The sequence below is a fragment of the Stegodyphus dumicola genome, chromosome 1 (assembly GCF_044657685.1).
Source record: "Stegodyphus dumicola isolate Sdum_Otavi_A_Nest chromosome 1, ASM4465768v1".
Taxonomy (NCBI): domain Eukaryota; kingdom Metazoa; phylum Arthropoda; class Arachnida; order Araneae; family Eresidae; genus Stegodyphus; species Stegodyphus dumicola.
Genome location: NC_140768.1, coordinates 107,006,618 through 107,150,796, shown reverse-complemented (window position 1 = coordinate 107,150,796; position 144,179 = coordinate 107,006,618). Strand labels below are relative to the sequence as shown.

The 144,179-nt window shown below is 35.3% G+C and overlaps 2 protein-coding genes and 1 long non-coding RNA gene across 8 annotated transcripts; all 3 read left to right on the top strand.

Moving 5' to 3' along the window:
* The first annotated feature begins 52,681 nt into the window (after positions 1 to 52,681).
* On the top strand, positions 52,682 to 143,817 carry LOC118204049 (arf-GAP domain and FG repeat-containing protein 1-like). 6 transcript variants are annotated; one of them, XM_085818949.1, is made up of 8 exons: positions 52,682 to 52,791; positions 100,905 to 100,998; positions 108,604 to 108,900; positions 113,316 to 113,454; positions 113,546 to 113,623; positions 125,223 to 125,750; positions 126,755 to 127,212; positions 142,811 to 143,817. In XM_085818949.1, the coding sequence occupies exons 2-8, from the start codon at positions 100,945 to 100,947 to the stop codon at positions 142,874 to 142,876; spliced, it is 1,620 nt and encodes a 539-aa protein (XP_085675075.1). In that variant the 5' UTR covers positions 52,682 to 52,791; positions 100,905 to 100,944; the 3' UTR covers positions 142,877 to 143,817. The 6 variants fall into 6 exon arrangements, with proteins under 6 accessions (XP_085675075.1, XP_035232261.1, XP_035232263.1 ...); XM_035376370.2 differs by lacking the exon at positions 52,682 to 52,791 and adding an exon at positions 90,680 to 91,113; XM_035376371.2 differs by lacking the exon at positions 52,682 to 52,791 and adding an exon at positions 90,691 to 91,113 and having other exon boundaries at positions 125,445 to 125,750.
* LOC118204050 (zinc finger BED domain-containing protein 5-like) lies at positions 77,602 to 79,476 on the top strand. The gene is made up of 2 exons (XM_035376374.2): positions 77,602 to 79,021; positions 79,085 to 79,476. The coding sequence occupies exons 1-2, from the start codon at positions 77,602 to 77,604 to the stop codon at positions 79,474 to 79,476; spliced, it is 1,812 nt and encodes a 603-aa protein (XP_035232265.2).
* On the top strand, positions 115,145 to 123,121 carry LOC146999190 (uncharacterized). The gene is made up of 2 exons (XR_015041724.1): positions 115,145 to 116,818; positions 123,046 to 123,121. It is a non-coding gene; the product is annotated as an uncharacterized LOC146999190 (long non-coding RNA).
* Positions 143,818 to 144,179: the final 362 nt, after the last annotated feature.

The window sequence follows — 144,179 nt, the reverse complement described above, 5'->3', positions numbered from 1 at the left end:
TGAAAACGGTTGTTTGAGTCGGTTTTCAGTATATTTCAATACAAATAGAGCTCGATCCAAGAAAGAAATGATGTCTTTTTTTTTATTTTGTGGACTGCCAATTTGTATTGGAATATACTGAAAACGGTTGTTTGAGTCGGTTTTCAGTATATTTCAATACAAATAGAGCTCGATCCAAGAAAGAAATGATGTCTTTTTTTTTATTTTGTGGACTGCCAATTTGTATTGGAATATACTGAAAACGGTTGTTTGAGTCGGTTTTCAGTATATTTCGATACAAATAGAGCTCGATCCAAGAAAGAAATGATGTCTTTTTTTTATTTTGTGGACTGCCAATTTGTTTTGGAACATACTGAAAACGGTTGTTTGAGTCGGTTTTCAGTATATTTCGATACAAATAGAGCTCGATCCAAGAAAGAAATGATGTCTTTTTTTTATTTTGTGGACTGCCAATTTGTATTGGAATATACTGAAAACGGTTGTTTGAGTCGGTTTTCAGTATATTTCAATACAAATAGAGCTCGATCCAAGAAAGAAATGATGTCTTTTTTTTATTTTGTGGACTACCAATTTGTATTCGAATATACTGAAAACGGGCGTTCACGTCGGTTTTCAGTATATTCCAATACAAGTGGAGCTCGATCCAAGAAAAAAATGATGTCTTTTTTATTTTGTGGACAACCAATTTTGTATTGGAATATACTGAAAACGGGCGTTCACGTCGGTTTTCAGTATATTTCAATACAAATAGAGCTCGATCCAAGAAAGAAATGATGTCTTTTTTTTATTTTGTGGACTGCCGATTTGTTTTGGAACATACTGAAAACGGTTGTTTGAGTCGGTTTTCAGTATATTTCGATACAAATAGAGCTCGATCCAAGAAAGAAATGATGTCTTTTTTTTATTTTGTGGACCTCCAATTTGTATTGGATTATACTGAAAACGGTTGTTTGAGTCGGTTTTCAGTATATTTCAATACAAATGGAGCTCGATCCAAGAAAGAAATGATGTCTTTTTTTATTTTATGGACTGCCCTATTTGTATTGGAATATACTGAAAACGGGCGTTCGAACTGATTTCTAGGCTATTTCAATACAAATGAAGCTCGATCCAAGAAAAAAATGATGTCTTTTTTTATTTTGTGGACTGCCCTATTTGTATTGGAATATACTGAAAACGGGTGTTCACGTCGGTTTTCAGTATATTTGAATACAAATGGAGCTCGATCCAAGGAAAAAAATGTCTTTTTTTTTATTTTGTGGACTGCCCTATTTGTATTGGAATATACTGAAAACGGGCGTTCACGTCGGTTTTCAGTATATTCCAATACAAGTGGAGCTCGATCCAAGAAAAAAGTGATGTCTTTTTTATTTTGTGGACAACCAATTTTGTATTGGAATATACTGAAAACGGGCGTTCACGTCGGTTTTCAGTATATTCCAATACAAGTGGAGCTCGATCCAAGAAAAAAATGATGTCTTTTTTTATGTTGTGGACTGCCCTATTTTGTATTGGAATATACTGAAATCGGGCGTTCGAGTCGGTTTTCAGTATATTCAAATACAAATGGAGCTCCATGCAAGAAAAAAATGATGTCTTTTTTTATGTTGTGGACAGCCAATTTTGTATGGGAATATACTGAAAACGGGCGGACAATTTTATACCGAATTTGTATAGAAATATACTGAAAATGGGCTTGAGGGCCGCTTTCTAGTATATTCCTATATACATTCGGTTGCATTCAGAAACAAAAAGATTGTCTTTTTGAATGGACAGGATGACTATGGAAACCGGATCTCTCTCTCTCTCTCTCAAGATTGGATGAGAGAGCGGCCCCTATTTGTATAGCAATATACTGAAAACGGGCTTTCGAGTCAGTTTCTAGACTATTTCTATACAAATGGAGCTCTATTTACGAAAAAAAATGATGTCTTTTTTATTATGTGGACAGCCCTATTTGTATTGCAATATACTGAAAACAGGCGTTCGAGTCGGTTTCTAGACTTTTCCTATACAAATTTCACCATCTATATAGAAATGATGTCCAAACAAAGTCGTCCCCGGACCATCTTGATGACCGAATATGTATAGAAATAGTCTGAAAATGGGCTTGAGGGCCGGTTTCTGGACGATTCATCTACAAATTCGGCCGCATCCAGAAAAACAAAAATACATAATTTCTTTTTGGGTGGACAGGAGATGATAAATTTCTTTTCTCTCTCCCCCAATATTGGAGGAGAGAGTGGCCCAAAAAAATGGGTCTCGGAAGGAATCGAATGCATCTTGAAATACACTCATTCCTTCCAAGACCCATTTTTTTGGTCTCCTGATTCAACTCTCCAGTCTATGGTATAGGGAAAGCGGAGAACGTTTCCCCTTCCTTAAGCGACTGGAGACCATAGCGCATCATCATCATCATCATCATCATCACCATCATCCTCTTTCTCATACTTTTCAACGAAGGCTTGATGTCTCTGGATGATTTTGTGGAGATGATGGATCCCGAATTGAGTGATGAAAAAGAGAGGACTCTTTTTCCTTTCTTGTTCGTCTTGCACAGTCTCTCGGAGGGTGATATACGTTTCCCCGTCCTCCTCAATTTTCGTGAGAGGTCTCATGAATATTTTACACATCCAAGGGAAGAGCGACTCTTTATGCAGGGATTTCGAAGCGACGAAGGCCGCTTCATTCGAAGTGAGGACAATCTGGTTCGGATGACCCCATTCTTTGGAGTAGTTGTCCAAATCGCCTAGTCGAAGAAAATGGTGTCGATTAGGAAAAAAGACTTGGAGAACACTCGTCGTATGCGAGACGTTCGTAGGCAAGAGAGTCAAGATATCTTTGGCATTCCAGTACAGGAATCCTAGATCCACATACGCGTGCACGTAATAGTCATCGTTATATTCCAGTTTGAGCAGCATGGCTTTTGTATTTTTTTCCGTTCTCAAGACGAAACACTCGCCTGATATGAACAAGAGCTCGCTGGCGATCCGTTTATATAGACTCCTCAGAGAGAGAGGGAGAGGGGAGGAGGAACAAGGTTGATGAATTCTAAAATAAAAAAAAATGATAAAACATGAGTTTTTGTGAAAGTCATAGAGAGATGATTATAAAGTTGTTTTATTTTTTATTTCCTCAAAAGAAAAAACCAAAAGGGTCCCATTCCATACGACATAACCTTTGAGAAGGTGACGGGGTCATGTGTCTACAAAGTTGATAAACTCTAGAATAAAAAAAAGCTGTCATCACGTAGCTTTCGAGAAGGAAATGACAGGGGTCTCTAGGAGAAGGTCATAGGTAGTATACAAAGGATGGTTGTTTTTTTCTTTCGTTCTTCTCAATCCCATGACATTTGAAAAGGTGACGGGGTGTCCTTTAGGGAAAAAAATAGAAGGTCATAGAGAGAGAGGTAGACAAAGTTGATTTTTTTTTCTAGAAGTCAACCGTCACGTCGCCCATCACGTGGTCTTCTCGTATATATAGAGAAGCGAGTGGAAGACAGACTCTATTTCCCAGAGAGAGAGACTGCTGTGCGTAGCTGTATTTCTACTCAAGATGATGATCCGCGTCTTATATAATGAGTTTGTGAGCATTCGCTGTTATGTGGATGACGGAAGATTGTTTTGGAACGTTACGGACATTTTGCCTCTGATTCATACTTCCAGCAAAAGAACCTGGGACATTCTCTCCGTGTTTTTCGACGAACACCACGTCTTCAGGAAAATAAAAGATCTCGAGAGTCTCGGCAGTTCTCAAGAGGGATATGTCCTCTCCAGCGAAGAAATGTTACATCTGGCCGAAAAGAATCCTAAAAATAATCAGCTTCTGGCCTGGGTGTATAGCATTTTAACTCAGCCGCTGGTTCGAGTTGTACCCAATCAACCCGTTTACCGACTGCTCTATCCGGGGGAGAGATTTCCCTTCATCACCCTCTTTAATCTGGGAGTGCGCTACATACCGCCGCATCCAGGCATGACGGACTCTTCTACTTACCCTAAACAATATGCCAGCGCTTATTGCCAGACAGACCCGCGTCAAGAAAAGGTCGCCGAGACTCAAACGGATCCTCTGGTGGTCTCTTTAAATTTCACTAAAGTTATCACCTTCTAAAAAAAACCACCACCACCACCCAAAAAAAATTTGCTCCTCCTCCAAATTTTTTTTATCTTCTCGAAAGAAAAAAAAAGAAACTTTTCCATCTAGCCTCTTTCTTTCAATCCCTCTTAAGAGAGAGAGGGAGGAGAAAAGAAAGAGAGTTCTGAGGAGGCAAAAGAAATGGGTCTGGAAGGAAACGGGTGCATTGCGAGAAAAAGAGGGTCCTCTTGTTTTTTTTTTTCTCTAAATGCACTCTTTTCCTTCCAGACCCATTTTTTTTATCACTTCTTCAAGCCAATCTTGGAAAGGGGGGACACAATAAATTGTGCGTAAAGTCCATTACGATCAAGACTGGATTTTGTTTTTGAAAAGAAAACATGATGTTATATATAGATAGCTAAATCTTTAAGAATTCAAATTTCCTACACAAAAACTTTTGTATAGATCCCCAACCCCCATAAAAAGCGAACTGAGGGGCAATGACTTTATTAATCAAGATATATATAACAAAAATATAGAATCGTATATTATTCTTAATTACGAAGGTTTTGAAATTGAAAATGAAAAAAGTCTCAAAGAGTTGCACATGTCTTGCAGCAATGAGCTTCCCAAATACATAATAAAAGAACTGGCTTATATAACAAGTGACCAGTCGAAAGGAATCATTTATGTAGAACCACCTATACCATGGACACAATTATCTTCTTCTACTCAAAAATGTTTCACTTCCATTTACTTACCTTTAGCTGACAGCACGCATGGCTTTTCGTGGAACGAAGGACATTTACCATATGATGAAATACAAGCATTCTTTATTTCATTAACTAAAGGATATAAAACCATTTATTGTCCCGATTATTGGAAGATTAATCTTTTATCTGAGATTCTCGCTCGTCCAGTTATAGTGAATTTTCGATCAGAGAGGGAAAATTTATCTGATTCAAAGGAAAATTTATGCGATTTAACGAGTGTATCTTGTACAGATACATACACATCGTTTTGTCCTAAACATTTAAGCCGAACAAAATATTGTGCTTTTCAGGAAGCTTTGGTTTCTTTTCATCGTTTACAAGAATACAAATCAGAAATTCCCGAGTTTGTAATAATAGATAAAGATAAGGATGGGCAGACAAACGAAAAAGATACAGAATAGTAAAAGAGTTGTTTAAAAATTGATGTTTCAGTGTTACTAATTAATAAAAAACCCTTTTCGTCTGAAATTGATGTCTTCAATCACTCTCTCATCCAATCTTGGGAGAGAGAGAGAGATCCGGTTTCCATAGTCATCCTGTCCATTCAAAAAGACATTCTTTTTGTTTCTGAATGCAACCGAATGTATATAGGAATATACTAGAAAGCGGCCCTCAAGCCCATTTTAAGTATATTTCTATACAAATTCGGTATAAAAGTGTCCGGGGACGACTTTGTCCGGAGACGACTCTGTCCGGGGACGACTCTGTTTGGACTCAACCATGACGTCATTTTAATATAGTGGAATGTGTATAGAAATAGTCGGAAAAAGGACTCGAACGCCCGTTTTCAGTATATTCCAATACAAAATTGATTGTCCACAACATAAAAAAGACATCATTTTTTTCTTGGATAGAGCTCCATTTGTATTAGAATATACTGAAGACCAACTCGAACGCCCGTTTTCAGTATATTCCCATACAAAATTGGCTGTCCACTACATAAAAAAAAGACATCATTTTTTTCTTGGATGGAGCTCCATTTGTATTAGAATATACTGAAAACCGACTCGAACGCCCGTTTTCAGTATACTCCAATACAAAATTGGCTGTCCACAACATAAAGAAAAAGATATCAATTTTTTCTTGGATGGAGCTCCATTTGTATTGGAATATACTGAAAACCAACGTGAACGCCCGTTTTCAGTATATTCCAATTGGCTGTCCACAACATAAAAAAAGACATCATTTTTTTCTTGGATCGAGCTCCACTTGTATTGGAATATACTGAAAACCGACGTGAACGCCCGTTTTCAGTATATTCCAATACAAAATTGGCTGTCCACAACATAAAAAAAAGGACATCATTTTTTTCTTGGATCGAGCTCCACTTGTATTGGAATATACTGAAAACCGACGTGAACGCCCGTTTTCAGTATATTCCAATACAAAATTGGTTGTCCACAAAATTAAAAAAGACATCATTTCTTTCTTGGATCGAGCTCCATTTGTATTGAAATATACTGAAAACCGACGTGAACGCCCGTTTTCAGTATATTCCAATACAAAATTGGTTGTCCACAATATAAAAAAAAGACATCATTTCATTCTTGGATCGAGCTCAATTTGTATTGAAATATACTGAAAACCGACGTGAACGCCCGTTTTCAGTATATTCCAATACAAATTGGCAGTCCACAAAATAAAAAAAGACATAACTTCTTTATTGGATCGAGCTCCACTTGTATTGGAATATACTGAAAACCGACGTGAACGCCCGTTTTCAGTATATTCCAATAAAAATTGGCAGTCCACAAAATAAAAAAAGACATAATTTCTTTATTGGATCGAGCTCCATTTGTATTGAAATATACTGAAAACCGACTCAAACAACCGTTTTCAATATATTCCAATACAAATTGGCAGTCCACAAAATAAAAAAAATACATCATTTCTTTCTTGGATCGAGCTCTATTTGTATTGAAATATACTGAAAACCGACTCAAACAACCGTTTTCAGTATATTCCAATACAAATTGGCAGTCCACAAAATAAAAAAAAGACATCATTTCTTTCTTGGATCGAGCTCTATTTGTATTGAAATATACTGAAAACCGACTCAAACACCCTTTTTCAGTATATTCCAATACAAATTGGCAGTCCACAAAATAAAAAAAAGACATCATTTCTTTCTTGGATCGAGCTCCATTTGTATAGAAATAAAAGAGAAAGAAAAGCCTAGAAATCAGTTCGAACGCCCGTTTTCAGTATATTGTAATACAAATGAAATGACATGAAAAATGCAAAAAGAGGAAAAGTAGCCTACCTTGACGGAAATTCTATTCCAAAAGGGCAAAACTTGTATCCAGGTGGGCCCACAGCACGGCCGGAACTCAAGCGAAACTCTATAGGTTGAAATCGATCCATTAAATAACATTGTTAAAAAACAGTAAAGTTTTATTCACATCTAAAACTCAAGCGAAACTCGATAGGTTGAAATCGATCCATTAAATAACATTCTTAAAAAACAGTAAAGTTTTATTCTATTCCAAAAGGGGAAAACTTATATCCAGGTGGGCCCACAGCACGGCCGGAACTCAAGCGAAACTCGATAGGTTGAAATCGATCCATTAGATAACATTCTTAAAAAAAAGTAAAGTTTTATTCACATCGAGTCGGCTGGGAAAAGTTTCTGAGAGCCGGAAAAAATTTCTGTGGCTCAAAGTTAGATATGAAAAAAAAAAAAAAAAAAATACCCCCCTTTTAGTCTAAAAATTGATGTCTTCAATTTTTTGAAAACACAAACCGTGATTTGGATCTTACATTGCATGCAATTAGAAAAATAAATTACCCCCCCCCTTTTAGTCTGAAAATTTGAAAATTGATGTTTTCAATTTTTGAAAAATTGAAGACCAATTTTCAGACTAAAAGGGGGTTTTTTTTTTTTTTCCAGCTAGAGAAATTTTTCTCCGGCTCTCAGAAATTTTTCCGCACTCGACTGGATGAATACAACATCCCCGTTTCTTTAAGAATGGGATCACTGTTAACTATTTCAGCATTCGACGTTTCGCGTCCAATAATAACTGCCGGGTGTTCAAGAATGCAGATGCACCTACTAGATTTTCTACAGAGAAGCTTGACTGGATGGAGAGTGGATGACTTTTTCCAAGATTCTCGACTTTGGACCGTCAAGAGGTAAAGGATCTTTTTGTTTTTTTTTTCTTTTAAGAAAATTTATGGATAGATTCATTTCTTTTTGAATGGACCTAGAAAAATAGGACAAAGTTCTTTTCCAAGATTGGATGAGAGAGGGACCCAAAAAAATGGGTCTGGGAAGGAATCGAATGCATTTGCACTCATTCCTTCCAAGACCCATTTTTTTGGTCTCCTGATTCGTCTCTCTCTCTTCTTAGTCCATTTCCATAAATATAGGGAAAGCGGAGAACCTTTCCCTACTTATTTCTAAAAATCTTTTCTTTTTTTTCTCCTGAGTTTATGTATATATCAATTCAAATACTTTTGAGAACGGTCATCCCAATTCTCTGTCGTCTTTTCGGTTTCATCGTCCCAACACTCTGACATAGTCTCAGTAGATTTTGGAGCATGGGTCGTCAGTTCATTGTCCCAACATTCAGTGGACATAGTCTCAATAGATTTTTGCGCATGAGTCGTCCGTTCATTGTCCCAACACTCAGTGGACATAGTCTTAGTGGATTTTGGAGCATGAGTCGTCCGTTCATTGTCCCAACACTCAGTGGATTTTGTCTTTGGATCCTCTGAAGATATTTTGGGGGTCTCAGGAGATTCTTTGGAAGGTTCGTCCCAACAGGCTGCTGGATCGTAATGGGGAATATTTTCAGGTATGTCTCCCCAAGCCTCCGTCTTCCTCGAGTTATTGGAGGAAGTTGACGACAAAGAAGAAAAAGAAGAGCCCATCAAGTGGAAAGGCGTATGCTCATCCGGATGTTCCATCACTTGGAAACAGGACAGATTATCCCATTTCTGGATGAGGTCATCGTACGCTTTCGGGGACGGATCCTTCTCTAACTGATCGTAGGCCTTATCAAAAGCTTGCAGAGGATTGTCTGCTTCCTCCTGGATCCTCTCCTCTTTCTCCGTTCCGTCTGGATAGACGTGATTGATATGAAAATCTCCTTCCGTAATATGCCATCGATAGTTGCGCACTTTGTTTTCGGCACAATGGAAATATTTCCTCCTTTGATGATGTCGGGCACATTTTTCCCGATACTTCCAAATGATTCCATCTGGCACATAAATTTCCGTCACGGGTTTTTGATAATCCAAGGCTTTAGCAAAGAATTTAGCTTTCTGGCATCCCACCACATAAATCGTGGAGAAGCTATGAGTGAGCGATTGGAGAATGCGTCCTAAATGGTTGTAGGGAATATGACCCTCGTTCCAACGAAGTCCGTGCCGGTTTCTCGTCAGTCAGGCATTCGTCTTTTGGTTTTTTTCACTCAATTGGTGGAAGGGTTGAGGAGGAGCAAACGTCAACGATCCCACGGTCAAAAAATCTTTTGTCGCATATCCCAATTCTTTTAAAACGTAGGTAAATTCACCCTTCTTGTGGTTGTAGGACTAGAAACCCTCTAGATCGAGCACGATAAAGTTTTCTGAACACGCCATGGCGATGAATACGGTGATGTCTTCCACAAACAGGAGCAAAAAAAGAATCGAAATGGTATATATGTATAACAGGGAAGATCTAGAAAAGAAAAAAAAACAATAAAACGTTTTAGAGTCGTCGTCTTGAAAGAGACATTTTTCTTTTCAAAGGGTTAAGAAGAGAGTTCTTTTTAAATGAAGTTATGATTATTGTGATTATTAAAAAAAAACTAAGAATCAAATCGATTTTATAGATAACCATATTCATAGGACCAAAGGGACTTACCAGCTCAGTTCACGTCTTCTTCTGTTCTCTGAAGAAATCTCGCGGAGGACACACACTTTTATACTCGCGCGACATCTGTCGGGATCGCGACCCCATCTAAATGTCAGGGTCATTCCAACCTCTTAAAAGGATCGGAATGAAAGAAACACTTTGATAAAAAATATATTTATGAAAAGATATCTGAGGGTCGTGAGAACATTTTCTCTCTCCCCCCCGCCTATTTCAAAAAAAATAAAAAGTCTTTCTTGGATCGCGTCAAGATTACAAAACAACTCACAGGACTTGTTTATCTCGATCTCGTCAGGGTCACCGTTTCACATAAGAAGATGGATGGACCCTGAACTTTAGACATGATAAAAATTAACTCTACCCGCCTTTTGTCTGGGAATAGGGTCTCACCGTTTCTAAAAATAGACCAGATCCCATTCTTGGAATTCTATTCTTTAGGAAAGGAGGAGTGATGGTCTATTTTTAGAAAGTGTGAGACAACATTCCCAGACAAAAGGGGGGTAGAGTTAATTTTTATCATGTGTAAGACATGATAAAAATTAAAAAAAAGTTTTTTTTTTTTTTTTTTTTTTTTTTTTTTTTTTTTAAGGCTGTAAAATTTTTCTGAGAGAGCTGAGAAAGATTTTTCCTCCCAATCTTTTTCGACGATGAAAAGGGAAAAACTACTGATCCGATCTCCATACGCTTTAGGGAAAAAAACAAAAAAAATACTTATGAAATATTCATGTGTTGAAATTGGCTATTCAAATAAGTGACATTTTGTTTCTCATTGGAACTGTTCAACGGCGAGTCCACTCGTCTCATTCTTTGGGGTAGGGGATGAAAGTACAGCGGTTTGTTGAAATCGACGATAGTTTCCTCTTTAGTCGGCGGAACTGTAAATCTATCCCGTCTTAACTCTTCTAATCTCTTTGAAAGTCTTTCCACTTGCTCTGCTAAGGTTTCCTCGGTACTCATGGTCTCTGTTAGTTTAGGAATGTCTTGACGTATTGGCTAGAGAACAGAGGGTCTTTTTCTCTATACATATATCATGTGGGAGAGTGTGATTTATAAATCCTTGTGAAATCTTTCTACATCTTGTGTAACTTGGAAGATTCGTCTTGTGTAACTTGGAAGATTCGTCTTGTGTAACTTGGAAAATTCTTCTTCTCGTCGATTGGGGTGGAGTTATGGAAAAGAAATGGGATTGGAAAGAAATCAACATATTACAAAAAAAAGGAACTTTTTTTTTATTTTTTTCTCTAGGGATTTATATACCATTTCATTCATGAACATTCAAGGGTTCTCTCCAAGACCAAATTTTAGAAGAGGACCACAAAGAGTACACTTGAGGATCCTCTTTCAGGTCTAGGTGAGATAAGGGTTGAGACCAATATTCTTGGGTCTCTAAAGCATCCCAACTTAGACATTTATTATTATTAGAAAGTTCATCCTCCTCCTCATCATCATCATCGTCGCACGAGTTCTCCTGGGGAGATTCTTCCGCCTCCTCTTCGTCTTCGACAGCTTTGCTCTCGGAGGGGTAACAATGTAATTTCCGGAAAACGTAACTATCCTCCATCAAATGGTATCGAAAATTTCTCACCTTGTTCTCGGCACAATGAATCATCTTTTGGAAATATTGGTGTCGCGTGCATTTCGACTTGTTCCGCCACTCGGTTTTCCCTGGGATGTAAAACTCGTAAACGGATCGCTGGCAGAGCTTGCTGAAAAATTCGGCTTTATCGTATCCATTGACGTAGATCGTCTCCACATTTTCGGTCAGTATTTTCAGGATCGTAGGAAGATGCTCGTAGGAAAGACGACCCTCGGTCCATTGCAGGCCGTGTCGGTTATTTGTAGTCTGGTTGACCACAGCTTGATTGCGCGACGATAAGTCATCGTAATGGACAGGAGGGAGAAAAATCATGGATCCGCATAAGGTTCAATCGCAAGTGATGTAGCCCAGTTCTTTCAAGATGAAACATATATCTCCCGTCTTTGGATCATAACAGTGAAAGTATTCCATGTCCAGAACAATGTAGCAATCTTTGAGAGGTTTGGCACTCAAAATGTCCATCTTCTTCAATTGAGAAAAAAAATCTCTCTCTCTCTCTCTCTCTCGCTGTGTGTGTCCTGAAGGAAAAAATGGATAGCGTTCTCTCGCCAGCTCCTCTTTTATATATAGAGAGAAGGTTGCACGTGACAGTTCGTATGAATTCTGGGAAAGGTCACATTCGTATATATATTTGTTTTTGAATAATATCGTGCGCATCTCAATACACATCCATCATAATAATAATAAAGGTCACCTTGGAAAGAAAAAGAAATAAAAAACATGGAACTCGTGCTCGAATTTGAAGGTTTCTACAATTCTCAAGGAGCCTTTATTGTGAAAGAATTGGCTGACGTCACATTGGACGGTACTTCTCGAGGGGTATTTGTTTTTAAACCCCCGTTTCCATGGCAAATGCTCACCGAGAAAGAAAAACAAACCGCTGTGTGGGCGAGTGATTATTATCACGGCTTGTCGTGGTACGAAGGAGAAATTCCGTACAGTTATTTTCCATGGGTGTTAACGATGTTGACGGAACCCTTTTCCATGATTTGGGTGCGAGGAGAAATGAAACGGCGGTTTTTAGAGAAATGGTTGCAAAGATCCTTTTATTGCATTTCGGGATCGACGCAAGAGATTCTCAAATACAATGGGATCGAACACGTGAATTGTCCTAACCATACAAAAGGTTCGGTATCATTATTATTTAAAGACACAGAGAAGAAATTCGCAAGGTCGATCCTTCACAATTCAATCTTGACAGAACTCATTAAAAAAATACATATATCACGTTACTTCTTCAACAGCACAGATGGTTCTGAAGCGAAACTTGGAATTTTGAAATAATAGATCAGGGAGAAATCATTCTTAAAAAAAATGGTAAAGTCTCGAATCGACTGGGAGAAAAAAAATTTCTCAGAGCTGAAATAAATTTCTCTAATGAAAAAAAAAAAAACTTTTGGTTAATTTTTATCATGTCTTAGACATGATAAAAATTAATGACCCTCCCTTTTTGTCTGGGAAGGATGTCTCACCCTTTCTAAAAATAGACCATGACTCATCCTTTCTCTAATGGCAATCATTCCATGAATGAATCACGATTTGTTTTTCAAAAGAGTGAGACAACATTCCCAGACGAAAAGGGAAGGGGGTCGTTTATTTTTATCATGTCTAAGACATGATTTTGTTAATTTTTATCATGTCTAAGACATGATAAAAATTAACAAAAAGTTTTTTTTTTCTGAGCTGGAGAATTTTTCTCAGCTCTGAAAATTTTTTTCCAGCCGACTCAAGACTACCATTTATATTTACGAATAGTCTTTGGGTTATTTATTTATTTATTTATTTATTTTCTTTTAAAAAGAAAAATTCTGAGCTAGACCTATCTATTGGCTTAACATTCTGGTCATAGAAACAGTCTAGAATCTCATTTTTTTTCGAGGCTAATGCACGGGTTCTCCAATCAAAAGGGTTACTATAAAGGGATTGGTTTAAATGCATTTATCTGTAAATGTTGTAGGATTCTGTTGTTGAGAGGGGGGTATATTATTATTATTATTATGATGATGATTGTGGCAGATTCGTTTTCTACATGGAAGTCTAGTCTCCTCCGAAGACGTTTTCTGAGGATCGTCGATAGATGGTTTTTCAATAGGAATCGTTTCCCTCGGATCCTCAAGAGATAGAGGGGGGTCCTGTCTTGAGACATGGAGCGGTCTCTCCTCCTCCTCCTCCTCGAGAAGTCTTGAGAAAGGGAGAGGATTTTCGGTTCCCTTATTCTCGAGGGGTCTTGACAAATTGAGAGGTCCCTCCTCTTCGAAAGGGAGAGATCTCTGCTCTTCGAAGAGTCTTGAGAAAGAGAGAGAAGTTTTGCTTCCCTTATCCTCGAGGGGTTTTGACAAATCGAGAGGTCCCTCATTTTCGAGGGGTCTTGATAAATGGAGAGGTTTTTCATCTTCGAGGAGGTTTGATAAATGAAGAGGTCCCTCCTTCTCGAGTGGTCTTGAGAAAGGGAGAGGTTTTTCATCTTCGAGGAGGTTTGACAATGGGAGAGATCTCTCCTTCTCGAGGGTCTCTCTTCCTCAAGGGGTCTTGAGAAAGGGTGAGGTTTTTCATCCTCGACGGGTTTTGACAAACGGAGAGGAATCTGAACAGGCTTCTCCTCATCCCCATCATTATCGAGGAAAATGAGGATAGGCTTTTGGAAAGGTTTTTTCTTTTTCTTCTGAACAGGCTCCTCTTGATGCTCGGGGAGAAGGATGGGGTAGTTGTTCCACCATTCTATTTTTTCTTGGTCGAGGATTTTTTCAAAAGTCGTGGCCTCCTTAAGATGAGACGAAGGAGGAGAGTCCTCGAGAAGAATATAATAGGTATTCTTCCCAGTCTTCTCAATCGACAGAGGTTCGTACAGACATTTGTGCAACCATTCACTAAAATGAACGAGAATCCCTTTTGTCTTCTCAAGACGATCCATAATCCTATTCATTTGCGAGACGGTTAGAAAGTGGGACGTGTAAAAATATTTGGCTCGTTTCATTAACAAAATTTGTGCATCCAAAGGTGGAATGTCACGAGCCATCATCACGTTTTCGTCGGACAAAAATTCGCCCCGCATCTTTTGGCAACTCCCCACGGTATGATAACCCGCACATTTTGAAAAATCGGAGGCTTTCAAGTAAACGACTCCTTCAATGATATAAAACGAAAGATCAACATATTTATATTTGAAAGGAATACACGTAGTGAGCTGGGGATGCCTCCTCATGATCCACTTGGACAAAAATACGACTTTGGGGCTCTCCCCTTTTATTTATAGAGAGAAAGAGAGTGTGACCTTCCCTTCCCTCCTCCTCTCTCCTTGCTTCCTCTATCTCTGGACGTCCTTGGATTGGAAAGGGTGACTTTGAAAAAAAAAAGTTCATGGTTGGATAATTTTTTGTTTATTAAATTATTACTTTCACTTCCTTATTCCCACACACATTCATCTTTTAAGAAAAGAAAAAGAGGTCATGGAGATAAGATTTCTTGGAAAGAAGAGAGAGAGAAACAAAAAAAACAAATAAAACGGACGTCATAGAGCCTCTATGTGTGTCTGTGTGTGTCTATATATATAAAAAGGCGAGAGTACTGGGCGAGATCATTTCTTTTCCATTGGGAGCCATGTCGCTATTAGACGTTTTTCCAACTCAACGGATTTCGAACGGGGAGGATTTGAAGACGCTAAAGCAAATCTCCAACTTGAAAATTTTTTTGGCGTGTCATTGTGCGACATTTATTCCGCATTTACCACCTCATCAAGCGATCGTTTCTTTCAACCAAGATGTCGAATCCTCCAACCTGCTCGTTCAGAATATATACAGAAATTTATTCGAATCGCAACAAACGAAAGAGGAATCTCCCTTCTCTTGGAATCGGATGGATCGAGCTTTGAGACGGCCCATTCAAACAGACCGGCGATATACGGATCCGTGCACGAGTTTTCGGTGGAAGAATATTTTTCTCACGAAACGATATTTTACGTTTGGAGTGAGAACGACGGCTGAGGACGAAGTTCATATTGTTCAGACCACAGCCGCTCCTCTCGCCTATTACGAATCATCGTCCCCCAATCTGAAGGAAAGAAGTTTTAAAGTCAGCGACAGGATGAAATATAAGAAATATATTCTAAGACGTTTTCAAAACTATGTCGTTCCCCCGAAAACGCAATATCTCGTCGTCACGACCCAGAAAAGTCTCTTTCTCGTCGATCGGTGCTCGTACTCGCTTTGGAAACAATTGAAAAAGGAGATTTCTTTCCAATCGCCGATGGTGTTTCAAGAAGAAGAAGAGAACCCCCCGCCACCTTTACCCATCCATTCCTTAGATGATAAGAGGAGCTGGACCAAACCGTCATGGCCCGAAACAAAATCGACCCGGCAACGGAATGAAATTGAAGTCATCACGATTGAAGATGAGGAGGAAGAAAAAAAATTACCTCTTAAAAAACGGTCGACTTACCGGAACCTACCTGGCGTGCAAGATCCGCTTCAGAACCCAGAAGCTTCTTCTTCTTCTTCCCCGACTTGTTCAGACAGACAGCCTCTTTCGGACTCCTCACAGACAGAACCTCTTCCAGTATCCTCTTCTTCTTCTTCTTCTTCTCCTCCAACCTGTCCCGACATCGTAGAGGTAGAATGTCAGACGGGTCCAAGAGCTTCAAAAAGTCCCGACATCGTAGAGGTAGAATGTCAGCCGGGTCCACAAGTTCCAACGGGTCCAGAAATCATGGAGGCAGAATCAGAGCCGGGTTCACAAGTTCCACGGGTTCAGAAATCATGGAGGTAGAATCACAGCCGGGTTCACAAGCTCCAACGGGTCCAGAAATCGTAGAGGTAGAATTTCAGCCGGGTTCACAAGTTCCAACGGGTCCAGAAATCATGGAGGTAGAATCGCAGCCGGGTCCAGACATCCTAGATCCCTCCACTCATCCCAAAGAGACTCCAAGTGTTTCAAGACAGCCTTGTGAGGATCCAGCCCTTCCCGTATGGAATGATTATATGGACTTACAAAATTTGATGCAACAGGAAGGAGAAGAAAATAATCATACGGATGGGTGGGTCAAAGACTGTTTAGATCATTTAACCTCGAATGAAATTGAACTGTTATGGAATTGCATTTCTGAAATCACATCGGAAATGGGATAAAAATCAAAAAAAAAAAAAAACAATTTTTTTAATAACAAATTGGAGGAGGGTCATGATGTCAATTAAAAAAAATATTATATAGAGTCCAATCTTGGTGGTTCACTTCAGTTTTCCAGCATGAGGTGATCCACGTTTCCCGAAATATGGATCCCATTCCAAGAGAGATTGGGTAGAGCCTTCACTTCAGTTCTTTTTTTCTACCAAGAGGAGAGGGTCCCCAAAGGGCTACCCATGTCCAAAGAGAGAAAGTGTAGAGCGTTCATTTCAGTTTTTTTTTTCAAGTTTAGGGGAGGGAGATCTCAAAATGACACCCCCCATTTTCGAAGAGAGATGGTGTAGAGCGTTCATTTCTGTTTTTTCCAAAGTTAGGGAGTTTTCAAATGACTACCCATTTCAGAGAAAGAGAGAGAGAGAGAAGGTGTAGAGCGTTCATTTCAGTTTTCCAAGGTTAGGATGGTGGTGGAGAATCCTCCAAAATGGCTACTCATGTCAAAGAGAGAGAGAGAGAGAAAATGCGTAGAGCGTTCATTTCAGTTTTCCAACATTAGAAGGTTCCAAAATACCTTCTGAATTCAAAGAGAGATCGTGTAGAGCGTTCATTTCCAGTTCTCCAAGATCAGAAGAAGAGGGTCCGCTTTTCCCAAAAGGGCTTTCCGCATTCAGAGATAGCGAAATGCAGACTTCAGTTTTCTCCCTCCCCAAGAATAGAGGGTCCCAAAATGGCTTCCCATTTCAAAGAGACAGGGAGAGGCGTTCATTTCCATTCTCCAAGATAGGGTCGTCTGCTTTTTCCCAAAATGGCTTCCCAATTCAAAGAGAGAGAGAGAAAGGGTGTGTAGAGCGGTCATGTTCATTCTCCAAGATAGGGTCGTCAGCTTTTTCTCAAAATGGCATCTCCCCATTCAAAAAGAGATCGTGACCAATTTTTTCAAGTTTTTTCCGAGATGGGGGGGAGAAGAAAACCTAGGATGGAATAACACGACACACAGAGAGAAAGAGAAAAAAAACGCCATCTTGTCATTTTCTGATAGGGTACCGGTGTTCGAATACTTTTGTGACCGACTGTACAATAATATGGGCCACAAAAATGAGTAAATAAATAAAAATAAAAACGCCATTTTTATACCAACGACATGAGTAAGAAAATACATAAAAGCTTAAAACAGAAGGGAACGTAAGGGAATTCCAATAGTAGATAGTTATTGTTTCTTTCTGGAAAGTTGGCATCATTTTACCACAGCTAGTTTTCAGATGTCTGGAGACATGCTACTCTTACTAGTAATTTTCAGAACAGAAGTCAGATGAATATCTGTTAACCTGGATCTTGTTGGAGACTTGTTTCTTTTCAATAGTAAGGAAAGCTGTTCACACTGATACTCACTACTAAACAGGGAAATCACGTACGTTACAAATTTGTGGCTTTTGGGAAATGTGTAGGGAAGCATTTGTAAAATTCATAGATATCCACTTCGCTGAATATTTGCTTTAAATGTCCAATATCATAATTAATATTGGACATAAAAAAATTAGAAAGGATGTGCAATAGACTCGAGACATTGTCAAAATTATTTATAGATGTTATGAGGATCCTACTGAATGCCAACTAGAGCTTATAAAAGAAAGGATAATTAAAAACAGAAAAGTTAAAATTAAAAGTTTTCTAGTCCATGTATCCGATAGGCAAAACTGAAACTGGAGTTCAGTCAAAGACAATATATAGATCATCATCATTTTTTATTCGATGTTAGAAACATTGTTTAAAAAGGAATATTTGGGGATAAGTATACTTTGTGATGTTGAGAGGCCCGAACTTGTCAGCAATAGTAGTAGTGACTGCCATGAACTGGAAATTACACAGACTCTTAAGAAGGGTTTAACTCCCTTTTTATTTCACTTTAGAAGTCACAGTTGCGTTCACTCGACGCTCACAAACTACGCCGACCCGGCGGTTAAACAAAAATAGAAAAGTACAACTAAAAATGAATGACAGGATGAATAACTAACGAAGTCACTATCTACGAGGCTCTATAATTGTAACTATCTTAACCGCGTTCTAAGATACAGCTGAGATTCAGCAAACTTTCTGACTAAGTATTTGAAAGACTCAATGAACTGTCGAAAAAGGCGCACAGGCCGAAACGCGCGGTTCTTAAACTTCTACCTAGCAACCTTCACGCTCCTGATTCAAGAAGCCTACTCTTTAATCTCGGGCCCACCAGCGGCCGAGCGGTAAAGTCGCTGAACACTAGTAGTTCGGTCCGAGGTTCGAATCCCGCGAACGAGCTGGCTGCATGGGCGTTTTCGTGGTTTTCCCCCATGTGTAACGTGTATACGAGCCAGTTTCCCTTAGAAAGTCCTCCACGAAGGCATTCCTACTCTTAGGCATATAGCCCTCGAGGCTTTGCCATAATTATACACACACACACTTTAATCTTGTTTCCCTTCAATTTAACTCAAATTACTTCTGCTAAAATTTGAATACTCTGCGCGTTCTACTACGATTTACATACTCTGGCATTCGCAATTCTAGGGGAAAGTAAAGGCTTGACAGGAAAGATAGCTTAAACTTAAAATAAATGTTAGTTAAAAATAAATATAAACCCTACATTTGCCGCTGCCAGAATTTGGTAAACTTGGAAGCAGGTCCTAGAAACGACCTGTTGAAAAAGTTTCCACATTCTGATCTAAAACTCAAGAGCCCCGTTTACATAAAACAACTGTTTCCTATAAAATTACAATAAATTTCTGTAGATGCATAATTTTACCATCTCTTCTTACAGGATCCTTTCTGGTCTTCAGTAATCAATCTTTTCTCTTCCTTCCAGTATCTTTGAGTTTTCGATGCTTGGAACTCCGACATCCTCTTCTGGCAGAATTGATTCCAAGTTATAGAATTCATAGAAGTCAATCTCAGCTTTTGAGTTTTTCGAGTTTCCTCCATGGTGACTTTTCTTTTTTGCCCTCTGTACGCCGGCCTCTTGGGGTGGTAGTCTTCGGGTTCCTGTCCTTTCCGTTTTGCCCCTGGACGGCTGGTCTTGGCGGCCTCCGGTCAGGAATCTTGCTTGAATTTTTTCTGTTGGTGGCAATCTTTTCGTTCCTCCTTCTGTCTTTTTGTTCTCGTGAACGGCGGCCTTGTTTGCTCCTGACTATCTGGCCCTCGAAGTGGTTTCCCGACTCAGATTTCATACTGCAGGACGTTGTAACTGGTCTTTTCCTATTTACCAAAGATTCTTTACGCGGCGGCGTTGATTTCTTGCATTTCTTGAATGCTGGAGTCTGACTATTTTCCTTCCTTCTTTTCGGGACCCTAGCATGACTTGCGAAGGGCTAGGTTCCTCTTCTGTTCTCTGCTTCTTGGGTGGTGGAGCGGGTGGCGTTACTTCTGGACCTTCCACTTTTTTTGCGCTTGAGTCCTGCAAGAAACTTTTAAGGATTTCAAAATCATTTTGATTATAATATTTTTTCACCTGGTCGGGACTTGCTTTACAGATTTCTCCTCTCTCGTTCTTAAGGTACAATACGACTCCCTTGATTTCCTGAATTACATAGGGGCCTTCAAATTTTGGAGCCAACTTTGCAGTAAACTTGCCGTATCCCAACTTTTAACCGCCTGATCAATGAGTTTCTGTATATCTTTTTGTTTGAATTCTTCCTCTCTTTATTGCACAAAGAATAATTTATCTAGTGGCGTAATTAACTTCCGTCCTAAAAATAATTCTGCTGGAGTTTCCCCCATAGTATCATGATTTGCTGTTCTTAAAGCATAAGCTAACTCATTTATGTAGCCATCCCAGCGCTTGTGATGTATGCTAACATAACTTCGAATTATTTTTACAATATTTTTATTAACTCTTTCTGCGATGTTTGCCTGTGGTCTATACGGAACCATTTTGATATGGCGTATGCCAAGTCCAGTGCAAATGTTTTCAAAAATTTGGCTATCGCATTGTTTACCGTTATCGCTAAAGACTTTTATCGGTGCACCGTATTTTAAAATGTATCTGTGTAAGAATGCATCTGCGACTGTTTTGGCTGACGCGCGTTTAAGTGGAACAATTTCTGTCCATTTTGAAAAATGATCTACAATTACTAAAAGAAAACGATTTTTATTTAACCCCTTCGCGCCGACTGTCACGTATACGTGCCAGCAACGAACGCACTTACCTACCGGCCGACACGCAGGCGTGCCAGAGGATTGTTCCATTCTCTACCGACTGTCACGTATTTGTGCCAGTACTTTGGAACGTTTTTCAAACTATAATTTCTGCCACAAGATGGCACTGTATGTTTATATGGTTTCAGATACGTGTAAATTAGACCTTCTACTCGAAATGAGAGAAGCATGACTCACATGCACGTGTTTTTCGTTATATAAACAAACGGGGAAATAAATGTTTCCGAATGGCGTGATTTATGACGTCTCTTTAAATCGCACTTTATTCGCACGTGGTAGTTGTTTACTGTAAGTAGAGCCGTTTTATTTGCTCTAAAGCGTTGGGTATTTCGGTTTGCAGTTCAGTTTTTAGAAAATAATTAGATCTTGTTAGACGTGAATTCTTTGTTTTTACCGTTGCAATGTCGAAGCGTCGAAAATGTTTAACAGAGCATGAAATAGCAGAAATGATGCAAAATATTTCAGATATTGATTCTGAAATTCTGATATTCTGATATTGATTCTGAAAGATTAACTGAAAGACATTTTCCAAAACTTTCTTCAGAAGAGACTGATAAGAAAATGAGACGACGATGCTTCGTTTGTTCACATTCCCGGAAAAATCCTCCAAAACGGCAAATGAGTTATTACGAGTGCAAGGAATGTAACGTAGGACTGTATGTAGATCCCTGTTTTCAAATTTTTCATTCGAAAAGAGAATTTTAAGTAATATATTTAGTTTTCAGATGTATAATGTTAAAATTCATAAAATGGTGAGTAATTAAAATAAAATGTGTAAAATATGCATTTAAACAAGAAATAAGGGAATTAAAGTATATATATAAAAATATTTATAAAGCATAAGCCGTTTAAATACTCTATAGAGCATTATTAAACAATGCGTTGATACTTCGGAAATTTCATGGATTTAGGCTTAGTAGCAAAAAAGCCCCCGGCCCTGGAGAGACGCTCGCGTAAGACACTGCCGGCGTCAGCGATAAGCGCGCGTTCTCGCTACCCGGCTCGAAGGGGTTAACTCACTCTGGGGTAAAGGACCACGAAGATCTATGCCTAAAATTTCATTCGGAAATGTAGCACGAATGCTATTTAAGTACCCGGCCGGGCTGTAATTAATATCATTTATTAACTGACATTGATTGCAGGACCTGACATACGCAAATACTATTTTGTATAATTGCGGGAAATATACCGCCTCGCGTACCCTTTTTAAAGTCTTTCTGACCCCTAAATGACCCTCTGTTTTCGCGTCGTGTAATTCCTTCAAAATGCTTAATCGAAGCGAGGCTGGGATGACTGGTTTATATTCGAAATTTTCGTTTGTTGCTTTCGTATAAAACAATAAATTATCTGTTATTTCATAGTTTTCTGCTCTATTTCTTATTGCATCGATATCTGTGTGTTCAGAGCTTTCGGGGTCTTTCAAATGCGCATAGATAATTCCAAATTCAGGATCAGCTTTCAACTCAACAATAATTGTTTCTATAGAATCTAAAATTTTTGAAGTCAACACAGCACATTTGAGTTCATTGCCTTCCTCATCCAGTTTTATTCGAGATAGTGCGTCAGCAACATTGTTTTCCTTACCCGGTTTATATTTAATTATTAGATTATATTCTTGAAGTTTTAAAGCCCATCTTATTAACCTGGGCGTTAGGATTTTCCCCGAGTAAAGTCTACCAACAGCCGCATGATCCGAAAAGAATGTTACTGGCGCTTTGCCGAAATAAACTCGAAATTTGTGTACAGCCATTAATACGGCTAATGTTTCTGTCTCTGTAGCTGTATAATTCCTTTGCGTAGAGTTTAAAGTTTTACTAAAAAATGCCAAAGGAAGGCCATTTTGCATGAGAACCACACCTACGGCATAGTCCGACGCATCTGCTGCAATTTCCAGGTTTTCGTCCTCTTCCGGGAATTTCAAAACAGGGGCATTGATGAGTGCTTCTTTTAACCTTTCAAATGCAGTATTTGCCTCTGCTGTCCACGTAAACTTACTTTTCTTTCTTTTAATTACTAACAACGGTTCAACAATGTTCGCAAAATATTTTATGAACGACCGATAATAAGAACATAACCCAAGGAAAGAAGAAAGTTTCTTGGCGGTGTTGGGAGGTGGGAAATTCTTGATGGCTTTTATTTTTGAATCCCGAGTTTCTATACCCTTTTGCGAAATTTTATAACCCAGATATTTAAGTTCTTTAGTCGCGAACTTGCATTTTGATGCGTTAATTGTAAGACCGGCCTCTTTTAATAATTTTAAAACCTCTTCTAAATCTTTAATATGTTGTTCCAACGTACTACTCGTTATAATTATATCATCTAGATAGATTAAAGTCGATTTTCCTAGGACAGGCTTTAGAACAATGTCCAAAGCTCTCTGGAATGTTGACAGGGCCCACACAACCCAAAGGGCATGCGTAAAAATGCATAAGTGCCCGATTTTGTGATAAACGCGGTTTTATGTATGTCTTCGGGTCTCATAGCTATTTGATAATAGCTCAGACGTTAAGTCCAACGTAGTCATGTATCTCGTAGACTTAATCTTTCTAATAATTTCCTCTATAACCGGCAAAGGGTAAACTGGGAATTTAGTAACACTATTAAGCTTTCTGTAATCGATAGCAAACCTCCAAGCCCTTTTATCGGAGGGAGGGAATTCATTCTTTTTCCTACACGACTGGTGCGACTGGAGTACGACTGGACTCGCGTACTCACTATTTATGGGCGTTATTATCTGGTTCTTCAACATTTCCTGAATGTGTTCTTCAATTATTTGTTCTTTCTGTTTATCATACCGGTAAGGTTTAGTCCCACAGGGTTTGTCGGCAGTTAATTGCCGACAAACATTAAATATCATGCGTAACAATTTGACAAATACCAGGCCGTTCTAAAAACAAGTTCGAAAAAGTACTCACCACTTGCTGGATGGGTTGGCTTTCATGGTCATTCAAATGGCTAAGGTCCACTTCCGGTTGTTTCACTGGCTCCACCACCCTCCGATCTATTTCCAGCATAATCGAATTTTCCTGAAAATTCAGTTTGGCCTTCGCGGCCTTTAAAACTCCATGCCTAAAATGACTGGAGTCTGCAAATTTTTGACCACAAAAATTAATACTTTGAGGCTTTCATCTTTTACCTGTATTTGTAATGATAATTTCCCAATGCATTGACAAGTTTTTTCTTGCGCTGCTATAATTTCTGTGTTTTTATTTTTAAATAATCGTAACCTATTAAAATTCTTCTTTAAAAATGTATCACTCATAAAATTACCTTCTGCCCCTGTATCGATGAGGGCTTCTACTGGTACATCGCCAACCAGAACTTGTATAATCGGTAATTGTGAGTTCTTTAACCACGACCGTATTTAGGTAACTTCTTAAGGGTTTTTTCGAAACTTCCGGGGTCTGGACCCTCGCTTTTACAGGCCCCTCTACTCGTTTAAAGCTTTCCTTTCAACTTCTGTCTTCTGGGTACGCGGACGGTTGTTTTCAAATTTCCTTTTTGGGCCTTGACCTTCGAGCTTCGATGAGTTGGCTTGATAGTTCTTTCCCCCATAAGAGTGATTTGTGTTTCCGGTCTGTTGATTTGAGGATTGCCTTCGGAGACGTTGAGAATACGATGGCCCTCTAGCTTTTTCCGCTATTCTGCGATTTTGGAACTTGACCGCCAACTCGAAGAGATCCTGCAAGGTGCTTGGGTTTCGGATTTCGATGTAATCTTGGACAGCAGATAGCAATCTTGGTAAGATTATTTCAATAATCTCTGCGTCGGGTTTCTTCCCATACAGCATGTTTATTAGCTTAACTTTTCGCAGAATGAAGTCCGTTAAATCTTTATTACGTTGATAAAACTATACAGTTCGGCTTCTAGCTTTGCTCGGTCTTTCACTATGGGGAAGGCCTTTAATAATGATATTTTGAAATTTTCAAAGGTATATGTTTGGCCTCCGAATTCCCCTAATAAAAATTTACCTATATTCTTTTACCATAGTGAGGCCTGTCCTCTTAGTGCAGACGTGGCAATGGCAACTTTTTGTCTTTCAGGCACAGGGTATAGCTGGAAAGGATTTTTGAGGCCTTCTAAGAATATCGCCACCGAATTTTTTCCGTCGAAATTGACGTTTGGCTTGATTGATGCTCTCATCGTCTGGACAAGGTATCCAAATCCTTCTAATTGGTTCGCCATTTCTTGTTGTTGGAGTTGTACAGGAGCTTCCATCCAGTTTTCGGCCATTTCAGTTCGTAAAGTGTTAGGGCGCCAATGTGATGTTGAGAGGGCCCAACTTGTCAGCAATAGTAGTAGTGACTGCTATGAACTGGAAGTTACACAGACTCTTAAGAAGGGTTTAACTCTCTTTTTATTTCACTTTAGAAGTCACAGTTGCGTTCACTCGACGCTCACAAACTACGCCGACCCGGCGGTTAAACAAAAATAGAAAAGTACAACTAAAAATGAATAACAGGATGAATAACTAACGAAGTCACTATCTACGAGGCTCTATAATTGTAACTATCTTAACCGCGTTCTAAGATACAGCTGAGATTCAGCAAACTTTTTGATTAAGAATTTGAAAGATTCAACGAACTGTCGAAATAGGCGCACAGGCCGAAATGCGCGGTTCTTAGGCTTCTACCTAGCAACCTTCACGCTCGTGATTCAAGAAGCACACTCTTTAATCTCGTTTCCCTTCTATTTAACTGAAATTACTTCTGTTAAAATTTGAATACTCTGCGCATTCTTCTACGATTTACATACTCGAGCATTGGCAATTCTAGGGGAAAGTAAAGGCTTGACAGGAAAGATAGCTTAAAATAAATGTTAGTTAAAATAAATATAAACCCTACAACTTTATTTATTTAACACCACTTCTAACACTATAGGCATAATAAATTCCCTAAAAAGCATTCTACTAAACTTCATTAAAGGAGTAAGCGCCTTTTCTGTAATGATTTAATTATTACAAAATTGAAAGCTAAGTTTAATAATAAATGCATTAACTCTTTGAATATTTGATAAAATTTTTACTGGAAAGCATAAGAATTCGTTTTGAATATAGGTATTAAAATTGTATACAAAATATTCTTAAAAGAGAAAGATTCTGTATTTATAGTGTCAGAAATTTATTTTAATGCAAACATCGAAAAGTAATATTATAGTTTTGTTTGTTTGCAATATATTTTGTACTATTTAGCTATATAAGTATAAACAGTCAACGTAACTGCAATAGAAAGACAATACCATTGACTTTATGATAAATTTTGTGCCGTTTTAAAACATATAAACATTAAGCAGTCAATTTTTAAATTTAGTTTCCGGGATACTGGAAACATGAAAATATTGCATATTTGGAGTATTCCTTGTTTCTCGATTCTATGTAAAAAACGACTACATCCATCGTGCTATCCTTTAAACGTCTGTAGGTAACACAAAATCTTATCGATTCATCTTCCCCCTCCCCAAACGAAAATGATAGACAATGCCAAGGACAAGAAAAACGTTCCATTATATCATTATCTCGCATTTTTATCATAGGATTTCCTGTGTTTTCTTTGTTAACTAAAGGAAGATGTTAACGACGTTGTTTAATAGTCGGGTGATTTCCTGTGTCTGTCCGGTGCTGCGTCACTTCATGAGCGTGGAAAGTCGTCTATTAAATAACTGCAACTCGAATATGGCCAATGTTTACCTCTAAACTGGCAATTAAATCTTTCAGTAGAGTGGTAACTATCAAGTTTCTCCTCGCAGCACCACTTGTAACAAGTGCGCTTAAAAAAAATCCTTTCTTTTTTTTTTTAATCTGTGATCTCATTCGTGTTGGCAACTCTGATTGGTGCATAATTCTTTGATATGCTTACGAAAGCAAAGCAAATAATATTTTAAAATCTCCGTCCACACGTCCTATGCAGATAGCCTTAGAGTGCTTTGCGGTAACATTAATAATCCAAATCGCCTATCAGTGGGAAAATCAGAAATCCCTACACGCAGATCATAGCGTGCTTCTATTATGCCTCAATATACGCTTTGTACAAAGTAGAAAAGTAATATTCTTATCAGATATTATTTGGTAGCAGCGATCTTCGTAGCTGTTCTATTCAAACATTGGAATCTCTTCGATTGAGGTATAAAGGTCATTTTTGACATCTAAACAAAAACGTATTTCTTAAAAAGTCTGGGGCTATTTGGATCATTCATATGAGCATTCTATCTATTGGAATCATTGCTCATATAAACAGGATACAAATTTCATGTTAAACGTGCAGTTTTCTGTGCACTGCTATTTTAATCTCCTTTCATACTCTGAAGCACTAAAGATAGTGTCTTATGGAAAGTACCTGTCCAAATATAGCACTGCAGTGGCTTACGGAACACTTAGGCTAGTTGGGACTGCTTCATAAGGGTACCCCGTGATAAAAGTGCCAGCACCCTTATGCAGTTTGGCCGCTTTTCTCGAAAAGACGAAAAACTTCATAAGGATGCTAGCACTTTTATTACCGATTAAGAGGTACTAAGCACTGTAAGGAATTTGTGCTCTCATATGCCTTTCTGCCAATTTTTTCTTCATACATTTTTTTTTCTAGTCTTGATTTAGCTACACTATACATTCCCTGGTAAAACTGGCCATGAGAAAATTTGTGGTGCCGCATTCTTTGATGTTCTAAGGACGTGCTTATTTTGCTTAATGGTTAATCCAACTCTGATGCCGGCATAGGTTTATGAAAACAGTTCCTAACTTGAAAATGAAACTTTGGTAATGTTCAGAAACCTTTGTGCCAGGGCATTTGTGTGCATGTCCGGTTTACATTTGCATTATAATTAATTAAGTAAGGACTGAAATAAGTATTCGACACCTTTATGCAAAGTTACAATTTTGCATAAAGGATTTATTCATTTTTTCACATATTCGCGCAAGAAGTGATTTTCTATTCAAGATTCCGAATGTTGTACTTCATCCCTTGCGTAATTAATTAACTAATAATGCAAATGAAAATAGGACTTGCATAAGGGTGCCCACTATAAAGGTTCCCCCACCCTTATGAAAGTTGCTTTTTTTAGTTGGAAATTGATCCTCATGAGTGTATTCGCCCGCTTATAAAGATTCTTCCCTTTCAAACAACTCTACATAAATTTGCGGGCATCCTTGTGATGGCAACTCCTTTAGTTTCTGGGTTTGATATCTTGCCTGATGGTAAACCACGAGCTCTCCTCCCATGTGAAGTCAGTGATCATCGCCGTTAGATGAAGATATTGAAGAACTTAATAGAGCACTTTTCATATATGACAAATTCTGTCCTCCAAAAAAAATAGCGATTTTTTAAAATTTCTTTGGTGCTTCTTTGAAAAGTTTTTGTTCTTTTGAATTTGAGGTGCAGGCCATTGTTATCGAAAATGTGTCTGTCTATGGAAGTTTCAGGATTTTAATTAGCCCAAAAGGGGCGTCGTATCACTTTTCAAATTGTTGCTGCCAAATGTTACCGCCCGTATTATTTTTAAGGAAATTAAAAAATAAAGAATCTGCATATATGTATGCACGCATATTCCTCGCATTGTAAAAAGACGACGTTATCTGGAGCCATCCAATTTTGAATAACGTAATCCTCCACCCGAGCATGTACACCTGGATGTCCGAATTTTGAATGAAATTGTTTATTATTATTCATTTCGTATTTTGTAAAACTTTAAGGAATTTTTGATTACCAAACTTAACGATTTGAAAGCGAGCAGTGACAACATTGTTCCAATTAAAACATTTTTAGGAAGCCGTTTCTTCGAAGAATTGAACGGCAAGTGAGAATAGAAAAATTGTTTAATTCGTTAACGCTGAATCTTGCAGTTGAAGAACTTACTTCTTTAAACACACCGGGAAGTTTGGAGAGACATTCTTTGACACACGACTATTGCCATTCGGAAAAATTTAAGATTAATCTTTCAATTTTAATTAGCAAATTGCTTTTTAATATTTCGTGATTTTGCTGTTGAATTGAATTTTATGTGGCATAAGTGAGAAAGAACGTTCTATTTAATAAATGAGGTTAGCACAAAAAAGTTAATAATAAAAAAATTTTTGCTAGCCATCTTGCTAAAAAAACTGAATAGTGATCTGATGAACTGGAAAAAGTATAAAAGTGTATGTCAATATTTAACACTATATCTGGAATTCTAAACATACGTTGCTATGCAGCTTTAAAAATTGTTATTTTGTTGTTAAACTGTATGTGTTCGCGAAATAAACGATGTTTAATAATAAAGCTAAGAAAACAAAAAAGGGGGAAAAGGGGGAGGGTTAGCAGGAGTGAGTGTAACAACAGACTCGCAGACTGCAAGCTCAGCGAGAGAGTGAAAAACCTTACCAAACCATCTTGGGCTACCGTTAAATCAAAAAACCTCTTTCAGACTTTTATTATTACTAATATTACTGTTATTATTTTTCTATATCTACAAGAACAGCAGTCATTCATGCTAGCTCCTTTTAAATACTATTCTTCCAGACTGTTAGTGCACATAACAGGCCAATTAGCGTTTAATTGTGTTAGATGATTTTCTGTTTCAGAGTAGGGATGAAAGTATTCTTTACACTCTCACTATCTGCTCTGTTCGACGTGTTTTGTCACTTTTACCATATTCTCTCATGTACAAGCCACACTTTTTCTCACAGATACAGATACAGATGTAAACTAAGTCTATACCTCTGTAGTATCACAGATGATTGAGGTATTACTAAAAACAGACGAAAATCAAGGCTAAGGCTTATACTCGCGAGTAGTTAAAAATAAGTACGTGAAATTATGTGGCAATACAGCAGCGCGTATTTATGGATTGAGTTTAAAATCCATTATTTCTGGCTGAACATTATATAGAATTGTACAAGTTTACGTATAGTTGTTTTCACACCTCCAAAACGAAAATAATACCATAGAACAGGGATGGGCAAACTTTTTCGGTCACGGGCCAAAAATCGGAATAAAAACGCTTGGCGGGCCAAGATATATTTTTCTAAAATTTTAAAAACAATATACAAGTATTACATTTTAAATATGTTAATGAGATGCATGAAATTGCGATTTCATTTTTAAAAGTTCCTTATATTGAGTTTCGAAGTGAGATGTATTGATTCTAAGGAACGAGGGTAAATGCTCATCTGTCAGTCTACTTCTGAAATAATTCGTTCTAAGTTTTCATAGTTGAAGACACTTGTTCACGTATATAAGATGAAGCAAACAGAGCACTGATTTTCTGAGCGTGAGATATTAAATTTGGGAAACTTACTTTCGATAATGATTTGTAAATTCTAACTTTGGCACATTTAGAAAAACTGCTTGAGATGATTGTTAGATTGCAACTCAATTCATTCGAGCTGCAAATCTGACCTCACTGCTTCACAGTTTATGTTGAAAGGCATGATAAAAATATCCCATTCTGTTTGAATGGCACTGAAATCTTGAAATCTTCGTTCGAACTCAAAATGCAGTATTTTCAAACCATCTTCATAATTCTGAACTTCTATTCATTTATTGAGTGTATTGAATTTAACCTCGGGAAATGAGATAAGTCGTTCTTAGCTAGCTGCCGAGTAAACAGATTAAGTTTTCTTATTAAAGTTTTAAGTTAAAATAATTAAGATTAAGTTTTTTCCTAAGAGATCTAATTCACCTATATTAGATTCCCATGTGTCTGCTCCCCGAGAAAGAGATAACGCTTGTTGGCGCCAATCTACAGCTATAACTAACAAAGAACTACTTTTAACACTTTACCAATTGAAGGCTGTCTGTGCTTGCTATTTCCATATATTTATGTTTTCTAGAACAAAAATAGAAAAAGTAAAAAGATCACCAGTCCTTTGAAAAAAAGGGAAGAAAGGAATAATATTTAAACAAAGTAGAAAAGGAGAGGGTATATAATATATAAATACATATTTCTTTTAGTTTTCCTTGCACCGGCAAATTCAAATTCTACCCGCAGGCACGGATAGAATCTTCCGGCGGGACGGAATTGGCCCTCCCTGCCAAAGACGGTAGCTAGGCAATACGCGGTTTATCCTTTAACCTTTTTTGTATTAAATTAAAGGTAAAAAAATTAAGGCTGTGGCTTATACAACAAGAATACGGTATACGTATGCGAATAAAGATGGAAAAGTAATGTTAAGTAGTTGTAAAGTTAGTTTCTCTTTTCTTGAGTTGGTCGCTCGAAGATGTGATCACCAACTTCTGCGCAGCGATAAGGCCAAGAAGACCGAGTTAAGTCACCATATATTTGGTTTTCTTCTAATCCATGCTGAAGACAAAGATCACCATTCACCACTTCTGGTTGGGGACCTCTGTCTCTTTATTTTAGCTTCAAAGTCTTTCAGGTTCTTTAAATTGATAGATCTTAATTTAAAACAACTCTGAACAGGGTCCCTGTCATAAATCGATCCTTTGATCAATTCATCTTTGTCAGTTCGTTTCCATCCACTTAACCGATCTCACATCTTTTTTTGTGACTGGCCTGACGAGTTTTCTAATTGCTTTGACCCTTTCTTCATCAGTACCATGCTTGCCTTCTCCAATTATATGCCCCAAATATTTGATTTTTTAGCTGCAAAAGTACATTTGTCCAAACGTACAGAAAATCCTAATTTTTCTAGTGTCCAGAACCAGAGAAATGTGTTTCAAGTGTTCCCCAAATGTTTTCGAGAAAATCACCACATCATCTATATATGCCTGAGCATAACCACTATGACTCTGCAAAGCACAATTCATTTCCTTCTGGAATGTCCCCGAGGCTCCTGTTAAGCCGAAAGGCATTGTTCTTCACTGGTACACTCCATTACATGTTGCAAATGCAGTCAAAGGTTTGCTCTTTTCATCCACTCGGATTTGCCAATACCCTTTTCGAAGGTCGATGCTTGTCAGCCAGTTTCCTGCACCCGCCACAAAAATCAATTCCTGCATGTCTTTCATGGGAAATGTTGGAGTTTTCGTTACAATATTCAATGATCTAAAATCTATACACGTTCTAACTGTAGCATCTTTTTTCGCCACACAAACTATAGGATGAACAATTTCTGACTCAGAAGGTTCAATTAATCCTAATTCTAGCAACTCACGTATCTGCTCATCTACTGCTTTGCGGTATGTCATGAGTATTCCATAGTAGTGGGCTTTCTTCCTAATACCAGTAGGAATAAGTTCGGTCTTGTGTGTACCTACTCGTGCTGGTTGCACTGGACGTGTAAATAATGTTTGATATTTCCTCAGTAGCCCTAAAAGTTTATTCCTTTGGACTGAATCTAAATTAGACATTTCTAATCCTTCCAGAGATTCAGAAAAACTCTTTTCTCCCTTGTTGACAGGTGTAGATTCAATTTCCCCAAACTCTTCTTCCCCTCCAAGATAACATTTACTGCTTGGGAATCTTATTCTGATGAACATGTCTTTTGGTCTCATCGGGCATTTGTACTACAAATGAGTGAGAACTTCTCTGTTCCAATATATTTGCAGGACTCTGCCACCTAGCATAAAGCTTGTTATTAGAATCGGGAATCAAGACTATCACCTTATCTCCCACCTTAAATGTTTTTGTGGTAGACCTTAAATTATGATAGTGGGCTGTCCTCTCTTGTTAAATTTTAGCTGTGAGCTTGCCTGCTCCACTGCCTTCTCAAACCTAGCCTCTAGAGTTTGTAAATATGTATAAACAGCAGTTGCATCTAATTGTAAATTTTCATCTTGTGCATGATGATTTTAGTATCAACAGAGGTCCCTGAGGTGTCCTGCCGTACGTGAGTTGAAATGGAGCCACCCTAGTTGTTGAGTTGGGTACTTCTCTATAGGCCCACAACACATAAGGAATTTGCAAATGCCACTCTCTACCTTCTTCTCTGATGACATGACGCAACATTCTTTTTAAAGTACCATTAAACCGTTCAACTAATACATTAGCTTGAGGATATCCAGGGGTCAAAAACTTAGCACTGGCCCCTATTCGTCTCTCAAATTCTTGAGTCAAATCTGCTTTAAAATGTGTTCCATTGTCACATGCAATTACGTTTGGAATACCCGTTCTTGAAAAAAAATGTGTAATAACTCCTTACAAGTCGACTTGGCGGAGAGGCTAGTTAGAGGTATTACTTCTGCCCATCTGGTATGCTGATCAACTAAGCATAATATATACTTATGACCCTTAGAACTGGGAGGATCAATCGGACCTATCACATCAATGTTTACAATTTGGAAGGGCAGATCTGGCCTCGTTACTGGGGTGATTGGTGTCCTATCAACAGTTTTAATTGGTCTAGTCAACTGGCACTCTTTACATGCCTCGCAAAATTTCTGAACGTCTAACCTCCGACCTTCCCAATAAAAAGAGTATCTCTCCACAGTTTTCTTTACCCCCATGTGGCCACTAAACACCGAGCAATGTGCTAACTGCAAGACTTCCTCCCTTCGACTCTTAGGTACAACTAATTGCCCCACACTTTCCCCAAGAATTTTGTCCTGATGAAAGAGAAAGTTATCCAATGTATAATAATTCCACTTTCCTTTCTGAGCATTCTCCCATGCTCCTACCAGAGATTCACAAGTCTCCGGCTCTCTTCTAAATACATTCGCTGTACATAGTCTTCCCGGCTGAGGCTTTTGGCTTTCACTTGATTCCACCTTCCCTTTCTCATTGAGATTCCTTCCCATACTAGCGTTTCCTTCTAGTTTCCCTGTGTTTACCTTCACAGACCTTTCCTTTCTCCTAACCTCTGTGATGTTTGTGGCTTCTTCAGGTAAGTTTTTCACCCCTTTACCTGTGTCATATAACCGACCTCCTAACATGGTGAATACTTCCGAAGGAAGCAACACATCCTCTGCCAGCGATTCTGCAACTGCACACAAAATCTCTTGATATGTAACATTGGTACTTTCTCCTACAGTAATACTCAGTTGAATGCTTACCAAAGGGCATTTAACAGCTGGACCAAATATACCTTTCAAATATATATTCGATCCTTCCTTGAGTTGGAAACTTTTGGTTAACTCTTTCTTAACCACTGTAATTTCTGTTCCTGAATCAACGAGGGCCTTCCCTATTGTTCCATTCACACTAATAGGAACCCTTTTCAACTCACACAGCTTATAGTCGTTTACATCCCCTGACTTCCTCAAAGGATTCACAAGAGCTACCACAACTTTTTCCTCTAGGATATCATTATCCTGATCTTTCTTTACCCAGTTTACCCTGACTTTATCCTTTTCCTCATTTTTGTTACACTGCCTAGAACCTTCAATCTGAGGACAGTGCCTTTTAAAATGTGAAGCTGAACCACGTACAAAACATGTTAAACCTTTAACATTCCCTGTGGTTTTCCCTATAGTTTCTGACGTATGCCGACTGCCTCGTCTTTCTTCGACCTTAGGTTTCTCACCTACTGCCTGATTTAAAATCTTAGTTTCACAAGCTTCCCTACGTACGTTGTAGGACTTCCCTTTAGCGGCAAAGAATATGTCACACTCTTTTCCAAGCTCTCTTGGCTTGAACCACGAGTCTCCCTGCCTTATACCTATGTGTACTGCAGTTTCCGTATGAAGGGTCTGGTAGATTTTGTCCGCTACCACCAACTGATTAAGACCTTCAAAGTATGTCACCCCCTTGATTTCACATAATTTTCCCACATGGCTGTAACTCTAGTAGAAAACTGGCCAAAGGTCTCTTCTAAACTTCGTCTTGCTTTTCTGAAATTCTCCAGGCATACCTGAGGTGAATGCTTAGATTCTTTCAACACAATTTCCTTTATTTCCTCATAATTCCCATACTTATCCTCGCTTATCAATAAGTTAATAAATTTGCCGCTTTATCTCCTAAAAGGTAAATCAAAATTTTGGCCTTATGCTCATCAGCGACACTTTCATTGACATGCTCTTTCTAAACTGGAGAAGAAATAGTCCCAGCCATCTGCTTTACTTGGAACCTTTACTGACAATAATCTGATTGTCCTCGTTAACTCTTCTACTGATCTTTCCTTCCCATTCTCCCCCCGTTCGGGTGTAGTACTCCTATTCGAGTAACGATCCTGGCAATCTACCTTATACTTCTCAATGGCAATCCGCTCCTCTGCCTCTAACTTTAGTTTAAATTCCCTTTCCTGCCTTTCCTTCTCCTCCTTTGCCTCCGTATCTGTAATGATAACACTCAGAAGATCCTTTGCTACCTGCTCCTCATAGGTTTCACTAGCAAGAATCTTTTTCCTCAAGTCCAAAATCCTAAATGTAGGCAACACTTCAACCCCAAACTCTTGTGCAAGGGCGACTAGATCAGCCTTTCTAGATTTGGCCAAAAATGACATTATGCGACTTTATGTTCAACTTAATTAAAATAACAGAAAATTAAAACTAAATCTCCTTACATAAAATTATACATCACGTTAAATCTTTAACTTCTGTTGAATCATAAACACATGGTAACTGCATTAAATATGCACAACATCCAAATATTCAATAAATAAAAAAACATGTATGTTTATATATAAGCATTTGAAAATTAATGCAATCATATCTCATAAATAAAACACAAGCATTACTTAAATTAATGATCATTCACTCATATAATAAAAGATAAATGCACTTGCAAGGTAATTCAAGTCTCATATGATAATCACACTGATAATTTTTGTCTTATAAAATACTTGTTAAAGTGTACCTTTACATTAACAGCAAATTTTTCATAAACACAAAAGCATAAATAAATCACTTAACGAGAGAACCTGGTAGAAGATAACTATTCCACTTAATAAGCTTCGCAGCATTCGTAAGGAATTTACTTGAGCTTTTTCCGAGTCGACAAATATACATCCGACCAGCTGCCACCACTGTCATAAATCGATCTTTTGATCAATTCATCTTTGTCAGTTCGTTTCCATCCACTTATGAATGTTATTAGTCAACTCTATTTGCAGGAAATAAACTGCGACACTTATGCAGGTTTAACAAGAACATGAGCTATAGTTTAATTTTGTAAATACACATTATCTTTTCACAAAGTATTGTTTTTATTCACAATTACATGAAACGCACAAGTAATACATTGCACCTTTCAGTTAAAAAAAAAAAAAATCTCGGAATACAGAAAAACTAATTTCAAATTTTATCTCACGAGCATACAGTCCTTCTCGCATCAAGCACGTTTCTTCTTCTCGTTGCCAGATTTTCTCCTCTGTCCTTTCAGCTATAAGTCGTTGGCTTAACTGTTCTTCCGGCAGGCTTGGTCGGTAGCATCCCCTTACAGAGTATGTGCATGACAGTCCCAGTGTTGTTTTCTCTTACGTAACGTTTAACCAAACTATAATCAACTAAGATTACCCAAGAGTGGGTTAGCCAGATTGAGGATTTACCAGATCCTATCTAAAAAAACGTTAAATGTTAATTTTTTAATCACGGAACAGTAAAACATTTACTGTCACAAGCCATCAGCGTAAAATAAACTTGTCAAAGAGAAATTTAACAGCGTAAAATAAACCTGTATTAAAGTATAACAGCAGTCGCAATAGATGATATAGTAACTGGCTGCAATTTTTATCCCCAACCGATTATGTAATTTAATTGTTCGTGATCCAAAATTTACAGGGTAACTTCGGATCACGAACAAATTATCTGAATAAAAAATGCCTCGAATTACGAATGATGTCTCGAGTTACGAACACTCTAACTAGTAACATAAGTTTTGAAGTAACTTTGTAGAGCCATTAGGCTTTATGACGCAGGAAATGGGAAAAATATGCTGTGCCCCTCCCTGGAATTCCAACTCCGGACCTTCCCACAGTTAGCCGGACGTGCTTTCCTATTACTCCACGAACGCATGTTGTAAGAAGGGAGAAAATACATTATAACTAATGCTACATAATTAACACTCGGGCCTTGTGGAAACATCGTTTTAATATATTTTACTGCCTTGTTCTCATGAACAAAGGCCTAGTAACAAGTAACTTCGACCTGGTGGAAATTATGGTCAGTTTGCATTGAGGTAGAGATTGTGAACACTTTGGCACTTAAAACATATTTTTCTTAGTTATGGTATGGTGTCTATGCAAAATTATGAGCTCAGAAGTTAACAATGAAGACGCCGAGAAGTTACTAGATTATCCAAAAAAAAAAAAAAAAAAAAAAAAAAAAAAAAAAAAAATTAGTTCAACGAGAAAAAATTACAGCTTTAGAAGCTGTAGCAGAAGGTAATTGTTGAAGAAATGTTTCAGAAGAATGTCTTCCGTCTTTGCCTTTCATTTTCTTTTTCTTTTTATTATCTCGGAATAGTCATTATTTTGAGGTAGCTGTGAATGCTCTCCTTATTAATAACCTGGTAAATCGGATAGGTTTGACTGTATTATTCTGCTGCCCTGCGAGCGCTGCTCATGGGAGACATCGCTGTTTAATGCTTGCGCCAACGATAGCTGTTGTTTTTGACATGATTGGTAAAAGCGTCAAGCCAAGATGTCCCGAATTCTATCTCCAGTAGTCAGCAACATCAATTAAAATGAATATGCACTTTACAGGGCTTCATTGGCAAACATCGCCATTAAAATATCTATTCCGAAACCGGACAAGGGAGCAATTGGTTCACAATACCAGTTACAGGTGCCTCCACCAGACCGACACAGGTCCAAAAAATAACTAAAAATATTCAACTGTATGACATCCTAGGGGTTAAAAATAAAGATCTTTCTATCTTTACACAAAACAAACATATAAGGTATTTTATTCTTTATTACCAAATGCCTTCTTGATCTTTTTGGCTGGCGATCGAGCGGTAAGGTGTTCGAATCCCAGCGATGGCATTGCGCATTTTTTCATGTCTCCTGCTTAAAAAAAAAAAGAAATGAATGTACAGAAACAAAGTAAGGAAAATAATTATCGTTGGGAATCATAAATAATGTCGCAGCTTGCAACTTAATTCTTTTCACTTCAGGTAAAAATTAAAGTATGTTTATATTTTTTCATGCAGAAAGTACATTTTAGTCATTCTTTGAAAATTATCGTTTCAAAAATAGGACAAATGTGAGAAACATTTGGTAAAAATTCATTATTCGATTCCACTACAAAGTGAAGCAACTTTGCAGTTTGCTCTACCCTTGGCCGAGTGAATAAGATAGCTGAAGCTTGTTCCAATTTAAGAAAAAAGCTTACTTCATGGGTATTTTTCATGATCGTTTTCTACATGTGTAACATGAATACGAGCCAGTTTCCTTTGGAACACCCTCCACGAAGGCATCCTTCATCTTAGACAGATAATCCTCCTGGGCTTTAACATATTCCAATAGCTTAATCTAACCTAATCGTTGCCATATCGAGAGCAGACAGTATTTCTGTCTGGCCTCGATGCGATATGAGATATGCTGTTCGTTCGCTAACTGATTCGAAGAACGGATTCCCTTTTCTAAGCCACCGAAAATTGATACGTCAGAAACGAGCGGTTCCTCTTTTAGAATTCTTCCACCGAGAGATCTTGTTGGAAGCGTGGCAGGAAAGTTCGATTGCTATTTCAGGAAAGGAAAGAATATTTATCGTCCTATGTTTAAAAATGAGTTCTATTTTTATCACTTCCCAGCTTTCTGAACATTCTTTTATGCTATAACTTTAGTTCTATAATTAGTTGCTATAATTTTAGTTTAAACTTAGTTCTATGTAAAATGTAGGATTTAAGGAATCTCAAAACTACTGTTGAAAGAAATCAGATCAGGCAATTAGCAGCTAGACTCAGTCAATTCTTCCGATCCCACTGCTCTCTCAATTCTTTTCTCTCCTCGCTCCATTCTCGCACACCGCTATTGATTCCATCCTAATTCTCGATCTTTTCATCAAGGTTATTGTTAAGGACTGATGAGTCATTTAAAAAAACGATTCAATATTGCGAACGGTTATTGCGAACAATATTGCGAATATTGCAAACGGTTCTGATGTAGTCCCATACAAGAACAGTTTTGCCCAGCTCTTGATGCGATAAATATTATACAGCATTTCCCTTTTCTTATTGCATATTTCATATTTTTGAGGGCTATTCGTATATTTCTAATAAGTTAAATATGCGTTTTAGTTTACTGTCAAAATACCTGACATACATACTTTAATCCCACTCCAACTAACGCAGGGAGAAGTCCAATTTCAGGGAATGATATTTTTCATGTGAATATGGATCATCGCAGCAGAAAGAACAATAAGGTTTTTTTTGTGTGTGTGTGTGTTATGGATATGCTTACTGTGGTTATCTGCCTGGATATGCTTACTGTGAATGCCTGTGTGGAGGATTACAATTTTGCATGAAAGCTTATAAACTGGAAATTTTCGCTTATATTCATGTCGAAAGGAATAATATTTCTTTATCACATAATATATGTAATGAACCTTCATATAGTCAGCTTTGTTTTTTGGCATTTGACACCAAGTCACACCACCTGTATTCAGCTATTTTATGCACCAATATTTAGCTATTCTATTTAATTTATTGTTTCTGGAAACCAAAAACGAGAGTGTATTGAGAATGGTTCATTTAAACCTCTCTACCAAGCCATCTGATTGGGGATGTAAACGTGTAATTTGGATTTTGTCAATGCCGAGTAACTTGCAGAGTTCTTTAATTACAGCAGATGCAAAATTTCTTCCTTGATCGGAATGTAATTGAAGAAGCCCTCTGAACCTGGAAATCCAAAACTGTATCATTACTTCTGCTACCGTAACAGCCTCTTAGTCAGGAATAGGGTACGCTTCAGGCCAAGTAATCTATGATAACGAGGATGTATTTGTTGCCATCATCAGTTCGTGGCAGAGGTCCCAGGAAGTCAAAGGCGGATATGTTGAAAAGGTGCTCCTACATTGTAAACTTTGCAGTTTGCCTCGGCTGCTTTTCTTCGGTCCTTTCCGACCCGCACAGACATCGCAAGATCGGCGCCACTTCTTCGCGTTATCCTTTGCATTACTCAAGTAAAAGTGCTCTCGAACTTCTCCAAAGTCTTCATTATTCCGAAGTGGCCTCCTGTAGGGCTGCTATGCATATTTGCTGTTCACTGAGGTGAACGCTTCGCATCACAAGTAATCGGATATTGCACAAACATTGCCCAATGAAAATCTGACTGCACATCAACAACCTGAAAAACAACAATCAGATTTGCTGAACACAGATGTTTATAAGAAAACTACACGTTTTGGTAGATATGTGAGGTTTCCAGCATGTTACGAAGATTACTTACATACTATTCACTATTGTCATTCTTTGCTGTCACTAGACTTCGATGCGGTTTTAGGTAACAGGATTATCTGAGCCCTGGGGAAAATTCTACTGTTTGGTTAATACTTTTGAATTTTAAGTTTATTTCTTGTTAGTTGAGTTAGTATATTATGAATATTAAAAACTCGAGTAAAGGATTCTTTTAATACTTCTGCTGTCTGGTTCCTGCACTTACTTCAGCTGTCACACTGAAAGCTTAGCACTACATATTACAAAGTCTTTCATTTTAAAATTTGGGATCATGTTCAGGGGCAATATAAAAGTTTAAGAGCTAAAATGTTTGTATTTTCAAGTAATTGAAAATAAAGAAAGAAAAGAAGAATTGAATATAAATTGAAAATAAAGAAATTAGAAAAAGTCTTTGCAGTATTAATACATTACATGACGAACATGATTTAATGAATGTTTTGTATGCTTATTAGGTTATAATTCTAAAGTAATAACATTACATGAACATATTAATAATTTTATCATTTGAAAACTTATATTTTTTTATAAATGATGCTAAAATTCTTTCTGCATATCATGTGTACCACAATTATAAATTAAAAATGCTACACACTGTTAAATCACAAAAGAATATCGCTGAATAAAGCAAAGGAAAAAATTAACCTTGAAATAATCTAATTTGTTTTCTAATCGATCCTTCAGGACAAGTTAAAAAGGACATCAGAAATACCTATGTTTCAAATTAAATATTTTGTTCAATTTTTGCTAGACAGATGACAAACATTTGTATTTTACTTTTTGTATTAGGTATAAACTTTTACGAACTATAAGTACCGACGAAGTATCGTTTGCGTTATTCAAGAGATTTTTGCACTTTAAAAAGTACTGCTACTTTAAGTGTATTTGTACTATTTTTTTAATAGAAATATAAGTTTACAACCAACGGTTGCAAAAATTAAGGCCGCAAAATGACTTTTGTGAACACAGTGTGTATCGTTATTTCTAAAGAGATAATATTTTGAAGGGGGAACTTTTGTTCCTGACGTGCTGAAATTTTCTCATACATTTTACTCTTCGGAGCGAAAGTCAAGCACACATTTAGTAATACAGGTAGATAGATTTGGCTTAGTTAGAGGGGGCGCTGAAGGGGCGATCCGCTTCGGGTATAACATTTTTAGATGAGGCATTTTTTTGCCTGAAACTTTTTTTTTTAAATTGAGATTAGTCAGGAGGATCGTCGAGACAGTAGATTCTAAGTTGTCATATAGATTTAATTCTGATGAGAAAATTCTAGAAAAAATATGGAAAGAAATTACTACACGATTTCAGTAGCTGTATACTTCTGTTATATCTTTTTCATTCTGCCGAAACTTTAGAATGAGAATTACTAGAATCAACTAAATTATGATCACGATAACGTAAAAGGAATAATTCTTCATTAATAAAAAATATTTCGAATTTTTATTTCCATTATTACCAGAAATATTGTAACAGAAAATTGGAAGACAGTCCTTTTGAATTTCTGCAGTTTATTTTAAAATACGATCTCCAGAACATAGATCCAAATACTGTAATACTAGAGCGAACTGTCTTTCAATTGCTGGAAGTGGTACTTATGAGAGGCGTATTCTAAATAAAAATAATTTAAGAAGTATTTAAAAACTGGAAATATACATTTTATATTTAATAATTTTTTTCTATTGTCTGCATAAAAATAAGAGCAATCAAATAGAGCTTTGCAATATCATGCATTAATGGGGGGGGGGAGACAAGCGAAATGATATAATTTTAAAATCTTTAAATTAAAGCTTTTCTTCAAAACTGAATGTAGAGTTTTTGTAGAATTTTTAATTTATTTCAATACATGTAGTTTTAACTTCTTTTATAGTTATTTGTTTGTATGTCAAGAAGGGTGGCAAGCACAGGGCCCAGGCGGCAAACTCAGACACCACCCTGGGCAGCAACAAATTTCTTGCTAATGCCACGTATAGTATCAATATCATTTTAACAGTTAATATCATTGTTTGCTTAAAGAAATGGTATATTAACAACTCTGCTCACATTGCATTTCAGTTATATGACAGATACCGGAGTTCACTAGAACTCCACCGCGCTCAAGTAGGAATTACAATTCCATTGAAAAACTAAAAAACATCGGAACCGGGCTTCGGCTGAATTAAAATCTTCCTCTTTTATGATATCATGTTATTTTTATTAAGTTTTTCTTAAATAAAAATCATGTTTAGTTAAAGAAATTTGTGATTTTCCCTTTCTAGTTAATAGCAGAAGTGATTAGTAAATAATTCCCTTTCTGCTTTTATTAAATTTTTACAAAATTGGGACAAATATCATATATTTTTTTAATAATGAGTAAAGAAAAGATTTCACTTCTAAATCAGATTTAGAAAACATGTACATTTATTTGGTCAGAAACGTTTTTCCGTCAAATATTGGAAGGCCGTATTTATTTCAAAATAACACTTTACAATAATTGATAAAAAAAATTGTCTTTATAAAACATACGTACCAAAACACTGAACAATAGCAAATTGGCAATAGAATTATTGCTTAATCAGTGAGATAAGCAGATGGATAGAATTCAGCCGCTTATCTTGCTACGCTACAAACCTGCGGCTAAAATTTACTATAACCAGCCGCTTGCGCAGAGAGACTCCTTAAAACAATTCTCACAGAAAAAAGAAAAAAATGTATATAATGACTTTATTGAATTCGTCTAGTGTCATTTCACAGTCCAGCAAGTAATTAATAATAAAAATACAGATGAAGAACTTTGTTTATTGCTTTGAAATCTCTTAGTTTGGACATCAACAACAAGTTTATTAAATTCGAAAGAAAAATTTAACATCTTATGCTTTTCTGAATGGCAGCACAACTGCGTGGAAATTATTTTATATCGGGCAATGACAACACATTTCTATTAAATCTCTGAGTTTTCTTGTTGCATTTAAAATATAAATATTTTACACTTTGTCGAGTGGCAACGCATTGCTTTTGAATCATCCACTTTTTTAAATTAAAATATCATTAAGTTCGTGTAAAATAGGCAATAAATTCGAAATTCTAATTTAGGGCTTCGAGGTGTACATGTTCGGATGAAGGGCAATGTGTGTTCAAAATTTTGGTGACTCTGGATGCCGCCGTTTTTTCACAGTGCGAGGAAGACAATTCTTCATTTTTAATTAATAAAGATTAGACTCTTGATTTACCGAGGTAGTGTAGGAGATGAGGTTTCGCTGTTAATTCAAAATCCCGATTCACCCGAAGACAGTCAAATAGTATGTGAAAGAGAAATAACTCATTATTAAGAGAAAACTAAGGTGAACAATTTACCTATATTTTCAAGAATAAATTTATTTGGCTACAGAAATTAAATCGGCATTCAAAACAAAAAGAACACGCTATAAATAACGGAATAGAAGTGACGAAACAAGGTCTTCAATGGCATTAAAGAATAATATTTAGAAGAAAATTTGAACAATATCATGGATTTCAAACTCGCATATAAAAAGGTCGGCTAGAACCGTTTTGATTTTTACTACGCAGTAGTTACATATTCCGGATTACGGTACTGTCTCACTGTTGTAGATTAAAACAGTTCTCGAACCCTGCGTCATCATTTGTTATCACTACTGTTTTCAGTAAAATTTTCTTTTATGCTGACGATTTTATTTTATGCAATGATCGCAATTTTTCGATTGCTACGCAACAAATAAATGTAAAATTTTTTAAAAAATAAAATCCGAAACGAGTTCATAGGGCGCATATACATAAACTGTCGATGATCCTTGAACTCTATCAGAATCATGTTCTTTCACTTAAGAGCTCATTTCATTACCTATAGACTTAATAACGTTACTACAGCAAAACTCCAGTCAGATACAACGATCTGAATGGTTATTTTCACTTGAAACTTTTTATGGTTTATAAGGTATTTCTCTCGCATTCTTAGCGTGCCTTCGGGGTGTAGTGGTCTGCATGCTGGGCGCATATTCCAGAGGTTCGTGGTTCGATTCCCGGCGAAGGTGTTGCTTATTTTTCATGACTCCTGCTTCCAAAATACCTAATGGCTCTACAGTTTTTCCTATTTTTCTAGAATTCCTTCAAGTTTAAACAAAAGATTTGCTAACTCTTAAAATCATCTACGTTTAGAATGTTATGATCCACATTCTATCCGTAAAGGAAAATACTATTATGCTACTTTTCTTTTATCTTCACCCCCCCCCCACTTTTTTCTGTTTTTTAAACAAAGGATCTCTGAGACAGATATGAACCCAACTCTGAGAGAACGGAAAGACACTAAGAAAATAGTAGGCCACTATAAATGGTATTAGTGAGTATTGAACCAAGGAACATGAATGGGTTCTCTGATTTCATTCAAATTCTTTGACTCTGAGACTCAGAACAGATGACCTAACTCTATTAAAGTCAGATGCTATGATGGAAATTATCAAATTTAAAAGCAAATTTAACTGAAATAATTTGTGCGAACTGCAAATAACTTGTGCTATTCAGAGAAAGAGAAAGTAGTGAATCATGTAAGTTTCGGGCCACATATTAAATTCTTCCTTTAGGAAACGAAAATTTTGATCTTTAACGATTTGTTTTGTTTTGTAGAAATGCTGTTTAAATTATGTCTTTTGAATCTAAGCAGTGTCAGATTCTGGAAATGTCAGATCTTCTGTTCAAGAGGTTTTTTACATTCTTTGGGTTTTTTTAAGGCATGGGATATTTTTATAAAGGTTTTTGAATCTTTGCAACCATGGATAAAACTTCTCTACAATCTACATCACGTCAACAGAAAGTTACGGATTATTTGTGGACTCAGACGTTAAATATAAATTTTTCAGTATTTTTTTGTTATTCATTTGTTCACAAAGACAACATTAAAATTTAGATTTCGTTATTTATTCAAAAATTTGACATAGCCAAAACATGAAAAATTTCGTCATTTAAAATACTTCTGCAACTTTATAAGACTACAACCAGCGATTGCAAAAGTTGTAAGGATCTTAAGTTTTACTAACGTTTATTTTATTTTAAATCTTTACTATCACTTCTTATTTTCTACTTCCGGCCAGAATTAAAAGCTTTAACTTATTCATGCAAATTTGTCTTGCTAACGCCAAGTACTTAAGTTGTGGCTTTTTGCCAAGCAAGAGAGAGGAAGGAGTTATTAGAAGCAGGCCGCTTGCCATAGTAGTTTTACTCGGTTGCTGGTTGCCTTCAAGGCCAGAGGTTTAGTCCTCTTGATAATTTCAAACGTATCGTAGTGTTAACAGTTCTCTGTACTACATACGGCCTTTCTGTTAATATACGGCCAATCTTAAAGTTAGGCACTTGTTTATTAATCCAAAGTTAGTTTTAGTTAGAGTTTTAGTTAATATTTTTATATTCTTACGTTCAGACCCCAAGTGGTTGGTCTCTGTATTCCGAAGTCCGGAAATCATTGTAAAGAGAGAAAAATAAAGGGTTTCGTATACCCTTCCTGTGTACCTTGTCTACTTCCCACATTTATTGAACATAGCTTGAGTAAGCTCCCTGTTCCGAGTCAGGACAGTTCATGTTTCCAAAGCAAGTAAAGAGGAACACAAGTCCTGATAGTGGCGCCCAACGAAGAAGAATAAGCATGGCCGAGTTTCAAGAAGAACCTGTGCTGCCTGCAGAAGCGGCTCAGAATCCAGAAATGCCAGCTGCCGCCCTGGAAGGATTTGGTTACATTGTCCAGACCATGCGCGCATCGATGAAACCAGAAGCAACATTTAATGGAAACTCACCGGTAACCAGGTTTTTGGAAAAATTGGAGGACCACTTCATGATGTATTCGGTGTATGAGTTCCAGAAAGTCACCTTAGCTAACAGCGCTTTGAGGGGCCAAGCGCTTAATTGGTTCAAATGTATAGGCAGAAGTCTCTTGGGTCAAGCGGGAAGTCCCACCTATACTTACGAAAATTTCAAGACTGCCTTAGTAAAAGCCTTCCCTGTCGTAAGGGATCGTGCAAAATTAGAAACGGAACTTTTCAGCATATACCAGAAACGAATTGAAAATCTCTCAAGCTTTATTTTAAGGAAAATTCATGTCTTCAAACTCTTGTATGGAAACCGACCGGATCCTGAGATAATTCAAGTAATTTTGGAGAGGTTACTTCCCCAAGTACAAGACTTTATTGAATTAAGGAATCCGACTACACTAGAAAAGTTATTTGAGCTAGCAATCCAGTTTGAAAGTAGAAGAACGGCGGACATTGAAAGAAGACGCCAATATGAGCAACGAAACCAATTTGGTTCGCCAAGACCACAGCAAAGTCAAGCACACGGCTATGGAAGCAAAGCGAATCAGTGGGCAAGGAAACCCGAGTATCCAAAAACAGCCGGCGAACGTCGACAGTTCAATAGCAATCCAGGGAAAAGTCTTAAGGCCAGTGGAAAAAGAAGGAAAGCATGGAAAGGAAAAAACAAGATTTAAACTAAAACGGATTTCTGCTGACGGGAGGGTGCGGAAATCTGAAGGTCAAGAAAACCCCTCTTTCTTCAAGTTAAATACAGTGATAGTGAAAAATTTGACTCTTCCAAAGATTGAAGTGTTGGTGAATAACATCCCAGCCACCGAACTCCTGGATGCAGGCGCGCAGTGTTCCTGTGTGGCAGAAGATTTTTTTAGGAAGCATTTTCGTAAATACCGCATATATAATTCGGATAATACGACAGTGTTAGCTGCGCAGGGTGAAAGATGCAAGTGCATAGGTAAATCACCGCTATACGTTCGTATCAAGGACGAACAAGTAAAGATTATGTTTTGTATAGTAAAGAATCTGAAAGCACATATAATCTTAGGGATAGATTTTCTTTCAGAGGCAGAAACAACACTGGATTTTAACGAAGCGTCCCTTAAGCTGACGATGAAACCAGTTCGAGAAGAGAAAACAGAACCACCAATGTTAAACCTTGACCACCTGCCTAAGGAAGATCAACAAAAAATCCGACAAGTGGTAAGTGAATTTGCTTCGTTATTTAGTGATATTCCAGGATTTACTCAAGTTACTAAACATAGTATCGACACCGGAGATTCACTGCCATTTCGCCACAAACCATACCGGTATGATAAGAATAAAGAAAAAATTATAGAGTGGCACATTAGAGATATGTTACGTAAAAAGATCATAACGCCCATCTCAAGTAGTTATGCTAGCCCGGTTGTTTTATGTAAGAAAAACAATGACTATCCAGTAAAACATCCAAAAAGGTGGCGTTTTGCGATTGACTATCGTAAATTAAACTCCATGACTAAATATCCGGTATATCCGTTACCTATTATTGAAGAAATTCTAAGGAACATAACTTCTACCAAATACATGACGACTTTAGACTTAACGACTGGTTATTTTCAAATAGGGGTTAGACCGGAAGACGTGCCTAAGACTGCTTTTATAACCAAGTCTGGCACTTATGCATTCCTGCGTATGCCGTTTGGCCTTTCAGGGGCACCGGCAACATTTCAGCGATGTATGAACATTGTGCTAAGGCCTGTTCTTGGAAAGTCCACATTTATCTATTTAGACGATATCATTATTACTAGTGATAATCTGGACCAACATGTACAGGATTTAAGACAGGTGTTTTCATTATTAAATGAGGCCGGTCTAAAAGTTAATTTCGAAAAGTGCAAATTTGCAGCCCCTGAATTAAAATACTTAGGCTATAAAATATCTCAGAAAGGAATCGAGACGGACGAATCAAAAATAATCGCTGTGCAAAAGTATCCGCCGCCAAATACGGCGAAGAAGCTCTCTTCTTTTCTAGGACTTTGTTCATATTATAGGTCCTTTATAAAAGATTTTGCAGCTATTGCTGAACCATTGTTAAAATTAAAAAAGAAAAAGGCAAGATTCTCGTGGACAGCCGAAGCCAATAGTGCTTTCGAAAAATTAAAGCAAGCATTAACGCAAGCCCCGGTTTTGAAATTTCCTGAAAAGGATGAAAATTTAGAAATTTCAGCGGATGCTTCGGATTATGCGGTAGGAGCGGTACTTTCGCAAAATCAGCAGCCCGTGGTATTTTTTAGTAGAACTTTAAATCAAACACAAAGAAATTATTTCGCGACTGAGAGAGAGGCACTTGCAGTTCTGTTAGCAGTGCAAAAGTTCCGAGTCTATTTTGGAAGGGCGCCAATAACAGTGTATTCTGATCATGCGGCGGTAACTAGATTTTACTCAGGGAAAAACTTATCCCCAAGGTTAATAAGATGGGCACTCAAATTACAAGAGTATAATCTGGTAATCAAGCACACCCCCGGAAAGGAAAATATCGTAGCAGATGCCCTATCCAGAATAATAGATGAAGAAGGTAATACTGTAAAGGGGGCAATGCTCACAGCACGTACAATAAATTCCCGAGAAACAGTAATAACCGAACTGGGTAAGGATCCTGAGTTTAGAAACATTTATGAGTATTTAAAGGATCCTGAAAATTTTAGCCACCAAGATATTGTGGCGATAAGAAATAGGGCGGCCCATTACGAACTAATAGATGGTCTATTATTTTATACAAAAACTACAAATACCAGCAACGAATTTCGACCTGTTATCCCAGCTAGTCTTAGATTAAATATCCTGCAGGAGTTACACGACAGCCCTTTAGCTTCTCATGCTGGTATTCGAAAAACTATCCAACGCGTACGCGAAGCAGTGTATTTTCCTGAACTGCAAAAGTTAACAAGGGCGTATGTCCAGTTCTGCCCAAAATGTCAAGCAGTTAATTATATTAATTTCCGCCCGGCCGGGTTTCTAAATAGTATTAAATCCGAATTTCCAAATGAAATAATTGGCATCGATTTATTGGGCCCTTTCCCAAAAAGTCAGTTAAATGAAAGTCGGTATCTCCTTGTTATGGTTGATCATTTTAGTAAGTGGACCGAAATCGTTCCCTTAAAACGAGCCTCTGCGAAATCAGTTACTGATTCTATTTTAAATAAATATATTTTAAAATACGGGGCGCCCCTAAAACTTATATCGGATAATGGTCCTCAATTTGTAAGTAATATATTTGAAGACATGTGCCAAAAACTGGGCATACGTCATTTAAAAATGGTCCCGTATCGGCCGCAATCAAATATAGCGGAACGGGTCAATAGAAATATAGTGAAAATTATCCGTAGTTATGTTAAAAATTTTCATAAAAGCTGGGATAACTATGTCAATGAATTAGCTTTCGCCCTTAGGACCGCAAAACATGATACAACGGGCAAAACTCCTGCTGAGTTATTTTTAGGCAGAAAGATTATAACGTCGTTAGATAAATTATTTTATGTTCAACAAAGAGCCCCAGAATTTAAAATGGGTGATATAGAAAAATTAATTAATGAAGCAAAAAAGAACACTGAAGTAGCACAGAGAAAACAAAAACTTTATTACGATTTGAAACGACGGGGAGTAACTTATAAAGTAGGAGATGAAGTATTAAAAATTAAGCATTCACTTTCTTCAGCACCAGAAGATAAAACCGCCAAATTTTTTCCCCGATTTGAAGGACCATATGTCATAGAAAAAATAACTCAGGCTGTAGTGGTGTTTAAAACCAGGAATGGTGATACATGCTCCGCAAACATTGACCAGATAAAACCTTTCTATGACCGTAATAAAATGCAAATATTTAAAGATCTTTTGCAGGATCCGGCACGGCAGGGACTGCAGGCACGAGCTCCAGAGGTGGAACAACGACAAGCACAAGGGCAAGCCACTAGGAGGCAGGAGCAATTAAAAAAAAGTTTCCCCGTTGGAAAATTGAAGGTAACAAGAAAAAGAAGCCGTTCCACCGACCAGAAAAGAGAGCGCAAGACCACCCCAGAATGAAGAAGGGAGAAGTACGACGAATGCAAAGAGAGCCAGGAGAAATAACGGCAACTATAACCCGGCTCCCAAACGGAAGATCTACCCATCGGACAGGAGTCTACGCAGCAAAGGTCGACGAATTGCGGAAGGAACACCAGCTGCGGAGGCAAAGAAACAAGGAAAATTTGAACAGCCAGCAACGAGATCCAAGCAGGAACGAGAGAGAAGTGTCCCGGTTCCGTCAAGACCAGCTGCCATCAAACGGCCAAGACCACAGGCAGAGGCGAAAAAGAAGGTCTTCAAGGGTGACCGAACTGGAAGGAAAAGAAAGCTCATAGAGGAAGGTAATGAAGGGCGAGCCCGCACAAGAAGGAAGATAAACCAAACGCTAATCTTCGCCACCTTCCAGGACTGGGCAGAAAAAAGAATGTCCGAATATCACAAAGATAAGTAAAACTTTATGTTACTTTGCAACTTTAAGTTAATCTTTCATTCTTACTGCAAGTGGCAGAATTCAAGACGTTTTACCTCATGTGAGGTCTACCTTTATCGCCAAAAAGGCGAGAAATGAGTTGTTACCTATTTTTGTATTATGTTTTTCAATTACTCACGAGTAAAACTAAAATTAATATATAATAGGAATGTGTAAATACTTGAATATTGTAAAAGTTATTGTATAAAATTTTATTTAAAAGATTCTGGCAAGAAAGAAGTTTTAGTCTGAAAGACTTTTGAAATGTAGTATTTCAATGTAGAAGAATTGGCACTTGCTTGGAAAAGAATAGAAGTTAACAATGTGCTACTAATGTATGTTTTAAAATGCGTAAAATTAACGGCATCTTAATATGTTCTTATATACAATGTGAACTGTTATTTTAAGCGTTAAGAAATACTGTGATATGTTAAAAGTGAAAGTAATGCAAAAAAAATTTTAACTTATTCGTGTGACTGTAAAAAGAGAAAATTATTGTGAATATGTGTTAAAGGTTGAATGAATGTAGTTAGGCTCTCTGACGCTACACTTCAGAGTTAGCCACTTTCAGAATAGTACCTCGGGGTTTAGAGATGAATATAAGGTGTGTTATGAGGTCTTGTTATGTTGAATTTTAACACGTTAGTGTTTTGATTTCAGTCGGTAGTGTTGAACACTTGTACATGAACACATTCGTGTTTGGTGTTTTCTTTTACAACACATGTCAGAAGCACGGGGAGATAATTAAATAAAGTCATGAATGAAATAAGAATGTTAAGAGAAATAGAAATATTCATGTTACTTCCCATTTAATTGTGTAACATTTCATTTAACTAGTTTTCCTTCCAGCTCTGGAAGGAACCAGATTTCAACTAAAAGCTTCTGTTTAGATGCAGTACAGATGAAAAGTAATTGTCCATGGAATTGATAATGTAAAAAACGATTTTTTTTTAATTTCTAGTTTCTAGTGAGAAATGTTTGTAAAAGATTGGCCTCGCGTTAGATTCTAGAGCTAAAAGTTTTCAACAAGGTCGTTTTAGACCTCAGTTTCAAACTAATTAACTCTGGCGGAAAGTATGTAAGGATCTTAAGTTTTACTCACGTTTATTTTATTTTAAATCTTATTCTACTTCCGCTTCTTATTTTCTTCACTTCTTATTTTCTACTTCCGGCCAGAATTAAAAGCTTTAATTTATTTATGCAAATTTGTCTTGCGAACACCAAGTACTTAAGTTGTGGCTTTTTGCGAAGCAAGAGAGAGGAAGGAGTTAGTAGAAGCAGGCCGTTTGCCTTAGCAGTTTTACTCGGTTGCTGGTTGCCTTCATGGCCAGAGGTTTAATCCTCTTGATAATTTTAAACGTATCGTAGTGTTAACAGTTCTCTGTACTACATACGGCCTTTCTGTTAATATACGGCCAATCTTCAAGTAGCCACTTGTTTATTAATCCAAAGTTAGTTTAGTTAGAATTTAGTTAATATTTTTATATTCTTACGTTCAGACCACAAGTGGTTGTTCTCTGTATTCCGAAGTCCGGAAATCATTGTAAAGAGAGAAAAATAAAGGGTTTCGTATACCCTTCCTGAGTACCTTGTCTACTTCCCACATTTATTGAACATAGCTTTAGTAAGCTCCCTGTTCCGAGTCAGGTCATTGAATGTTCCCCAAGCAAGTAAGGAGGAACACTGAACCTGATGAAGTAAGGGCCGGGAGGTATTATATATGTATAATTTTATTACTTGCCGACTGCAGTATAAACTGCAGTAAAAAGTAAAGAGTTGCACAACTAGATGTTATAACATTTCCATATACAAAATTTCAACGTTCTATGACTAATCATTTTTGAGTTACTCAAGATACATACGTAACTACGTACGTTGAGTTACGCAAGATAACTACGTACAGACGTCACGAAAAATTCCATTTTACAATACGTTTTGGAGAAAAGAGTTTTTAACTCTCTCCGCACACACAGATGTCATGCAAAAAAATATTCAAAATAAATTTGGGAACGGTCAAAATGGATATTTCCGTTGAAATATGATACCTGAAATTTTGGGGGATTATATTGCTTCCTTAGCTTCGTAAATGAAATAAAAATACCGAACAGTTATTCAAAAATTAATATTTAGTATATTAAATTACTAAAGAATTAATAATTAATAGCATAAAACTCTAACCATCAGGACTCCGATTATCCGGAATTTTTCTGCAAGTTGCCTTCATGAAAATGCATAGATTATTTCTCAAATCCATTTCCGTTCGTGCTCAGGGAACGAATTCATTAGAGAGAAAACTAAATTAGAAAACTTTCTTAGAACGTTTGATTTGTGTAATGAGCCTACCGCTACTTGAAATTGCTCCATACTGGGAGAGAAACTCCCAATTAAATCAACAGCCCCGTCCAATTTACGTGCTTTACCCTGAGGTTGCGAAACGTAATCTGATATTTTACTTGTATGAGGCGTTTGGTGATGAATTTTTACGTGTAACAGCTGTGGCTTTATTTTTGATAGCCGAGAACTAAGATTTTGCTACACCCACAAAACCACATGCCAGTCTTCTAATATTTTTTAACAGCTTATGACATACGTGTCTCCAGGTTTTAGTGAAATTTAGCACTTTAGTTTGCCATTTATAAACTTAATTTAAAATATATAAAATATGTATGACACGGTTTGCTTCTGTCAAGGCAAAGGTACGTGATAATTTACGATACAATACTCATGTGATAATTTTACAGTTATTAAACGTTATTTAGTTTTGGTAACGTTTTATATTGCGAAGTAGGTAAGCAGTTTCTTAGCATTGATATCATCCTAGTTCAAATCTTAGGTTATTAGCATGAAAACGCATAGAGAAATAAGCAACATAGAAAATAAAACGTACCAGTTTAGCTTAAACATTAATTTTATATCCGTATAAATGAGGAAACTATTTTAAAAACCCTTTCAAGTTCGTGTAATTCAGGGTTTCTTAAACTTTTTCTGTCGCGACCCCTTTTTATCACTGAGATTTTTTCGCGACCCCCAGGCCCCATAATATTTACAAATATTTTGTGGGCCCCATTGCGCAAATCCGACATACGCGTGAGTGAAACTGTCAGTTTTTTCATTGTACTATTGCAGTTTTAAGTCATTAACTTTAATTTCTAATTTTAAGACATAGAACAATGTGAAAATTTTACATAAGTAACAGACGAAATGACAGGGTTACGTACAAAGTAAAGAAAATGAACGTTTATATTATAAACAGAATGCGCTGAAACGTTTTCGTTTTTTCCTTTGTATTGTTTAATCTTTATCTATTTTCAGATACATTGTGTAAAAATATTTCGTAATTGTAAAATTATTATAATAACTTAAAGAAATATCAAAACTGATAAAATCTTTGGCGACCCCTATGCTACAGGTCTCGCGATCCCGTTGGGGGTCGCGACCGACAGTTTAAGAAATCCTGGTGTAATTTAAAGGAATTTCTCAAACTATAATTGCTTGCGAGCACATTCTGAAAGCAGCTGACGGGTTCATTTTTCTCCCTAATCAAAATGAAGGATTTTTTAGACTAAATTAAAAATTTTTCTTTTCTAAATATTTACAAGCATTAATAATAACGAGACAAAAATTCCAATTTACATTTAGGCCAACCAGCGGCAGAGCGGTAAAGACGCTGAACACTGGTATTTCGGTTCGAGGTTCGAATCCCGCGAACGGGCTGGTTGCATGGGTGTTTTCGTGGTTTTCCCCATGTGTGACGTGTATACGAGTCAGTTTCCCTTAAAAGGTCCTCCACGAAGGCATCCCTTCCCTTAGGTAGGTAGCCCTCGAGGCTTTGCCGTAATTGAATAACCTAACCAATTTATATTTATTTTCTGTCTGAAATCTAAAGATTGGTTTCTGTAAGAAATTTCTGCTGGTTGCAACTTTGTAATTCAAATGTATTGATAGCTAAATATTAAATTTTCAGACTGACATTTATTTCAAATAATTCTAATACGCTGAATTAACCACTAAAGAAATTTTAACAAAGCTTAAATTGCACCGGAGCCTGGCACAGGTGTTAATTTCTGAGACAAATCTCATTTTTAATCTAAGCGTACCGAAGCCCTAAATAAGAAGACTCCGGCACTTTTTTGCAATACAAATGAAGCAAAATTTCAACAGAAAATTCTTTTGACTTCAAAAATTTCACTAAGAATTGAATTAAATTAAAAATCGGTTCTAATTTTTGATTGCATGCCCCTCTTTCCCTGGGAAACCAACCGTCGGACAGAAATTCAGACTTTTAAGGAAAGAAAAACCTTCCCATGTCAAAGTTTAAGCTGCAGAAATTGCAATTTATTTATGACAGCGGATGAATTTTTTGTTTCAACGTTAGTAGCTTTCCGGGAAAAGAGCACCTGCAGATTTTTTGGAACGCTATAACAGGGAACAAAAATCGTCACTCGTTAATTTGTTCTAAGCTAATCATCGGATTCGGAGAAATCCTACCCCGTCACATTCTTTGTGAGCAGGGGAATGTGGTCCGAAAGTGCTGGACTTTTCTGTCTTTGTTTGCATATCTACGCATCCTCAGTTAAAATTTTCTCCATACTCTGGTACACTTGATAAAATTTTCTTTATTCTCACTGGTGACGATTTAACTGTTTTAACCTTCATTGGTGTGCTGGAAAGGTTTGGTTTATCTTTGTTTCTCTGATCCGTTGTATTATTACCGTACATTCAAGAGTTAAATTCAACTAAGCCCTGTTGAGTTAATTTGGAATTCCAGCCGGAGCCAAAATTAGAAGATGTCCAGTATTTTATTATGTTATTTAACAATCTACCATTAATAATTTATTAAATTTTTATTTATCATTATGTTTAATCGAATTTTAACTTTAATTATTATAATTATTAATTATTTTACTATTACTAATATATCATAATTATTATTATTACTATTTTACTTTCCTGACAATCTTCTATAGGGCTTCGGCACATCTAACTTTAGAAATTAAGTCCTCACTAAACTAAAAGTAAAAATAAGCAGATTTAATAAACTTTTCAAATGGGACGAAATTAGACAATAAATAATGACAACCTGTTATTTTTCTTCTATTTATTTTCTATAATTTTCACCTACAACATCTCGCGGTGTTTCGATTTTGATAAAGTTTTGTAACCTTGGAAAAAAATTGCTAGAAATTATCATGATTAATATTGTAAATGCTCAACAGTTTATACTTTTAAGTTTATTAATTTTCAAGTGCGGGAAAAAAAACTCTTCACATATTCCCAAACAAAGTGATTATTCTTATTGCAAAAATTTGCAGGTAAAGATATTTTCCGACATCTTTGACAAGTCCCAGAAAAGGTTAATCTAATCTATACATTCCAAATTTTTAATACGAAAGTGTAAACTAATTATCTTCACTGATGCTTTTTCTGAAGCGTTACTCGTTCTTAATGACAATAAAAATAAGGCAAAATTGGACTTAAAAATCATTAACATTTAAACCTTTCTTCAAAGTCTTGTCATGGTAATGTTAATTAACTTACGGAAAATGTATTCGCTCGCCGCGTAAAATTACTTCGAGGGCTACATTCGAGGGCTACTTCGAGGGCTATACCAGCTACTAGAAACCATTGATTTAGATGATTTCACTCCCCGGGAAGCATATAAGCAAAATGTACACTGCTAGGACAACGGCTTAAGTTTGGCCAATGACAATCCAGATAAGGGTCACCTTTAACTCCGCCCACATGAATGATGTCACATTTCTGACGTTTATTTACATTCTGCTCTTCGGTGTTACGAATGAATGAACTGCAATGTAAATTTGTTCTAGTGATACTATTTTTTAAATTTTCCTTTAAAGTATTATTTGCTTACTTCCAGAAGGAATATAAATTTATGTCTCAAACTTTACAAAATTTCTCTCTATATTGCGTGTGTGTATATATATATATATATATTTGTATATATATGTTTGAGTGTGTATACACATACATATATTTCCAATATATAATCATATGTGAATTATATCTATCAATATGTGTGTATGTATATAAATATGAGTGATCGTGCGTGTATTCATTTTTCAGAATGTCAGATTTCTAGCAAATAATCTAAAAAGCTTTTTTCTCTTAATTTTTTACATTCATTTTTTTTAAATAATTAAGATGATTGTATTCCTATTTAATATTTCTGCACAACTTGATTTATCACTTAAGGATGCATTTATTTAATTTTGGATAAAGTGGGATGTGAATTCCAGTAGCATATGATTTTTAATAAAAGAATAATTTCTCTAAAGAAGCTTTTGTTTGTTTTATTTTTTAATTCCTTTAAAAGAAAATTACTTAATAATATTAGAAATAATTAATCTATTACTCCTTATACATGTCTTAAATATGGTTAACAGAAAATTTTCATTCAATAGCTTTATAAATTTATTTTATGCTGTATTTTAATTTAATAAGAACTAGTGTTGATAAGTGAATTTCCATCGCTTTCTTTATACATTTAGTTTAGAATTCAGTTTTCAGTGCATGTACCCAACAGTAGCTGAGCAATAAAGTGACTGGAAGGCTGATAGTTCGATCTGAGTTTGATTCCAGGTGGACAGGCTGGCTGCATGAGAACTAACCTGGTTTTCCACAATTGTATTATGGATATGAGAATTTTTCCCCTTAGAAAATCCTCCACAAAGATATATCTTCCACATAGACCTTGCATGCTTTCCGTAATCAAATAAACCAAACCAAACCAACCCTCCAAACAAAACAGCTGATCAAAAGAAATTCTTCATATCTGCCAAGCAAATGACATTTATTAATGTAATAAGTCATCATACACACTAAATCGAACTCGGAAGTTATTATTAATTATGCTCACAGAAACAGAGTACTTAATACCAGATTTTGTTGATTAATTTACATTTTTAGAAATATTTGAATAAATTTCTGACCTTTAATAAATACAGCGAACCCTCTCTAAGGTGACCACCAGCAGTTCTACATGATATTAATTTTGTGTAGAGCTTATCATCTCAAAGAGAAGATGTTCGGTACCAGAATTTGTTTGTATATTGAGGAGAAGTAGTCAGTTTCAAAGGTGATCACAAAGAAAAGGTTTCCACAAAAGCATCCGTGCAGCCAGCCTGTTTGCAGGATTCGAACCTCAGACCGAACTACAAGTGTTCAGCGACTCGCCACTGGTGGGCCTCTTTCTTTGCAGGGAAGGAAGTGTTTTCTAAGTGTAGGACATAACATATCATTTCTAAGTGTAGGACATAAATAGTCCATGTTAAGATTTGATCTAGGAAATGAATAATGTTGAAGCTGAAATTAAAATTATATAAATTTGAATACCGTGCATGTAATATTAATCTCAAATTTAGTTTCCTGTGATGTGATTTTTTTTTAATGTAAAGATCAGGCTCTGGTATATTGAAATATATATATAAACTTTAAATATAGCATGAAGTCTTATATTTGAGTATAATACTGAAATATGTTAAAACATATGAGAAAATAAATATATGTTTTCTTCATATGTTATGAAATATTCATCCCTTACTTAAGGGAACGTGAAGTTACCCAGTTTCAAATCCACCACAAAAATGTATGATAGTCACAAGTTTGACAAAAGATCCTTTGCTCAAATGATAAAAGGCTTTGGAGAACATAGATGCAAATTAGAAATGTGCGCTAAATACGAGGTCATTGACATCCACAAAAGTGCACTGTATTAATTTTAATACTGTTTTAGGTTCTTAAATATTATCCCTTTGACCGGCCAAGTAGCATGATTTAGTGCCAATTATGGATGACTGTACCCTTTAGTAATTTCATAGAAATAATTGGCGCTTGGTTATCATAGCCCAAATTTCTACAAATGATCGGTGGGATAATACATAAGTATCCTAATTTATATTGACATGAATGAAAACAAAATTTTTTATCATATACCTTTCTACTAAAAAATTTTTTTGCCCTTCGTTTGGTTTGGTTTGGTTTATATAATTATGCAAAGCACTCGAGTGCTATCTGCTTAATAGGAGGGATGCTTTCGTGGAGGACTTTCAAAGAGAAATGGGCTCTTATACACATTACATATGCCGAAAACCATGAAAACACCCACGCAGCCAGCGCATTCGGCACCATTTGTGCCCTGGACTGAATATCTAGTAGTCAGAGACTTTACCACTCGGGTGCTGGTGGTCTGGCCCTCGGTCTTATTAAACTAAAATTTATCTATATTTATAAAGGGCCTATCAGAAAAATGCATACACTTTAATATTAAAAGAAAATTCTTGTGCTTTAGTATTGAACTTAATTATAAGTTAATTAAATCATAAATATCAGACACTAGGCTAGGTTTAATATAATATTCATCAATATGTACTTTACAGTTACTTAGATTGCTCAAAGTTTTATAGCGGTAACCATTAACAGCTAGACAAATAGCACAATACTGAGCAGTTATTTGAATAATGTTTAGTCGATATGTCTGAGAGAACTGCTGCGCATTCTGCCATAATTTTTTTTATGAAGCCTAACTGATTTCTTGTACTACACAACATCACTCAAATTCCTCCAAATCCATTTTGGTTCATTGTCGTGTCACATGTATGTGAGAGTACCAACATGTTAAGGAAATATCATACTACATATTATAAAGATAATTCAACTTTGAAACCAATATATAGATATCATCTGTTAAAGTCTATATGTATTTTCTGACAGATTCTGTATGTAAAGTTGTACTTTTCATTAGTCTAACCTATTAATAAACTTAGGGGTATTACTGTACAGAATATCTATGAAACTGAACTGATAAATTTTTATATCTGCACATTTGTTTGCTTTTCACATATATTTTAATAGTTTTATTTTTTATGTTGCTTTACATGACGTCAATTTAAACATAAGAAAGCAGAGAACAAAAGAAATTCACACTGAAACTAAATTTAAAATTAGTCTGAAGATTACTGATGTAAAATAAATAGTGGCTAATTTAACAAAATTACATAAGAGGGCAAATAAATAATTAGCATGTTCAGATATTTATTATAAATAAAAATACACATATTACAATGTTATTAATTTATTACTTGCAACCAACTCAGCAGAACTCGTCAAATTTTTAAAATGTGCCCCACTCTGGCAACTATGCTCATAACAATCCTTTAATAGGGCAATGTCGTCGTTTTTGTATACATTCTTTTTGTTGTATTTCAAGTTTCAACATTTTTTTTATGAACAAATTGTGATATTTTTTGCCTTAATTTTAAAATATGCGCTTTGGAATTTATCAACAATGGAAAAAACTACAGTGAGAATTCTACAGGAATACAAAATTTTGCCAAAACATTTTTAAAAGAAACAAAAAGAAAATGTATTTGGTAGATAGCCAATGCTGCTGAGGTTTATGCGATGCTGTCTCTGAAATTCTTTAATTTTTTTTTTTTTTTTTTTTTTTTTTTTTCAAGTAAAAACAAACCGCTTGGGAAAAAGAATAGGGCAAAACAATTACAGAAAGATTTGGAGATGAACGTGTTTGATTTCCTTATTTAATAATTAAAATTTATATTTCAAATTGCTAAAATATGTTTTCTTTTCATCATTTGATAATGTTAGCCAACTTATGATAGATATTAATAATTTGGGTATCTGTTTAGAAAAAGTTGTGAAAACCATCATGTTGCATCCAATGAATAACTTTTACATTTTCGTGTGTTAAATCCAAATTGAGCCAAGGTGGTTATGTTAATACGTAAGTCTCATTAATTTTATAGGCAATACACTATATTCTTTTATATACTGTAATATTTAGTTTGCGCTGAAATTATGTAGTGACAATTTTATTCAAGAGAGAAAGTTTTCAGTATTACAAGTTTACATTTTGGTTAACTTTTTTTATATGATAAAAAGCAGCACATTAAAAACTTTAAGACGAATATTTTGGAGTTTTTAAATTTTGCAACAGTACTAAGTATTATACGAGGGTTGGAACTTTAATAGTGGCAACTATTTATTTACAAGGAATATAAAAGTGATTCATGTCACCATGTTTTACATTATTAATTATTTTACTATTACTACTATATCATAATTATTATTATTATTACTATTTTACTTTCCTGACAATCTTCTATAGGGCTTCGGCACATCTAACTTTAGAAATTAAGTCCTCACTAAACTAAAAGTAAAAATAAGCAGATTCAATAAACTTTTCAAATGGGACGAAATTAGACAATAAATAATGACAACCTGTTATTTTTCTTCTATTTATTTTCTATAATTTTCACCTACAACATCTCGCGGTGTTTTGATTTTGATAAAGTTTTGAAACCTTGGAAAAAAATTGCTAGAAATTATCATGATTAATATTGTAAATGCTCAACAGTTTATACTTTTAAGCTTATAAATTTTCAAGTGCGAAAAAAAAAACTATTCACATATTCCCAAAGTGATTATTCTTATTTCAAAAATTTGCAGGTAAAGATATTTTTCGACATCTTTGACAAGTCCCAGAAAAGGTTAATCTAATCTATACCTTCCAAATTTTTAATACTAAAGTGTAAACTAATTATCTCCACTGATTCTTTTTCTGAAGCGTTACTCGTTCTTAATGACAATAAAAATAAGGTAAAATTGGACTTAAAAATCATTAACATCTAAACCTTTCTTCAAAGTCTTGTCATGGTAATGTTAATTAACTTACGGAAAATGTGTTCGCGCGCCGCGTAAAATTACTTCGAGGGCTACATCAGTTACTAGAAACCATTGATTTAGATGATTTCACTCCCCGGGAAATTTCCTGAGGCGCCGGTGGCTGTCTCGTCATCAGATATCGATTTAGATTAGGACGATTTCAGAACGATGCCCCATCATAAAAAAAACCAGCACCTTTCTGCCAGTCGGCGATCATTCATCAAGACAAAAGCCATCATAAAAGTGTTCTGGCATAAAAGTACCGGCACAACGAAGAAAAGATCTTTTACCAAGTCATAAAGGATGGCCATTGACTTAGCATATATCCTTTCAGTATCTAGACGTCCTGGCAGATGCTATCTGCTCTACTCCCAAAAAACGTTGCTTTAATTATAAATTAAACTTTATAATGGTGTCGGTTTTATAAGGGTGCAGGCACATTTATACCAGAGCATTCTCGGCAAACAATGACCCGCTTTTTTATAAATAGGCCAGCACCTTTCTGAAAGTCGGCAACCATTCATCAAGACAGAGGTTTATAGTGGAGATTTCGCGAAAGGAGAAACCATTATAAAAATATAGCACTTTGGTGGAAGTTGCTTACTCAATATTATAAAATGAACTTTCTAAAGGTGCTGCCACTTTTACACATATCGGTGACTATTCTCTAAAATAAAGACCTTTACATGAGCATCTCGGAATTTGACGAAAATTGCATGCTTAATATAGTGTACTCAGTGACGTAGCTAGAACTTTAGCCGCCCAGGTGGTCTCTGAATTTGCCGCCTCCATCTGCCCATAGTTAAAGTACACACAGGTCTTAAATTTGTTTGACGTTTACTAAATTTGTACTTCTCAGATTTTGAGCAAAGTGATAGTTCCAGCCTAAACCTTAAGATCAGCTGCGGTAGTTTCTTAAACAAGTGAACCGTAAAATCAGGTTTTAAAGGAAGGTTTCGCCACCGCAAATATCGTCCTTGCAAACAGTTCGCATTGGCGTATTTAATCATATTTTGTCAAACGATTTTTGACATTTGACAGAAAGGTACTTGCTTTAGAACACTGTGTTGTTAAATTTGTAAAAACATGTCGTTATCGTTAAGTACAATGTGTCTAAAATGGAACTAAACGGTACCAGATTAGAATCATCATTTACTTCCATTTCTGTTGCAAAAAATCAGCAACAGAATGTAGCCAAATCATGTAAACAGCTTCAGGTACTAATGTTGTATCATATGACACTATGGTGGTTTGGTACCGAAAGTTAAAAAGTCTGATGCGTACACCACATGACTTCCTTGTACGGAATGTTAAATTATACGCATTTTTTCTTGCATTTTATTTAAACTTATTAGATTGAATTAAACCTACTTCGCCGACAGCTTATAAACCACAATAGAATAACTGTATTCTTTAAAATTCACTTTGTTTACCATAGCGACACTCTGGCGCTAGGTTTACTTAACAGTATTATATTTCGTTAATATTATAACTCAGAATGCACAAAATTTATATCATTTAAAGAATTATCTAATCTTTGCCACATGTTCTATTCAAATACTATAATAAAGCTAGAACTATGTATAAAAGAAATTAAGCAAACAAAACAAAAAAGAAATACAGTTTTCCACAGAAGATTGAGTATTTCTCATTCAATTAATTCAGTTTTCACTTCGCGACAAGGCAAAAATACATAAAAACTCAAAATATCTGTATTAAAAATTACGAAGTAAATCTTAAACGCTTATTTCCTCGAAAAAATTCCAGAAAGGATTAAGCATGATTTAAATAATAAATGATGGCGTTATCTTTGTTGTTGCGAAGCTAAGTTTCTCTAGATTGGCAACAAATCCACTACTCAGCTGTTTCAAATGTAAACAAGAGCAATGGCCGCCATCAAATTAGGCTTAGCGGCACTTAAACAATTTTAAAATTGTTGATAATTCTAAAAATATTGTATACAGATTTACTAAAGGCATAAAACCCTTAACCGGAAGATAAAAGCAACATAATTCAATCATTTTTAAAGCAAAAAATGTACAATTTACAAATATATAAGAGTAAAGAAACTGGGATCACTGAGCCGGGTAACAGAGTGGATATATTTTAAAATATATTTATATACGTTTGTTGAGGCCGATTGCAACCAAAATACGAGGTGCACATCTACATGTTATAGCAGTCCTATATACAAAATTTCAACGTTCTGAGGCTACTCGTTTTTGAGTTATGAGAGATACGTACGTACATACGTTCGTACAGACGCCACGAAAAATTCTCTTCAGAATTCATTTTAAAGCAGTTTTTAGTTTTATTGGAGGAAAAGAGTCTTTTATTCTGTCCTTACGTACAGATATCACGCAAAAACATCGTTAAATTATTTTCGAAAGCGGTCAAAGTGGATATTTTCGTTGAAATATGCTGCCTGAAGCTTTTCGCGATTACAATACTTCCTTTTTACTTCGTACAAGGAAGTAAAAACAAGGACTATGACATTCAAGAAGCAGGGCGCTCGGGCCGGCCTATTGATGCTGATGAGACCCGCCTGCGAGAACTACTGGAAGAAGATCAATATGCAATCACTCGAGAGCTTGTTAAGGAGTTAGACATTAGTGCCATGTCCATTAGGCTCCGTTCTGACAGGGGTATAAATGTCATAACTCGTTTAAGCCGAGCTATGTTGCTAGGTAACCAAACCTTGCTGTGTCACAAAACTGGCTTATGGATTTTCGCACAAAGTTCGAAGTTTCCAACTTTACCCCGACTTGATATAAGAGTTAGCAAATCAAAGCGAACGCGAGAAAACTGAACTTTAAAACAGAGCGGGAAAGCTGTAGACACATCCACGCATGCGTAAAGTTATATTCCCTAATTGGCTACTGCTTACACCCTCTCTTGCAATTGCGAACGGAACTCCCGCGTTTTATACCTTATAACTAATCTTCTATGACATTTATGTCACCAACTGAACGCAGCTTTAGTCGCGTTATGCATCGCATAAACTTGACGTACAAGTTCAATCGCTGGATGACGAATGAACTGCTTCAAGCAGATAAGCATAGACATACTCGTAAACAACTAATGAGCGTCTTCAATTATTGAAAACTCTGGTCGAGAAAGGACTTAGAGATGACTATCTGCTAAAAGATAATGTGTTGTATCTGGAGGAGAGACTTCGGAACCGTTGTGCCGGAAGCGATGGAATTCGAGATCATCCGTGGCATACATAACAAAGGACACTTTGCTGTATAAAAGACAGAAGATCTGTTGAAAAGAGATTTTCATATTTCGAATGCTACAAAGAAAATAGAGCACGTTATAATGAACTGTGTCGAGTGCATCCTCTGTAATCAAAAGTGAGGCAAAGCAGAAGGTCTATTGAACCCAATCCCAAAGGACAATGTTCCGTTAAGCACATATCACATAGATTTTGTAGGACCCCTTGTAAGGATCTTAAGTTTTACTAACGTTTATTTTATTTTAAATCTTTACTATCACTTCTTATTTTCTACTTCCGGCCAGAATTATAAGCGTGAAGGAGTTTATGCAAAGTTGTCTGGCGAACGCCAAGTATTTAAGTGTGGCCTTTTTGCCAAGCAGAAGAGAGGAAGCCGTGAGTTCGAAGCAGGCCGCTTACCTTAGAAGTTACGCAGTTGCTACTTTGCCTTCCAGGCCAGAGGTTTTAATCCTCTTGATAAATTAAACGTATTGTAGTGTTCACAGTCTCTGTGCTACATACGCTTTCTGTTATTATAAGGCCAATCTTATTCTAAAGTTAAATTAGAGTTTAGTTTTATTTTGATATCTTTTAAGTTAGACCCCGAGTGGAGGGTCATTGTATTCCGAAGTACGGAAGTCATTGTACATAAAGAAAAAATAAAGGGTTTTGTATACCCTTCGTCTGTATCCTGTCTACTTACTACAATTAGTGAACATAGCTTTAGTAAGCTCTCTGTTCTAGTCAGGTCATTGTATGTTTCCGAAGAAGGTTAGAAGAAACATTGAACCTGATACCCTGACATCTACAGATAAGAGATACCGACATATATTTACAGTGGTAGATGCTTTTACAAAATTTGTCTGGTTTTACCCAGTCAAGACAACATCAACGGCAGAAGCTGTACAGAAACTAAAAATCCAACAAGCTGTCTTCGGAAATCCTTCAAGAATTATCGCTGACAAAGGATCTGCTTTCACTTCAAAGGACAAATACTGTAAAGATGAAGGAATTCAGCACATACAAATCACAACAGGCGTTCCAAGAGCAACGGCCAGATCGAAAGAATTCATGGAACCCTTATCCCAGTGCTTGCAAAACTGTCAGTAGATGATCCTGCCAAATGGTTCAAATTTGTGCCTGACGTCCAAAGAATCATCAACAGCACCGTCAGTAGATCAACGAAATTCACTCCTTTCGAGCTTATGACAGGCGTGAAAAGGAAAAATAAGGCATGTTCATGCGATGCGTGCGTTGTTATACAACAATTTCAAATTAACTAGAAGTGGACTGTACTAAATATTTTATTCGACAACTTTAATCAAATGCGTGCCATCTTTCAAGCGATGACTTACTACTAACAACAACAGCAATAAAAAATAAAACTGAGTAAGCGTTTACAGGGTTGCTGTAATGAACATCTGCGCCATGCAAGGCGCCAAGAAGAGAAAAAATGACGTAATCTTACAGTTAAATAGTCTTAATGACTTAACATACCCCCCGGCATTGAAGGGTTACTTCAATAATTTCGTGCGATAATACTCATAATAACCTACAAAATTGTACAATTACTACCTTATACAATAAAGCAATACGAATAACATCTCTTAATTCAATATAATAATATTCAATTTTCAATACAAATTTTTGTGCACAATACAATTTACAATACAAGTTTTAATAATAATAAGCTAACACTTAACTAACTTAGGAAGCTTCTTCTTGGGGTAAAATTGCAATTTTTGTAATTCCACGCTTAATGATGCCCTTTGCTGTCTGTATTTCTACTACTCTAACCTTACCGTCAACTCCAGGAAAAATTCTTGTAATGCGCCCTAACACCCATCTACAGACAGGAAGCTCATCCTCCTTAACTAGTACTAGCATACCTATTTTAATATTCGTTTGTTCTACCTTCCATTTTGAACGCTGTTGTATTGTGTTTAAATAGTCCCTATGCCAACGATTCCATATCAACTGGACAAATCTGGTAGTTCGTTTCCATCTTGAGAGTCTGTTTTCAGGTATATCAATTAATTCGGGTTCTACTACAGCATTCAAGGGCCTTCCAATGAGAAAATGACCTGGTGTTAATGCCTCTAAATCATTTACATCGGAAGATAAGGGAGTAATAGGGCGAGAATTTAAAACAGACTCTATCTGAGTTACTACAGTTAATAACTCCTCGAAAGTCAACCTTGCATTACCTACAATCCGCTTTAAGTGATATTTCACGGATTTTATTCCAGATTCCCATAGTCCACCAAAATTAGGTGTCCGTGGGGGAATAAACTTCCATACTATTCCTTCTTCACCTAAATAATCTGCTAATTTTTTGTCAGGATTTCTAATTAAATTGTTAATTCTTTGCAATTCGGCATTTGCGCCAACGAAGTTTTTTGCGTTGTCTGAGAAAATGATTGAGCATTTTCCGCGCCTAGCAATAAATCTCTTTAAGGTGGCAATAAATGCGTCAGTGGTGAGATCACTCACTAGTTCGAGATGCACTGCCTTTGTTATAAGGCAAATGAAAAGAGCTAAATATACCTTATGAAGAGTTCCTTTCCTCTGTCCCTTGTACCTAATAAAAAATGGACCGCAAAAATCGGTTCCGACATGATTAAAGGGTGAGCTTGGATTTACGCGTTCTGCAGGTAATGACCCCATAATTTGTTCGATAGTGACTGGTTTATTTTTACTACAAATTATACATTCATGGGTAATCTTTCTAGTTAAATTCCTACCTTGTAATGGCCAAAATTTCTGTCTCATAAAACACAATAATGCTTGCGAACCTACGTGTAAATATTTCTGATGATAATGCTCAGCAATCAGCTTAGTTAGTTTGCCTTTAACAGGCAAAATTATTTGATGTTTTTGTGAAAACATTACATTGGCCCCTTGTAATCGGCCTCCTACTCTCATTACATTATTTGCATCCAAAAAAGGGTTCAAAGAAAGTAAATTACTTTTATTATTAATGGGTTTACCTTGTGCGAGGGAGTTGTAATCTGAATAAAAACTACATTTTTGAACCTCTCTTACTAAAAAGGATTCTGCCTCATTTAACTCCTTTGAACTTACTCCTCCTGTTCTTCTCTGTGCTCCTTTCTGTTTTGCACACCTAGAGTTCCAAATGAACCTGAAAATATAACTAACAATACGTAATAATTTTAAATAATTGTTAGTGATATCTAGGACATTATCAATAAATTTTGAAGGCAAAGTGCATAAACAAGCAATGTCAGTTCTTTTTCTCAGTTCATTAGAAAATGTCTCTGTTTTTTTTCTAATTGTTCAAAGTCAATGTTCTTGTTAGGTATGACACCCTCACTCAAGAATGGAGGACCTTTCCACCACAGATCAGCATCATGCAGCTTGTCAAAATTCAGTCCTCGGGAAATAAGGTCTGCCGGGTTCTCCTCTGAACGCACATAATTCCACTGGCATGTATGTGTTAGCTCTTGGATCTGCAACACTCGATTAGCAACAAAAGTTTTTAGTACATGCGGAGGATTCTGAAGCCATGCTAACACTATGGTTGAGTCACACCACAGACATATTTTGCTGATGTCCAATTTCAATAAAGGCACCACCTTTGCAACAAGCTGTGCTAGCAGTACAGCTGCGCAGAGTTCCAGTCGAGGTACTGTCAGCGGTTTTAGTGGAGCTACTCTGGACTTGCTGCAAAGCAAATGTGAAGACAAATTATTGTCAATTCTACAGCGTAAATAGATGGCTACTCCGTATGCGTGTTCTGATGCATCTAAAAATCCATGAATTTGTATATCAGAAAAACTATCCTGTAAAACATATCTACTGACTTTCAAATTGTTGATAGATTGCATTGAATCAATAAAAAGTTGCCACTCCTTAATTATTCTTTCGGTTAGCGGATCGTTCCAATCAAGCTTCAATAACCAAAGTCTTTGGATGAAGATTTTTGCTTTTGTTATCCCTGGACCAAGCAGTCCTAATGGATCATAAATGCGAGCAATATCAGACAACACTGTTCTCTTTGTGTAAGTAGTTGGTTTCTTGATGGTTGATTTGTACGAAAAACAATCTATCTTTGGATTCCATAATAATCCTAAAGTTTTGATGCTCTGATCGTCATCGAAATTACTGAAAGAATATTCCTCTTGTCCATCCGGAAACTGCAAAAGATCAGGATGATTAGCACACCATCTGTGCAGACGCATTCCTCCACGTGATAATAGGTTAATCAATTGCGACTGTAATTCTTTAGCCTCTATTAGAGTATGGGCTCCTGTGAGTACGTCATCGACATAAAAATCCCTTTGTACTATTGGCGCTGCTAACGAAAAATTATTTTTCTCGTCTTCTGCTAATTGATTAAATGTGCGTGTTGCTAGATATGGTGCGTTGGAAGTACCGTAAGTTATAGTCTTCAGTCTATAGATCTTAACTGGTTCTTCTTCACTACTCTTCCATAAGATGCGTAATAAATCTCTTTGATGTTTCTTAATCAAAATCTGACGATACATTTTTACAATGTCTGCTGTGAAGGCAATTTTATGCGTTCGAAATCTGCAAATAATATCAAATAGTTCGTCTTGAACTAACCCTCCATTCAGCAGAATATCGTTTAACGAAATTCCAGTAGTCGTAGGAGCAGTGGCATCGAACACTACCCTAAGTTTAGTGCTAGGTTTCTCGGGTCTGAAAACCCCATGGTGAGGAAGATAATATGAGAAACTAGAGCTATCCCCTTCATCAATTTCTTCGGAATGGCCTAATTCATTATATTCCTTAATGAAATCTTCGTATAAGTGTTTCATTGCGGGATTGCGAGTGAAGCGTTTAAGTAGATAATTCAGTCTTTTGCTAGCGTTTTCTCTCGATTCCCCTAAAAGGCTAAGTCCTTCCTCCTTAATTGGCATTTCCACTACATATCTGCCATCATCTTGCCTCGCGTGTGTACGAAGAAAGTGCTGTTCACAAAATTCCTCTTCCTGACTTTTCACTTTTTTTGCTTCATTAATACCTTCAATCTCCCAAAACCTTCTCATGTTGTCAGATAAATTATCCCCATTTTCCACAAACCCACAAAAATTATCAACACTGCCTTGCTGCGGCATGCGTACTGACCCGCTAACGATGTATCCAAAAACTGACTGATGGAGAATCAGGTCCTGCATATTTATTCTATTTGTTCCCAGTAAATCAAAAAATATTTCGTTAGATAATAAAACATGTATTTGACCAGGTTTATAAAACTCTGGATCAGCTAAACCAATGAGTTGCAACTGCTTAACATCAGAAATGTTTATATATCTAGCAGGCGTTACCCGAGTTATTTTTGGAACAACAAAAAATTGTAAGGTACGAATAAAATCTCTAGTAGCGTTAGCGATGGTTGCTATAGCTTTTTCCTTAACACCCATAACTGTACCATTGATACCTGAAATAGAAGCGTTTATTTTTCTTTTCTTCAAATTCAGTAACTCAGCACCTTCTTTAGTAATGAAATTATTTTGAGAACCGGAATCCAGCAAGGCTCTCAGCGAGATAAATTTTCCATCATTACCCTTAACGAAAATAATTGCAGTTGAAAGTAGAACTTGTTTATTAAAAGAACTGGAAATATTCAGCGCAGTACCGTTAATGGACTTTGGTTGGTTTCATTAGTGTCACTAACCTTTTGGCTGCTTGCCATTGGAGTAAATGTATCAGCATTTGGAGAAAGATTACTGCTAAATTTATTAGTCTTGTTTGTGATTTGATTCGATGTGCCGTTTGCTCTATCGAAATTTTCTTCATTTCGATCAAAATGTAAGAGCGAATTGTGAAATTTCTGACATTTTCTACATGTATTAGAACTTTTACAGTCCTTGATTGTGTGGACCGAAGATAAGCAATTGAAACATAATTTTTTTGTCTTTACAAATTCCAATCGTTTCTTGACTGTTAGATTTAAGAATTGCGCACATTTCAACAATAAATGATCAGCTTTACAATAAGGACAATTTTTTGAATTTTCAGAAAGTGATGTAAGAGCCTTGGTATTAAATGAACGTTTCGATTCCCCATGCGGAGGTTTGTAATGTGATAGGGTGCGAGCGTGTTCCTTCAAAAAACATGTCAGTTGTTTAACCGTTCCTATCTCGTCTTTTTTAAGTGACCTTTCCCACCAACACCGAGTGTTTCTATCCAACTTTTCAACTAATAAATAAACAATTAACGTGTCTGAAAATTCTTCCACCTTTTGCTCCAATGCTTCCAAGGATCGTAAACATTCATGCACCTTATCGATAAATTTTAAAAGCGACGAAGTAGAATCACTCGTTTGAGGTATAGAAATTAATTTCTTTATGATAGAATTGATCAAATCTTTTTTGTTGCAATAGCGATCAACCAACAGATTCCATGCTATGTCATAATTCGAATCTGAAATTGGAATGGACTGAATAATATTTAAAGCGTCTGCCTTACACGAACTCCTTAAATATTGCAATTTTTGCGCATTAGTTAATTTGCTATTTTTATGCACAGCTGCGGAAAATAAATCCTCAAATTCAATCCATTCTTCGATTTTCCCACTAAATATTGGAAGAGACAATTTAGGCAATTTTATATCCGAAACAATTATGTCTTTACTCGAACCGTTTTCATTTGAGCAGCTATTCCTTTGAGAACGGATCTCAGAAATTTTTCTTTTAATTTTCAAATGAATTTCATCGAGATTATCTACTACATTTTCCTTTTCCTTAATGAATTCGTCAGTGTCCTTTTCTTCATAATGTGCAAATAAAGAATCGAAAATGTTACTTAATTCCTTTTTAAATTCTAATATTTTTGATTCGTATAACTCCAATAAGGAAATATCTGCTTCATCCACTGTAGAATTTACCTTATTTTCAAACTTTCTGATACTGCATTTTAAACTCTTTTTGTTAGCTTTAATTGCTTTCAATTCACTCATCATGAACAAATAAATAATTTATCACTTACCGTGATTGCAGATTTCTCGACAGCAACACCGGAAATGAACGATGACACAGTATCCAATCTTAATTGCGTAATCCACACGAAAACGAAAGCATTCCAAACACTCTATATGAAGTTATGCGTAATACAACCAAACGAAAGTATTCCAAATGTTCTAAAAGGTTAATTTTAGCAACGATGTCTTTTACCTGTGGCTCGGCGGGCCATAAAGTGTTCATGCGATGCGTGCGTTGTTATACAACAATTTCAAATTAACTAGAAGTGGACTGTACTAAATATTTTATTCGACAACTTTAATCAAATGCGTGCCATCTTTCAAGCGATGACTTACTACTAACAACAACAGCAATAAAAAATAAAACTGAGTAAGCGTTTACAGGGTTGCTGTAATGAACATCTGCGCCATGCAAGGCGCCAAGAAGAGAAAAAATGACGTAATCTTACAGTTAAATAGTCTTAATGACTTAACAAGGCAGACCAAAGAATTAAAGAAGTTCTCGAAGAAGAATTCCTGAACTCCACCATCCAGGAGAAAGAGTCTATTCGTGAAGGGGCTAAAGCGAATATCTCAAAACTGCAGGAGGAGAACCGGCAACAATATAATCGACGTCGTAGAACCGCTCCACTCTACAAAGTCAACGACCTAGTAGCCGTTAAAAGAACCCAGTTAGGAGGCGGGCTCAAGCTAAGACCTAAATTCTTAGGACCTTATACAGTGATCAAGATTAAGCCACATGATCGATACGATGTAGCCAAAGTAGGATCTCATGAAGGACCTGAAGCAACTTCCACTTCGGGAGACCACATGAAGCTTTGGTCTGATGACATCGCAACTTGAGATCATTTTGCAAACTATTTTTCAAATGTTTCTCTTTTTTTTCTATTTTGTGTTTTACAGATGTATTCAAGTGTTCGGAGGTCCGAGCGTGTCGATGGCCGAGCGTGTGGGAATCGTGCCTCAACGAAGCACAGATGTCGCTACCTATCTCTACTCTGTAGGAACTCTCCAGGTAACACAACTTCAGTTGGTTCGAGAAGTCCGAGAGAAGCGGTCTAACAGAACGCTCGCAAAGGAGCTACAACTAGACGCTTACTGGTCGCGCGTAGGCAATCGGACTTGGAAATTATCTAAAGTGACCGCACGTAGGTGGTCAGCTGTGACTTTTACATCTCCATAGTGGAACCAGCGTTGATTACTCTCCTAAACATATTTAATCCATTTGTACATACTCATTCCGTTTATCTTTTCTTCTATGAACCAGAAATAAAAAAAAACCTGATACTTTGAATCGTGAGTGTGATCTCTGTTTGATGATAAGACGTCACCCTCACATATTTAAAGACGAATATTTCTGCTAGGCTGTCTTCATTTGCTGCGCTGCTGTAGTTAGTTGCTATCTCTGCTATGGAGGCACTCGTATATCGGTTAAATCTTGTTCTGGAACAGCTGTTAAAGGAGTCCCTATAATAGTGTCCAAGAGTTACAGCTGTCAAATCACCGGGATCACTGGAGACCGCAGTTATTGGCCTCGAATATAAGCATGCTTCAATTTGTGCAATTAGAGTTAGAAACTCTTCATAAGTCAAAATTTGAGTTCCAACACATTTCTGTAGATGCAGCTTCATAGATCTAACAGCTGCCTCCCATATACCACCATGATGTGGAGCAGCTGGCGGGATGAATATCCACCTTATGTTTTTATTCGACAACCACCTTTGAAATTCTGATTTTGACTTTACAGATGAAACTGCTTCCTTGAGGATTTTATTTGAACCTATAAAATTAGTTCCCTAATCACTTCTTGTGGAGGTTTTCCTCTCCTCGAAGCAAATCGTTTTAGAGCAGCTAGGAATACTTCACTTGATAACTCGCTAACAATCTCTGAATGGATAGCCTCTGTAGCTAAACAAACGAAAATAGAGACATAATATTTAATTGGTCTTATACCTCTTCCCCTTTTCATTTTCACAGCAAATGGGCCGGCATAATCAACGCAAGGTGGCATTTTTACTTGCCCTAGTGTTATAGAATCAATGACTATTGCATTAATTTTTATCCTTTTATTGGGACTGTTTACATTCTGCAATACTATTTCTACACTATCATACAAGCGCTCTTTTCACCTTTGCATCCAAATGTGAAAATAATAAGCATTTCTTTATTAATGATTTTCAATCCCAGTGAATCACTCACTTCTCGTAAGATGAATGACTTTGTTGACCCTGAATCTAAGCATACAGAGTAATACCTTTTCGCTCCCCCTTTACACCTCACTGTCGCCGAAAACGTCTGTAAAAGAACGGAAGTCGAAGGTTTAATTTTATTATTGTTTTCATTACATAAGAGCGGAAGAGAAGCTTCAGATATTGGCGTTTATTTTGTCTGATAGGAGGTATCCGTCTCTAAATCTTTCGATGCGGCGTCACAGATTAACGAATTATGTAAACCCTGGACATTGCACACTTTTCGTCTTTATGAGCACAGAAACGCCTTGGATACCCTTTTGAAAAGCAAATAATACATAAACCTCGATCTGTTAATGCCTTTCGGCGAGCCTTTAAATCAAGTGGGCAATCATGATTCATGAGACAAGCAGATAAACAAAATATGCAGACATTTTGTTTCTCTTTTTTAGGCGAAGTAAAGAACTTTCGATTTTGATTAGAATGCGATTTTTGCCAGTATTTAACGGGAGTTTCGCTTTGACTAGTTTAAACTGAAGCGCTTTGCTTATTCGTACTGTAATCATTTCTTTCAGAGTGCATGTAAGATTTATTTTGATAACCTTGATGGTAGCTTTTGTTTCGTACTAATGGTTCATTTACATCAAAATTCTTAGAACGCGCTAACATCATTGATGCTTCCCTACATTCCACTTTCGTTTTCAAGAACGTTAGTAGTTCATTAACCTTGAAATTTTGTTTATCTCTTCTTTTCCTAGTGAATTCTACAGCTAAATTCTCGGGTACAGGGGCGTAGCTAGAGTTTCCAGCGCCCGGGGACAACTGAAGAATTTGCGCCCCTTTTTGTGTGTCAAGAATGGAAAACATTTGATTAAAAAATTTCGTAGCATCAATTTGCGCCTCTTGGATGCTGCGCCCGGGGACAGATGTCCCCCCTTGCCCCACCCTAGCTACGCCACTGCTCGGGTATTAACTTTAACAAAATAGGGGATAATAAATGTCCATAAGAACCACTAGTAATATTTAAGGAATTTAAATTTCTTATTTGTATTTCTATATCGTCATAAAGCTTCCTCAAAGCAGCCGTACTTCCGGAATATTTTACAGGTTCTAAATTCAACAATTTATTCATATGCGCATTAATTAGCAGGTCATCTCTGCCGAAACGGTTTTTTAGTTTATCAACAGCCACCGTATAGTTTTCACTAGTAAAGGATAATCCACTAAAAGCATTTAAAGCTAAACTTTACAAAAGCGATTTTAAATGACAAAACTTGTCAACCGAACTCAGACTTTCGTTTTGGTGAATGGAATTACAAAACTGATTCCAGAATTCAAGCCAAGAACAAGTGTAAGATTCTCACTAGTGTATTTATCAGTTACTGAAGGAAGTGACGAATCTTAAGAACTAGTTAGCGAATAATCGCTTAGGTTCGTGTGACAAGAAACAACAAGAAGGAAGAGTAACTAACACTTTATTATTCCAATAAGATTTAACAAAACTCCGTCTTGGAGTGTACAATAAAAGCCGACACTTGGGCTTGAACTTAAGAGACTAAAAATTAAACTAAAACTAAAATTAACTAAAGTGATAAGTGATAAGTGACGGTGGGCATGGGCACTGTCCCTTTGCCATAGAGATTAATCAGTACAGCACCATGTCCACCCTTATCTAGAGTTGGCTAGAGAGGAGCCTCACGCGTGCCTCGCACCGAGCGCCCAGACGCAACGCCGGATCCATCCCAGGAGCAGTTCAACGAACCAAAGGGCCTCCGGGAATTTATTGAGACTAAAAGAAGAGAGATACATTGTCATACAAGGGTGGTTGAACATACAGTTGATACATGATAGATACAGTATAGTGATTTATAAAATAGCAAGTGAGATTTATAAAGTTTAAAATGAGAGCAACAAATCAAATGTTATTATTGCAAGAGCACACGATGAAACACCAACAGAAACGAGATTAGTATGTTAATTCGTACAGTAAAATAAATGGCTAATCTAAATAATACCAATGACACTTATGAAACGCTTGCGTTCATAAGTTTCAAGAATGCGTTCTGCTCGATGATAATTACAGATTATTTAAAGTTAATGCTGATTGAACAGTGATACAATTATGCATAGAACCTCGTGCAATAGATCCCTATGGGGATCCATACAGACGAAAACATAACAGGTATACATATGCAGGTAAATTAAAAACTACATTAATATTCACGTACTGGAGCAGAGATGTATGCAGTAAGGATACATTACCCCCTTATGCATATCGAGCAACAAATACGTGTACTTTTGGGATTACATACTTGTACATTAGGATTCCATACAAGTGCAGTTTAGTTAGAATTACATTAAAATTCGCGTACTATAACAGAGACATATGCATTGAGGATACATGACGTATTCATTTGAGAAAAATTAACTAAAAAGATATAGCCGAAGCTATCAAGATTCTAATCAAGTTGGCCTTTAACTCTATTTGACTAGGAAGTTTATCGAGGACCTGAGTACGGCCGAGCGTAATAACAGCTTTGAGAGAGAGTAACCAAAAGGCAGATGAGCGCAAATCAGAAACTCTGATTCTAGACTTCGCGGTTTTAAATACCGTTCCTCCTCATTAAGTATTCAGAGTGATTCCAAAACTAAGTTCTGGCCGGAAGTAGTAAGCTGAAGTTAAGATTTTGACAGGAAAGGAACTTTAACTTAAAATTTAACTGTTAGTAAAATTAACATAATCCTTACATAGCTTTCAACCAGACTTTAAATACTCGAAAAATAAGGTCTCAAAACGACCTTGTTTAAGACTTTAAAGTCTGAAAAACTTCTTACGTTAACTACACACTTCTAATTTTTTGAATTAACTAAATTCAGTTTAAAGTTCTGTTTTTTTAGGGCCAACTTTACAACAATTCTAAAGCTAGGCTAAAGCTAGGAAAAAACTTTATAAAATTTTACAAAAAAATTCCTCTGTTCTGGACATACATCATCTTGTTTGAATGGAAACTTTATTCAGCTACTGTTAAGTGTGGTCTTAATCCTTCCATATCTGGAAGGAAATATCATTAGTAGTGCATTTTACAAAGCTTCTCTATAAATCCTAAAATTACACTTTTATTTTCTCATTTGGCCCTCATGCATTTTCATTCATACTAAAGTTTTATTTCTCCCATGTTCTCCAGCAAATGTACTTAGGGTATTTTATGTTGTGTTACCGCGAACAAAACTACCTCTACACAACATCTAACTTGGTTAAAATAGACAATCCAGAACTTACAAGACTTCCTACTCGCGAATACTTTCCTAATGTAGTAAGCGAAAGCTTAAATTTACTTTTAAAAGTGTTAACTGGAGAGCCTAACATTAAACACACATATATACAAAAATCCAATTCTTTCACAATTCAAATACATAGAGGCCAAAATTTATCTTTTGTACAAATTTAACTTTATGATATTTCAACACAGAGATTAAACATTACTACTTTAACACGAACGTTTAAATATTTACACATCACTTTTGAATTCACTTTACATCAACAGTCATAGTTGCGTAATTACAATTTACCATCTTTACACGATATCTTAACTTTACGTTAACAGATTTTAGTATTCTAAAAGTCTTCCGACTAAACGTTTTCACAATTTACTTCTCGCAACTTGCGAGTTCTTAACAAAAGTATTTAACGCTTCTCGCCAAATTGCTAACATAAAAATCTATGGTTACGAATATTTACAATTAAGTTCTCGCTATCTGCGATTTAAATTTTCTAAACATCTTTAGCAACTTAAAACAAGATGATATAAATTGAAATATGATTTTTAAAGTAAAATGAGCAACGAAATTTTCACTAGTTTTTAAGTTATTCCTGCATTCTGATGTGGCAAAACTGTTCGAACATCGGGTACTTCATCATCTCCAGCCTTCTTCTCGCCATTTGATGCTCTGTGACGTTCCAATCCTTTCTTTTCCTCTTCTGCCCCTTGCCTAGGCCAGCGGTTCCCAACCGCTGTTCCGCGGCACACCAGTGTGCCGTCTGAAGCACCGTGGTGTGCCGCCGGGTCTGGGTGTCACGGTGCTGTTCGCCCGCTATAACTCCTCCCGTCACTCCCCCCGCCAGTTCTCCATCCTGGACGGTGAAGGAAAGAAATCCAGATGTGATTATTACGCATTGTTTTTTACACCGCGAGGCCCTCGTAGCCAAGACTTTACCATCAGCCTTAGTTCATGTGTTGAATGATGTTGTGCGCATGGTAAACATTGTAAAGTCATAGGTGGTCACGGCGCTGTGCAGTGCTATAACTCCTCCCCCTGCCAATCTTGACAAGTGTCCGCCGTGTCCCCGCCCCCATGAGACGCAGGCAGACGCCTCACAAAGTGTCAGAGAGACAACGGCTGCTGTGAGGAGAGAGACACTGATACTGCAGTGATGGACAAGTTTTTGAAAAGGAAAGAACTGGACTCTGAACAAAATCTGGAGCCAGATGAGAGCCCGAGTATGAGTGGGGGTCAAAAGAAAGCAAAGATGGTTAAATTCTCTGGCGCAAGGCAATATAGCGAAAGCTATATGTCAGTTGGATTTACTTTCACTGGAGATGAACACAAACCAACTCCACTGTGCGTGGTGTGTGTTGAAAAGCTAGCTAACAGTGCTATGGTCCCAAGCAAACTTAAACGCCATCTCCAAACGAAACACCCTTTGCTTCAAAACAAGAATGTGGACTATTTTGTTCGCCTGCGTGACAACATGGAGAAACAGGCAACTTTTATGAGAAAAACAATAAAGGTAAATGAAAGAGCTCTTAAAGCTAGCTATCAAGTTGCTGAACTTATAGCCAAGACAAAAAAGTCGCACACTGTGGCAGAGACATTAATACTTCCTGCCTGCAAAGCTATTGTAGAGGAGATGCTCGGACCTGAAGCAGCAAAGGAAATAGCCAAAGTCCCTCTCTCAAACAACACAATTTCCAGACGTATTAATGACATGTCTGCAGACATCGAAAGTGTGGTTTTGGAAAAGATCCGTATCAGTGAGAAATTTGCATTGCAACTTGACGAGTCTACTGATATCAGTGGACATGCTCAACTCTTAGCTAATGTGCGTTTTGTTGATGGTGATGCAATTAGAGAAAACTTCTTTTTTTGCAAGGTATTGATAGAAAAAACAACAGGAGAAGAATTTTTTCGGGTCACATCAGAATACCTTGAACAAGGAGGACTTAAGTGGGAAAACTGCACAAGTGTCTGCACCGATGGAGCTGCAGCCATGGTCGGGCGCACCAAAGGCTTTGTAAGCAGAGTGAAGGAAAGAAATCCAGATGTGATTATTACGCATTGTTTTTTACACCGCGAGGCCCTCGTAGCCAAGACTTTACCATCAGCCTTAGTTCATGTGTTGGATGATGTTGTGCGCATGGTAAACATTGTAAAGTCACGACCCATGAAAAGTCGCATATTTGCAGCTTTGTGTGAGGAGATGGGAGCAAAGCATAAAACCTTGCTGTTTCATACGGAGGTCCGGTGGTTGTCGCGTGGCAAGGTCTTGGTTCGTGTGTATGAGCTGCGGGAGGAACTTAAAGTGTTTCTGACAAATGAGGGGTCAGATTACGCAAAGCAGCTTGCAAGTGATGAGTGGTGTGCAAGGCTGGCATACCTGGCAGATATATTTCATCATCTGAATGAATTGAACACCCGAATGCAAGGCCGAAATGAAAACCTGCTTACAAGTACAGATAAAATAAATGGATTCCGTTCAAAGGTGCAACTCTGGCATCAACACGTGGAAAGTGGCAATCTTGAAATGTTCACACTCACCATGCAATGGCAAGGTGTTCACACTGCTGCACTGTGTGAGATAATAGTTAAGCATTTAAAAACTCTTGAGGAGAAGTTGTCATTTTATTTCTCTTCAGTCTCCACTGAATGCCTTGACTGGGTTAGGGACCCTTATAGCTCAGCATCAGTTGTTGGAAAGGAAATGACTTTACAGGAGCAGGAGGAACTATTAATTGAACTGAGACAAAATCGTGGTTGCAAGCTAAGATTTGCTGATCTACCTTTGGACAGTTTTTGGTTGGATACTGCCAAGGAGTTTCCCCTTCTGGCAAACAAAGCTATTTTGACATTGCTCCCTTTTTCCACTACATATCTGTGTGAGATTAGCTTTTCAAGCATGATTGCTATGAAAACCAAATACAGAGAGAGACTGAGAACTGTTGACGAAGAGCTACGTGTGTGTCTTTCTTCGATTCCAGCCAGAATATCAGCTTTGTGTTCAGCCAAACAGGCCCAGGTTTCGCACTGAAAGTATTTTATAATTTTTCACTATTCTGTTTACTTAATATTTCATAATAAAGTAATTATAAAATACTTTCTTTGTGCTTATTTGATTCCTATTCAAGAGAATTACTTTATTATAGTCAATATAGGCACAGAGTTAATTTTTTAACATTTTCTAATGGTGGTGTGCCTCGTGATTTTTTCCCCCGCGACAAGTGTGCCTTGGCCAAAAAAGGTTGGGAAACGCTGGCCTAGGCATCTGGGAATCTTGCGGGAGGGCTGCGGGTTTTGGAACGTCGATTTCCTTTTTAGCTCCGGTGGGGCTATCCGTCCTTCAGGGTCTTTGAATCTTCTCTTGGACCTTCTAACTTCTTGGTCAGGCACGGCTGTCTCCGCAGGTCTTTTCTCGCTTTTCGTTCTCCATCCTGGACGGTTATTCTACGCTACGAAAGTCGCCAGCAAGATGTGGGCCGCCAGATGTCGCTACTAGTAAAAAAACAGGTCTGCCCGACATCCTATATTCTCTGAGTACGGAAGTTGTCGAAAGCGAGTGAAAAAGTGTTGCCGCGTCGTCAATCAGTGTTGTGCAGTTGACGTACTAAGTAGACAATGGCTTTGTATGTGTTTTCGCTGCTGTTTTTTTCATATTTAAACGAAGAATACGGTCGTAGATCTCTGAATTGGTTGCGAATTTATAGAAAATATGTTGATGCTTTTGCTCTGCCAAAAGATGTTTCCATTGCGTATTTCAGATTGCCAAAATTTATAGTTATTTTAATTTGCGATGAACTGAGAGAGTATTTGGAGCCACATTCAGAAAACAAGAACGCAATTTCTACTGAAAGAAAGGTTGTACTATTCCTGAAATTATATATATAAATTGTAATTGTATGCTTTAAAAATGTGGAAGATAATAAGTTTATCGAGCACATAAACCTTCTTCATTTAATACAAATATAGACATCCGATAAGCTTCTACTCGATTTATGCACAGCAAGAATTACGTTTACTTTAAAATCTAACAGTTGAATACCTTATAAATAATACTCTGAACACAAAAAGGAATATCGTTCATTATTACGCGAAATTCACACTACTGTAAAATAAAAATTTTAAAAAATATATAAAACTATAAAATAGCTTTAGAATATTTTTTTCAGTAGCTGTACTACTACTATAGTGTGATACTTTTAAAAATAAGTTTTAGCTCAGAGGGGCTATTAATTTCGTTTTGCCATTTTGTGGCGTTTCACTTTTCAAATCGTTGCCACCAAGTATTATCGCATTCTATTATATTTAAAGAAATTAAATAATGAGGAATCTGCAGAATATATGAATGTTTCTCGCACTGTGATAAAACAACGGTACCTAGAGCCATGAAATTCTGAATAACGTAATCCTCCATCCTAATATAGGCATCTGGAGGCCCAAATTTGGAACTGAGAATTTGTTTTATTACCTATTTCATATTTTGTAAAGCATTTATGAGTTTTTTTTTAAGAAACCCAACGATTTCAAAGCGAGCAATGGCAACATTATACGGAAAAAAACATTTTCATCTCTAGCGCGGGAGACTATGTATCGGAAATTCTAAAGATATGCTTTTTTTAAATTATATGATATTGCTGTTGAATTGAATTTTATGGTTTAAGTGCGAAAAACATGATATTTAATAAATAAAGATAACACGCAAAACGTTAAAAAAATGGCCCTTTGGAAGTAATATAAAATCTGAAGGCTTTCAGATTTTTTATTTATTTATTATTATTATTATTGTTGTTATTTTGTGTGTGTGTGTAATTTTATTACGCTTTAAAACTGGTTTCTAAGTGAGGACTTTCTAAAGGAAACTGGCTCGTATGTACTGTGGGTAAAAAAAGTATTTGCACACCTACATTTTTGTTTGCATTTCATAAAAAGAAGCATTAAGAAATAAAAGAATTGGTATTGCCAAATCAGAATAAGTTTAATCATCCAAAACAAACAGAAAAATTACAATAATATAAATAACAATGCTTTTTTGTAATAAAATTAAAATACCTCGTATCAAAAAAGTATTTGCACACCTGCATGAATACAAAAGAAATAAAATATATAAGCAAATTTCAAATAACTAATATTTAGTATGCATTCCTTTAGCATCTATTACTGCTTGTAATCTTGCTGGCATTGATTTAATTAAATTTTCTGTAATAGTAGGGTCAGTATTCGATCACTCTTCAATAAGGGCTTGTTTAAGGGTAGATTTGCTTAAAATCTTCCTTTTTCTTATTTTTAAATCCAAAGAATTCCAAAAATTTTCCAAAGGATTTAAGTCTGGTGATAATGGTGGAGTGGCAAGTTTTCTGGGTACATTATAAAGCAACCAAATACGTGTTATACCCGGCAGTGTGCTTGGCATCATTGTCTTGCTGAAAATAGTATGAATTACTGATACCCAATTTTATTGCACTTTGTGGCAAGTTATCTCGCAACACATCAATATAGGTTCGAGCTGTCATATTCCCATCAATGAAACACAAATTACCAACTCCTTTGCTAGCCAAGCACCCCAAAATCATAACAGAACCTCCTCCATGTTTAACTGTAGGTAACATATTTTTGGTATGAAAAGCAGTTCAAGGTTTTCTCCAAACTAATTTCCTGCCATCTGATTTAAAGATTATTGAACTTACTCTCGTCGGAGAATATGACATTTTTCCAGAAATCAATTGGCTTATTGATATATTTCTTAGCGAATTCAAGTCTCTTCAGTCTATTTCGTTCAGTTATGAGAAGTTTTTACCTTGGAGATCTCTCATAAATGTGTGCATCGTGCAGTACATTTCGAACACTTTGGGCACAGATTTGAACTCCAGATGTTGAAGCGACATCATTGGCTAAAGTAATTGCACTAATAAATGGATTTTTCGATGCTTCTCTTATGATTTTTTCACTTAATTTACAGTGAAAGTTTCTTTGGGAGTCCGAAACGCAAGTTATTTGATGTAGATCCTCTTTCTTTATGACGTTTTATAACATACCGAACAGTAGAGAAGCAAACATTTACCTTTTTATCTATTTCTCGATAACTTAGGCCATTTTCACGTAGAGAAACAATTTTTTCTCTCAACGAAATCGGCAATGAAATTCGAGGCAGCCCAGCAAGCCACTCGTCGAGACCGCCACCCCGTGAGAGCTGCTCAAGTCCAGCAGCCAGAGAATCAAGTCACTGCTCGTCTAGACGATTTAACTAGACAACTCAACGCCTTGAAACGGAATATTGGTGATAAGAAACCGACCGTTAAGTGCTGGAACTGCGGTGCTGAAAGACACATACGACGAAACTGCAGAACACCCCAGGGCACGGATGTTAAGACCTCTCCTAGCAAGCAGCAGGGAAACTAATTAGTGGCCATCTCGTGGGTCGGAGGTTGCCAGATAATGAAAAGCCCCAGTTTAAAGCGCTTCAGATTTCTGCAGTGAGAGGCGGCAGTAATGGACTTTTTATAATAGGAAATATTAATGGAGTTCCCTGCAATATGACAATAGATACAGGAGCCAACGTTACCATCATCCGAAAAGATTTGGCTCAACAATTGGGAAGCAAACTTATCTGGACGCCGCTCTGTGTTACCCTCCAGACTGTGTCCGGTGAGAAGATCGATATCGCGGGGAAAGTGAACGTTAATATCACGTTTGGAAGTGCCGCTTACCATCACATGGCATATGTAGCAGACTTTACAGATCCTTGCATACTCGGATTTGACTTTTTAAGGAAATATAATTTTTCCTTGGACTTTAAAAATAATGAATTGCATTCTGCGTCTGAGGACATAACGTTATTTGGAATTAATAATGAAGAAGTTAAATTTGTCCACAGAATCATAGCACAAGACAATATCACAATACCGGCAAGAACAGAAATTTTACTCCCTGGATCTATAGCCGAAAACAGAGATTTTCGCTACGGCATCATACGTAGAATATCCCAATAACTGTAATAGCCCGAAAGGAGTACTAGTAGCCTCGACACTCGTCGACCTATCGAGAATGATTATTCCTGTGAGAGTTGCCAATGTAACGGAGAAGGCGAGAGTTATTAAGAAAGGCGACGTGGTTGCAGCATGTACTCCAGTAACCAGCGTTGAAAGAAAGAGCAACATCCCAGAACCCGTGTCCTCAGAGAGCATTACATCGGAGTTATTGCAGAATGCGCAATTAAACGATGAAGAGAAGAATGCTGCCGATCGCGTCATTAAAGATCTTCAAGTTGTTTTCTCCCGCTCGTCATCTCACGTGGGTCGAACTAGTTTGACACAACATAGAATCGATACCGGCGATCATCCCCCGATCAAGCAACATCCAAGACGCCTACCGTTTGCTAAACAGGAAGAGGTACGAACACTTTTAAAGGATATGGAAGAAGGCGATGTCATCGAGCCTTCAGCAAGTCCATGGGCATCTCCCGTCGTTCTCGTCAGAAAGAAAGACGGCTCAACAAGATTTTGCGTTGACTATCGCCGGTTGAATGAGGTTACGAAGAAAGACAGTTACCCTTTTCCTAGAATTGACGACATTTTGGACACTCTTTCTGGAAGCAAGTGGCTCTCAACACTTGATTTAAAGAGTGGGTATTGGCAGGTAGAAATAGACCCTGATGACCGAGAAAAGACGGCATTTACTACGGGACAAGGGCTTTGGCAATTCAAGGTGATGCCGTTTGGACTGTGTAATGCGCCGGCAACATTCGAACGTCTTATGGAGACTGTTTTGAAAGGCCTTTCCTACGAAGCCTGCCTGATATACCTGGACGACATCATCATCGTCGGAAAGAGTTTTGAAGAACATTTAGAAAATTTTAGGAAGGTGCTTCAGAAACTGAAAGAAGCCAATCTGAAGCTGAGTCCCGCTAAATGCAAATTGTTCCGAAAGGAAGTGACTTATCTGGGACATGTCATCTCTGCAGAAGGTGTACGCACGGATCCTGAAAAGGTATCAGCGGTTAAATCCTGGACACGTCCCGAAAATGTCCATCAGCTGAGAAGCTTCCTAGGGCTTTGCACCTACTATAGGAGATTCGTGAAGGACTTTTCTTCCATCGCAAAACCCCTTCACAAGCTGACAGAGAGCAAGCAAACGTTCTTGTGGACAAAAGAATGTGAGGATGCATTTAACAACTTAAAGGAAGCTTTAACATCTGCTCCAATCCTGACTTATCCTCAGCTCGACAGACCATTTATTCTCGACACGGACGCGAGCAATGAAAGTGTCGGTGCGGTTTTGTCCCAAGAAATAGACGGCCAAGAACGTGTAGTAGCGTACTGGAGCAAGTGCCTGTCTAAACCGGAGAGGAATTACTGTGTCACCAGGAAAGAGTTGCTCGCCATAGTCAAAGCTGTAAAACATTTCCATCATTATTTATACGGCAGAAAATTCCTCCTCCGCACGGACCATGCCTCATTAGCCTGGCTTTTAAATTTCAAGAATCCTGAGGGTCAAATAGCCAGGTGGATACAGAGACTCCAAGAATATGACATCACTATCCGTCATCGAAAGGGATCATCACACGGGAACGCCGACGCCCTGTCTAGAAGACCTTGCCCATAAAGCTGCCGATATTGTTTCAGGGTGGAAGCGAAATACGAGCTGCTGACTCTGGTAGCAAAACAAATTACATCAACATCGGCTGATCGAGACCCGTGGAGTGATGATGAAGTCAGGAAAGACCAGCTGGAAGACCACGACATTAAACCCATACTTGATTTAATAGAGTCATCAAACAGAAAACCTACATGGCAGGACATTTCTATCTGTAGTCCTACAATAAAACAATACTGGGCACTCTGGGATTCACTTCACATTCGAGACGGCGTCTTATACCGGAAATTCCATGTCGGATGATGGGAAGACGTTCGATGGCAACTGATACTTCTAAGATCCCGGATTCCTGATGTCCTCAAAGAACTACATAACAGCCCTACAGGAGGTCACTTTGGAATTATGAAGACCTTACAGAGAGTTCGTGAGCGCTTTTACTGGAATAATGCAAAGGATGACGTGCAAAAGTGGTGCCGATCTTGCGATGCCTGTGCAGGTCGGAAAGGACCAAGGAAACGCAGCCGAGGCAAGCTGCAACGTTACAACGTAGGTGCGCCGTTTGAACGCATCGCCTTTGACATCTTGGGACCTCTGCCACGAACTGCTGATGGTAACAAATACATACTCGTTGTCATTGATTACTTCACCAAGTGGCCTGAAGCGTATCCTATTCCTGATCAAGAGGCTGTTACAGTAGCTGAGGTGATGATACAGCACAGGATTTCCAGGTTCGTGGTGCCTCTTCAGTTACATTCCTATCAGGGAAGGAATTTTACCTCGGTAGTAATCAAAGAACTATGCAAACTACTCGGCATTGACAAAACCCAAACGACGCCATTACATCCCCAGTCGGACGGCATGGTAGAGAGGTTCAATCGAACCATCCTTAATAACCTCTCATTAGTGGTTTCCAGAAACCAGCAGGACTGGGACAAGAAATTACCACTCTTTTTACTGGCTTACCGCAGTGCTGTTCACGAGACTACCGGCTATTCCCCATCACAGATGCTCTTCGGTCGTGACCTTCGTCTGCCTTGTGATCTATTGTTTGGTCGCCCTCCGGATTCTCCTTCATCGTCTGAGGAATATATTTAAGATCTCCAAGCCCGGTTTGAAGTGATTCACAACTTTGCACGAGAGAGAGTCAACTTGGCGACACAGAAGATGAAGACCCGCTACGACACAAGAGCTACTGAACATCAATTCCACGAAGGAGACAAGGTGTGGATGTGGAATTCCGACTCGACGGAAAGGACTTTCCGAAATTACAGTCACCTTGGGATGGCCCGTACACAGTCCTAAAAAGGCTGAATGACGTCGTGGTTCGGATTCGTAAGTCTTCGAACTCTAAACCTAAAGTCGTTCATTACGACAGGTTAGCTCATTACTATGGCCATAGTACGTAATGTAAATAATTGTAAATAGTATAAGACCATGGTCCTTTTTGCTTTTAAATGTATATTTGATTTGATTTCTATTTAGTATTTGATTTGCATTTAGTATTTGAATTGTATTTGATAGCATTTGATTTGTTTTATTTATTGCATTTATTGTTCATGTTGTTTATTATTGTAATATAATGCTTATTAATGCATTTATGCCACAGTTGTAAGCTTAGCTTCTTATCCAGGGATTGTACTGCCCGGGACGTGCAGTCCTTGGGAAGGGAGCAGTGTTACGAATTTGGTATTTAAAAAGCTAATGTTAGTTTAATTATAAATTAAATGGTTTTATTTCTCGCGCAGTGCAGCGCGTGACGAATATTAAAAGAAAGCTAAGCCGGAAAATTGAAAATACAAGAGCGCGTGCATTAAATAAATAAATATGTCTTTTTGATTTCGAGAAAGTACCAGAAAATTCTAGCGCGTGATTTTAAAATCTTATAAAAGAAGGAAAACATCTCAGTTCGTAGTAGTTGCTTAGTTTGTTGTTGTTTAGAAAACTGCTCTTGTTGATTATAGCGAATTCGCGGATTAGCGTTCTTTAGCTGTTTTGAATTACGTTCTATTGGACATTTGAGTAGTTAAAAGATAACTACTGTGAGATATTGTAATACTGCATGATAATTTGAGAAAATTTAAGCATTTTTGTTGTGATAATAATAAATTTTTGTTCATTTTTCATCGGACTTGGGCATTCATTTCATAACGAACCCGTACGCACGCAACAATATCATGCAAAGTTATACATTAACTAAGTAACATCATCTATTGCGGTTTCCATCATATTTATATACTCAGAAAACACCATCAGATAAAATCATAAATCCAAAACAAGGCGAGAACGTATCAGCAAAAATAAATAAGTAAATAAATTACGAAGTTTTTTTTACTTTAATATTAATTAATTTTTTTAAAAAAATAAGCATTTTATTTATTTATTAAGTTAATGGTCATAATTTATTATATGTGTACTATTTTATCAATTTGAGGCACACTGTATTAATATATGCTTTTAATTTAAATAGATAGGAAATATAGATTAAAGGAGCAAAAACTACAACTCTATACATTCACTGAGGCCCGAAATCGTGTTTTTCCCTCTCGAGATATTCCTCAAAGGGGCCCCAATGGGTAGTGCTAACACTACTGATATCGTACTGATAAGGATAGCGTCCCTACGAGATGGTAACCAAAAAAGAACCACATGATTTAAAGCAATTGCTAAGTATTTAATGCCAGAACATAATAAAATGAGCATAATAATAATAATGATCATAATAAATAAATGAATTTAAAGGTACTTTAGTGACAGATATTTGATTTAGCTTAGAGAAAAGAAGTTCTATTTATCTGAACGCTCCGTCTTAGTGCTGCAAAAGATTGCAAGGAAGACAAGACCCCCAGGTACAGGAGAACTCCCAGCCTTGAGAACGAGACAATGCAGAGGATATTCGTGAAAATTTTCTTAAATAAATGAAGATTTTCTGGAAAACAACTTTGAAAATTCAGGAGCTCTTCCAAGATCTTGCCTCCATCGTACGTGATCCTTTGATATAGACATACTGAATACAAAGGGCTCACATCGTTTATCCCAGACTAGGGCCCCAAAATTACGTTCTGGCCGGAAGTAGTAAGTTGAAGTTAAGAATTTGACAGGAAAGGAACTTAAAATTTAACTGTTAATAAAATTAACATAATCCTTACACAAGGGTTACCGTAATATTTTGTGATCGTTAATTTTGGCAATTTTAAAGTATTAACTTCACAAGTTTTCAACTTGGAAGATGCAGTTTCCTCACTAGAAATTCTAGATTCAGCATTACACGCGTTGTTTCTTAATTTTTCCTGAATTTTGCATTTAAAACTTATAATTCTTACCTGATATTCCTTTGCGGAAATTCTGTTTCTAACTCCTGTTCCGTAACTATAAGTTTTTCAATCTCAGAATCATATTCTTTAACAACTGCGATTTTTCAAGTAACATTTCGAGTAATTCTTTTAATTTCTCATCTAAAGATTCACCCTCTTCTACTAGTGCAGATTCTATTTTACTTATCAACTTAGTAGTTAAGGTACGTGTCACCTCACGCAACGTCTTTGCTTTATTCATAGCATCCATTTTACCATCAAATTCTATCAACTATAATAATCAATTTTTTATTCAACAAATCTATTCAAAACTGAAAAAGCCAAATCTATTCAAAACTGAAAAAGACAAATCCATTCAAAACTAAAAATGAAAAAGAGTCTACCTCGAATTTCTTCATATTAAATCCTAGCTCACTAATTTTCATGAATTCACTAATTTTCTTTGGCCATTCTTCATCTCCACTAATCATGTCCGGCGTCACCAGAAAAATGTACTTTTCCAAATGATTGCTTGTTGTTGCGTGTTTCTTGATCTATTACACCAATATATTTTACTGTATATTTTTTTTACAATTTATTTACAAGCGGTATTCCACCTGGCATGTTTACAAGCGTTATGCCTCCTGGCATGTACATGATACACATATTCTGCCACTTGGCATATAAATTGATACATCGTACTAGTTTTCTGCCACCTGGCAGATAAGATGCAATTATATCAATTAACGGCAATACGCCGGACATATTGGCGTGTCCGCTCCCTTTACGTTCTATAACGCAACTAACTGTTTGTGCGGTGCGCCCTCTGGCTACAAATCACTGCAATCACCGAGAAGACCAAAACACTATGACAAAACAATTCTCCCTCTATTCTACTTCAAAAGCACAATATTCTTTTACGCTTTCCACTTTTCTTTTATTATCTGGTCCTGAAAGTGACAAGGCAAGAGTTGTTAATAAATACAATAAAATGAAAAGAGCAAAATATCACACAGCGCTGATAGTCAGTAATCGCCTACCGATGTGACGCCGGACCTGATTAGTGGAGATAAGGAATGGTCGAAGAAAATTAGTGAATTCATGGTAATTAATGAGTTAATAACGGAAAGCTGGGATTTAATGCGAAGAAATTCGAGGTAGGCCCTTTTTCATTTTTCCAGTTTTGAATAGAACTGTTGAATAAAAAGAAGGGCTAGCTTATTCCTTTGTGTGACTGGTCGCCGACCCAATCCTCGTAGGGGAAGTTAACAGAAAGTAGTCTGAAATAACTATTGCATTAGCTCTGACTTCGATTGTTTAAGTATGTAGTTAAATTCTGGTGCGAAGCGATATTTCAGCAATGTGTTATCCAAATTTAATTTAATCACATATATTCTTTTCTAATAAAGCATTGTCAAAATCAAATTGAGGCCTACGAGCGGTATGCGGCCCTCGAAGTAATTTAATGCTGTTTCTGAATACATTTCCCGTAAATTAATTAGAATGATTACGACAAGTATTCGAAGGAAACATTCAAGATTTTAATGGTTTGAAGTCCAGTTTTAAGTTATTTTTGTTACCAGAAACGAACATAACTCTTCGGAAAATCTTGAGACAGAGATAATTAATTTACACTGTGATATAAATCTTGTTCAAAGACCTTTTAAGATACAAATTTGATTAACTTTTACTAGAACTTGTCAAAAGATCTTAAGTTACGAAATTTTGGAATAAGAATAATCGCTTTATTTTTTAGTACATTTATATGAAGACAGTTTTTTTTCCCATAGTTGAAAATTAATAAATCTACGAGAAGAACCAGGCTGCCGATAAATATCTACAATTGTGATGATACTTCTTAGTAATATGAAAATTGAAACGTTATGAGGTGTAGTTGAAAGGTGTAGTAAAAAACAAAGATGTTTACACTAATTTACATACAAATATTATTTTTTATGTTTTGCGTCATAGAGAAACCTAATAAATAAAAGAAAGAGAATAGGTTGTAATTATTTATTCTCAAGGTCTGTCCCCCTTGGGAAGCTTTCGTATATTTCTTTTTAGTTTAAATTAAAAGTAAGTTACTTAATAGTTCAATATATTACAATTAGTGGTTTGACTTCTAAATTAATATTTGTTCGGCATGTTATTTTTACCTAAATTTTAACTAGGTAATTTTAAGGAATGTGAAATTTTACTTCCTTTAGATAAAGCAATTATTTCGATGATGAAATTGATTGATTCTGCGATTTCACTTCGTTCTAAGAAACATTAATGTTGCTGATGGTGTTGTTCACTGTTATGTATCTCATTTCATTTAGAAAGTCATCGAATTCTTTCATGAACTGCAAGACACGTAGTTTTGATATCGAAATTATATCATCAGCTATGCCAAATTGCCAAATTTATGAAACACGAATGTTTAATATTAGAAGCCAGTTGGTGTAGCAGTATTCCTTAATTCATACTACCTGTTAGAAAATTTGCGAAAAGAATTGAAGAAGATTTAAAAACTGGAAGAAAATACAAAATACCGTTTATTATCTTTTTGCGGTTAAACTTTTTATCAATTCACTGCAGAATATCAGATGCCAATGGAATGAATGCAACTTCCGGCAGTAACACAAGATGGCTTCTAGGAGGAAGACCGCCGAGGATAAAAATACTAAACTGTTACGAGAACTTGCTTCTCTGCCATACAATAAACAATGTTTCGATTGCCTTCAAAGAGGACCAACATATATAAATGTTACGATTGGTTCTTTTGTATGTACAACTTGCAGTGGGATATTGTAAGTTAATTTACTACAATCTTTTCCTACTCTCTATTCATGTGATTAGCGTTGCAATGTGCGTCGTAATGTTTTCTGTTAATTTCTGTTTACCTTTTTTCCGATTTTTTTGTTATTAGCATTTTAGAAGACGTTTCTGGTGCTTATCGTCAAACAATCGGAGTGTGACTTTTCAGTTTTTAAAAATAATTGCAAAATTTATATTTGACAGCGCAGTAGGGATTTGGGATACTATGACATGATAATGTTATTAATTGGAAATATTGTGTTTAAGACATAAGTTTTCTTGCATAAAACGTCTCAATCTGCATTGCATTTTATGCATTTAATATATGTGGGAGCTGCATGAAACTGTGAGAATTATGCAGAAACAGTGTTTACCAGAAGTAAGATATGTATTTCGAATCCTTCAGTTATTTTGCTTGGTAATTATACGAGTATTAAGAAAATCACGTGACATAAAAATGTTATTGTCATTAAATTTCGTAACCTTTTAGTTCACAAATGTTTTAGAACCTAGTTGTTTAAAAAACACTTAAGAACTGTGAATTCTCTATTGAGTTTAAAGTAGTTGCAATAAATATTTCTTTTGACATTTCTTTGCGTTGGATTTGAGTAATTTTTGCGGTATTTTTGTGGCTACTTCTTTGCATTCATTAACTCCCTGAAGTTTTTGTGTTGCTGAAGAAGCTAAAATTTCATTAAGGGTCGAATAACTAGTAGTATTAAAAATTGCGGAATGCACATATTGCTACCGAAACTGTTTTGTAATATTTTATTATACCAGAAAAAGTAAAATTTATAAAAAGGCCATAACCTTTCTGAAGGTCCTTGATAAAATGCTAATTCCTGCCTGAAGGAAATAACTTCAACAAGTTGCTGTCTACCTACTAGTGATGCAGTTATTGTGAAATTCCTGTTTTAAGAGCTGGTAAAAGTAACTACTGGATTATATTATTATCATAAGTGACTATATACTTAAAAATTCCACTTGTTTTAAATTGAAATAATGTTATAAAGGTCAGGATAATATGTTTTGGTATTTCATCTTAATATTTTAAACTAGTCGCTGAATATCCCCCTCACTCTTTTCTCCTGTATGTGGTATCAATATAAATAAGTTTATCTTAGGTAGTTTTTTAAGGTGGTCATAATTCATCAAAAAATTTTTTTATGGAATTATTTTCTTATTTTATTTTTCCTGTATGAATTTATCACTTTTGGTGTTTAAAATATTTTATCAAATTTTTCACTGTTATTTTTTATTTGTGTGCATTGTACTGTAAAATAACTTGCCATCAAATATATTTATGTAACATAGAATTTTATTCATAAGTCTTATATAATTATTGTTCGTATGTTCATATACCATGAGATTAAAACATCATAAGAGGTTTGTGAGATTCTAATGTTATTAATAAAATAAAAATGGATGTGTCATAGTGTTAGCATAATGTTAAAATCATAAATCTGTAAAATTATTTTGAAGAGTCATTTAAATGTTCATAAAGACTGGCACTTTGGCAAAAATTGAATTGCTTTGATAATGCAATACTTTCATATGTACCGCTTTTCCTATTTCTCTTTGCATAGAATAAAACATTTAAAAGTAACTAGGGAATGCATTTAGGCGAAAAGACTTTTGACGATCCAGGGTTCTGGAATGGTACTGCTGACAGTATTTGATTAAAAATCTCCAACTTAAGTGGATATAACAGCCAATTCTTCTGGTTTTTCGTCAAATAAAAACTGGGACATTGGATAATCTATTAATTTTATTTTAACTGAGGAAAGCTTTTTTAACAAAAACATTTCCTAGCAATAAATGGAATTTAAATTATGAGAATTCCATTGTCTCTAGTGAATTTCAGCATAATTTTTCTTGTTTAATTTTATTTGATCTGAATTTTCATCATGTGCTGTAGACATTTATAGAACTCAGTATGAAGATTCTAATCAGTTAATATTTGGATTTGATTTGCTTTAATTAATAAAGGTACTTTAATTATTAATTTTATTCTCATTGTTTTTAAAAATATTTTGATAAGCTTTTATTCCCTGCTCAGGATTTTCACACTATAAAAATGTCAGAAAATTACAAAATGAAATTTACCAAAGAACATAAAATATAGAATATCTAATTTAATATTATTATCGGCTAATCTTTGAAATATGGTAACAGGTAGTTTGCTGACATTTTGGTAGGCGATAAAGGTTACTACCTAGGACTTTGGGAATAATGTGAGAAGTAGTCAGTTCCGATTACGCATTATTTTGTGTGAGGGAAATGAGAGATCATGAGATATGTCATGTGACATTTATGAACGAATCACAGTTCTTTAATCGGAAAAAGGGGTAAATTTGTAAAAATATCTGCCGTACTTTATAGCATTAGGTTCATTCTATGTTCTGTGAAAGTGTTGCTTAATATTTGGATCCCATGGCCCTATGAAAAGTAAATCCGAAATTTTATGTGTAATCAAAAAGAATTGCTTGAATGGTGTATGAGCGTAGAATTAATTGTGGATAAGTATGAATGTTCAACATGTGGGAATGAAATGAGATTGTGTGAAAGGAAGGATATTACAGATAGGCTTGAATGGCGGTGCAAGAAATCAGGTGAAAATGGACATTTTGTGAAACGGAGTGTAAGGAAGGGTACGTGGTTTGCTGAAAGTCGTTTGCGTATGGGGGAAATTTTATTAATTTCTTATTAGTGGGTGAATAGACTGCCAGTTGACTACTGGATTATTTAATCTATAAGAAAAGTTTATCTGCCATGCAATCAAGAGTGTGAAGAAGATTAGGTAAGTTAGTATTTTTAATCATTTGAGGATATTATTTTTATGCATCTAAGGAATAAATAAATTAATATGGTATTATTGGGAAATTGTTATTAGCAATGAGTTAGTTTAAAGTAATTAGGATTGTAAGCTCATTTTGGTTGATCTTTACATTATGGTAACTTGGCGTTTTTTTGGCGAAAATTTGGCGACCAACTCTCCTACAGCAACCCTCTATTTTTTTTTTCCCGCCGCCGAAGACATGTTTGTTTTCTTTTTATCTACTGAACACTTCTTCCAACAATCTACTAGCCGAATTACACTTATGGTAGAAATTTTATCTAACAAAACTGCTTAATCATGACAAATATTCACTGCAAAATTGGGAAAAAGTGCACAATACCATACTCCTTACGCGTTTTTCAAAATAACACATACACATAAACCATGTACACGCCAACTTATTTTTACTTAAAAAAAACATCCCAGAATTGCACAAAAATGGCATTGCGCACACTCTTCACTATATCCATGTACACTGCTTTTTTCTCATAAATTAGAAAAATTTCACGAAAATACATGACAATTTTCTCAATCTTTAAACCCAGTAAAAAGAACATATATGAAATTACCTGATCGCGAAAAAGTATTTACCCTTTCCAAATATGAACATTTCCACATATAAAATAAATAAAATATCCAAAAACTTTTACCTCTAAATCATCTATTATATTATAAACGTCACCAACGAATTCATACCGCAACCATTACAAATACTTAGTGTCAGATTTAAATTATTTCCATGCACGTTTACTTCAACTGAAACGTATACCAAATTCCTACAAATATAAAATTCACAAAATAACTATCATTTAATTAAAATATAATTAAATTCAAAAACACTACTTAAAATATAAATGAGCACATACATTAAATTAATAAAAATTACCTTACAATCCTAATTACTTTAAACTAAATCATTGCTAATAACAATTTTCCCAATAATACCAAATTCCTTTACTTCCACCTTAAATTTAGAACAATGCATAAAAATAATATCCTCAAATAATTAAAAATACTAACTAACCTCATCTTCTTCAGAATCTTGATTACGTGTCCGATAAACTTTTCTTTAGTTACGGCCATGGGATCCAAAAATTCACAAACACTGTTTCACACAACACAGAATAAACCAAATACAAAATTTCCAGATTTTTTCCCGATTTCCCCCCTTTTCCGATTAAAGAACCGTAATTCGTCCATTAATATCACATGACATATCCCATGATCTCTCATTTCTCTCACACAAAATAATGCGTAATCGGAACTGAGTACTGCTCACATTATTACCAAAGTCCCAGGTAGTAACCTTTATCGCCTCCAAAATGTCGCCAAACTACCAGTTACCATATTGTAAAGATCAACCCTAATTTTTATTAATTTAATGTATGTGCTTATTTATATTTTAAGTAGTGTTTTTTAATTTAATTATATTTTAATTTAATGATCGTGATTTTGTGAGTTTGTAGTATTTTGGAATACGTTTGAATAGAAGTAAATGTGCATGGAAAGAATTTAAATATTTGACACTAAGTATTTGGAACCATTCTTAATGTTTGCATTATAAATTTGCAGGTGACGTTTATAATAGATAATTTAGAGAGAAAAATTTTGGGATATTTTATTTATTTTATATGTGCAAATGTTCATCCTTGGAAAGGGCATATACTTTGTGATCAGGTAATTTCATATATGTCCTTTTTACCGAATTTAAAGATTCACAAAATTTTCCTGCATTTTCGTGAAATTTTTCTAATTTATGAGAAAAAAGCAGTGTACATGGATATAGTGAAGAGTGTGTGCAATGCCATTTTTGTGCAATTCTGGGATTTTTTTTAAGTAAAAATAAGTCGACATGTACATGGTTTAATTACATTTTAATTAAATGCTAGTTATTTTGTGAATATATGTTTGTAGCAATTTGGAATACGTTTCAGTAGAAGTAAACGTGCTTGGAAATAATTTAAATATTTGACACTAAGTATTTGCAACCATTTTTAATGTTTGCGTTATAAATTCGTTGGTGACGTTTTATAATAGATAATTTAGAGGGAAAAGTTTTTGGATATTTTATTTATTTTATACGTGGAAATGTTCATCCTTGGAAAGGGTATATACTTTTTCGCGATTAGGTTAATTTCATTTATGAGCTTTTTACCAAGTTTAAAAATTCACAAAATTTTCCTGCATTTTCGTGTAAATTTTTCTAATTTATGAGAAAAAAGCAGTGTACATGGATAAAGTGAAGAGTGTGCGCAATGCCATTTTTGTGCAATTCTGGGATGGTTTTTTAAGTAAAAATAAGTTGACGTGTATATGGTTACTGTGAATGTGCGATTCTGAAAAACGTGGCAAGGAGTTTGCAATTCTGCACTTTTTCCCAATTTTGCAGTTAATATTTGTCATGATTAAGCAGTTTTGTTCCATAAAATTTCTAGCATAAGTGTAATTCAGCTAGCAGATTGTTGGAAAAAGTGCTCAGTAAATAAAAAGAAAAGAAACATGTCTTTACTTCGTGAAGACAAAATGGCGCCGAAAAAAAAAAAGTAGAAGGTTGCTGTAGCAGAGTTGGTCGGCAAATTTTCGCTAACAAATCGCCGAGTTACGATAATCCAAAGATCAACCTTATTATCTTTTGTATCGGAATCGGATAAATAGGCTGTTGCCTTGAATGGTCTACCAGCAGCCAAGCGGTAAGGTCTCTGAACACTTGTAGTTTGGTTCGAATCCCAGGCTGACTGAATGGGTGTTTTCGTGTTTTTCCCGTGTGTAACATGTATGTAAACTAGCTTGTCTTAGAAAGTCCTCCACGAAAGCATCCCTCCTATTAAGCAGATAACTCTCGAGTGCTTTGCCGTAATTAAATAAACCAAACCAATGTCTTGAATCAAGTATTATAGAATGAATTTTGGAGTTCTTTTGAAACCATGTCACAGTATAGTGCAAAAATCTTCCAAGGAACCTCAAGTTGGCAGCTATGAGTTGAGTGCTATGTTTTGTTTTCATGCGAGTTGAAGGTTCTGGTATTAAAGGTATTTATTTTTAATTGCAATATATCCCTATATAGATATTTTTGTTAGTTTAGTGTAATATTTAAAAAAATATATTAGCATTTGATTTTTTTATAAGTAATGTTATAAAAGCAAAATGTAAAATTGAATTACATTTTCATCTCTTAGTGATTATTTGTTAATGATTTAGTTTTGATAATAAGTATTAAAAGATGCTCAGAATTTTATGAATTAAGTTATGGTTTTTAGTAAATTAGAGAACTTAATAATTCTGTATAACTGGCAGGAACATTTATAACTTAATAATAATTTTATGAATTAATAAATAATGTTTAACTTCAGAATTTTTTTTGCAAAATTTCATGATATAAGTTGTATTAATTAAATAAAAGATAATTGAATAAATTTAAATGTTAAAGGGAAATCATAGTGTAAGTGTAATATCCCTCAGTAAGTACGTACAGCTATTACTTTAAGATACACTACTGTGTTGAATTTCAAGCAGTGCATCATGAAAATTAAATTTTTAAAATTAAGAATACATTTTAAGATCTTCAGAAAGGAAATTTGTATGAAAAATATGCATTTATCTTAAAGACATTGATGTATATTACTGTGAAACATGTATCAAACTGTCAGCACTTGTAAGTTCCCATAGAAAGTTTGCTTTTGAATAAATGGAATGATTTCCTAATAGTCAGTATGCAAGTGTTTAATACTGAGTAGTAGCTTGTTATGAGTTTAGTTTGATCCTAGCTTGATATGATTTTTGTTTGATCCGAGGCTGTCTTCATAATTGGTTTTCGTGTTTTATCCCACACGCTATGGGAAACGAATGAGTTTCCCTCAGGTTACTCTATTATTCTAGAAGGGTATCTAAGCAGGTAGCCCTTGTGACATTACTATATTCAAATAATGTAATCTAACCTAACCTAATTGTAATCATTTGAAACAGTGCTTAATTGATTTTTCTCTCTTGATGATAAATTGAATGATTATAAAATGGGAACTAAAGTCATCGTAATAAAAAGTTTGTTTTGAATTTCAACATCATATTTCCTCATACCAACATTTTCTTTATCAAAAATGATAAAATATAAACTTGTTGCCTAAATTTTTTCTAGTTTACTACATATTTAAAGTCTAGAAAAGTTTAAAATCTTATGTGTAATTTCTATTGAATGCACATATTTTTACTTTACCATAAAATTAGAATATATATAATTAGAAGAATATCATTGTGAGTTGAGGATTACCTGTATGTTAATCTTTATTAAGATTTTATTTACCACTAGTGTACAGATAGACTATATATATTGGACTATCAGGGTTAGAGCCAGTGTGACAAATGCATTTACACCTTGCAGCAGAATTTATTGGCAACAAAATTTTCAGAATTTAAGAATGAACTGGAATTTCAAAGTTTCCCAAGTTTTCACTGGTCAGCCAAAACATCTAGCACTGGTCCTGGTGACAGGGGCGTAGCTAGAGGGGGGCAAGAGGGGGCATCTGTCCCCGGGCGCAGAATCCAAGGGGCGCCAAACTGATGTTAGGACATTTTAGAATTAAATGTTTTCCATCCTTGGCAAGCAGTAGGGGGCGCGAAATCTTCAGTTGTCCCTAGGCGCTGAAAACCCTAGCTACGACTCTGCCTGGTGACTGAATGAAAAGATCATACTTTAGTTACACTTTCCACTTATGTTTCTTATTTCCTTAACCAGATGCTGCTGTGTACATACTTTTTAAATTTGATTTCTATTACAAATCTCATCATTAGGCCTTTTTTTCCATGAATGTTTTCAAGACTTGTGTTTTAGGACACATGTGAAAGATAGCATATATGCTTCAGTTTTTTTTAATGTATTTAGAGACAGTTATATTTATAGAAGATTATAGCAGTTATAATTATAGAAGTTTATAAACTGCTTCAGGTTTTCAGTAAAATTTTCTGATCATGTATAATTTAATAGTGATTTGATCATTTTGTGGCTTATTCTCAAAAGCTTGCTTTAACTCAAAGGAGGAGTTTTATCTTTCAATCAAAATCTCATAATCATCAATGCTAGCTTTTCACTTTAAACATTTGTATTAAATTTTATGTGTACAAAATTATATTATGCAAATGAAATTCTAAGTGAATTCGACATTTTGTGAGTCATTCTTGCTCTGCAACATTCCATCATCGACTGCTATGCACATTATTATCTAAGTCAGTTATTATCTTTTCTTGAACCAGTTTTACTCTTCATTGGATCTCCTTTCTTCAGTATTGCATGATGTGGTGTTGTTAGGATCACACTGTAGATTACCAATAAAACCTTTCCTCTCCAAATAATACAGCAGATTTCATACATTTCAGTTGGAAGTAATCTGTCTGTATCTGTTTTTGACCTGCACAATACCAAAAGAACTTTGGAAGCATGTGTAAAATCATCTCAAAGATCAAGGTAAACAAACAGTTAATGGTATCTGCAAGGTTGCTTGATTGTTTTATATATGTCAGCAAATTTAACTCTTTCATAACCAAACTGCTCAAGATGGTCTTCATTCAAACGGCCACCTGAGACTGCATGGTTGGTTTCTACCTTCCCTGTAAACTACATAATAGTTTAAGGTGCAGTTTCCCTAAGTGCATTGTATCAATTCATTTTTATTAAAGGGTGACTTGGTATACACTTGTGGTTGAGTATAATTCTTTGTTAGGAGCTAGAAATTGTATTATTTGGAACTTTTACACTTCTTTTGTTCATTAATGAATAAGGGAAAAAATTGTCAAAATGGATTTTGAGTTGTATTGGTATTTTAAGTAAACTGGCGAGTGAAGGCTTGGGGCATCAAAGAGTTAATGGATAAACCAATCATAAGAATGTGCCATGATAGCATTTGATTTTCAGAGATTTTGGTATCAGTAACATGACATGTATTGAATACCTTTCCTAGTCACCAAATTTAGTTTCCAGTGACTTTTTCCTTCTTTCTTTTAATGCTTTCTTCTTAATGCTGTAAAGGAAATCATTTAGCATCATAAAGTTCTAAAAGAACTGTAGGTGGTGTTGAGCAAGAATTGAATACAATTTTGTGAAGACTTTCTAATCATTGGATCATCTCTGGATTGAGGATTTACTTTGCAAAGGGGGCATTTTTAAAGTTAGCAGAGGAGAATGAAATATAATTCTACATTATAAATATTTTAAAGAAATTTTTCAATTCTTTGCTTATTGTATCATCTAATTATATAAAGTAATTATATTAATAATTATATATAAAATATAATATATATTTATATAAAGTAATGCCACTTTTGAAACTGTTGGTGAAATGATTACATTAATAAACTAATTATAGATTGTTTGGATTATGACAAAACACACTATGGCTATGTGTGGAAAAAGAGAGGCCTACTTGGAAGACTTTAAATAGAGAATGCCTGAATTCACATGGATAAAACTGTAAAAGCTGCCAAGCAGTCTTCATTTGCTGGGACTTGAATGCTGCTCTAACTGTTAGTGTGAAACTGATTTATCCACTTGGCCACAGGCACACTAATACAACTACCCCCCTCCAAATGACAAATTAAATTCTAAGAAAACTTATAGATCTAATTAGGAAATGCATGAAGTGTTATACCCTAAATTATTTATGTAGTTTAAATTAAGAAAATTGATTAAATCTAATGTATTTATTTAAATATGAATAAATTAATACTGAAATCAAGCTTAGAATAATTATAGAGAACTTATTACTTAGAATAATTATCACTAAGAAAGTCATTTACTAATTTTTATATTTAAATTGATACATTGATTCAGTGTTTAGATCTTCTTTAAAGTTTACTATTGACTAAAATATTAATTTTTGCTACTTTCATCTTTTTTATATTTGTGTACATTTTTTAATATAATTATTCTCTGTTAAACTTGGATTTTCATTTTTCTAGGAGAGGATTAACACCTCCTCATCGAGTAAAATCGATATCTATGACAACATTTACTCCGGAAGAAATAGAACATCTGAAAAGTAGAGGTAATGAGGTATGAAACAAAATTTTGTTTGTAATGTTTTTGGTTTTTAAATTAAAAATTTTGTTATGAAGTTCTAATGTTTTTTACACTAAATCTGGAAACTGAGATACTCTTCAGTAAGCAAGAACAAAACTGCTTATATCACTGTGACAATTTTCTTAGCCACCTGAGGGTTTGTGAGAGCCATGGAAGTTATAATCTTGAAATGTATCAGCAGTTTTTGAAAGACAGCATGTAGGTATAGAGTTCAGCAGTGATATGCTATAAAAATTTTTAAAAAGGGCTCACACTTATCAAAAAAAGAATCAGAGTATAATTAAATATTTTACCTTTTTAAAAAGAGGTAATACAAATACTTTGGCATAAACAAAAAAATATTTAAAAAAATCCTTAGATTTTATTTTTAAAAAATTACACAAATTATGCAAAAAAATCACTAAATTTAATTTTGATGCGCAATTTATGCCAGAAGCTGCTGAACATTATTGTCTTCTTTCAAATTACTTGTGATCTTAAGAAGCACTGAATACTTCCTAAGCCAATGGTGACTGTATGCAACTGCAGCAAAAATATATTCACAAAAAAGCCAAATCTAATAAATGCGCTCATTTCATCATAGCCTGCACATGAATTTAGATTTTTCTAAATATGTGTGAATTTAGACTGCACGTAAATATATATAGTTCTGTTGAAAATTAGAGTAAATTCGGATACTTCTATAGCACGTAAATGTAGATTGTTCTAAGCTACCATTGAAATACTGGTTTAATTTTTTTAAAAAAATTTTATAATGCTGTAGATCTAACAATTTGGGAATTCGTCAAGGATGAAAAATCTGCAGTAGAAGATTTTCAGATAAAAAGCATAATTCATGGTAGAAAAATATGCTTGAAGAGGAAAGACTCCTGTAATGAGAAAAAAGGATTAAGCCGCCATTACTCACATGAGAAAAACGAATGGGATTGCTCGCACTGGGTATGACATATCCAGAGCGGTTTCTGTCTCTCTTTTACCATTAAATCTGCACAAAATGTAAAAGAACAAAAACATGGAAGAGAAAACATAGTTTTAAACATATATTGAAAATTTTACCTTTAGTTTGCACACTTTCAGCAAATGCATGCTATATGTTCCATGTATACGTGTTTTTCACATTTTTCACTTAGAAACTTAGCTTTTCTGTCATTTTTGGCCCCGCATTCAGCACATATTTTATATGTTATCTTTACCTTCTTAGCAGGAGGTGTATCGGCCTCATTCTTGCCTATTTTTACTTCCTTGTACGAAGTAAAAAGGAAGTATTTTAATCGCGAAAAGTTTCGGGCGGCATATTTCAACGAAAATATCCATTTTGACCGCTATCGAATGCAATTGAACGATGGTTTTGCATGATATCTGTACGTAAGGACAGAATAAAATACTCTTTTCCTTCAAAAAAATTATAAAACTGCTTTAAAATTAATTCTGAAGAGAATTTTTCGTGGCGTCTGTACGAACGTATGTATGTACGTGCGTACGTACATATCTCGCATAACTCAAAAACGAGTAGCCTCAGAACGTTGAAATTTTGTATATAGGACTGCTTTAACATGTAGATGTGCACCTCGTATTTTAACTGCAATCGGCCTCACCAAACGTATATAAATATATTTATATATATATCCAATCTGTTACCCGGCTCAGTGATCTCACTTTCTTTACTCTTATATGTTTGTAAATTGTACATTTTTTGCTTTAAAAATGATTGAATTATGTTGTTCTTATCTTCCGGTTAAGGTTTTTATGCCTTTAGTAAATCTCTATGCAATATTTTTAGAATTACCAACAATTTTAAAGTTGTTTAAGTGCCACTAAGCCTAATACTTCTCTTGATGGCGGCCATTGATGTTTACATTTGAAACAGGAGACTAGTGGATTTGTTGCCAATCTAGAGAAACTTAGCTTCGCAACAACAAAGATAGCGCCTTCATTTATCATTGCGAATTAAATCATGCTTAATCCTTTCTGGAAATTTTTCGAGGAAATAAGTGTTTAAGATTTACTTCATAATTTTTAATACAGATATTTTGATTTTTTATGTATTTTTGCCTTGTCGCGAAGTGAGAACTGAATTAATCGATTGAGAAATACTCAATCGTCTGTGAAAACTGTTTCTTTTTTTGTTTTGTTTGCTTAATTTCTTTTATACATCGTTCTAGCTTTATTATAGTATTTGAATAGAACATGTGGCAACGATTAGATAATTCCTTTAAATGATATAAATTTTGTGCATTCTGTGTTATAATATGAACAAAATATAATACTGTTAAGTGAATCTAGCGCCAGAGTGTCGCTATGGTAAACAAATAGAGTGAATGCATTTATTCTATTGTGGTTTATGCGCTGTCGGCAAAGCAGATTTAATTCAATCCAATAAGTTTAAATGAAATGCAAGAAAAAATGCTTATAATTTAATATTTCATACAAGGAAGTCGTGGTGTACACATCAGATTTTTACTTTTAGGCTTTGTAGGAGCATTCCTAGTTGACTTCTTATCTTCTTATAATCTTCTATCAGTTGAAATGGCAGTGTTTTTAGAAATGAGCGTCGGGCTCGATGCCCAGTAGGTGGTTTCCTTGTTGGAAACAAAATTATGTGTGCATTTATTGCAGCAACATTCAACATGGAATTAAAAATAGCCGTAGGCCAACGACTTGTTTTTTTAGCCATTGAATACGTTGCAGCCATTTCATCTATGACATCCACGTATTATATTTTTAGAAGAAATTCTAACATTTCCACAGAATTTCATTTTACTTTATTTTGTTACATTATTCTTTTCTATGAAATAATCACTTTCATTTAAATCAGAAAGATTGCCCTCTAAATCAGATTCTATTTCAGGCGAAGATTCATGTTCACTGTAAATTGCTTCATCATCCGCCTCTTCATTATCGGAAAACTCATTACCTTCCTAAAGACTTTCTCCACTCAAAGAAACAGTATCAAGTAAATTACTCAAATGTCTCATTTCTTCCTCATAACTACGAAAACGCACCATAATGAGAGTACGATTTCAGTGCGTCTACCAGTACTCAGAATTGTAATAGTAATGCTCGCACTTGGTGTGATGTACCCTGGAGTGGCGATTACAAGATATCTATTTTTAGAACTCTTTCCTTATTCTTCCCTTCCAGGGTTATGACCTTGGGGACAGCTACAAGAAAAATCGGTACTATTCCATTTTGAGGGTTGTAAAAAAATTGCAGCAAAAATGTATGCTCAAAAGCACCAAATCTAGCAAACACGCATCAAATCTAGCGTACGCACTGATTTCAGATTGCGTAAGTTTATATAGTTCTATATTTCTTAAGACGCCATTAAAATACTAGTTTAATTTTTAAATCCTTTTTTGATATCCTATGGATTTAACAATTTGGGAATTGCCCATGACGAAAAGTGGGCAATAGAATTTTGGGTAAAGTGCAGAATCACCCACTGCTTGACGCGTTTTTAAGAATTGCACATATGCGGTGTCCATCTGCACATTGACCTACTTTCACTTAAAAAAAATCCTAAAATTGCACAAAAATCGCACTGCGTACATCCTTGACTTTATCCATGTAAACATCAACTTATTTTCACTTAAAAAGTAAAAGAAAATTGACAAAAATCCAATTGTTTATACCCTTGTAAAAAGAGGAAACAAATAAGTGAGCAATTCTGCACTTTACCGAAAATATTTTCAAAGAAAAGGCATCATTCATTATAGAAAATTACATTTGAACAACCAACGAGATGAAATTATGCTTTAGCGATAAGTTGGTAGTGAAATAGCGATGCAGGCATCCATTCAGTTATGTTTAGCAATTTTTAAATAAATTATAATAATGATCTGAAATAGTTATTTACTCATATGCTTCCATTCAGTCATGTTTAGCCTTTTTCATATAAATTATAATAATGAAAATGTATTATATAAAACTAACCTTTCATCTAAATTAAAACATCAATCTTAGATAGTTATTTACTATTATACTTCCTTTCTTGCCGCAATTATTAGGGTTGCCGGAATTATTTTTGGCAGCCTTGTCATCAACAATAGTTTGGCAATTTTTTACAGCCCTCGAAACCGAATAGTACCGAAAAATCATCCATTTTGAAAAGAACGGTTGGGGAGAAGCAATAAAAAAATGGAGAGGGTGGGTATGACATACCCAGCACAATCAAACCTGGGTTAAGAACACAAAATTGATTCAAAAGTTCAATAATCTCCAGCCTTGAGGTTCATCTTTTTGGTGTCATAAAATGACATCTGTTTAATTTTGTTTACTTCAATTGAAGATGAACCACAAACTGTAGACTGGAACAGTTATACGTGTAGGAGGTTTGTTGAAGCTTTAATTACTTAGTCTGCATTGAATATTGGCTGATATCGCAAGATCTTTGAAGTAGATGAAAGTCTTTTCACTTGAAGAAAGAACAATGTTGGGCGTGTTCTGCCATCATCATGCCAATGTTCTGCCATCATCAGATTGTAGAGAGAATCAAATGAATGATTTTTATCCAAATCAATTGGCAAACACTTTATTGAATGTCACGAAGGAAAATATTGCAGATGGAAGCATTATTTAATGCGATTGCTGGAAAAATGTAAATTAGATGCGAGATGCTGCCTTGAACTTTTACTGTTAGTCGCAAATATAATTTTGTAGACCCCGAAAGTAGGTGTCATATGCAAACAATAGAGTAGCTAATAGGCAGTACTAAATGGTGTAACAAACACCATTGAGGTATTGCTTGACAGTATTTCGATTCTTATTTGTCTGAGTTTATGTGGAGATGTTTACATGAAGGAACCAAAATTTTTTCTGCGGAAGAGATAAAAAGTTGTACCTTCCATTTGATTTCAATCATGTTTAGCCATTTTATTATGTTTTTATGGGTTGTAATTAAAAAAATATAATATATGAAATTAACTTTTCATCTGAATTGAAGTAATATTTTTAGGTAGTTGTTTACTATTATGCTTACTATCCAGCGTTAGGATTGCCAGAATATTTTTTTTTTTTTTTTTTTTTTTTTTTTTTTTTTTTTGTCGTCAACAATATGATTTGTACGGTCTGATAATGCAATTGTACCAAAAAAAAAATCTAAAATCAAATAAATATGTATGTATTTTTCAAGTTTTGGAAAGGAAGGTGGGGAACTAACCTTCTAGCAATGGTGAAAGGGGGTAGATGGGGCAAAACAAGTTGAGAACTTCTGATTTAGAGCCTATAACAGCTAGTAGAAGTTCTAGGTGGTAGTTATCCAAAGGGAGAAATCTATCATATCAAAAAACATCCATTGTTGTTGTGATGAGCTTTTAAATAGCAAAGAAAGGTTTTTTGAAACTTACTCTGAACCAAAATCCACTTTTTAAAGTTGTAGAAAAATCTTTTTGGAGACAGGTGATTCATGCTGTAAGATGTATAGCTGGCTTAAAAGGCTTCCTTGGTCAGTAAACATTAGGTTCTGCATACTTGAAGTATTGCCAACAAAAGAGGAGTCTTCCCCAAAGTGCTGTCTTGAGCTGCATACTCTTTAACATCATGATTAATGATTTGATAATTGGACTGAAAAAGGTCCCAGGTATTAAAGGTTTTTGCTCCGCTGATGATGTAACAATCCACATCATCAGCAGCAATGTATCTGTGCTAGAGCAAACACTAAAACTAGCACTTGAGCGTCTTAAATTATGGTGCACAGAAAATGACATTATTGTGCACAAAGACAAGACCACAGCACAGCTGTTCACTCTATTGATGAAAAAAATCAGCTAGACCTTCAGTATGATGGCTCGCTAATAGCTACAAAACCTACAGCCAAATACCTGGGAATACAGCTGGACAGTAGGAACTGGGCTCAACGCATTGATGATATAGCTACCAGGACTACCAAGAAGACATGTATACCATAAAGACTCACAGAGACCAAATGGGATGCAGTGCACTGATGGAATATGGATATGAAGCCTTTTCTATAGTTAGCAAAGACTTAAAAAAGAAACTAGACTCCGTTCAGAGTAAGTCTCTGCAGATAATCTGTTTTGCTGCAAAATTCACTCTAATCCTCTCCTTTGAATTTCAGGCAGAAATGGAACCTCTTAAAAGCTACCGAGACAAGGCAATGATGAAGTACTCCGAGAGAAGCCGAAAATGCCAGAGAACTTCTGAAAATGCTGTGCACCTGCGAGCAAAAGACTGAGATCTCAGAATACACTGCTAGCTCAGGCTTAGGCCTCTTTCAAAAATACAATCTGACGTAGGCCAGTGCCTGCCCCTTTAGAAGACATACGATCAGCCATGAAACATCTGAGAAACCATTTTAGATCTCTCTCTCAGACATAGATGAACGAAAGGCAGACGTCTATCCATACGTCCTGAAAGCAATTGCACTAGAAATGTTGCTCCAAAATACTCTGATCCCAAATGGATTCATATCTATACAGATGGATTAGATCAGAGTACAACAGCGGAGCCAGATTTTACTCCCTCCTTTCCAAAGAAGCTTTCTCTGTTAGCAGATCAATGACAGACTTCGACAGGAAGGTAATGGCTATAAGCGAGGCAGCAAGGGCTTTTTATCACCTAGACATCAAACAAAGAGTTTTCCTCTCGGACTGAATGACTGCAATACAATCTTAAAGGGCAGAACCCTCTGAAGAAACCCTTGTAGTCCAGTGCCAGAAAAAGACTCGTCAAACTACAGAAGACGACAGATATTGATGTACAGTGGATTCCAGGTCACTGCAACATTCTACCAATTATTTGCCACTTTTGACCTTCACTTAGATGATGCCTTTGAGCCATAACTACTGAATACTGATTACTCTCAGAAACCGCATTCCCTTTCAACAATTCTACAGACCAGAATCCCAAGTTGTGTCCATTATGCACACCATTGTCAATCACTGAATTGGCATATTTCCAGTGATAATGTAGGCACAGAAGTGCAGTTTTGTATTCAGTTATGCTTAATTAACATAAATAATTACAGCATTGGCCATTGGTTACAATAGTATATTTTTTCTCATTATCCTTTGACCAGAGGAAATTATTTGACAGATGTACCTTGTTGGCCTTCAGAATAATTCCTTTGTGATACATTGCATCTCTGTTGACTTTCATGTAGCTAACATAAACATCCATAGAAGGTCCTCATCCATATTGCCTTTAGTTCCGTTGTCACAACAGCTAAATATGTTTGAAATGTTTGATAATGTTTTACCTTTTACAGAGAAAAGAAGTGGGGAAAATGTTGAAGACAGTATAATTTAGTAACATGGTTGTTAGCATTATGTACATTTTCATTGCAATTTTACCTAGTTGACAACAATGTCATAGTAACTCTCTGCTTCATCATGTACTGCATTAATAATGCACTAAAAGTAACTACATGAATGGATGTCTGCCAAGAAATGTTGAAACATGTTTGCAGATGTTAGCTATTAAATTAAGGAGTCGTTTCAATGAAATTTTCGGTCTTCTCTTTTGTTACGGATCATGATCAGTTTATATTTTTTAAAGACGTGTGCACTAGAAAATCCATAACCTTTTTTTTTTTTTTTTTTTTTTTTTTTTTTTTTTTAGTATTGCAAGTATGTCTGGTTGGGTACATATGATACTGTCACAAATAGCCTTGAAAGTGAAGTGAGTGATGATCAAAAGAAAAGGGACTTTATGGTACAGAAATATGAAAAAAAAAGGTGGTATGTAGACCCAGATATAGCTGTGAAAAAAATGCAGGCTGATCAATTGACACGTCAGAAGAACTCGGTGGTACAACCTCAAATTCAAGGCATGAGAACGGGTACTCTTCCTGAGACTCAACCATTATCTCGTCTGTTGGGTAAAAGTCCAACGCCTCTTGTTGTTCAGACTACTCAGGTGAGTTGAACTAATGCTTATTTCAAAATACAAATTATTTTTTTATATCAATATAAAGCTTCATTAAAGCATAGAAACAAAATCATGTAATACTATAGATGTTGAGGTAAAAAAAAACAAAAAAACTTGCAGTGTATGTTTGTAACCAAAAACTTTTAACAAATTTTTTTGCTTCTGAAATTTAGTGGTTGGCTTATGTGCAAACTTCAAATAATTTGCAAGTAATTCAATCTAAAAAATAAATTAATTGAAAACTATTTATTTTTGTTATAATTCAAAAAATAGTTTGTATTATTTAATTGTGATATAAATTAATGAAATTTCTCAGTATCCCACTTAGAATTTTCTAGGAATTCTGCATGCTACTATCCAGTCTGGGTGAATGGCATTATCCACTGTTTCACAGTTATTACCATTATCATCCATCTCAGAGATATAATTGTCAGTTCCATTGATAGCAATGTTGATGCATTAACACTTTTAAGTGATTCATGTTTCAGATGGATAAAGACTTGACACATACTTATCTGATAGGTCTGGCTAAGTTGAGTGATTAATTACTGCAACATTTGGCAAAATATAGCTAAATATTGAAAGGAATTTTAAATTCAGATTATTCACAGATTTTCAGTTCTGGGTGAATTTTTGCAACAAAATCTTACATCTTGGCTTATAAGTGGATTCCTTTGTATTGTGAAATGTAGTGTTACGAATTTTGTACATAGATAGGTGATTTTAAAACAGTTATATAGGAAATTGTTTTATTTTTTGTGTAATAGTACATGAAAATCTAGAGAAGTGAAGCTTGCCGGCAAAGTAATACTGGAGAAAGTGTGTTTAACATCGAGTAAATGTCTGTCTTGTTAAATTGGTGAGATAACCACGAAGCTGGCAACGAATTTTTGTCATCAGATTCGGCGAGAAATCCGCAAAAGTTGCTAGATTTGACAACATTTTGATCCGCTTCCTCCTGTATACAGGGTTCGTAGTGGTCCTTACAAGTGCTTATAAGTCCTTATATTTGAAAATAAAATATAAAGGCCCTTATAGGTGCTTACTTTTTCTTTAAAGCCCTTATTTTTTTTGTGTTTAGTGCTTTTTTTAATGAACGCGCGTTTTCCCCCCATACCAAAGCCGACACTAAAACAACTTTTCTTCCTTATATGGAACGTCAGATGGTGAATCATACTCCCGGAAATAGCTTTTCCCCCTTTCTCTGCATTAACGTAACCTATGGTGCGTGCGAGAGTAGAGACAGGTGCACGCCGTTCTATTGGTCAAACAATTGCGAAAACCGTAGAAAATTCCGGTACATTCGGCATTTTTCCCTTGCACCCAAATACTACACACATTTGAATTTCTATCAAGATTTTAATAATTTACATTCTCGTTCCGCGTGGTCAGTTCATATTCGTGTTTATTATGATCGTTATGCTTATATTATGAGCATATATATGAATATTTATAATAATATAGTTGCAGTAGCTGCTGAAGTGTAGATAAACTTCCAAAAATGGGTTTATTTTTACACAGATTAGCTTAGTAAGGAATAATATTCAGAATGGCTTAAATAAAAGTAAAGTAATCGAATAGTCAGAATAATTTAATAATTTCTTTTTTTTTTTTTTTTTCCAATACATTATACAGTACGGAGGTTGGGAGGTTCTCTCCTTTCTCTGCAAAATCTCTAATATTGAAGCAGCGCTGTCCAACCCCAGATTAGTAAGTCTCTTTATTTAGTTCTTTATTTTCCGAATACCGGCAGCTGTTGATTCCGATTACGATTGCGTTATATCACGTATGGAAGAATTACGCCACACGTATTGCGCAATAACGTTTGCGGTATTTTGCAGAGATAATTAATTTTGATGTTCAGTCTGAGATTTATTTATGAACACTTACTAAGAGTTATTAAGAGTTTTACTGTTCTTTCTAAGCAGAATATTTCTCAGTTCCGTTGGTCTATTTTTATATGATGCACATATCGAAATGTCAAAATCATTTATTTAGCCGAGAAATCTAAAGAACGGCTACAATCTCCCCCCCCTCCTCTTTTTCCAGTTCGCTCGACTATACGGAATATTCGGCAGTTTCCGAGTATGCGGGTTAGTTAGGCTTTTACTGTTAAAGAATGACTGCATGAAGCAATTTCCCGTCTCCTGATTTCAGAAATGTTCCACTTTTTTACTTAAATTACTTTGCTTGAAATATATGTTAAGGGAAAACTGTTATGCAATGAAAATTTAGAAAATGTTCAGAATTTTGATTTAAGTTAAATTATTTAAATATTAATATGAGTGGAAAAAATAAATTGTATTTATTATTAGGTGCCAATCGAATACAATTAGTATGGCTTATTATTATTTATTTTCTATATTTTGAACTGAAATTTCATCATTAAATCTTGTAATATAGTTTAGTTCTGCATAGTTTTTTCCTCTCATTGTAAACTAATTCTGTAAATTGAACTGTCATTTAAAATTTAAAAAAAAAAAAAAAAAAAAGTTAATTGTTTCCCATGGTTGAGGTAATGCTCATTCTCTTAATAAATATTGCATTGCTCATATTTTAAATTGCAAGTCTAATTTTTCTTTTAAGGTTATGCAGTTGTGTATAATGTAATTAGACAGATGCTTATTTTTTTTTCTTAAAATGTGCTTGAAAAGGGCTTATAGGTGCTTATTTTTTTAACTAAAATGTGGCTATGAACCCTGTGTATAACTGTAATGGATATTGTAATTGAATAACTGTAATTGATGCTGTGTGTAGCTGTAACTGTAATTCGGCTCTTACACGCCTGCCTTCCAATTATTTCAAGAAGCAGAAAGTACTAGAACTATCTCAGCCGAAAGGTGAAAACTATCTAAGACCAGAGAGGGCATCTGCTCTCAGTTGTTAGCTCAGCATGAGTACAGTACTGAGATATCTCTGAGTTAGCTTCACTCTTTAAATGTGCTTTTCATTGTGTTGTGTGTAATGTTCTCAGTAGTTAGAAGTGTTACTATTGATTATACTCTTTGATACTGTGAAGAGCTGTACAACTATTTTTCTGGAAAGTTCTAGAACTCTGAAGTGTTTCTTTTGATAAAATAAATTCTATCAATCTCTCATTGGACCTGTGTGTAATAAATCTATTACAAACTCATAGGTGCACAACAATAGATTATCCAAAAATGAAGAAATACTCTATGTTTTTATTAAGTTTTTAATTTAATGTTAGAACCAGCTGTTCTTTTTCAAAATTGTCTTTTATGATTTTTTCTACAATCTTTATATGTTACTTATAAATAACTTCTACAATCTTTATATGTCTATCCTCATTTTGAAAAAGCTGCTTTGTGTGAAATTATAAAGCTCAAATGTAATCATAATTTTTAGTAAACCTATATTCTTATCCCTAAAATTTCTATGTCTTTATAAGAAGTAAAAGCTCTCTCAATTGAAACTTTCATAAAACAAAAATGATAGAGTAAACCATACTGACTACATTATAAAACCCCCAAAATTAATAATTTCTACTATTGTTCTAAACTGAACTTTTTTCCCCAGAGTTCTTGTATACAAAAATAATCGTTGCCATGACAAATTGGAAGTATTTATTTCAGCATGAATTGGGTCATTTAAAATTTTTAGGGCAGTAAAAGATTCCAATAAGTTCTTTAAGGGGGGGGGACTTGTAATTCCAAAATGAATTTTTGCTTAGTAACAGCACAATTTTAACTGGATGGCAGAAGAAATGTTGCCATATGCTGTTTATCTGAGTTTTACTTTAAAAATGTAATCTTTTTTGTTAATAATTATAAATGTATGTTATTTTCTTAATATTTAAATAAAAAATGAATTTAAGTGGACTTTAAAAATTTAGTTTAAATGAATTGGAAAATAACAGTGTTGTTGAAAATTATCTGCTTAAAAAATGAGTAATTTCTTTCTCTAAAAGAAAAAAAAAAAAAAAAGTTATAAAAAATTTAAATGATGAGTTATCAGAAAGGAAAGTGGTATTAAGAAATTGCTGTTTTTCAATTTAGGTAAATGAGATTATGTTGTATGTGCGAATACCGAAAATTCAAAACATTTTAGCTCTGTGCATTCCAGTGTGCAATATACAGTTTTATGAGAGTCAAATTTTTATGTTTAATTTTTTATAAAGAGTGTAAAATTTTCCAAACTAGGAGATCATGTAAACAGTAAAATTTTATTCTTATAAAGCTGATATTATTTTAAATTTAAGAATGAAACACAAGGTTGATGCTTTGCTAAGTTTACATTTATGAAAGCTGTTTGTTTCATTTTAAGCACTTTTTTATTGGAAATATATAGCTATGACTAGTGGTTTTGAAATTAAAGGCCTTTTGTGGACACTGAACATCTTATATGCTAAACTTATTTGGCCATATTTATTGTTGCTTTTGCAGCCTGTTGATGTGTGGCCTCATCCTGTATCATCTGCTTCTGCTCCAGCCATAAGCACAAAGACAACAACTCAGAATCAAGGCAGCCGGTCTATCGACCTACTTTCTGAATTAGCTGGAAATAGTACGCCTAATACACAGGGTAAAGTGATGGAATAAAAATATAATCTTTTGTCATGACTTTTGTTTTAAATATTTGTAGCACAATTTTTATGCATGCATCATGTTTACAGTTCAGTCATCTAGTGCTTCAACAGCTAATGGGAATTTTGCCAATTTTGAAACTGCTTTCAACTCGGTAGAAAAATCAGGTTTGTTACTTTATCCAAAAATTCAGGTTTTTAAATGTTTTATACTTATGAAATTCTATTTACGTTTTTCTAAAATTTATGGTGTAATTCTGATTAAAAAATTTTTATGTTTTAAAATGTATAAGTATAGAATTCAAAAGTCATTGCTGTTTATAAATTGATTACATAATCCATACTTAATTGAAAATAGAGATTATTATTCTTTTATGTTGTTTTTATTTTTCACATTAAGCAGTTTTCTCAGCATGCTGCATGTTAAAGGAATGTGCATATTTTCTAAAAATATCTCATAAAATAAAGTGCTTTGAAGTTCTTTCAGCTTGTCATATGCCATATCACAAATGCTGTTTTTCATGCATGCTGTCTAACATCTTCATCTAGATATAACTGACTATTAAAAAAAAATCAATTCAACTCTCAAATTCAAATTGATTATAACAGAACAGCTCAATACAAAACATATTTAATCCTTTGTACTAATTTGCTAGTCCTTATTCATCTCGTACAAAATGCATTTAAAAATCTAGTCATTTATGGCTATATTTACTCAAGAGTGTACAGTAATAAGCAGACTTTCAGAAAGTAATTGATTTAATACTTTTCCATTAAAGCCATACTATGCATTTTAGGTGTCATACTGGCACATTTTAGCTGATTTCTTTTCCATTCCTTTTGATAATTTTCCCACTTGATTTCTGTTAATTTCCACCGTGAAACCCTCTTGAAAAGTCCTGAAAAAGAAAAAATATGAAATAAACAAAAATACAGAAAATATATACAGTCAAAAGTCATTAATTCGGACACCCATAATCCGGAATGATCTATAATCTGGACCTCAAAGCTACAAACTTTCTGCGCATGCTTCGCGTTGATGCATGCGCGTAAAACCTTTATGGCTGCGAATATGCGTGTGCGCATGCCCAAAATACGTTTACGCATGCGCGTTTAATGTATAATGGACGGTATAAGCTAAGCTAAAATTATCTAATTTAGTTAATGTTGCAAATTGCGTTGTTTTTTAATCTTCGAATTGGGACCGGCTTATTATTTTTCGCAAACTGTTAGACCAATTTTATAAAAGGAAGCTTGAACTTTCAATTATGTCAAATAGAATTTCCGATATATATTTACTAATATGTAAAGGATCTACAAAGTGAAAGTATGTTTCGAAGTCCATTAAACAAAAAGTGAAATTGCTGCAAAAAAAATGGATAAATGCATATCCTTTGTTTATCTAAGCATTCTGAAATCTGTTTATCAATTTCACGCTGCTCTGCGGCAGGGGGGCGCCGCGGCACGCAATGAACTGGAAGTTGATCTGTCAGCACTATCCTTATCTTCAGGGCAGATGTTTTTATTTTATTTAGCTTATAATTCCTTACTGAACATAGTATTTCATCTTGATGTTCTCCGTCTTTGATATGATTTAAATCAAATTCCTCGTCATTATAATTCGCTTTCAATGGCGAAGAAAGTAAAGTAAACAAATAAATATTAAGCTTTTTTTTTTTTTTTTTTTTTTGTAAATTTTGATACCCTTTAGATCATAATTGTTCTTTATTTCATAAATTATGGTTTCATATTTTTAATTTTATAATTTCTGCATGCAATCTAACCAGATTTAAACTGATGATCGATAATCCGGAATCGCCGAAGTCCCGACGAGTCCGGATTAACGACTTTTGACTGTATGATTATATTTATGGCTTCTTAAATAATTGAATAAAAATACAAAAAAAAAAAAAAATAGCAATTAATAAACATTGCACTAAAAAATGAAATCGTGTAAAACTAAATAGTAAGCATAAAATTAAAAAGAGCATTTACCATAGCAGAGAAATTTTTCTTTTAGAACGCATGTTATGCCATATGAATTCATTTAGAGTCTAAGATGGTGGGCAGTGCATCTTTGGAGTTTATTGCACCACCCAAGAGTTCAATAGGTTGGGTATGATGCCAAGTATCCAAATCTACAAAAATCAGAATGATTTGCTGTGAAATATCCCCATGTTCCTAGATCTTAATTAGGGAATAATAATCTTTATATATATATATATTTATTCATATATATTTATCCATTTTTCTTATCTATCTATCTATATATATATATGTAAGAAAAATGTGTTTGTGTGAACTATAATTATAAAAATAATGGTCAGCTGAAAAGAAGCCAAACCAAATTGCCATTGTATGGTTCTGAAGAAATATAACAAAACAAAAACGTGCTAAGTGGCTTTAATTCTGATATTCCATTGCTTTGTTAAATTTATATTTCATCTGTAAACAAGTAAACATTTTTCACTTTCCATCAACTGAAATATATTGTGGGAGCTTTAAGACCTAAAAAATTGTCTTGATGGCACTATGGTGGCCAGACATTTGGGTTTATTAGATTGCTGCTGTTTTGGTGAGATAGTATCAAAGATCTGAAAATCAGTATTTGTTTACATAGTCAAAAATTAAATCCATGTGTAGCTTATCTTTTTTTCAAAGTTATTATTTAATTTGTTCATCAAGAAAAGTAATGAAAAGGATTTTGTTTTTGGAGAGGTTAAGGGGGAGGAGGAAAAGAAAAGTTTTTTTGATTGCAAGAAATTCAGTTTTATTAAAGCCAGAACCTTCTGTAATATGAACAGATTTTTAAGCATTTTGAAAAGAAAATTGTGGAAACTTTCTTAACACATTCGCTGCCGCTGGCGCATCAGCATGGCGCTACCTCCCATGCCGGTGACGCTCTGGGGCGACAATCGAGTATGATAAGTAAACTGCTTTAGTTTTAGTTCGGATTTGGAGGTTGAACGATGAGGTTTTTGCGGCACGTTAGTGAAGCATTATTTTTATATTTTCAGTGCGTGGTTTTTAAATTTTGTGTTTAATTTTTTTTTTTTTTTTTTTTTTTTTTGTGCATTTTTAAAAATGGCGGACAGTACAAGTATTGCAGGACCTTCACAGCCTAAGAAAAGGAAAGTAAGTAAAAAACTGACTGATGCCGAAATATTAGAATTACTAGAAAAGAGTGATCTTTCTGATTATGACAGCGTAGACGATGAAGATTACGGTTGGGATTCTACGAGCGAATCGGAAGGAGATAGTGATGTCGCTGTGGATAACTTAGAAATGTCGGATTCTGACACAGAAGATCAACAATTACCGGTAATCCGACAGGTTGACTGGAAAACAGATTCAAGTTGCATGGTAAGTCATACATTTACAAAATCTGAGTCCTTGCTAATACAGCCAACTGAAAGTACTCCTATCGGATATTTTCGCCTTTTCCTCACTGAAGTATTTCTGGAAAAAATAGTCGAAGAAACAAATCGTTACGCATTAGAAATACAAAATAGCGATAAAACGAAAGAAAAGTCACGAATAACGCTTTGGAAAAATTTAAAAGTGGATGAATTTTTAGTTTTTTTGGGAGCATTCTTGCAAATGGGGACAGTAAAGGCCCGTTCCCACTGGGGTTTATCTGAGCTAACGAACACAACTAACGTAGTCGACCCATCCCCAAAACCAGTTTTTCCCCATAGAGCAGCAAGTTGAAAAATCTGAACTGCAGGCACAGCGGAGCTAGTCGACACAGGGAACTGACTCCGTTAGCTCAGATAAACCCCAGTGGGAACGGCGCTTAAGAATGAATAGACTTCAGGACTACTGGAAGAAGGACCCATTATTTCATAATGCAGGCATTGCAAATAGCATTAGCCGAAATCGGTTTTTATTAATTTTACGTGCATTACATTTTGCAAAAAAATAGTGAACCTGGAGAACCTCAACCTACAGACAGGTTATATAAAATACGCCCTGTTATCGATTTTTTTAACGAAAGAATGTGCGAGATACATTATCCTAATAGAGAACTTTCTTTGGATGAATCTATGGTTCTCTGGCGAGGTAGATTATTGTTTCGCCAATACATAAAGAATAAAAGACATAAGTACGGTATAAAACTTTATATTTTGAGCACATCAAGTGGAATAGTGCAAAAGATTGCCATGTATACTGGTTTATTAGATGACTATGGAGGGCAAAACCATACACAAAAAATTGTTTTGCATTTACTGAATGAAAAATTAAATGTCGGTCACCATGTTTTCATGGACAATTATTATAATAGCTTTGACTTGGCCAAGTTACTGTTAGATAAAAAGACACACTGCACAGGCACATTGAGAACCACTCGAAAAAACACTCCAAAGAATGTTCAAACTACTAAATTGCGAAAAGGCGATACTATTGAAAGGTATTGTCAGGGAGTAATGATCGGAAAATGGAAAGATAAGCGTGAAGTGTCTTATATTTCTACGGAATACAAAAATGAAATGGTTGACATTTTAAATAAACAAAATGAAATAAAGCAGAAGCCTCTGCCAATCATCAAATATAATGCATTTATGTCTGGTGTAGATCGGCAAGATCAAATGCTGTCATTTTATCTCTCGGAGAGAAAATCACTACGCTGGTATAAAAAATTGTTCTTTCATACTATTGAAGTAATGCTAATGAATTCACATGCTTTTTATAATAAATATTCCGGAAAAAAAATATCACTTTACGAGTACTGACTGAACGTTGTAAAATCACTTTAGCCATCAACAGATGAACAAAAGCCGACTCCCAAGAATCTCAGACATACTCTTCAGAAAAGAGAACTTGCACCTGGTAAAACCAAAATACAAAGAAAAAGGTGTACATCTTGTTCATCTCAAGGCAAACGCACGGACACTACGTATGAGTGCCGTGACTGTCCCGACAAGCCAGGATATTGCTTGAATTGCTGTGAAATATACCATAAGTGATAATATATTTATGCAGTACTGTTCTACACTGACATTTTGTTTGTAATAAGTTTAATTTTTTTTTCATTTTCTATTATGTTGTTTATGTATATTATACAATATTTGTTACATTTTATAATCTTACATTTACATTTATACATATTTGTTTTACTGTTACATTTTATAATTTTTCATAAATTTCACTTCTCTTTATCCAATTAAACGTTTTATTTCTTTTAAACTGTGACTTTATATAATGTGTCAATAATTTCGCAGAAAAATGATGAGACGCGCCAGAGCGTCAGTGGCATACAGATAAGTTGAACGTGAGGTGCCACTGACGCTCTAGAGCGTCCGAAATTTTTTTACACTAAACACGAAAATAAAAGGTTTTTCTTTTTTTCTGGCTTTACTATTAAAATATTAGGAACGTTTTTAATCATTAAAACACTTTTTTTTAAATTCGGCTTCTGAGGATGGATATATAAATTTTGGTGGCAGCGAATGTGTTAAGTTTTGCAGTAAAAATAAATTAATTTTTAATTTATTATTAGATTTTTAATCTGGTAGTAGAGTAGATTAAATGATGTGTAGGAAGTATGTCTGCTATGTGCCAAAAGTTAAAAAACAGAAAGTCATCTTATCAAACATTTCATGTAAAATTAATAACCCAGTTCCTATCTATTTCTGTTGATACAGTTCCATCAAATTTGTATTAAAATTTCTTCATCATATACATTACAAAATCCAAAATCTGTGTTTTTAATTTCACTTCTCCACTGATTCCAGCCTGGCAAATCGTTATTTATTACTTTTTGATTGCATCATCATATGACTAGCAACACACTGTAGCTTGAGAAATAACTCATACAGCAATGTTTAATCAATTTTTTGTATTAATAATTGAATACCAAAGAGTATGGTAATCTTTAATTTTGATATTGCATTTGGCAATGATTTCAGACTTCGGCTATCTCCACTGCAAAATATTCAGTATGTTCAGGAGGAGAAATTTAACAGAAATTCCTTTCTATATGCAGAAAATAAATTTTTAAATGATACTCATAAGCCAAAAGTTTACATTTAGTTCTGTTTGAATTGAGAATAATTGATTTGTTATTCAGATAAGCCAGAGCTAGTGCTGCCACACTGGGAGACAAAATTTTTAGAATTTAGAGAAGCACTGAGTGAAGATGTTAAAAGATGGCAGAATCTTTATAATTTAGGGAAGGCACTGGGGTGTAAAATTTAGGGGCAGCAAAATTTTTAGAATTTAGGACACTTGGCTACAGAATTTTAGACCCGCAGAGACAGCATTAGACCAAAAATATCTAACATTGACTCCAGATAAGCCTTAAGTATATATGGGAATTCATTTATTCGGGACATAGTAATGATAATAGACTTAACCATGTGTGAGAAATAAGCTTAAGTATGATAAATAGCTAATATAATTCAAGCTTTACTTCATCAGTATTTGATAAAAGCAAGACAAAATTTAGCAGAACAAAATGTCTGGTCATCAATCCCATTATATATCGTCAATAGGACACTAGCTAAACTTTATGATAATAGCCGAGAAATTGAAGCTATTCAGATATTGCAAACGAAAAGTGAAATTTTCTAGTGAATACACTTTTTTACAGAAATATGGAATAATAAATGAAGATGATATAACAAATTTTTCATTGAGATGACAATGCCCAGTTCATAAATTAAGTAATGATGAGTGAAATTTGTAATATGATTCTAAATCCAGGAAATATCATTTCTGACAGTGAAGAAAGTGACAGAAAACTTGCTGAGAATGAAAAAATATTAATTGACAGTTTAGCAAGAATTCTTGACGTGGCAGGGTCAGGACTGAGCAGTGGAACTTGGTTACTGAATAAGAAATTATATCTGTCTATAAAATCAGTGTATTAGCATGAAAAGCATGTAAAATAGTTTACATTGAAAGAAATGCTTAATAAAGGTAATTTTTTCTCCTCAAAAGCATATAAAAGCTTCATTATTTTGTAAACAACTATTTCATATTTTTAATTTTATAGTTGCTACTTGTTATCTTGCTATATTTAAACAGATGATCTAATATCTGGAAAAATCTAGATTCTCCAAAGTCACGACCAGTTCGGATCTCGGACTTGATACTGTATTTGACATTTTTTTTTTTAAATTAGTGAAGCATAAGGAAAGAATTTTTTTTTTTAAATTTCCGAGAATATTTTATTATTCTAATTGGAAGCTTTATATTTTACATTTTTACATTTAACTGTTTCATATGAAATGATATTTTATTTTTAATTATTGTTAAGAATATAGTTAAGTCAGACATTAACTACTGCAAGCATGTAAATTTAAGTAAAATTTGGGATTGACTAAAAGTATGCATGCCTCATGACTGATTTGTGCTTTCAACAATAATTAAGTTGATGTAACAGTATTGTTATATAGATCACGATTACTGCCAATGTTATACCTGGTTTCAATTTTTAAAAATTGTCTGTTAATTTATTTGCTCTTTAACAAGATTGTATCAACAGCATAATTTACACTGTATGGCTAGAACAATAGGAATAGGAGTGATGGGAAATGTGTACTGGCAACTACTAGCTGAATGGAAACTGAACAAAATGATTGCAGTCCGCATAAATGGGTTGTGGCTTATAGAGACTATAGTACACCTAATACTATTTGAATATCATTTGAATGCATTTTTTAGCTCAAGGTTAGTGAGTTATTCTTTCTTTGATGTGCCCAAAATCATGGACTTGTTTTCCCTTCAGAGATATATCAGGACCCAAGGAGTAAATGATGTTTGATCATGTCCTTAATGAGAGGAATCAGTATACACTGGAACCTCGAGATACGAGCACCTCTATATACAAGGAAAGCATGAGCAAAAAATTAGTCTCTAAATCCAAGCATTGACTTAAGTAACGAGCCAGGCTGTTGGTATGCGTGCATCATTTTCCAGTCTGGCTCGACTCCAGAAGTCCCCTTGTCAGATCACTCAGTATTCTTTAATCTACATGTTTGTATGCTTGCAAGTTAATTTTTTTTTACGTTTAATGTAAAAAGAATTATTTCACAATGCCTACCAAGAAGAGCTGCAAGCAAAGAAAACCAAGGAAGCTGTAGCCATTGAAATTAAGAGAGAAATAATAGACAAACGTAAACGTGATGTAAGAGTAACGGAATTGGCGAAGACTTACGACCATTTGACATCGACAATTTGCACAATTCTAAAGAAGAAATTAAGAAACTTGATGTGGCCAAAGGAGTTACCATTACATCCAAGCATCATACAAAAATCCTAGAAGATGTGGAAAATCTGTTGTTGATGTGGATTAACAAAAAGTAGTTAAAAGACAATTCAGTGTTGGAAGCTATCATTTGCGCTAAGGCTAATCTTTATTTGGACCTTCTCCGAAAAACATCAGGTACATCGACTGAATATGAGATGGTAATGAGATTTTTTGGGGTGTGGAACGGGTTAACTAGATTTCCATTATTTTTAATGGGAAAGTCTGTTTCTAGATTCGAGAAATTCACTATACGAGCTCGATGTTTATTTCTAGATATAAAAAATTCGCTATACGAGCTCAAGTCTGTTTCTAGATTCGAGAAATTCACTATACGAGCTCGATGTTTATTTCTAGATATAAAAAATTCGCTATACGAGCTCAGTATTTGTTTCTAGATACGAGAAATTCGCTATACAAGCTTAATGATGGAACAAATTAAATTCATATCTCGTGGTTCCACTGTAGATTGTATACTAATACAGACCATAGTAGAAGCAATAGTACTTGTGTTACGAGACTCAATTCTGTGTACTAATTTTGAACAGGCTATTCAAATCCATAGAAGTTGATATCCTGTTCATGCATCATTATTGATTTGTGCTGACAAATGTAACTTAAAAAATAGATTTTCCAGAATCTTGCCGATTTGTATGGTTTGTGAGTTTTGGTTCCTGCTATACTAAACTGAAATCAAGAGGCTGTCAACAACATGAAGTCAGGACCCATCCAATCATCGTGGTTCTGTTCAGGCCACATTACTGTTTTTAATAGTAAGGGAAGCATTCCCAGTATGTGCAAAAGTCTTCAATTATTATGTGTTATTAGAATTTGGTAATTGATTTTCTTTTTATTAGGGGATATTGTGGTATTATATTGGGTTATTGCTTACCAGACCAAAGTAACTTAGTCATGAGACTGTTGAATGGCTCCCAAGGACTCTAGTTATTAATCTTGTTGAAGTTTTTCAAAGTGCTATTGAATGAAGCATCAGATCCATGAATCTGGGTCCAAATGACTAAAATGAAATTGTTGTAAGAGGAATATTTTCAAGTTCTTCCGACATTATTGGATTTGATGCTGTGGCTGTCTTCATTGCTAAAAGAGGACTTATATGTTATTATGGATGTATCCAGGTCATTCAATTGACTTTGGAAATTTTTATTATTTTAGTGTAGTTTCTGCCTTATTCTGTTGTGTGATATTTCTCTAAAATCAGTATAACATAATAGTAATTATGCTTGTACAGACAGTGCAAACTATTCAGTGGTCAAATTTAATTAATATTGTTACTATATTTTGCTATTCAGTGACACTGAGTTTTTTTTTTTTTCCTTAGCATACTTGATCATGTTTTCACAGATGACATTTTATTGGATTATTGTCCAACACGAGTTAAACAGAGGTTAAAAAAAAATGTGTATGTTTTGTATTGTATCCTAAAGTTTATTTAAATAATTAATTATGTTGTTAAATTTATGATTGTAAATGATTTGCATGATCTGCAGATGGCTTGAGCGCAAATTTTCCTTTTATTAACGTTCTTTTTCTTTCTTTTCTTTTTTTTTTTTTTTTTTTTTTTTTTTAATGTGAGTAGTTTAGCTGTACACTGCCCGACATAGAAAATGCAATACGATGAAAGACAGAAGAGAATGTGATGTCAATTGATACACAGATAAAGCATACATATGTAAATAAGTAATATTTATAGGAAAATAAACTGTACTGAAATATACAAGGAATCGGTAAGATATTAACACCTCTCATGGCGATGCAAGCTGCAACTCTATGAGGTACAGATTGTGGATAGTGTCCTGAGGGATGGAAGCCCATATGTTCTGAACTGTCCTTTGAAGTTGGTTCTCCAATAATGGCAGGGGCTGAGCAAACAGTGACCAATCATGTCCCAGATGTGCTTGATTGGTGAAAGATCAAGAGACATCGCAGGCCAAGGAAGCAATGGGACATGCTGCAAGACTTACTGGCTAATGAATGCTGTGCGCAGTGTCGTGTTTTCCTGCTGGAAAACACCATTCTGAAGATGTTGAAGGTAAGATAGACCTCATCAGCAACACCTCATCAACATATCGTCTTTCTGTCAATGTGCCTCTGATGCACAACAGGGGTGACTTGGCTATTGTGACTGATGGCAACTCGAACCGTTATGCCAAGTTCACAAACGGTGTGGCTTTCAGAAATAGTAGTTCAATTAGCTCTACTCCCCCAGTGCCTCCAGACTCTTTAACTAGTGTCTATTGTCAGGTAAACAATATTGAAACTCGTTATTGAATACCACACTGTCCTATTTAAATGCCCAAGTGACTTCCTGCTGATGACATCACTGTCTTTCATGTCAGAAGTTTGCCATTAGTGGCAGTCTTCATGTGCAGGCCACTATCAGCCAATTATTGGGTTTATATTGGAGCATTCAAAGCTCCCAGCACCATTTCACTAAATATCCATAGTAGTCGATTTTGGGGTTATCACTGCATCTTTTTGTATGCATCGATCTGTGCATTCTGTAGTATATGTTTTTTTTTTTTTTTTTTTTTTTTTTTTTTTTTTTTTTTTGCGACTATTTATATTTCCTTCATCGTTCCATCTGGACCAAATTCTATCAACAGTGCTATCATTTTTAAGCGCATTTCAGCAGCCATCCATATGTAAGCCTACAATCTGCACTCATAAAATTGTCCATTTGCCAGAACTGCCCACATGTCATCGTCCAAGCATCTCGTTATTTGCATGTCTTTTGGAACCTTGAACTTCGAAATTCTGGATTCCCCAAGCACCAAACAGTAATGACTGTTGATTTGTCCTTCATTTCTTTGCCTTTTATCTCATACTACATCACATGACCAACTTGGATCTTACATCATCTGTATGACTTAACCAGTATGTTTAAAAACCAGTTCTTCCGCTATGTATTCCCTGAAATTTGCATATTTATAAAGCCAAACCTTCATGGTGTTGCATTTTCTTTGGCGGGCCGTGTATAATTACTTTCTCAATCAATGTTCCTTATCACCTGCTATGCTTCGTATTCTGATGCTATATGGAAATCTGTACCTTCTTCTTGCTGCATTTTAATTCCTTTTCTATATGTGTTGGAATGACTGTATTAAAATTTAACATGTTAACCATTTAGTAAAACCCTGAGGCATGTCCTTCTCTGTTAAACCCTCTAGTGAAATGAGCATGGTAATTTCAGTTAAAAATGAAAAATTAAATATGAATAGAAAAATTAAAAAACAAGTATGTAGTATAATTTAGATACAGCCCTTACTTAAATGTAATACCTTTCTATCATTGAAGCAGATCTTGATAATTTCTATAACATTAATAAAACTATATATATTAAATTTGTTTAAAAATATAGGACTAGCAGTTATTTGCAATGAACATTTAAAAGAAATAGCCACAATGTATGATTTTCTTCTGCTTCCTTAATTTTCAACACCTTCAACTGCAGTCATCTGATATCACTAACTACCACCCAAAAACGTGCTCCTACAGGTTGGACTTCTTTTGACGATGACCTTGATCCTCTTTCTTCTACTGCCATCTCTCGCTCCTTGACTTTAGGAAAAGACTCTTTTTCTCGGGTGGGTACTTATTCTACGGCCATGCCTCGACCTCTGAGCCTTCCAACTTTTGCTCCCACAAATCCTTTCAAATCATCTCCTCTTATTAGTTCTGGTAATACATCAACACCTTCTCAGTGGCCATCTTTTACAGCTAGCAGTACTGCAGCTCCTACAGCAAACTTGCCATCTTCGGCAAGTTTGGATACTTACCCTATGCAGTCACGGCAAGAACCGGCAGTTAATACTTTCAGTCCTCCTTTACCTAAAGTGACAACTACTGCAGTGACAGCCACACAGCAGACTAATGCCGATCGTTATGCAGCACTAGCAGATTTAGATAGCTTGTTTCATCAGCCGGCTTCAACAAAAGCACCAAGCTGGACAGTAGAAACTTCAAGTTCTGGATCATTTTTTGATGTACCTGCGTCAAATCATGGGAATAGTACTTTCAGTATAGGTAAATATTGAAAGTGGTTAATTTTTTAAATACAGTATTTGAGAGAATTTTAATAATTATTATGAATTATATCTTCAATTTTTGTTAATAAAATTTTAAGAGTGGAATATTTCATTTTTCATTTATTTAAATACTGTATATGCTCGTGTAATGTCCACACCCCTACTTTACAAATAAAATTTATATAAAAAAAAAAGTGACCCACACAATGTCCACTATGCAGTAACACAGAAAATGTGCCAAATCAGAGCGCTTGTTGAGGCACGAGAAGAAGACATTCCTACATCGCAATTCAAGGTGAGTGAACACTGGTTTGTGGCGAATAGTGAAATGAAATGGATTTCCATGCAGTGCGTCAGAACAGATTTTTTTTTTTTTTATATGTGAGCAAGATATTAAAAGAACCAATGTTTATTTAATTTATGTAAAAGTAAATGCTAAAATTGCAAGTGTTGGTTAATTTGTGCCTCTATATTGTGCTCCTTTGCAAACTAATATGCGCCAAGTGTTGATAACATAAAGAGAGTAATTTATATTATATTTGTGGATGGGAGAAAGTGAGTTTGTAAATTTTAAGTAGCTGTTAGACAACTTTAAATTTGATATTTTTATTACTTATGCCATTTCCTTCCACTTAGAACTTAATGTGGTTGTTTGAAATGAAATTTACACCCAGAATTACTCACGAGAAAAAGAGCGACATTTGAACGACCTGTGTAATGTCCACACCTTCATTTTAGTAAAAAAAGTGCAGACATTACGTAGCATATACAGTAATTATATAATACCTTTGTGTTTTAATTCATTACCAATCACAATTTTGTTAAAATTCGTGAGTACTTTCTTGACGATAACATTGAAAGTATTTAAAAAAAAAAAAAAAAAAAAACCTTGTTTGTGAAATGATTGATTTTGATAATTTTATTTTTGTGAATTACTATTTAAAAAATATTTTTCTGAATGATATTTTCTAAATTAAGATTAATAAATTAAAATGTTTTCAGCACCTTCTAATCCCTTTACATCGACAGAGTTATGGAATCAAACACAAGTTACAAAAACACAAACTTTTCAATCTGCTAACCCATTCCAGAGTTCTTCAGAAAGTGGTATTCCATACTGTCAGATAACCAACAGTCAAGTATATGCCCCATTTCCTATACCTATGGTGGGTAATAGTCCAAGTGATGATGGTGTGCGTAACCAGTTTAATGCCAATTTTTCTGCTTTTCCAACTCAAGTTTTGACTAGTCCAACAAATGGGTATGGAACAAATCAGATGCTTTTGCAGAATGGTGGATTCACTTCTCCAACTCCTGGTACGACATCATGGGGTATTCCATCAAGCATACCACAGTGGTCTTCTAGTCATCTTGGGCAAGGTGGTCTGTTTTCTAGTGAGAAGTCTGTGGAACCTGCACAGCATTCTGATTGGATTCAAAATCCTGTTAATCCTTTTATGGTAATTTTCTTTTACATTAAAAATACTTAAAATGCCATCCTTGATTATTAAAATCTATGTCATAAATTAAAAATTTTATTATGTATGTTATTTAAAGTAGGTTTATAAAATACTAAACTGTCATAGCAATATTTTTTTAATATAATTAACATAGATTCAAATACAGCTTTATTTACTGGAAATAGAAAGTTTATATTGTAAGAAGTGCTTATTTAATGACTTGTAGTAGAAGCAGCTTTTTTTTTTTTTTTTTTTCCCTGTACAAATAAAGGCAAAAAAAATTGTTAAAATTTGAGTTTAGTAGCACTTTAACAGCTAGCACGTAAAAGTTTTTAGTTACAAATTCTGCTTTAACATTAAATTTAATTTACAAAGCTAAGCTTTACAGAAAATTAAATAAGTTATTAGGGATATTAAAACAAGGGCTGATTATCAGAAAAGAGGAAATTATGTTGATTACTAAAATTTTTTGTATGGATAAAGTATGAAGTCTGGACATCCAGTATCCAGAGAATCGTAGATCCTCATCGGTCAATCTGTCTATTTTTTTAAGATTTATTAATTCCACCCTCCCAAAAAACTTTCACATATAAATGCGTTCCCCAACAAAGTAGTTTTTATAATCTCAAAAATTTGTAACTCAGGTATATATATTTTAACAAGCATAAAAAAAGCTAATTAAATCTGTATCTTCAAATCCTTAATTAGTTTCATTTGTAGATTTTCTGGGGTGCTACATTCCTTTTTAATAATAATGAAAAAGACAGAGGTTCTCAAAACCTTTAAAATCTTTCTTCAGATTTTTGCTATAATGATTAATGTCATATTAATGCTAATTAATTTATGGGAAATGTATTCACAGACGGTGTAAAGTTGTTTCGGGGGCTGCCAATTTGAGACCAGTGATCTCGAGCATTCCTTTCAGAAAGAAATGACGAGTTGAATAAAAATAAATACATAGATTTAAATTAAATAGAAAAGTTGGTGACTATGGTTGGCTGTTGAAGTAATTTTTCTCTTTGATATACACTGCTGGTCATCTAAAATGCAGAACGAAAAAAGTCAAAAAGTATCAAAGCCGAATTTATTTCAGAGATTATAAATAATATCAGTGTTTATTGATTCAAAGTACAGCCTTCGAATTGAAGAAAATGAGAAAATTAGTAATGAGTTTAGCCTCCACATTTGTTAATAATCGCTGCTACATGCCATGGCATTGAGTGAAAGAGGCTTTAGGTGGGCTGTTGGGGAATGGCAGCCTATTTTGCTCTCACATGTAGCCAAAGTTTATCTGTTGTACCTGTGGGTGCAGCATGCCGGGCTGATCGTTCTTCAGAGTACAGACCAGATATGTTCGATGGACAATAGATCTGAGGAACGAGCGGGCCACTGTAATAGTGCAGTATATTGGGCTAAGAAGAAAGCTTGCACATTGTGTGGAATATGTGGTTGCACATTGTGTGGAATATGTGGTTGCACATTGCTTTGTTGAAATGTGGTCACAGGCAAGCCTTGAAGGTAAGGAAAACAGGCTGCAAACCCTCAGAGATATAGCATTGGCCACTAAGTGTATTGATAATGCATACTAAGGGGATGTGGGAGTAGAATACAACACCACTTACACCATAACACTGCGTATAGGATCAGTATGATGATGCATAACACAACATTCAAGCATCCTCTTTCCACTGTGTCTCCAAACTCTTAATTTGAACATCATGGTACTGCAGGCAGAAGCATTATTTGTCCGAAAACACGTAATGCAGTTTAGGTGTCCATTTCCACCACTCAGTGCACCATTGCAAACACCTGTGGTTTAAAATTAAAAGTAAGTGGTATTTGATGTCTAGCAGACAGTCCATTGTACTATAAATGATGTTGAATTGTTCATGCAGATTGTTATGTTACAGACTGCATTCATTGTGACTTAATTGCAGATGTGGCAGTGTACTCCATCAGTGCCATGCACACAATATACCTGTTCTTCCCATGGAGTGGAGTGATAAGGTGGTTTTAATAGCTTCTGTCCATCAATCATTCCCTTCTGCATTCACCGATTTCATATTCAAATAACTTTTGCTTGCCTGCATCCGGCACAATGACCAATTTCCTGGAAGGATAATCTGCAATCCTTGTATGCAACAATTTTGCCTCAATTGAACTAGGAAACATGCTTCAATGCTGTACATGTTTTTCGATGAGGCATACTGAAGCTGCACACACACAAAATTTCATGAGAGAACAATTCACATTATTCAAAACAGCAGTCTTTCCTCCCTTTATAAATGGATTCTAAGGAGCATTGCAGTTGTGCACGCAGGCCCGCGGCAACAATAGGTGCAAGGTTGTGCGGTGCACAATGGCGTCGAGTCAAAAAGGCGCCATGCAATCTTTGAAACAAGTAGTTCATCTCACTGCCTGTCTGAACAGAAAAATCTTATCTTATTTGAACACCCCTCCCTGGGGGGGTTGATTCAGGTAGAACCTGGGAAGCTACTGATTAGGATATGTTCCTAGGCAGTCTCGGCCACAGGTGTTTAAAATCAGTCTCGACAGGACTGAGTCATCGCTAGCAATGGCTGTTTCAGGCTTGGCAGGGACTATATGGCATTCTTGTCCGGTTGTGGTTGAGCTATATAGTCAGATATTCATGGTTGTGCGGGCAAAAATACCCCTGTCGGTGGAGTTGGCGAATTCAGCGAGTTTTTTAAACTGCTTGAAGGGAGCCTCAAAACTGCATATTCATATATTTCCATGGTTTCCCTCTGGGGGCGCCTAAAGCCGACATTTGTATACCATGACGTAGTATTAGCAAGCCAGATTGGTGGCCTAGTATGTCTGACAGTGTTTAAGTGGCTTCGTTCTGCTGTCCGGTGTTGGGGGTCCCTGTTGATGGCAGATGTTTTTACCATCCCTTCAGAACGGAGAAGTGGAATGTGAGTTGCTAATTCTTCCTGCCAAATCAGCTTAGTCTTAGCTCATCGGTTCGACCGATAGGTTAACGGCTTCTTGGATCACCTGTAGGGGTTGGGGCATTTAACCCATTCACGATGGGCATCTGTATTACGGAAGCGTTGTCTTGGGACGGCGCGTTAACCAGATGCATCATATTGTGGGGATGGGCAATTCGCACTGCTAAGCCTAACTTTGGAAAAACATTCGTATAAATTAAATTTTTCATCCAATTGTTCCAATTTTTGGTACATTATGAGAAGAACATTCAGCTAGTTGTCAGATTTGATTTTAAAGCTTTATCATTATATTTTCCTTAAAAATTTTATAAAATACTCATTCTAGAATAATATAATTTTCTTCTTATCCCACAAATAAATATATATGGAAAAATATCCAAACAATTGCAGATTTTATTTAACACAACACATAGTTAAAATTAAAAAATATTAAAACTGTCTTTCATGAAAATTCAACGTGCAAACAACGAAAAGGCAGCAGTATTTTAAAAAAGTGGCAGTGTATGATATTCTTTGAAACATGGATGTACGCAAAGTCCAATGCTGCATATGTCACAGGAATAGAATATCTGCTGCTATTTTACTCAGCAAATTTGACTCATTTAGCATTTGTATATGTTGTTCTGTGGCCAGATAATGCTTTCGTTTTGCCATTTAAAAAAAAAAAAAACTTTCACTAAGAAATACAAAATATTCTATTCGTCTCAATCCCGCAAAACTCAAAGAGTAATCAAAAAAAAATCTAATGATAGAACATCTATCCCATTATATCACAAAAATAAAAATAAAAAGTACTTCAATGCAGCAAGAACATGTGCATTTGTTTATAGATGCTGTTAAAGAAACATTACATTGCTCAGCACCCACGCATGAATCTCACTCTCATTCCGAAACAAAATACCAAAAGTAAAAAATCTGATGTGTACACCACATGACTTCCTTGTAGGGAATATTAAATTATACACATTTTTTCTTGCATTTCATTTAAACTTATTGTATTGAATTAAATCTGCTTTGCCGACAGCGCATAAACCACAATAGAATAAATGCATTCACTCTATTTGTTTACCATAGCGACACTCTGGCGCTAGATTCACTTAACAGTATTATATTTTGTTCATATTATAACACAGAATGCACAAAATTTATATCATTTAAAGGAATTATCTAATCGTTGCCACATGTTCTATTCAAATACTATAATAAAGCTAGAACGATGTATAAAAGAAATTAAGCAAACAAAACAAAAAAAGAAACAGTTTTCACAGACGATTGAGTATTTCTCAATCGATTAATTCAGTTCTCACTTCGCGACAAGGCAAAAATACATAAAAAATCAAAATATCTGTATTAAAAATTATGAAGTAAATCTTAAACACTTATTTCCTCGAAAAATTTCCAGAAAGGATTAAGCATGATTTAATTCACAATGATAAATGAAGGCGCTATCTTTGTTGTTGCGAAGCTAAGTTTCTCTAGATTGGCAACAAATCCACTAGTCTGCTGTTTCAAATGTAAACAAGCAATGGCCGCCATTAAAAAAAGTATTAGGCTTAGCGCCACTTAAACAACTTTAAAATTGTTGATATTAATAAAAATATTGCATACAGATATACCAAAGGCATAAAAACCTTAACTGGAAGATAAGAACAACATAATTCAATCATTTTTAAAGCAAAAAATGTACAATTTACAAACATATAAGAGTAAAGAAAGTGAGATCACCGAGCTGGGTAACAGAGTGGATATATATATAAATATATTTATATATGTTTGGTGCGGCCAATTGCAACCAAAATACGAGGTGCACATCTACATGTTATAGCAATTGTACGTATCCAAATGATCAGAAGGTTGTTGATGCGTGTTCCTTGATCTATTGCACCAAGATATTTTACTATACATTTATTTACAAGCCGTATGCCACCTGGCATGTTTACAAGCGTTATGCCTCCTGGCATGTACATGATACACATATTCTGCTACCTGGCATGCAAATTGATACATCGTACTAGTTTTCTGCCACCTGACAGATACGATGCAATTACCTCAATTAGCGGTACTACGCACGACATTTTGGCGCTTCCGCTCCCCTTATGTTCTGTAACACAACTAACTCTTTGTGCGGTGCGCCCTCTGGCAATAAATCACCGCAATCACCGAGGAGGCCAAAATTGCAGTCCTATATATAAAATTTCAACGTTCTGAGGCTACTCGTTTTTGAGTTATGCGAGATACGTACGTTCGTACAGACGCCACGAAAAATTCCCTTCAGAATTCATTTTAAAGCAGTTTTATAATTTTTTTTTTTTTTTTTTTTTTTTTAGGAAAAGAGTCTTTTATTATGTCCTTACGTACAGCTATCACACAAAAACATTGTTAAATTGCGTTTGATAGCGGTCAAAATGGATATTTTCGTTGAAATATGCTGCCTGAAACTTTTTGCAGTTACAGTACTTCCTTTTTACTTCGTACAAGGAAGTAAAAACATTGCGTGGGAATGAAGGTACACATATCTTTCGATATATTTCACCATAACAGACATACAGCTACATGTAGTGGCAATAAAAAATACTAATTAAATGTTCTATCCAAAAAGTCAAATGCGGTATGCCCAGCCATAGAGTGAATTAAATGGCGATTGAAATATGACACAACCGGCCGTCATGTAATGTATGCTGCTGATGCATATATGACATGCTCGTACTGAACAGGTTAACTGTGTTAAGGCAGCCTTGAGCTTGCCAGCTCTGAGTGCCCCTTCCTCCTAGCATACTGTCTTCTTTGACCGAAAGTTATAACCAGGGCAGGAATTCATCTCTGGTGCTGTCTTATTTCTTAATGGATGTGAAAATATGCGATATCGATGTTTATGTAAGTGTATACACTGCCATCATAGACACATTGAGATAAATTGCTTAACCCTTATTTTGTGTCTACTGTTGCAATCGTAGTAATTTGTACAACATGTATCTTTTTTTGTGATTTTCTTTCGCTGATTACTTGTTGTTATGGTAATCTTACATAACAAAATTTAAGCACTGTTACATATTACGATAAATTTAGGTTAAATTTTTAATTCAGAAAAGCAACGATTTGAGCATAATTACTCGAAAAATGTTTACCTTTCATTTTTGAGCCATTGTCATATCCTTGGCCACGTAAATTACTAACATCTAAACCATCTTTCTCTAAAATCTTTAATAAGAATGTTGTTAGTCCATCACCTGCCGTATCTGTTGCAAGACAAAATACTAAAAATGTTTCTTCAATAATCACGTCTATATTTTCTAAATTAAGATACCTCATTGAAACTGATATTTGCTCTTGATGGCTGGCATCAGGGGTACAATCAAGTAAAATCGAAAAATAATTTGCCTGTTTGACCTTACTTAAGATAATTTGCTTTATATTATCCCCTAATAAGATAATTGTTTCATTTTGAATTTTATCTTCAAGGTAATGAAGCATATTTTTTTAGTTTGAATTTTATTAATATATACAGACATCATAGGGTCAAATTTTGTGATAATTTCTATACACATTAAAAAATTATTGTTTCTTTCGAATAACTTGCTACTGAAACCACAGAAGGCTAAGATTTGTGTGGCTAAAACTGAATGGCATAGATAATTCTTTCAATAACATTGTGCCAGTGCTTATTTTCTTTTTTAAATAAATTTTGAAATTCCAAATCAACAGGTTTATTTTTTCATAATCGTTCTAAAAAATCGGACCAAAGATGTAGATTCCAGAAATGTGTTTTATAAATTAAGAACTACTCAGTTTTACGTTGCTGATACTGTTAAAAATTTTACAACGAAAACAATAAACATAATTTTTTTCAGCAGAATTTAGCAACTAATCCCTTTTAACTCTTTCGTTGTTTTGCAAGATTCTGCAAAAGTACATCTAAAAAAAAATTTACATCCATTTTTGTCTTTTGGGAAATTGAAATTTGAAACCAGGTTATCCAAGACCATTTTCTATCAAGGCTTCAACTTGGGATCGCAGTAATGGACTTATGCATAATATGGAATCTTCAGGTACAGGCAAATGCATATATCTACTGCATAAAGCGTAGATTTCGCTAGTATTTCTTCTGTTTTTTTGAACGGCTGCATTGACATTAAAAGGTCATTCCCGGGTGAAAACACTTTCTAACTCTTTGATTATTAGCTTCTTTTGGAAATTTTAATGGTAGCTGAGACGTTGATGGACAATTAATGCTAGTAGCATCAGCTTGGGTATTCACTGGGTTTTGGAAAAAGTGGGTAATTTTAAAGTTCTGTTTTATTAAGTCTTCCTCTCACTTTCTTTTCCTTCATTGCATTCTGGTGCTCAGACAGTTTTTTCTGTTTTTCTTCCGACATCTGAGGGAAAATGAAAACAGAAAAATTGGAAGTAAAAATAAAAATAGAACATAACTACAGTGAAAATTGTTTAACACGAAACTGAGAGGACTAAAATATTTTTTTGTATTAAAGGATATTTGAAAAAAAAATATATTCAACAAAATTAGGTTTAATAGAGTGCATTTTATTAACATAGGCATGTATTTAATAAAAATCAATGAAACGAGAACTTAATGAAATTTAATACAAAATTTTCACGTTTTTTCAAAAACAAAACATTTATTGAGTTTTTGAAAAATAATCATATTTTTCTTTGTCTTTTTTAGCATCAAACTGTTAACAAATTGTTCAATGTCATCCATTTTGTTATTCATCTCACCATTGGAATGTGCATCTAAATAACTGCCCATAAGTTTTATGATGTTTTTCATTTCAGATGACGTGGGAACAGGAGCTGCATTATCATTTCATTTTCATCATCAGAATCTGCATCATTGATATTTTTTTAGATTTGAACAAACTCCAAAATGTCTTTGCCTGTCATGATTGGGGCTGTACACATATTATCATCAACTACTGCAACGAATTCTTCTGATAATACAGTAGGACAGTCCACTGATACAGAAACTTTATCAAACATTTCATTAAGTGTTGGCTGAGTTTCAATATCTTCCTTTTGGAGCCAAAAAATCTGATACTTTTGAGAATTTTGCATGATGAAAACAATTTTCATTCGTCCATGGAGTCGCTGAATTCCATGCAGAGTGCAACATTTGAAGACGCACAGACATGCATAGTGCAACATATGAACCAAACTGACAGATTTTACTCACATTGTGATGCACTCATCACCGAATTCCAAAGCCAACTGATGAGAGATAAGATGTTCGTGTAAGGTTTGTAGGGGTGGAAGGTGAAAGTAGCTTAGATAAACAAAATTGGCTCGTGTCAGAGCCTATTCTGAGGGTATTTCAAAGCGAAGTTAGCTTCCTTTCTACGAAACATGTGAAACCACTTTTCTTTCATTTCACATTCCTCCTAAATCTCGCCTGCGAGGCCGGTATTTTCCGTATTTTGTTCATTTCTAGAAAGGATATCTTTTCGTGTTAAGCGATTTTTGTTTCATGTTAAGAGAGACAAAATGTATGAAAATACACAGTCCAGTCACATTAATGTGACCACCACGTACTTTCCATGTCAGAGTTAAATAACCAATCACAGAAGGCAGGTGGCAGCACAGTGCAGTTGAGCGTATATAAAGGGTGTGTGAGGGCTTCGGAAAGCATTTCAATCGTTGGCGTAATGCAGAAACGAAGCGATTTATCCGACTTCCAAAAGGGCATGATCATTGGCTTTCGGGCCAAGGGTGGAAGCATTTCCGAAACGGCTGAGTTTGTGAACTGTTCGCGTGCCGCCGTGGTAAAAGTGTACCGTGCATGGCAAAATGAAACTGTCCAAAATCAGCGACGTGGCAAATGTGGTGCACCACGGGCCATAGATGACAGAGGCGAACGACGGTTGCGGAGATGCGTTCGGGCAGATAGACGGGCTACCGTTGAGCAACTGACCACCAAAATGAACCAAGGGGCTACCAAAAGTGTCTCCCAAAGTACTATTCAGCGAACATTGCTGCGTCTGGGCCTCCGAAGCAGACGCCTGGTTCGTGCACCTATGCTGACTGCTGTTCATCGACGGCGAAGGCTAGAATTTGCACTCCAGTACAGCAGCTGGACGTCCACTGAGTGGCGACAGGTTGCGTTTTCGGATGAATCGCGTTTTATGCTCCATCGGACAGATGGACGTTGGCGTATAAGGCGTGAAACCTCTGAAAGGAACCACCCTGCAACCATTGCCGGAACGGTCCAAGCTGGAGGCGGGAGCATTATGGTCTGGGGAATGTTTTCCTGGCATTCTCTAGGTTCACTGATCATTGTGGAAGGCACAATGGATCAATACAAGTACGCATCTGTCCTTGCGGACCATGTTCACCCCTACATGCACATTGTTTTTCCTCAGGATGATGGCATCTTCCAGCAGGACAATGCGAGGTGCCATACAGCTGCCAGTGTACGTGCGTGGTTCGAAGAGCACCAGGATGAGTTTACCATCCTCCCCTGGCCAGCAAACTCACCTGATTTAAACCCAATCGAGCATCTGTGGGACCATCTCGATCGAGTTGTTCGCGCCATGGATCCTCAACCGCGTAATCTAGCGCAGCTGGCCACTGCATTAGAGTCGGCATGGCTCAACATCCCAGAGAACACCTTCAGGGACCTATGTGACTCTCTTCCTGCACGTCTCACAGCAGTCCGCTCTGCGAAAGGTGGTTATTCTGGCTTTTGACAGATGGTCACATTAATGTGACTGGACTGTGTATATAGTAGTTTGTCAGGACCATTGTATTATTTCATGTTAACCAATTTTTCGTCTTAAGCGTTTTCGCGTTAAACGTATTTCACTGTATTATAAGAACTATTAGGTAAAACACTTCTTAAAAACACTCGGAAAGTCACTGTTTGAAATATTTTACCTTACTTCTGAAAAATAGAGTATATCTTAAACCATTGCTTGGAAAATATATGAACTATTAGATCAATAGCAAATAATTGAAGGAGGTGGTACTACTCTTTTGTTTAAAGTAAATAAATCAAATTTAAAGTGTGTATTTAAGACTCACGTTTCTCATTCATATAGATTTACAAGATCAACTCAACTTATGTCAAAAACTGCAAAAAGTATTAACTGATAAAAATCAAAGTTATATAAATAGTATATAGATCTTATGCATGAACTGCAGTTTTTGCAAACTTTTGGAGGAAATGTAGCTTTGACGGTTGAAACTCTAAAGCTATATCATTGTCAACAGCATAGTGGCATGCAAAAGAGTATTTTAGATATATCCCTAGATATCAACCCTAGAGCATTTTTTGTGCTCTTTTGTAATCACAGTTTGAACCTTGTCGTAAACAACGCTGCGAACAACAGTTTATTCAGTGCACACTTATTAGATATCTAAATTAATTTGTTTTAAATTTTAAGGTAATAAACGATGTTCAGCAGTATATTTGGTATCCAATGTGTTTAGTATATTAGTTTGCTTCGCTTGCAGTGTTATGTTTTTATAACATGTTGTTGTTGTTGACTAATGCTCACTTGTCTGACCTATAGTCAGCCCAAGCCCACGAATTTCCTCGTGGCAAGGAGCGTAAGATACGTCTGTTGTTGGCAACAGCCTTGAGCACCTTACAGGTGACAATGCGATTTCGCTCAGTTTCGGCTCCAATTTTGATGAAAAGCTGGAAGGGCGTCCGAGCATCTCCCCCTGTTTCCCTGCCACCAACCAACCTTTCGGGAAGACTTTCACCTCGCACATTTAGAGTGCCTCCTTACCCCATGGACACTATACATTTACAAACACCCATGCCTTCTCCGAGATTTGAACCCGGGCCCTTAAGCACCGCAATCAGCAATTATCCTCTGTACCGGTTAGGCGGCTTTTATAACATAAATGTATGTATAATTCTTCAACAAATATGTTTAAGTGTGGGTTTTAACAAAGCACAAAATGTTTGCATATTTAGACTAAAGATAATTTTTTTTCATATCATTATGTTAATAATACTTCATTTTAAATGTTAACCATAAGCAAAAGGCATCATTGCATAAAGGCGCTCGCTAGACATTTGCACGACGGCGCCAATTACGCTTGGCGCGGACCTGTGTGCACACCATAAAATTATACTCATTTGCATATTTCATGATGGTATACACATGATGCAAGTTTCATGCTGTTTGGATGCTTCCTTCATAATTTATATTTTGGATGGCCAGCACTTTACGTTCTACTGATATTTATAAACTCTTATTTATGCATAACTGTCAATTTTCACAAATTGTTCGTAATTTTTATGAAAATTTCTCAAGTTTTGAGATCTTAAATTTTGCAATAAAGTTTTCTGGTAGACATTCAGATTACTGTTTAAATTTGTTATCTGTATCATATCAGAACAATCTTTTTCTCCTTTGGCAGTCTGAATTCTATTGTGTACAAATCTAAGTATGGTGACATATCAATATTTTGGTTATTTTAAAATCATATGAATACAGAAATTTTGATTTGATGATTTGCGAATTTCTTGAAGACAAAATGAATATAATAACATTATTACAGTGACATTGAAATAATGGCAACATATTACAGTTATGTTTTTTATAAAAGTAATGTTAAAATATTTTTATTTTTGTCTATCGTGCTTTAAAAATATTTTTCTCTTTCATTCTAGCAATTTTCAACTATCTTTTTTTTTAAATTAAAAAAAAGTAATAATAAATTTTATTAAATATAATGCTTTAGCAGAAGCAAAAGTTCTGCTATAATTACATGAAAATTGATTTCATTTATTATTATTAAAATTGATTTCATTTATTACATTAAAATTGATTTTATTGTTAAGTCTTTTCATTTGTAATTCAAAGTTTTGGATATGTGTTATTTTTCTCTGCAGAATTTATTTTATGGCTTTTTTGAATTTTTTTCCCACAGAAAGCTGGCAGATATTTTAATAGTAAAAAATCCAGAAATGTCTGTGACATATGAAAAATGTATTGTGGTGTAGTGGCCAAAACCGCTGTGCAAACCCTGGGCTGTGACATAGGGTTGAAATGAACTTCTACCTCAAGTTTTAACAATAACATGAATTTTAGTACGATGAAAACCTTAACAGTTGCATATCTTGACAGTATGGGACTTGGATATATTTAGTCCTGTAATTTCAGAATTTTGTTACAGGAAAAATGCTCTAATGCGACACGTGATACACAAGGAATGATCGTTCTTAGCAGGCCAACATGTCCATAGCTCTAAACAAGAAAGTTGTTCTCTCTTCTCAGGAAACCACCTTATATATCTCCCTGTGTTTACTTGTGCTGAACTCGCGGGGGGAAGAAGATTCTTTCACTCATACCTAACAAAGTGTCCATCTCCTGACCCTGGTGAAAAGACTTCTTTTACCTCTTTGTCCACTGGAGCGACCTTCGAGGCTGCAACCGGAATCATTAACAAAGGCACAGGATTTCACCGTTGATATGAAAATTATTGCGCTCTGAAATTACTCATCCTAGACAAAGAAACTTTATGCCACCTTATCACAAATCCTCTCCTCATAGAAGAATTTTCCTAGACTATGGAAGGGATAACATAAAAGGAAAAATACAACAAAAATAATTTAAACTTCTCCTAATGTCTGCCTCATAAAAAGTATATTCCTCAAATTTGACAAAATGCTAATACTTGAGATAAAACATTTGGTTCTAACCATTTTTAAAATGAAACACATGATGCAAATCTGTTATGCACTTCTGATATAAGGGGCACAATCTTCATTGGGGCTTTCCTTTTTATCCCTATTGTGATCTAAACGCTGACAAATATCGCACGTCCTCACAAATTCTTCAATTTGCTGGTAACAATTTGGCCAGAAATGTGTGTCAAAACTGTATCCTTGGTTTTTGTTACCCCTAAATGACCAAAGATTTCCTCGTGGCATAACTTCAAGATCCCTTTCCTAAAAACAAAGGCACACACAGTTGAAGCTTATCTTCCCCATTTTTAGAACCTGCCACTCTGAGTAGCCTCACCTTTCCAATTATAAACTTTTTCCTTTTTGCTTTTCTCTTTCTTCTAGAGAGCCGCTAAACTAGTGCATGTTTTTTGTGCTTCTGAGAATTCTGCTGGTGAAACATCCACAAGGATGGACCTTTCTTCTGAACTGGAGTTTCAATATAGTCCTCCATATTACTTGTTAACAGAATAACATAAAAAAAATTCTAAATTTCAAGGTGTGGTAGTAGATTAGCCTAATGGCTCACAGACTACTTTAACTTGCAGGAAGAGCTCTGGTTTATAGTAAACCGGCGACAAGCCTAGTGGCTAGAATGCTCAATGCCAGTAATACAAATTGCTAATAATCACAGCACAATATGTCCTGGAATACGCAGACATGCTCTGAAACTCATGTTTTAGTAGCACTTCATTCTACCTTAATCTGAATAAACTCTCGCTATCTTGTTTACATTCTGGCGTGAAACGCGTGGGTGAACAGAGCGTAATAGGAAAGGCTTTTCAACTTAGAATGAGCTATTAGTTAAAATAAATAGGTAAACCTCACATGTTTTAATATAAGTTTTAACTGTATATGTGCTTATTTTTTAATCTTTAAAATGTTTAGCAAATCTTACGTGGCATTTACACCAGATTAGAAGATTAAAGACTGCATCAACCACTTTTCATTATCAATTGAAACCAGTAGAACAAAAACTGTGGCACTCACTTACCATTCAGAGGATTACTGGTTTGACTATAAGGCCTTCTGAGTTTATCTAGCAGTGGCTGAATAGATAAGATTGAACTCTGTTAGTTCAGTTCAGGTTTCACCTGAATGCATTGGTGTTCTTTCGTTTTTCCCATCTATAATATGAATATGTGCCAATTTTCCTAAGGAAACCCTTCAGAAAAGTATCCCTTGCCATTAAAAATTTGGCAAAGCTGGTATGCTACAGCTTTATCAAAGTGAAATTTATCAAAATTAAATAATTTAATCTAGTATCAGTCTGTACTACTCTGTTTACCTAAAAAATAAAAAACATTGACCTTACTTTTTTATTCACTAACATATTTTTTGATAAGGAATGCAAGTAAATCCTCCAAATCTGTAAAACTAGAATCTTTGCATGTTGGAGGTTTACTGTACTGGATAAGTATACAGGATAAGCAAAAAGTCTTTTCTCTGATTTAAAAAAAAAAATTATATATATATATATATATATATAATGTTGTATGATCTTAAATCCATTTAGTGCGAATACAAGTTATTACTACTTGCGCAATTGCTGCAAAGTTAGTTGATAATAATTTATTTCCTAAACAGTATTGATTAATTGATAATATTATCTCCTAAGTTTAATTAAAGTAGAATTATTTTAAAAGTGTGAATCCATACTGGTAAGTTATATTTTGAAAGATGTTTTGAAGTAATTTGAAAGCAAAATGTTAATAATGTTTTAACAGGGACTGGAGTTAAATCATCATGAAGAATAAAATTTCAATTGTAAAAGGAAAAATTAAAACATGTAATCATTGTCATTGATCGGAAATTAGTTGACTTTTCAAGGGGAACAAACCAACTCCCGTTCAATGAACAATAATTGATAAAAATGCGTAAATACGAAAGTGTTTCGTCTTTACTCGAGTTATAAGTTAAAGCCAAACCGGCAATTCTAGTCAGGCCAAATATTTCCGCGAATAGAAGGAATTATGAACCAATGCTGATACTCAAAGAACTTATTCTTATGAAGCATTTTAGTCAATTCAATTTGGAGTAAAAATCAATTACTGTAGAGAAATCCTATTTTAACTCGAGTAACCGTCCCCGACACTTTCATGTTTATGCATTTGAGTACTATATAATTTGTAAAAATTAACCACCGAGGAGCGGGGGTCCAGTAGCCCCCACCTTTTCCTCTTCTACCAATCAAGAGGATTTAAGCTCACCACATAATTTGAGTGCCTCCTTGCTGCACAGGTAAATAATATCCATGCTATCTCCAGGCCCTTTGGTGCAGCAGTCAATGACACTAGCCATTATCTCATCTGAGCAGCTTTATGATCATGCAGTAGGTGGTGCCAAGAAATAGTTGATTATAAAATGATGTCATTGAAAGAGAAAAATAAGTGTGATTTGTAGTATCACAAAACTTTTTATAGCCCATCAGCAGCAGCCTAGAAATTTGCATGGAGTCAGTGCTCCAGATGTTAAGAACATCAGGAATTGATATTAAAAGTTTGAAAGCATTAGTGACCTTGTGGCAGGTCTACTGTAAATGATAAGATTGTTAAAAGCATTCATAAATCAACAGAGGATATATCAAGGATTGATTCTTAGCCATACCATTTCATGATACTGATGTTTTTAAGGCCAGAATAACAAATGCTATGTCAAGTGTTACAGATCAAATGCTGAAGAAAGGTGGCAAGAATTAGGAAACATATATTGCATTATTCTACAAAAGGGACACATGCTAAAATTTTTTAATTTAGTATTATTCAGAAATAAATTTAATTCCTTTAGTTAATATTTAAAAAAAAAAAAAAAAACATATACGTCTAATTATAGTAGTTTTCTTCCAATAAACTTCTGTAATCTGTGAAAGACTTTTTGCTTACCCTATTTCATTGTATTATGTAATATTTAAAAAACAAATTTCTTCCTTTAGGCATCATCTAGCAATTTAGGATTTCCAGTAGCTCCTAGGAACAACTCTAGTAATCCTTTTCTATGACACTTACATCCTTGAAGAACAAGCACAAGCTATGCCATTTGGAGTGCCCATAAGTTTCCAGCTGTCTTATGGCACTTCCTGCAAATTTTAAAGCACAACTTATCTACTAAAATCAGATCTAATATTAAGTTACAAATGTTATTTAATAGAGAATGAATGATTTGAGAATGAATGTTCTAAATATATAATTACCTATCAAATTGTATGCATATGTACAGTATATACCTTTTTCTGTATATTCCTCCTATAAATTTATATTAATCCTTAGTACAATGCTTTGCATTTTTCTAGTCTCTGCTTGTATTTACTTTTAATTTACGTGTCATATAATATTTTAGAAATACCTTGATATCTAATTGAAAAAATATTTAAAGTTGTTTTAAATATTATATATATATATATAATATATATATATACATATATGTGTGTGTGTGTTTATTTTGTTTGAAGGTTGCATTTATTTAAATTTTATATATATATTGGCTTTTTTAGTTTAATATAATTCTGTACCTGAAGTCAAATATACAGCAGATTTTGTATATTTATTCATAACTAGTAGTTGGTATAAATTTGCATGTTGTTCTGTTTAATAAATGAATGTATATTTATTTATCATTTGAATTTAATATATTGCCACTTATGTATTTCATTGAGAGTAATTAACATTCTGTACAATTCTGTGTTTGGGTATTTAAAAAGTGACTGCCATGATGAGAAACTATGCATAATTGTTTAAAACTTTTTTTTTTATGATGAAGCTTTCGTAAACTTCATTCAGATATTGTGTTTGTAATGATAAATTCACAAAAGCTGAACTTATTAATGAAAAGCTGTTATGTTTTTTAACTGTCTCTGTGGAAAGTATAATAGAAAATACATCAGATTATTTCATGAAATGTAAATGCAATCATGTAAAAAAAATAAAATTAATTATGGAGTTATTTTGCTAAAAATCGTTTGTTTTTTAAACAGTACTTACTATATTTACAATATATATTTCTGCACTTTGAAGTACTATAATTCAAACCTGAACTAACATTTCTAAAGATTTGGTTGAGAATAAATATAAACTGTGAATAAATTCTAGTTCTGGATACATACTAATAATTATGGCGTTATAATTTTTAGCCACTGAGTGTTGCTAGAGTAGCTAGACTTACAGGTTTGTTCTTGTAGATATTTTTCAATCTTTAATATGTTACCCCTGTGTAATGATCTCAATAGCCAATCAAATGCTTGCATTACAAAGCAGTTTGAATACCAAAATCTACCACGCAAAAGCTCTTTTGCATTAGTGGTATGA

Coding starts and splice junctions, on each gene's coding strand:
- LOC118204050 (XM_035376374.2), top strand. CDS start 77,602: ATGGACAAGTTTTTGAAAAGGAAAGAACTGGACTCTGAACAAAATCTG. Junction 79,022..79,084: donor TGTTCACACTGCTGCACTGT/GTGAGATAATAG, acceptor ATTTCTCTTCAG/TCTCCACTGAATGCCTTGAC.
- LOC118204049 (XM_035376370.2), top strand. CDS start 90,950: ATGGCTTCTAGGAGGAAGACCGCCGAGGATAAAAATACTAAACTGTTA. Junction 113,455..113,545: donor TAGTACGCCTAATACACAGG/GTAAAGTGATGG, acceptor TCATGTTTACAG/TTCAGTCATCTAGTGCTTCA. Junction 127,213..142,810: donor ATCCTGTTAATCCTTTTATG/GTAATTTTCTTT, acceptor TTCTTCCTTTAG/GCATCATCTAGCAATTTAGG.